The 143,220-nt window shown below is 47.7% G+C and overlaps 4 protein-coding genes and 2 non-coding genes across 9 annotated transcripts; 5 read left to right on the top strand and 1 right to left on the bottom strand.

The window, feature by feature from the left end:
* Window positions 1–488: 488 nt before the first annotated feature.
* On the top strand, window positions 489–54,818 carry LOC144099294 (sodium- and chloride-dependent GABA transporter 1-like). Of its 2 annotated transcripts, XM_077632482.1 has the most exons (13): window positions 530–921; window positions 31,512–31,647; window positions 36,246–36,377; window positions 37,527–37,761; window positions 39,474–39,606; window positions 41,147–41,281; window positions 41,970–42,073; window positions 42,563–42,687; window positions 44,071–44,315; window positions 45,809–45,911; window positions 46,003–46,103; window positions 47,464–47,634; window positions 49,383–54,818. In XM_077632482.1, exons 1-13 carry the CDS (start codon window positions 733–735, stop codon window positions 49,512–49,514), a joined length of 1,941 nt encoding a protein of 646 aa, XP_077488608.1. In that variant the 5' UTR covers window positions 530–732; the 3' UTR covers window positions 49,515–54,818. The 2 variants fall into 2 exon arrangements, with proteins under 2 accessions (XP_077488607.1, XP_077488608.1); XM_077632481.1 differs by lacking the exon at window positions 31,512–31,647 and having other exon boundaries at window positions 489–921.
* Window positions 54,819–69,607: 14,789 nt separating this feature from the next.
* On the bottom strand, window positions 69,608–95,908 carry LOC144097197 (RNA-binding protein 4.1-like). 3 transcript variants are annotated; one of them, XM_077629949.1, is made up of 6 exons: window positions 95,769–95,908; window positions 77,921–77,943; window positions 72,880–73,080; window positions 72,179–72,282; window positions 72,014–72,072; window positions 69,608–69,807 (listed from the first exon to the last, which is right to left on the bottom strand). In XM_077629949.1, the coding sequence occupies exons 2-5, from the start codon at window positions 77,921–77,923 to the stop codon at window positions 72,015–72,017; spliced, it is 366 nt and encodes a 121-aa protein (XP_077486075.1). In that variant the 5' UTR covers window positions 77,924–77,943; window positions 95,769–95,908; the 3' UTR covers window positions 69,608–69,807; window position 72,014. The 3 variants fall into 3 exon arrangements, with proteins under 3 accessions (XP_077486075.1, XP_077486074.1, XP_077486076.1); XM_077629950.1 differs by having other exon boundaries at window positions 69,731–69,807; window positions 71,999–72,072; XM_077629948.1 differs by lacking the exon at window positions 72,014–72,072.
* Window positions 85,107–92,882, top strand: LOC144097775 (endothelin-converting enzyme 1-like). The gene is made up of 2 exons (XM_077630409.1): window positions 85,107–85,727; window positions 90,828–92,882. Exons 1-2 carry the CDS (start codon window positions 85,107–85,109, stop codon window positions 92,880–92,882), a joined length of 2,676 nt encoding a protein of 891 aa, XP_077486535.1.
* A 3,032-nt stretch (window positions 95,909–98,940) lies between the features above and the next one.
* Window positions 98,941–101,937, top strand: LOC144097196 (uncharacterized). Its single transcript, XM_077629947.1, has 10 exons — window positions 98,941–99,247; window positions 99,508–99,685; window positions 99,962–99,994; window positions 100,093–100,152; window positions 100,239–100,277; window positions 100,352–100,396; window positions 100,823–100,870; window positions 100,935–100,976; window positions 101,066–101,104; window positions 101,191–101,937. Exons 1-10 carry the CDS (start codon window positions 99,097–99,099, stop codon window positions 101,282–101,284), a joined length of 729 nt encoding a protein of 242 aa, XP_077486073.1. The 5' UTR covers window positions 98,941–99,096; the 3' UTR covers window positions 101,285–101,937.
* Window positions 101,938–112,060: 10,123 nt separating this feature from the next.
* Window positions 112,061–112,133, top strand: TRNAR-CCG (transfer RNA arginine (anticodon CCG)). The gene has a single exon. It is a non-coding gene; the product is annotated as a tRNA-Arg (tRNA).
* Window positions 112,134–112,696: 563 nt separating this feature from the next.
* On the top strand, window positions 112,697–112,768 carry TRNAG-UCC (transfer RNA glycine (anticodon UCC)). The gene has a single exon. It is a non-coding gene; the product is annotated as a tRNA-Gly (tRNA).
* The last annotated feature ends 30,452 nt before the right edge of the window (window positions 112,769–143,220 follow it).

The following is a 143,220-nucleotide window of genomic DNA, read 5'->3' as shown; positions in this document are numbered from 1 at the left end:
GAGTAGTCGAACAATTTTTGTCACTTCGTTGTCTCTACAAGGCTGAATAAGGGACAGTTTGAAGCAGACGGTTAACGAGAAAGAGAAGGGGAGGAACACAAGAAGTGAGGAAAGACACTTCGCTAATTTCTTCTGCTTTCTTCCTCCATCCGTGTGGAAGCGGCAGATCTTAACCGAAGAGCAAAAAAAAAAATGCTTGCAAGGTAGTGATCTAAAGGCTTCTCTCTCCCCCCACTGAAGTTGTCAGGAGCCTAAGAGAAAGAGAAAAAGAGAGAGCAAAAGAGGGCGACTTTGATGCTCCCTCTCTTCTTTGTGCGCCGGGAAAGAAGGCGCGCTCTGGAAGAAAGGAGGAGAGGAGCGCGTATATCTTTCTCCTACGCACCGCTATCCCTTCCTCCTCTTCCACACAACGGCGGTGGCGCGCGCGCTCCAAAGAGACGGAGGGTGAGAGATTCTTTTCCCCCTCTGTTCTCTTCGTCGCTTCCCGCGCACGCCGCGCCGGAGTGCTGGAAGACTCGGCGGGTTCGGCAGAGCGGATCCGGCGCCGAGCGGACGAGCAGTGCTGCCAGTGTGAGCGCGCCGGTCGACGCATGAAGACGGACAAGAAGTTCCTCGAGGCCCTGGGCTCGCCTTTCGGCGTCGTCCGCGCCAATGGCGACTACGAGGTGGCCCCGACGGCCGAGAAAGAGGCGCGCGGCGGTGCGGTGCTCGTAGACGACGAGGTGTTGCTCGATGTGGACGCGCTCCCCGCGAAGCCCGAGTCGGGCGCCGGCGCCGACGACCTGGGCTCCAGCGAAGAGGACCTGCCGCTGCGCGGCAACTGGGGCGGCAAGTTGGACTTCATCTTCGGCTGCGTCAGCTACGCTGTCGGACTGGGCAACGTCTGGCGCTTTCCGTACCTGGCCTACGAGAACGGAGGAGGTTAGTACCCGCCTCCCACTCGCATAATTTCTCTGTGCACAGTGCTGTCGCGGTGCGGTCCCTCTGGAGGGCGCTGTGGCTCGCGCGCGCAGATGTGCTCGGTTTTGAACCTGAAAGTGGTGGCTTCATGGCTCAGCGAACGGCGTCCTGCTCGTGCTTATCGCTCCCAAAACTTGAACTATCGCTGTTCGTGTGCGAAGAGTCAGCTAATCGAAGCCAGCTGCCTCCCCGTTTCCCCACCACTATATGGAGATGTTGGGAAGAAAGGGGTGCAAGGGCGAAGCGTTTGCAAGGACACTTAAAATCATGGACTGGTATTCCTTTAGTTCTAACTGTACTGGCATATCGGGGAAGGCGTGTTTGTAAAAACTGGACGAGAAAGCGTTTTCTCCGCTACTAAACGGAGAGCCTCCATACCAGGAATTGTCGCGGCTGTTTTGAGATACACACTTTCGTTGTTGGCACTGTGCCCTGCTTTGTTGTGTCTGTGCTGTGTTGTTAACGTGTCGTACTTCGCATTCTAAGAGGCATTTGCCACCAGCGGGCGTGCCACTACGCTCCGCCGCGGATTGGTACATGCCGCCCCCCCTAGAGGCTACCCTCTTTTAAGCTCCGGCTCAGTTTTTGATGATAGAAGCAGGGGAAAAAAATATTAATTCACAATAGTCTCCGGAGGACGCCTTTTCTTTTTTGGTTTCCCGGGTATTCGACTAAATGGTCGATTTGGCAGTGGCACGTTAGCACTGTTGCGTTGGGTAAGCGCCACTGTGTAAACAAACCGATGCTCGGGAGGAGGAAGGCGCCGACGACGCTGTCTCGGGTCGGGTGAAAGAGCCAGCGGCAGTAAAGCGTTGCTGAAAGCCGCTCCTGCGGTGACAGCGAGCGGATCGATACTGCGCCCCAGTGTGTTCTGGATCTGGAGGGAAGGCACATCGCGCGCTACTTGTCAATGACTGAAACACACGTCACGACATGGCAAACCGACCATTATCGTAACCGCGTCCTCCCTGTCATTGACGGAAGTGAAAACTCAATGCCACGCCGAGATTTTTCCACGTGGGCAACGGCGTCTCCTCCGTCTGGTAACCTGGCATAACCTCCAGATCCAAGGTCTTCCAGACCGCGAGAGGGACAAAGCTGCGGGTGAGGTGGGCAGGAAAAATGAGTTTTTTGTATGTCTCTCGTCTAGGTAAGTCAGGTAGAGGGAGAGTGAGAAGTTGGCTGCTCCGCCGAAATACCGAGCTCGTAGGGAAAGCCGCCGGATCGCGTTTCGGCGCCGGCGTTTGCGCGCGCGCCGGAATACGTGCTCTGCGGAACGGCCCGCCTCCCAGGGTTGTCTGAAGGTCGAAGACGCGGCGCGCGCCGCTCTCGAGTCGGAGCCGCTTCTCGCTTGCTTGGCGGCGCGCCTCCCAAGCTACTCTCTTCTTGTTGCTGCTCGCGCTCTTCTTTGGGGCCCTAGTCTCTCGCGTCCGCTGCGCTCGGGTCTTTCGTTTTCTTGTTCTTGCGGCGACGTGGTGAGCAAAACCTGCTGCTGCTGCTGCCCAGTCTGTCCGTTCCCGTCGTCGTTGTTTTGCGGGCTTTCCCTCCCAAGGTTGATCGTTTGCTATTCTCGTGCCCCCCCCTCCCCTCCCGAATGCACTGCACTGGGCGCCCAGTCCTCCCCGTCTGGCACCGAAAGAGTGATGCCCGGACACCCCTTTCGATGCCCTTTCCCTCTCCACCTAGAATCGGAAAGGAATGCGCTTCGCTATAGAAGCGACGGCAGTGCTTCCGCGGTCGCGAGGACCCGACCGAGGTCGTTACCGTGGCAAGAACGCTCGCACTTCGTGTTTTTGTGCGCTGCGCCTCCACATTTCTTTGCTCCTTCGCCCGGTTGTGTCTGCCGCTTTAATCCGGCAGCTCTTATACCGCCGACGCTATCAATAAATCCCGCACGCGCGCTCAGCCTCGGCCGTCTCCTGAACGGTGGAGTCGACGCTCGTTTCGTAAGGCGGCGGCCGAGATTCGATCGCGAATTCCAGCGTCGGTCGAACGCCTTTGGCACCACGCGACGTCGGCTCAGGCGTGAAGGACCAGTACTGGGCGCAGTGTGTTTCCGGAAGCCGCGTGGTTAATCGCTCTCTATCTTGTGTACAGCCGAAATAAAAACAATGCGGGGCGCGAAACGCCAATCGTTTGAGACGGGCGTAAAACGTGTGTCAGTTTTGCTCGGCGCAGCTGCGAAGAGAGTTCCCGTTCTTTTCTCGTGCCTTCTCTTTCTGTTGCTGTTGCAACTGAACACTTATGCATTACATTTTTTTAATAGATTTTTTACAAAGGGACCCTTAACTTATTGTTAAAGCAACCGCGGCAAAATCTTGCGCTTGCTCGTAGCTTCACCGAAAACTAAAGTGGGGTTAACATTCTAGCAATGCTTAGTGCAACCTGTGCAACATATGTTAATGCATTTACTACGCGAGCTTCGCGACTGCTAAATCTTGCAAATCGTGTTCCCGCTTAACCGCAGTTGAGCTGGTGAGAGACGCCGCGCGTTTTCAAGTTTGCCGCATTGGAACTAGTCACAAGTGCATGGCATCAAAATAGCCTACGGGAACAAGCTAACTGGAAACGCGCATTACATTTGTCGCCTTGTGCGAGTCCCTTTTGAGGAAGGAAAGTGCTTGTCGCAGAGCTGCCGCCACTGCAGGGTATACTTAATACCGTGCACGCCGAGTCTTTTACCTCAACGAGAGGAGAATACTGTGGCCGCTGGCGATAGGGAAAATGATATTTATTTATTTTTACATGCCGCAGCATCGGCGAGGCTATTGCGGAGAAGAAAATAATATTTTCACGGAGGAAAGTAATAGAAATGCCACTGTAAAAACAAGAGACGGTATCTTACAAAAAATCGTGTGAGGTATAGACATACCATTTTCAATTCCAAAGTTCAACAGTCAAGGAAACGAAGCTGTATCTGCACGTATAAGCGTAGCAGTAAAACGAATAACTTTTAAGAGAATGAAAACCCACGAAGGTGAAGGAAAGCCGTTTCACATATGCGCTCTGAGCTGGAAGGTGTGAGATGAGGCCCCGTTGTTGTGCCATGACTAAAATTGTTTCAGAAGCGCGCGAAAAAAAAAAACGGTTTATCTAGCAGCGTTGGCAAAGTGCATGGAAACATTTTCTGTCTGTATAAAAATCTGAGGAAGAGAATATAAACTGAATTCATTGAAACCTGTTCCCAGTAAGGTTTCTTTTCTCTTCTGTTCTGTTCTGTCCGCACTTGGAACAACGCAATAACAGAATCAACGAATAAAGGGATTACATTCCCCTTCGCAAGAACATCGCTCTTTGGAATGGGGGACTTAGCAGAAAATATGCAACATAATGTGCATGCATACAGTCGCGCACGGTATGACCTGCAACGCGTCAGCGGAGACCGCAGTGCGATTCGTGCTTCATAGCGATTTAGTGCACCTTGGCCACCGTGCCCTTGGCACATACTGCATTAGTGCTTGCTCTTTTGATGGGCAGCCAGATGCATAATATTTAACCATCTCCAGCCTCCCACGGTTCCGTGGAGAATCTTCGATTGCATCAGTCATGCTGAAAGTTATACTGTGCGCGATTGTAGTACGTGCGTGCTCTATAGATTAGTGGTCTTGACGAGTGGACACCCGGGCTACACGGGTACGTTCTAATTGAATTTCAGTCTGATGACGTTCAAAACATTTGGAATGGCATTCGGGCTCGACGGACTCCCGCGGTGCTACACGACAATTTCGAAACCTGTTCGAAAGCTCCAGCTCGTTTTCAGTGCACGATAACGTCAGCGGTCGCACTATAGTCCTACAACAACACCGGTACGATTAGTAGCAGCATATCGTTGTCGTGGGACATGTTTCTCAACCCAACGACACCGACAGATCAGACCGGCTCGGCTTGATGCACTCTGGCACGGGTCGGTCCAGTATTGCACTGCCTCCGGGATCGGGCCGGGGCATATTAGCGCGCGCCTTTTCTATCTTTGCTCTCCTATCCTTTACCCCTCTTATTTTCAGCACGCGTCAGCGAGCGTGGCTGGGCTTGAGCCAGTAGCCGTGCACTTTCCTTTTCTTTATTCCTATCAGGAGCAACAGCAACAGCGGATACATTTCACATGTGCATACTTCAACCCTCACTGCCGATAAACGCTTGCTAAATCGTTAAATTTTAATCGCCGACCCCCTTGCCTAGCGGGTCCGCAGTGTTCGGCGCGTGATTTCGGTGGCTGTGGAGAGCGGATTCACAGGTTTTTACGAATGCAAATGGCCATCGGGTGTAGTTTTGACAACTGTGACCTGAAATCGACTATTGCTTACATCGCAGGACGCGCATACAATGAACGGGAAGCGCCGGTGCGAACCATTAGGCGGCCAGCAGCAGTCACCGCCGTCGCTTGTTGTTAACAAATTAGGCCGTTCCAACTGATGCGAATGGTCATCGATCACCATATTGGATAAAGTGATTGAACATCGACTACTGGTCACATCGGTGAAAGCAGGGACAAATAGCGAGATGCGCCGGTCCTGCGTGATGTCAACAACCCGACTATTAAGTGTTTGTCAGGCGGGTGATCGTATTGGCGCTTCTTACCGACTGTCGCGCTTCCCAAGCAACCGCGGGCACAACCGGTACTAAGAAGAAAATTATTTAATAGAACTAAAGTGCACATTGCGTTTTATGTAATACAAACTAGCACTAGCTTTCGTACGCACCGATGTAAACAAGAGTGTGAGTGCAGTGGTCCTCACCGGCGCACTCCTAGGAAATTTCATGCTCACGCGGTAAATGTTCAGTATGTACTATTACATACAACCACTCACTTAGACAGTACACGTGTTATTCGCAGAACAAACAGCAGACGAAAGCAAGCAGCGGATATCGAAGTCAACAGCTATACAGAGCCGAAGCAGTCATTCGACGCGGCTGTGGGCGGGGCGAAGCCATGGCGACGGCTATTGGTCGGTGCGGGCTGTGTTCGCGTTTCGAAGGCATTCCAAAATCTCGAACGTCTCCGCGGAGCTCCGTCGACTCGAATGTCATCTGAACGGAATGCCGTTGAAAAAGTTCGTATAGCAGCGCAAGTTCGTCAGTCGAGTCGAATGACATTCGGTTGGAAGGCATTCGAAACGTCCTTTTAGCAGAGGTATAAAACTTTGTACACCGTTAAAGATGAAAAAAAGGTATTCCAGAGTGTCCCCGGATAAACACCTTTTAGGGTATTCATAAACACCCTTTATCGTATTCATAAACATCCTTTAGGGTACTCATAAGCACCCTTTAAGGTGTTCACACGCTAACACCCTTCAGCATAAAGTCACTGGATAAGAAAACTGATCCAGTGACTTCATGTTAGCCCCGGGACAATAGCGTTGCACCTTCAACGGTGTAAAATTTTTTAGAGCGCAGACGAAATTCATGGTCACGTGATGTTGTTGCTTTTTCTGCAACAATACTTAACGTCCGGAGACAGACAGTTGTCTCATTGTTGCCTCGTCTTTGTGCAGCCTTGTTTTGCACTACCGACGAGACTGACACCGTTCACCCAACTCGCCCAGTTGGCGACCCTTCACATAGCCGCGCGTTCATTTGCCTCATTCTCTGTTGGCTACTCTGCCGAACCTTCGAGATTGCGTGAATTCGCTCCAGTTCCCGGGATGAATAAACAAACAAGGAATGCCGAGGCGAAACACATGCTAGACAGCGGGAGATGTCATCGACGTGACATGCAAACTGCACAGTGCCGAGCGCTTGACCCGCGAATAGTAGGCGGGGACATATTTCCGGCCACCTGCCAGAACTTGTGCCAACGGGCGGCGAGGCCCTGCAACAACGCTAATTACAGTTCACTGACACACACCTCACCGCACTATAGACGATGCGTCGCCCGTATAACCGACGTGCAACTTTTCACTGGAGCAACTCGGCGAGATTATAATAGTATAATCTTCCAATTAATCAATTAACGCTTCAAATGCGGGGTAATATTTTTAAAGCGCATTAGCTGGCAGAAATCCTGTGAGCCAAATGAGCTCTCAGTTGTTGTTAACGCTCTGCGTGCGACTCTTTTGAGGATAGTTTTCGTGGTCAGTTAAGCCTCTCTGAACCGCAGAGAGATACAACTATACTCTCGCTCGAAATGCAAATTACGAAAACTGCATGCCTGAGATGGTCGCAAAGAAAAACAAGAATATTTCTGTAGCGCGAATGCACTGTGACTTAATAAAGAGGATTCGGAGCTTGTCCTTACCGCAGGAATTCGATCTGCATGCTGCGAGCATTCTTAGAAACTTGGAAAATTATTGTCCTGTGCGGCCGGTTTTCCTATTAAGTAGGATTAAACGTCCCGGCTCCCACCTTTTTTTTTTTTTAACTCACCTCCGAGAGTAGAAGTCAACCAACGCGTGGAGTGCCTTTCAGTCGGTTGCGTGACGGCTTCGCTTTTGCTTTTATTTTGCTTTGAGGATTCCGCGAATAAATAGTTTCAGTCGCAGACAGCACAGCCGCGAATTAGGCCCACGGAAATTTAAAAAAAATCCGCCTGAACTCTTTGCTTTCCCAGATCACTCCGCATATTACTACGTATCACTCCGCCGATGGCGCAGCGGCAAGCCGTTACGCGACTGGCTGAAATGCACTCCACGAGTTGGTTTACTCCTCCAACTGGTTAAAGAAAAAAGAAAGGCGGTATCCGGGACGTTTCTTCCGATTAAATAGGGAAATTGGCCGCACATGACAATAATTCGAATTTTCTAAGAATGCTTGCAGCGCGTAGATCGAGTTTCCGTGGTTAATGACGAGCTCAGAATCCTCTTTAGTGCACCTTTAAGCCGTCTTTCCGGCGCCTGCTGAACTCCGAAACTACGTACGAGCGTGAGAGGTTGGTAGTTAATTAATCATTCATATGTGATATCTGTACTTTTCTTCGTAGCTATATGTGTGTAAGTCGACAAGATTTATTAGTGCATAAGTGATTCAGGGAAGGTCTGCTCCTCAAAACGTTTTCCAAGGTCTCTTAAATTGATACGAGGTCATCATGACTTAATAGCCGGATGTAAACGACAAAAAGAGCCTATGCATGGGGCAGCCCTGCGGCTAGATTTCACGAGTTAAAGGCTAACCTTGCCATATTTACGACTTTGCCTTCTTTTTTTGAAATGCAGAAATGCATTCTGCGAATTGCGTGCCAAATTTTCGCAGCACCCCTTTAGCTTCGCAAATGTATTGCTAGCACGTATAAAATCCAGGTCTTAGATTACGTCGATAATACTAAAGAGCATCCATGTTTTTGTACGCGTTCACTGTACGCGCGACCACGCTTAGCGTGCGCTGAATACATGAAGTACGTGCAGAGGTTATCCATGTCATCTATAGGTGAGCAGGGACGAACAGAAAGTAGAGGACACAGAAAGAGATTCTATGGAAATGAAAAAAAGAACAGAGAAAGAGCGGGACATTTCTCCACTAGTCGATCGCAGGGGCAATCGGTGAAGATATATTTTCCGTCGGAGTTGCCGCCCATCGGTTAACGAATGGATCGGCATTTTTTTTTTCTTTTTCTGCGACGCGATGAGGCGTACGGGCACTTCGCTTTCGCCACCACTTCATTTTGGCTCCGATCTTGGCGCCTATTTGCATGGAGATCTCTTACGTGCCGCACCTTAATGCGGACATGTCTCTCTATCTGTTCATCTTTCTCGCTGGCTTTATTCATTGATGCCGGATTGAAACGTGCGCATTCCGGTTCTCCGTCGGCGTTAAAAGAGACGAAAGCTGTAACGTGCGCTGTTGAATTGTCGCGAGCAAGGTTCTCCCGACGCTCGGCCGCTGTACGCAACTCAGGTCTTATCGCATTCAACCATAGAACGGCGCACGCGACGCGGTCTGGGCGGACCAAGGTAGAGTTACCGTGCAGCAAGCTCTAGAGAAGCGCTCTCCGCCTAAACGCCGGTTCCGGCCGCCCCGTGAACAAAAAAAAAAAGCAAGCAAGAATAACAGAGCCCGACTGAATCGCGTAGGTCGCCGCCAGCATGCGTACACGGATAGCGTACGATGCACACATCGCGCCGGATCGACCAGTGAGGGAAGCGGAAAGGGAGGAGAAAGAGTGGGGGAGGTAAAAGGGAGAGAGAGAGGCAGAGAGTGAGCATCAACATGTGCGCCGCTGCTCACATCGTGGCCCAGTCTCATTTATAACTCGGCCCCTTTGTCTGTCACGTGCTTGTTTTCGTTGTGGAGCGCGCACCGCGGCACCTGGCCGTTACACCGCCGACACAACAGGGGGAGGGGAAGAGTGGGGGAGTGGCGAGGGGGTCGTGTACGGCAGCGCGCCCGCATGCCGAGCTTGTCAACAGTTGCGCGCAGCACTGTGTACGCCGAAAGAAGAGTGCACAGCCGCGAAGCCGTGCGTGTCGTAGCCACGAATCTAGATATAACTGTGACTGCATTGATCCTCACCTTAGCCAAAACACGCGATGGTTGAAGAAGGCAATGTCCACACACTACAGCAGTGGGACGAGCCATAAGCATATATTGAAGAAAGTTGACCAGGGAATTTGTCGAGACGTGCGGTCGGTGAGACTGTTCGCGACTCGGCTGTGAAGGAGAGGTCTCGTGTGGCGACGGCGAAATAACGGTGTTCGACAGGTCCGTCTCTAAACGGAAGTACGCGCTGTCTAGTTCCCGCCTCGTCGGTGGTGCACTGAACTAGTCGTGCGCGGCAGATCGCTCGTCGTACGTGTCTGTCCACTCTTAGTTCTTCTGCCATTGATCGATGCCGGGCCAGCCTGCGCCCTCTGTAGGGACGCCGACAACCACGACCGGTGAGGGCGCCGCAGTCAATAACATCTCGGCTGCCTTCCTTGCAAACTCGTCAAGGCCACGGTCGCCTATACTCGCGGTTATACCTAAAACAAGCCGAGACCCGCTCGATAGCGATCGCGGAATGCTGCAGTGTCGGCGACAGTCTGGCTAAGAATTCCCGCCAGACGAGGTCAGAAGGTGGCGCTTCTGTGCGTGTGCCGCAGTTCTTTTTCTTTTCGCCGTAATTACACTAACCGCACCGGCGTGCGTCATGAAGCGGAATTGCTGTCGTTCTTGACCCTGTAACGAGGTATACAAGACTCCACCGCCGCTGAAGAATGTCTAAAAACTGAGCGCCCCTAACAATTTGCGTGATTACAGGGGCTGCGTTTTAAAAGGCGGGAAACCATGCGTGCGTTGCGAGAGAGTATACTTTTTTTTTTTTACCGCGGCGTCGATCGCTTCGCGCTTCGGTACCAGGTGTTTCCTCAGCGTGCGGTGCCTCTAATGGATGTCACTGGAAGCGTCGCGCCCATTAAACCGGACGCGGCGGTTAGAGCAGGCCACTTACACATGTAGTACGCCATGTAGTGCGTGCAAAACCAAATGCTAAAGAGGCGATGGATGCCTGGACATCACAGTGGTTGCCAACGGCCGTCTTTTAGCGAGCATAGCACAAGATGCTGTAGGGCAGAGAGCGCGTATAATTGCTTCACAAGAATGCTCAGGATATCAAGAATTGAAGTGAGCGAAAGTCAGTGACACTCTGCTGCACTGGTGTATACGTACTTGCACATTCGTTACCTTAATTGCTGCGACGTGTAGAAAAAGTGAGTGGAAAAGCCTGGTCGTTGCCTCGTATATGAAACTGCTTGGATAGCCTGGTATACGATCATTACGAGTGATGAGTAAAGATATTGTATATAAGCAGGACATATATAAAAGGCACATAGCAAGTGCTCGAACCAGCAATCGTTATATTGCCTTCTGGCGCTTTGTATAGCTGGCCTACTCGATTAGAAAGAAATATTGACGCATATGTAAGCAAGCTTATATAAGGAGCGGACAGGCAGTAAAACGATCGTCTGCCGGTCAGCGATGTGGCCGCATCTCTCGTTTCTTTGTGCTTACTTAGAGGATTTTTTCTTTCTTTTTATTTTTCTTCGGCGTAAGCCACGTGTGCCATCCAATCTGCATGAACATAATTTTGATGACACTTTGCGCCCATCTGACACAGCTATTGTTCAGAAAGGCGGAACTCCCTGTGCACGGGACGACACGAAGTGCGCCATAGAGTTTTGTGCCAATATTTGCGCTTACAGTGGTACAATTATTGTGGGAAGTAAGGGAGTACGATGCTGGCTTTTAGTTAAGAGCTATTTGGCTGAACTTGATTGTGTATTAAAAGCATTTAATTGGATGCTGAGGATACCTTTCCGAAAGTTGTAAAATGATTAAGGGAGGCAGGCGCTTGTTTATTTGTTTGTTGATGCTTGAGTGTCGTTACAGGGAGGGAGTACAATGCAGCACAATTAAATCTGGAACTTCATAGCGTCATTCGAGTTCCTTCACATCTGTTTCATTAACGTCACGAGACAAATAAGCGTTCCAGATTTCACTGACCTTAAGAAAAAAATGGATAAAGAAAAAACGTCAACACGTGCGTCATAAGGCTCGATTGCTCTGTTTTCTGTGGAATTATCCAGCACGGCAGCCAGTTTTTGAAACTCACAAGTGACAGGACGCATTTTCTGCCTCCAACATCGTAGTTCTGAACTATGAGCTATTGCAGGCGGACGCGGTTGTAAGCTGTTGTAACCTGCAACAATTGAATATCGTTGATTAGTTACAGAATGCCATTAATGCTGACTAGCTCACGGAAGAATTGTCAAGAATAATTGTAATTGCGCAGGTTTTGTGCTGCCTGGAACACCCCGTGCGCACAGATAGCAATACTGATCGCAGGTGTTTCTTTCAGGTCACAGTTTGCAGCTATAAAATTCAGATGCCTGTAAACATGTGTATGGTAAACATTAAAAACAAAACGAAATACGACAGCGTGGGCCCCAAAATCCGACAAAATGTTTTGTCGTCCTGTCGTTATGACAGCTTTTTCTGTAGTATTGCGAAGTAGTCTGTTGTCGGGAAAGAGCTGGCTCTGTCGTTACGACAGGGGACTACACAATACTACAGGAGAGTCTGTTGTGACGACAAGAATTTCTGTCCTGAGGTCCCAAAATACTACAGGAAAATCTATTGTGATCTGTTTTTTTTTTTATAGGGATAGGGTAAACGGTCATGACAATTTACGTTGGCGAAAATTTGCAAGCAGAGGCTTATCTACAGTAACCCAGACTTAACGACATATATCCAATATGGGGGCTGTACTTGCGTTGACGCAGCATTGCCTTGCACTTGGCAACTGAGTGCCCGACGTGTTTCGTTTTAGTACCTGCTTTTTTACAGCGTTTATTTAAAACACCGTAACTCCTGAAATGTGCTTGTAACAAATTAAAACTCTCGTTCGGCGCCGTACATGTCTCTGGCACTTGCAGTGACTTGCCACCGATGTTCGGAGAGCAGATATGAGTAGACTCCTTGAAGAACACTGCACGCCTAGCCTTTAGGTCAGAATGCAACATGCTTTCTGCAGACTTGCAAATACTTTACGTATCGCGCCATTTTCCGGTGGTTAGTGTGCTTTGTTTTGTTTTCAAACCTCAATTGGATGTCTAATCGGTTGCATATCACGAAGGTATATGAAAAGAGCGATGTGCTGATGTTCAAAAGTGCGCGCAAATCGTGAACCTCTGTTGTTTCTCCGTCGTTCTCTGTTCTCTTTTGTTCATCAGTGCAGCCCGCGTCATGTCCTCGTAATTGCTTTGAAAAGTTCACCCAGCTGCTATTAAGCTCGGAGCGCTGCTGCAGGGATGCACCGTAGCTGGCTGCATTTATATTTCTACATAACGTTCGTTATCCTGAAGGACAGAATGCAGCTGTCGTTCCGCAGACTATGAAACGAGGTCGCGCCGAGTTTCGTAGTGGCTCGCATTTTTAGAGGGCATGCTTCACGAAAGTTTGGTACTTAGCGGGGAATCGCCTTGATCGTCGGACGTCCATCCTGCATAGAGAAATAAAAGGACATTAATGTCAGCCAGTGCATCGCTTGTGACGCGGTCAGTGCCCTGCTGGGATCAGCCATCTTTAAACGCAGATGGCGAACCAGTAAAGGAATAGAATATAAATAGAACAAGTGCTCGTAAAACTCAACGCTGAGTCAACATTGTCCGTCAGTTTCACGACGTTGTCGTTATTTGTAGTGGCCTCGAATACACGGCACGATAAATATGTATATATATACCACAAGGTTAACTAGTCGCGCAGTGCAGTGAAGAAGTCAATACTTACTTAGACGAAAATATAGGAAATAATGGTTGGTGAAACGCAAAGAAAAAAAGAACGATCAACAGGGATACGAACGCCCGGATTAGAGCAAACCAAAAGCAGCACCTCCGCTATTCGAGAACGGAATAAGAAAGGGTGAACAAGAAAGAGAAAGGCAGAATAAACACTTAGCTTAAAGGAGTGGAGACGCCAAATATTTCGGGGTGAGATTTTTCTGAAATGATGCGTACGACTCGCCGCGTGGAATTCGTCAGCGCTCAATAAATAATTTGTAATTGACTTTTTTCTTTTCTTCTGCCGTTTCAGTTTCGGTTTCTGTTGGCAGGCGATGGTTGCCTGCGACCTGGAAACTGTATTTTGACGGCTGTAATGCGGAAACCAAACCCACGTGGAAGAATAAAATGAAATATAAGTGAAGGACTGAGCGTACGCGAAGTTCACGTGGTTTTTCACTTTTACTAATGTCGTACACATCATTCGAGAACAAAAATATACAGCAAAATTTTGGTGTCTCGATCCCTTGAATATAATAGCCTTCAAGGGACCTCGGTGAACTTGAATACAGCGGAGCGAACGGCCGCCCGTGTTTGTGCGAATAAAATGACATCTCTCTCTCTCTGTATATATCATTTTTCAAAAGTCATCCAGTTGAGTGTTCCAACATCGCTTTGTTGTTCCCAGTTCGTTCACGGACGCTCGGGTGTCTGGACGGTGCGTAACAGCCGTTCTGCAGCTGCTGTCCTGGCATGTCTCTGCACAAATGTCTAGCGCTCTGCAAAAGCAACGCGAAGCGAAGGAGAGCAGATCGGAAGATAAGAGGAGGCAAACGTGACACGGTGCACTCAGGCGCAAAAAACTTGTGGTGAAGTGATACAACCTGTCAGAACACGATTTCTCTTTTATTTTCTTTTAATCTGATTAAAAACAAAATGTTGTTTGTGACCTTTGCTAGGAACAGGAAAACAGAATGGATACTGCGCCATTTCCTTTCCCCCAAAAAACCAATTATTATTATTATTATTAATGGTCCACGCGTATAAGAGCGCGCAAGGTGACGTTCAAAGCAGTCGGTAAATCAAGATCACTCACTAACGCGAGAGTCTTGGCGGCTGGTTTTTCGTATACGTGCCACTCGCAGTCACATCGCTTCCGCAGTTAGTATCGCGTTGGTGCACGAAGTGTAACGAAAGAGATAATCGCTGTGCCCCATTCTCTTCTTGTTCAACATTACCCTTACCTGTAGTGTTTCCGTTCAGTTCATGCTCATTGTGCGCACTGGCTTTTCTTGCTTATCTGCCTGTCTGCTCTTGTTACGAGATAATAGGCCAACATCTCTCCTTATTTTCTTCCCTTTCTTGAGGCTTGCGTTTCATTATGGGAGTAATAATACAACACATCAGGGAAGACTTCGTTATTTAGGTTGTGAGCTGGAGCGCTACCTCCCAGATCAATTACCTGTTTAGCCGTAGTAGGGAATGCGCAGGCTTCAGACTCTGAGAACAGGTTCGCTGGAGTTATCTGTGAGAGAAAATTACTCGGGAAGAATTTACTGCGAGTACAAACACGCACACATACTAGTTATAACTAGTTATAGCTTAGCTTAGTTATAACTTCTGGCACTTAGTTCCATTGGTCCTTTTGAACCATTGGCTTCCTGCGTATCCGCTATAGGTGTACAGGTTAATCCAGCACAAATAAATCCTATTTGCAAAGTTTGCGGGCATAACATGCGTAACGGACGTTGCGAGAGTGTGGTTCAAGATATGTTGAGTAGTAACATGCGCACTGCACTTAGGCGCAGGATGCCCAATGTTTATCTCACAACACTGTTCACAGTGCACGTCGCTTCGTTCCATGCACAACGTTCACTGCCTAGAAAAGCATTCCAATAGAATCGCTGCCGTGTAGAAGCAAAAACGATAACGTTGTTGTTGTTGCCTCAAACGTTTTCTGCACAGCGGTTCTGCCATGCGTTTTACGGATCTTGAACCTCGCGAAAGTTGTGAAAAGAAGCCTGCCGGGAGAGCGTCCCAGTCACGCTCTCTAAATAGCCTTTGTGCTCACGGGTGTCAAGGCCTACCCGAGCTTAAGACGAGTTGCTCGAAAAACGCCACGTGCTACCACGGCGCATTCCAGGACAGCGCCGGCTTCAAGCGTGGCAACAAATAGTTATGTTCTGAGTGGCATGTGGCGACGCCAAACGGACTGAAAAGGAACAAAAAAAGGCGCCATGCTCGCAGCTGGCGGCAGGCTGCAACCATACATCGAAACGGGCCGAATTCTGTTGATGATTCTCCGCCGAGCACGTCGTTTCGCTGTCTGTGAGCCTGACATGTGGCTGCGCGTAGCTTTTTACGCCGGAAAGATGTCGCCACTGTTAGGATAATAATAATAATAATAATTGGTTTTGGGGGGAAAGGAAATGGCGCAGTATCTGTCTCATATATATCGTTGGACACCTGAACCGCGCCGTCAAGGAAGGGATAAAGGAGGGAGTGAAAGAAGAAAGGAAGAGAGAGGTGCCGTAGTGGAGGGCTGCGGAATAATTTCGACCACCTGGGGATCTTTAACGTGCACTGACATCGCACAGCACACGGGCGCCTTAGCGTTTTTCCTCCATAAAAACGCAGCCGCCACTGTTAGGAGGAGTATCAAGATCAACACACACTGCTCGCGCCGCGAGACCGGTCGCTACCGGATGTGACGTCGCTCGTGTGGCAGAGGAAAGCGCGCAGGCCTAGAGATATTTGTAGGTAATGGGAAAAAAACTCACCGGATGTCCTGACGACGTCACCTGCAAGCTGTCGGCGATAGTTTACAAACGGGCTGAGCTGTAATGAAACGCTTCAGCAATATGAGACATGCAAGAAAGGGCGGGAAATTGAATAACAGAGAGCGCGGAAGAGGCGTAGGATAGCCACGTTGATGTAAATTAAGCCAAAGTTGACAGTCTTTGATGCGTAAAAAGAAAAAAAAAACAGCCGTACAGGTCGCGCTGTTCTTTTTAAAGTCATAGAAAGCTTCCAGCTTTTTGCGTCGGCTGAAAATCAGCGAGACTGAAAGAGGAATAAAAAGCGGAAACAGGCGAGCGAGATCTATCAGAGCAGCATCCGGTTTCAAAAAACGGGGTAAACAGGATAAAGATAAAGACTGCGCGAAGGAAGCGTATTCCACAGTTGCCCGAAAGTTGCATCACGCGGAACGTTCGAAGAGACGCGGAACGAGCCTAGTCGTACTTTTTATATCGGGCGTTACCGACAGCAGCTTGTAGAGCAAGAAAATCTCCGACGGAATCGCTGCTGCGATGGACGCACGCAGAATGCGTACGTTATTAAGTGGCGCGGAAGGAATCCGTGACATTATTTCGGCATATGGTAGAAATAACTGTTAATCGTCGTCGATTGGTCAGGCATTACCGTGTGAGGCGGTGTGTACATTCAACTGTGAAACGGGCACGGCAATAATTCAGTGTGCGTCAAAAATGTACAGTCCTTCACAAGCGTTGAGAAGACATAACCCACACCCCACTCTGTACACCCACACCTATGCCGACCGCTACTCCTATGCGTGCAAGATTTGAAACAAACCCGAAAACGTAACCCACATTCGGTGGTTCTGTGGGCGTTTCCGCAAAATATCAACCCCACAGCATGGAGCAGTGGCAGGCACTGATGCGCAGCTCTATACCTGCCGTTCAACCGGCGGTATTCACCATCCTGCCTACTTTCACCCTAATAATATAGTCTCAATCAATCAATTAATCAATCAATCAATCAATAAATTCACTGTAGACGTCACTAGAGTTCGGACGCTCGCGCCGCACATGGCACCGATTCTTTGCATAAACACTTTCGCTTTTGTTAAGTTCCTCCTGAGTCATTGGAGCGCGCTACAGCATCCCCAGCACAGTTGCGGTAGGCTGACGACCGCAGTCAGCCGTGAACTTTTGTTATGTGCTGCAGCTGCACTATACATAGGCTGTGAATGGCTGAAGGTCGACGTTTCATCGAGGACTCACATCGTTGCGTATGTGGCCGAAATTCCGAGCTAAATTTTCGGGCACTATACGTATTGACTTGTTAGTCTCTGCAATTTGTACCGATCCTAGCTACACGATTCTTCTGCCCGCCTGAGGTAATTTGATAGCTTGTGTTTTCGTGAAGAGCAATTTGTTTTCTAGTCGCGTGCCCCATCTTCCCTGCCTCATTGTTCGACGCGAGATCTGTCTCGGCTCTTGCAGTGTCGTGGCGCAAGCGGAAAAGTCGGAACGTTTCTGCGGTGCCACAGGAACAGTTTGTCGGGGCAACGTCCGTTCATCGCGGTTCGAGGGGCATCGAAGCGAGCTTCTAGTTGCAGCTTCTTATCCAGAAGCTTGTCAAGTGCACAGCTCGATCGGGCGACGTTAATACGCACCGCGTGGCCCAGTTTCTCGCTCAAGGGGAGTTCTCGCATTTCACTCAAGGGGACATATCTTAACTCACTATCACTTTTCATCGAGGGCTCCTTTCTCTAGAGCTATAGAAGGGAACTCCGAGAACCTGAGCAGGGCAGAATTCCTCTTAACATTTCTTCTTTTGATTGGTGAGTTTTCTTCATTGTGTTTTAGGCCCGTCTCCTTTCTCGTCCACTGTGCAGTTGAAAGGCGTTCTATCAAATGTCAGACCAACCGCGCGGCATTTTTCAGAGGCTGTTCTTATCGCGTCCCGCTCTTTTCAACCTTGAAACATGAGCTGTAGCGACGAAGCGTAATGAAAAGTCATCGGCTTCTATAGCCCGTTAATCCTCTCTCTCCTGGCAGCGGCGAGCATGTTCCACTTATAGAGCCGTTGCCCAACCGTACGGTGCGTGTTGATGGACAGTGGATTTTTCATATTGCCCCACAAAAATGCTCCGAGTTCCGCGGCAGTGTTGGTGGGACAGGATGACCTTATAAGCGCACAGGAGTGCGTCGAAGATCATTTATACAGACTTTACAGAATTAAAAAAAAATAGGTTTCTTGAGTCGGAAGCGCACTTTTTTCGGCATAGTATTGTCAGCGGTGTAGTTCATCCGAATACAGCTAATACTTGCCAACTAGCGGGCTAGTTAACTAATATTGAATAGTTAACTTTTTAACTATTACTGTTAGGCTCATGTATTTTTGAGAGGCGTGCAACCTACCGTAAGTAATATCGATATCAGTTTTTTTTTCTAAATTTCCAAAACGGGATTACCCTCGGCGCTGTGGCCCAACTTTGGCTATTTCGATGAGTTACGTACACTGGAGAGGATGCTTTGCCTGCAAGCTTCTCGTAAGCGCATGTATTTTGGCGCGATGTAGCCAGAATTTGTTGGGCAACAGCACCGAGCGTAACAGCGTTTTTGAAATTCTAAAAACTGATATGGATATTACTTACGGTGGGCAACAGGCCTCACAGTAGTTAAGGAGCCTAACGGTAATAGTTAAAATGTTAACTATTTAATATTAGTTAACCATTCTGCTAATTGGCACGTCCTAGCTGCATTCTGATGAACAACACCGCTGACGATGCTATACAAAAAAAAAAACACGCTCTTCTAACCCAAAATCCGTTTTTTAAAAATTGTGTAAGTTGTTACGTGAAACATCCTGTATATATAAGCGTCGCATCGAGCTGTCACCACACTCGCCGCATTTAGTGCGGGGCAGAAATTGACCAGGCTTTCCTTGGTACTTCGTTACCTTGGCTACCTGAGTACGGTTTAAAGGAACGCTGCGTACAATTTCCTTTAATTATTTTTGGTCGCAAAAATTTATTTTCCGGCTCTTCTGGTACATTGACCTTTGTACGGCAGCAAAAGACGAATTTATGGTTGAGAAAATAGAATTTAATAATTTTGCCGCCACTGGATTCAAACTTGTGACGCATACACCGAGAAGGACTGGTTGCCAGCGTTTTGAACTGCAGGCCCTGTGACATAGCCTCTGGGATTCGCGCTCACAAATTGGTGTAGACGCATGCAAAATGCTTGCTAAATCGACCGGTGATGGCGACGCGACACCTTTATTGAACGTATTGAAGGCCTGTTTTCGGTTAAAGTAGTCTCTTTTGTGATTAGAAGTTAGAGCTCAGTATAGCGATTTAGGGCAACTTCAGTTTATCCACCGTGTCCCTTCAACTGTACACAACGCAGCGTTAAAGCGGGGTGAACGTTATACCGAACGGTGTTGCAAATCTGTCCTCCCTATTAATTCTGTGCATGCATGCCATACATTTGGGGGACCGAGGCTTAGTGCCAACCTTTCGTATTTATAACGCCTGGTGATAATCAGAGCAGCAAGTTTAGAGGTGTGACTGAACTGCAGGCATAGGTGTGGTTCACTGTTCTCAGTAACGCCCAATCAGAGCTCTAGAAGCGAAGTTGTGGTTATGAGGTCATCGAAAGGCGACAGTGTCACGTGGTATAGCTGAAGCTACTCCAAGCGCGTCGCCTCTCTGTTTCGGTCGAGATCTCAACAAGTATAAGGATAGAAGGGGAGGGAAGACCTGCGGCCTGAGGTAAATATGGAACAGGGGACCCGCTCCTCTCGCCCGAACTCTGGGCCCTCCCCCTTCTTGTGAAGCGCGCTCTATTTACTGCAGCGACGCTGGAAATATCCGGGCTGCGGGGAGAGGGAAACACGGAGCCAGCCACTCCTGGGAAAACCTCTGGTCGAGAAGAGGCTTAAAAACAAGAACAAACAAAAAACCTGCGGCAACGCAAGAAACAGGCCAGAACCTGGAAAGAGAAATCTCAGTGCCCCACCCCCGTGCGTGGGATCCTGACGTCAGCTCCAGCACTGTGCTGAGACAGCTGACGAAAAGTACAACCGGCTGCGCGTGGGAAGCATCAACAGCTGTAAACAAAGAGCGGGCACTTAGCACTCGCTGAGTAAACGGTATTGCTGCGCCTGCGCACTACTTTCACCTTTGCGTCTTCTGTCGTCGCTCACCCCGAGGCCTGCTTAGTTTTTTTTTTTGTCCTTAAACGTTAAGTGCTCGTGGGTGGCATCAAGCGGTTTCCAGCCAAGTATTGGGGTAGCCTGGCCAAGTCTTCCATGTCGTGTGCCGATGACGGTCCCTCATCGGTCATCAGGCAGTCAAGCGTAGAGACGGAGCAGGGAGTCTCTAGGAGTAACCGGAAGAGGTTTGACGCGCCTACCCTGTTGGGAGAGGGGTTGAGTGAAAGGAGGGAGAGAGTGAGGGAAGCAAGGGTCAAGACGAGAAAAGAAGTGAGAAAGAAGGCGGCGAGTGGAACTACGCATGGAAGAAGAGCTGCCGATCTTCGTCCTAACACGAAGCTTCCAAGACATGAGAGACCGCAGACAGCAGACATGAGATTTTCATAGTTCGAGCGAAGCCGGCTCGAGAGAAGAACGATAGACGCCGACGGAACGAGACACGTCAGCAACGTCCTCCCACGCTCTGCAGATCCGCCGATCATCCTGAAGTTTTATAAACAAGTCGGTTTTAACCGAGTATCCGGCCTCCCCTGCTGTTGCTTTCATGTCCAAACGAGCTAAAAGATGCAATAAAATGGAGTAGCCATATACGGACATCCTCTTCCCGTACTAACTGCGAAGACAGTAATCCGGAACCACTCTCACCCTGCTAGCGACTCCCGGTGGCTCCCTCTCGAACAACAAAGGCCGCACTCGGCAGCCGCCAGGGGCAATTTCCTCTCCGGACGCGATCGCTCCGCAAGCCGTCGGCGGGCGGCGCTCTATTTACATTGCCGAGGTGCGCGCCAGACGTGCTTGCGTCGCCGTACTCTGCGGCGCCTACAGCGGCTATTCTCGGTCACGCGGCCGCCGCATCCTTTGAGAATAGTACACTGCCGGTGGCTCGCGTGTGCGTGCGTGCGCTGGTGTGAGCGCGCTACCAGGCACACGCCCAACGAGCCTTTCTCCTCCGCTTTGCTCACTTGCTCAAAAGCCCCGCGCGGTGCGGTGAATGGGGGAAAGAGGGGCGCGGCGAGAGAGAGGGCAGAGATAGACGGTGTGAAGCCTTGGCTTCCCCCCCCCCCCCCCCCCCAAACCCCTCTTTCACTCGCACGTGCGCTCTCCACGCCTATGGAGAGTCGCGATTGGTACAGGACTCTCCGCGTGATGGCGTAGATCGTCACTGCAGTTGTGTTCGGTGGAATTGTGCGGCTCCGTCAAAGAAATGCACCGCTCTTGCGTGTGCAGAGCGTCTACACGGTGTAGAGCGTCAAGAGTGTTGCGGGAACGTTTTGCTGTCATAGTGTCTGGTGCGGAATTTTGTGGTTTCGACAACGAAATGCACCGCTCTTGCAGGAACATCTTAAAAATCAACGACGACGTCGAATAACTGGTCAGAATTTTCGAAGTGCAGGCGTGTGGTTGCTCCAGTTTACTGCGCATCGGTTTTCGACAACGCACGCGCTGTAAACCGTTAGGAAAGAGGAGTTTGAACGGAACACAGAGAAGACGCGGCTGGAATTCGTAAAATAGCAAAAGCTCGCGAGGTTCCTGACCACCGGGCGCCAAATAAAGGGAACCAGACACGTAAAAGAAAACACGAAATTAAATGTCTACCTATTAAGCTTTCCGCGCTCGAGGTCTTCTGTTTGCGATAGACCGCCGGCGCTCTGCCACACGATCTCCAAACACTCGAGAGCTGCCATGTTTCTCAGAGAAAGCTTCATTAACTGCGCGCAAAATGATTAATGGCCCAAAAGAACGAACACTCGACGCTGTTAGTTTTAAAACACTGCTTTCGGCGCCTGACAGCTTAGCAGCGGCTTCTAGAAAAATAAACAAGGAAAACAACCCTGTGCTCCTCTCTGTTAGGCAGTCACTGCAGAGAGCGAGGGCGCCGGAGGGATGGGCACTGCAGAGAAAACCGCTCTTTAGACCTTGGCGCATTAGTTTTCCTAGTTGTTTTCTGTACGCATTCCACCACACGGTTAGTCACGGTAGAGACGTGTGTGTGGCGTAATGCTCGCCGTAATGAGGCAGAGAATAACGTTCGCTGGCCGATTGACGCTATTTGTAAGCTTATGATCCGTAACCGCAGAGGGGCAACATACCGCAGAATGCTGCATGCTCTGGTCCTGCTTTTTATAGCGTTCTCGATTCAATATTCCGGTCACTTTTGACAGCCCGCTCATTCGGTCCGTGCTTGTTGTTACATCACAGTGGGCCTCTTGTCACTTCTCCCTCGTATTTGCATTTTACTTCGCTGGTGTGAAACTCGCGGAAATACAGTAGCCGGAAGGTGGAGCAGCTTAATCTTCCCGCAGGTTGCTTCTTCTTTAAGACTGAGTGCAGCAGACGTGCATCGCTCTGTCCGGCAGCGGAAATGACATCACACGGACCCTGGGATCGTAAGCCTCATCCCGCGTGTGTACCGCGGACCGCCGACCTTCAGCATACCGTGTTACCGCTACCGTGACCGCAGTACCGCTGGTGTCCGCCAGTGAGCACGCGCTGATTGGTCGCGATGCGGAAGGCGTACACGCAGCTTCCAGGAACCTGGCGCCATCTAGCGCCCACAAGGTGATCTGCGCATGCGCGTTGACGGCGTGTGGGCTCCTGGTACTCCGGTAACGCTACCTGTAAAACGGTACGCGAAATGCTAGAGGTGTCTAAATCGAACGGGGGGCGGCGGGGCACTCGTGCACCAGGACTGTTATCTCGCACCGATGCTGCTCGGCGGAGCAATTTCTGGCACCGGGCCTGCGCGCAGGCGTGCAAGAGCCACGTGGTCCGGCACTCTTTTTTTCGGAGCGGGCCGACGGGAGCTAGATTGGGCCGCGGCCGAAGCGGCACGGGGCGTCCGCGTAGAGTGACAGGGTGCGGAAGAGGGGGAAAAAAAGAAAGTAAAAAAGACAGTGAAGCGAAATGCGGAGTGCGCATGACCCTCCTAGGCGCCGAGACTCTGTGGCGCCACTCGGTGGCGACGAAGACAAGCGGTGGCGAGGCGTGACGCTTTAGAAGAGGACTTTTTTGCTAGATCACATAGCCAACCGGAGGAACTTGGTGGAGCCCGTCGCTTGAACTACAATGTGCAAAAAAAATACTAAAAATAAGAATAGAGAAACGACCGCGAAACTCAATCCTTGCGACAGCCATGGAGGTTCTGGCACGGTAGGAGTCACTTGGCTAAGAGCACTTACAAATGGAAAGGCCTACTGCGTCTCTTTCGAAAGCGGCGAAGAAATCAAGTCGGATGGCTTTAGCAGCCCCAGATAAGCGGAGTCGAAGCGACATGAAATACAGCGTTTACCGCCTGACCAATAAAACGGCACGAAAGCGCCGGTTTTCTCAAGGGACATCTGACATTAACGCCAGTGTCCGGAAACGATCGAGGCGAAATGTCAAAATTCAAAAGATCAAGCCCAGGAGGAGAGTGGGCTAAAAATTGAACACGTACACGCCCGAACCGAGCTATTACGAGATGAATGGCCGAACACTGCTGTGCGGCCGTACCATCATCATGGGCGGATTAATACAGTTGGCACGAGAATGGGGGATAAGTCAGAACTGAGTAAGAGTCCTCCAAGAATTATCTCCTGCCGAAATTTCAATAGATGCGTTGTGAATTTCTTCACTTCAACTCCAACAAGACCTCCCCCGACCACCTCCACATTGAGTTGCCCCTTCCAACATACGCACATGAATCCGCCCCTGACCACCAACCTCCGATTAAATTGCCAGCAAATCCGAGCTACACACTTGGCACAGTGCATTTGCTGAGTGCATTGATTTGTGAAGCCTAAGTTATCTTGTGAGCCTCTCCTTACACATCGATTTATAATTTATGGTCGCGAGGTGCTTTGTGTATCCCTTTCTCTAGTTGCATACAGTAAATTCTTGGCCGCCATGCAGAATACCTCAAAGCGTTTAAATGTTATTCGCAAGTTGTGTGAGTGGCTCGTGACAGGGGCTTTTGAATCGTGCTTAGCGAAGCTTCTTATTGGCCTCGAGCTTTAAAAAACAGCGTCTATATTCGTTAAAGGATTAAAGCGCGTATGGTTGTCAGGTCATCCCTGGTAGCACAGTTAACTGCTCATGACCAGCCAAATGCTACGCGAAACTGCCGATAGCTTACGCCATGGCGTTCACAGGCGGTGCTGCAGGGCGTCTTCAGCCTTCGGATACTCGTCACAGAAAATTGCCGGATCAGATCTTCAAGCACAGTTTTGCGTTTGGAATAAAGAAACTGTTCTGGGTATTGTGGGCTGTAACTGTTATGCCGTTTCCTTCGTCCAGATTTGCATTACTGTGTGTCGAACAATGAAAAGGTACTGACTTGTGATGAAAACTATGACGTCGTTTCCTGGCGTGACGCATTTTCTGCTGCAAATATAGCATAGAAATAAGTAAAAAGAAATACATCTGTGCACCAAGAATCACCCCGGATAGAACCGTTTCTGCTCATTCGCGGACGGGGGGAGGGGGCAGTAAGCTGCGTATCATGACGTCAGCACAGTCATAATAATAATAATAATTGGTTTTGGGGGAAAGGAAATGGCGCAGTATCTGTCTCGTGTATCGTTGGACACCTGAATCGCGCCGTAAGGGAAGGAATAAAGGAGGGAGTGAAAGAAGAAAGGAAGAAAGAGGTGCCGTAGGGGAAGGCTCCGGAATAATTTCGACCACGTGGGGATCTTTAACGTGCACTGACATCGCACAGCACAGGGGCGCTTTAGCGTTTTTCCTCCATAAAAACGCAGCCGCCGCGGTCGGGTTCGAACCCGGGAACTCCGGATCAGTAGTCGAGCGCCCTAACCACTGAGCCACCGCGGCGAGTAACACACACACACACAGTCATAACCTGGGAATCGAATTGCCAGCTGTGAAACAGAATGACGGGAGTCTGCATGCGTAAATTGGCACGGGTGCATTGGTATACGCTTTCCGACTTTACCGGCTGCATTTGGCATTTCCGCGTTTCGTGCCCTGCCTTCGGGGTATATATGGGTCGGACGCGTGTGTGCCGAGTTCTCCTATTTCCACACGTGCCGTACAGAACGAGGCCCCGACTAAGTGAATCCAAAAATGTGAGCTTCATTTCGTACACACGCTGTAGCGCGTGTCGCTCATCATGCAGCCTTTGTCGAATGTGCCGCGTGCCCGACTTTGCCGAAAGCGCCCGCAGCTGGTTTTTGATCGCGCAGTTCATAGTTCCCGTCCACTCAGCTCGAAGCGCCGAAGATGCGAAAAATTGTCGATGCTCTCTTTCTCGTTTCATTAGATGTTTTTTGTTTTTTGTGCACCTTGATGCTCTGCCTATATATAAGCCTTCTTTTCGGCGTGGCTTTCGGAGGCCTTTGATAGCGTCGCGTTAATTTAGCACATGTAGCCGGCATCAGGTTTAACAGCACTAAAGAAGCTCTTGGGGCTCATCTTTGACCGAGCGAGCGACCAAATCCGAAACTATCATGTCCGCTCAGCCGTGTGGGCTGTTTAAAGGGCACTTTAAACACACTTTTAGCCGCTAATCTTGTCTGGCAGTTGCAAGTGTTAGAATAGTGCCCTGTCGGGAGGATTTGCTGAAAATGCAGAGCAATATGCCTCAGCTTTCGTTACCAGACGCCCAGCAATTCTCGACGAAAGAGTTTTTCGACGAGAAAGAGTTTATGAACGCAATTTTTTTTTGTACTTTGTAAGATTTGTAAGATGCTCGGGAACTCGTGCTCTATATGCGCCGCGCATGTAGCACGTCTTAGCGTCTGAACTTGGTTACTGTATACGCGCCATTCAAGAAGGCTTTAAACTGCGAACGTCGCAGCACATGAGTGAGAAGTTCCTGCGCTGTGGACAGTGACGTGTGCAGCATAAAAATCCTCGAGTTGGCATGCCTCGCTGAATCGATACATCGTCGTCACGTTTCCTTACGCAACGCGATGTGCGCGCAAACGGGCTGATGAAAAGAACTCCGTTTCGCGATCCCCTATAAGTCGCCATACTGGAAACGAAGTGTAGGGCTCCGTGCTTCTGTTCGCTTCTTTCACACTGAACCGAGGCGTCAATTAGTCGTCAGCCTGACGCGTACCGCATTCTGACTCCACGAAGCCCAAAGTCTGTCGTCCTGTCGTTACGACAGATTTTTCTGTAGTATTGGGAAGTTGACTGTTGTTGGGGCATGACTGGCTTTGTCGTTACGACAGGAGACTGCTCAATTCTGCAGAAAATCCTGTTGTTACTACAAGAATTTCTGCTGTCAGGTCCCTAAATAGTACAGGAAAATCTATTGTGACAACAAAAAAAATTTCTGTTGTGTTTTCCGATTGTTTCCTCCTCCCGAGCTTTTAGTTAGAACGTGTGCAAAACAGTTGCCACCTCCGTAGGATGGGTCTTGTCCGAAAAACCTGCCAGGATGTGGCTGGTGCGGGGCGGGGGAATTGTTAACAGGCCGTGAATGAAACATGGGGGGACGGCGGCATCAACGTCGCACTCACCACGAGAATGTATTGTTTTCAGGTGCGTAAACGACAGAGGCGCACACGATCATTTGAACCTCGAACATGTGTGTGTGTCTATGATGAGCGCGCACCTCAGGTGTGTGTGTGTGCGCGTGAAGGTAAGGTTGGCCGGTCAAGGTAAATCCCGAACCGGTGCATTGTCGCGAGTAGTGCTCTGCTGACTGTTTCGCATTCTGTTCCAGCCAAAACACGCCGACGCTTCGACGTCATCGGCGCGAGCGTGTGCTCGCCCACTCTGAATACCGAGAGATCATGTGTCGGTCACTCTGTCACTCTCTCTATATATAGGTATCTATCTGCACGCCCATACTATATATACTGTATATATGCCATGTATTCACCCATGTCCTCCGTGTTCGAAACTAGCTTTCGCTATTTTTACTCTTTTTTTTTGCCCTCTGGTGCTCTGCTCTGCCACGCGCGTTTCATATTTCGCCAACAAAGCCGGGACACAAGGGCCGCAGATTTGCCGCCATGGGCAAACTCGCTGTAGCGAAATCACGGCTATAACGAATAAAAGCGGCGCGGTCGCAAAGGTCTTAGCTTGTAGGTTGCAGAATAAAAGCGGACGCTTTGAACACAAAAGTTTACCCTGCAGAGTGGATACATTTATCACCACTGATATCTTTAACATACTGCTTACAGTCTCTTACAGGCTTTATCAAAAGTAAGGAGGTCGCTTCGAGCGCTGCCGAAACTGTCCTCGCTGCCGAGGCTTGCGTGGCAGTCCTGGAGTTCTAAGCTCTGGATAGCGCGGTAATGGTAACTGTCCACCTGTGTGCCCTGAACTTTCGAGCGCACTTTGCTTTATGCGGCATTGGAAAAGTAAAAATATCTTTGACGCTTGAACAAGGACAGTGTGCTCATCTTTCATTTCCACCAAGAAAGAAATTTTACGCTATCGCTTAACACGTAGTTATACGACGGTGACAAATATGGGGTCGTTGAGTGGTGGTTTACATCGAATCATCAGGACGACTAAGGCAGTGCACGTCTGGGATTACCGAGGATGTCTCGCCCATGTAGGGCATTATGTCGTGAATTGTAAAATAAAAAGTCAATTCCTTCTACAGCGGCCCAAAGATAGCCTTATATTAGCTGTTACTGGTGATTCTGTGTGTACCTAATTCAGAGCTTGTGTTTGACGCCAGCCTTGCTTGCTAAATAATGTGTCGCATAATTTCCCCATAAAAAAAAAAATCCGCAAAGAGGCACTGCAGTGAGCTAAAGAGTTCCTTTCTTTTATCGGAATTATAAAGAGCGTCCTGTTTACTCTAGGACGCCGTTCCTCCGCGTCTATCTCTAGCGCAAGTTCAGCCAGCGCTGTCAGCAGACGCACCGACCAGAAAGAATCCTCGCGAGCAAAACGTTCAAGTCTAGGCTAAACGGCAAACCATAAGAGCTTGGTTAAAGCGCCGTCCTAGTACAAAAGCTTGTTTGCCTGTCTGCGACCCTTGACGCGTCCTTCAAGTGGCGGCGCGGCCAATAGTTCGCCCTATAGCAAGGCCAAATCCGCCGCTGTCTGCAAGCAGTGCGAGGCGGACGCATCCCGCCTTGAACTGGATGCAAGGACGCGACGGAATGGAGTCGTCTGGATTAATGTGCGGTGAGAAAAAAAGAAAACAAAAAGGAGCCATTGCATTTTCATGCCAACGAAAGCGCATCGGAGTATGTGTCTGTGAGGATACAGTTGAGGTCAGGAGGCGTCCCGTGGAGAGCCCTGTCGGCACGTGCGTGGGATTCTTGTTTTGATCGTGTCGCGGAATGTGCGCAAAGGTCGCAGAAGGTTGGCATTACGCAGCAGGCGTGCCGAAAGCTCGCCTGCGGACAGTATTTGACATGCCACCTGCGCAATGCACACAATAGAACAATCCATTCTGGATCCCCGCAAACATGTAGCTTGAAGGAACTCTAGAAACGCATGCCTTTTTTTTCTCAAACAGCACTACAGGATCGATATCAGCAGAGAGCATTGCCCGAATGTTGAAGATGCGTCGGCAAAAACCGGCCCTACAAAGGACCAGCATTTACCAACATATTTCCAATGTTGGGCTAATGTCCTGTGCTGCTAATGTATTTCCCTTACTGCTTATAGTGCGTGAGGTCGAAACAAAATACCTGCAGGTGAAGCGGTAGTACCGTGCTAGTTAATTTAAACTGAAGGCTGTGACAGGAAATGGCGGTCTAAGGGTTAAATGGTAGCAGCCCAAGGATGATTAGGTGAAATTTGTTCGCTTTACGGGTTGACTGATCGTAGATGCAGCATTTCTCTGGGGCGCACGAACAAATTGATGCATGAATCAGCCAGCCTGGTCTCTCTGCACCCGTGTGTTTGTATAGCTGTATTTCTGCAAGCGTGTTTCTACGTGATACGCGGTGCAACATGTGTTAGAAAGTTGGGTTGTTGGATGTTGCAAACTAGCAGCCGCCTAAACTAGGATTGTACCGTGAACATTTACTATACAGGCTCTCTGAAACCTACTTTTGCGACTCGGCGGGTGGAAAAACGGTTACTTTTCTCGAGGGCCTATGCACATAATCTGCGTTCCATACATGGTGTGTGTTAAACATGGTGTGTATTCAGGGTGTTTTACTTAAAGCTAGTGTTTCCTAGAACGTGCAGGACTGTGCAAGTGTTGTATTTTCGCCACACTATAATCACTAAAGCAACAAAAAAGTTCTCAAGCAATAGCAATGCCCTGTCTTGTAACATGACAGCAGCTTTTTTTTTTTTAATGATCGGCCGACAGGGTTCTGCTATAGTCCTTAATTCATGTACCTAAGGTGGGTTATTAGAAGGCCATAAGAATCAATGCATGTTCAAGATGTGTGCACATGTTATGATTTTTGGTGTCGTTTTTCGAGCGATGTGTTTCACCTGAAAGTGTGTTTGCAAATGTGTCACTAAGCTACCGACGTTTGCCATTTGTTCCTGCGCGACGCTGAAACAGTGCAGAGAGCCCCTAGGGTGTCACAGAAACCAGGCTGGCGGCCGCTAAAACACCATCACATTTATAGAAAACGTGGCAGAGCAGACAACGGAGTGAGGCAGACAGGTGGTTATTACAGTGATCCCCCCACACACCTGGAACGAAACACGTGTTTTGCGGCACTTTATTTATTTATTTTTTCCCCGCTTCCATTGGCGATGTTTTGTCTGTGCTTCTCGCGTTTGAAGACCGCGTGCAGCACGCTGTATAACACGCGTAAAATGCGCGCGGGGTCACGAAAGAGTTCGTGGCCCTAAACTGCGCTCCTCTCTTTTTAGGTCGGAGAGGAGAGAAAACTGTTGGTCCCCCTCTCCCCGTTTCTCTCTCTCTCTCTCTCTTCTATCTCCCCATATTCCCAATGCCTATGCATTTCGCTTCCCTCATTCCCACCCCACCTCCCTAAGACCTTATCGAAAACATTCTCCCCTTCCCATGAACAACGTACATGGAAGACGTGCACGGTCACCTTCAAAATATACTTCTTCCCTACTCCGGCTCCTTATGCATGCTGAGCACTTTGTAAACCGTGAAGTCTTAAGCCATTAACCATATTTCCTTTTTTTTTTTAATTTTTTCTGCCATTATTCAGTCCTTGGCCCAGCACTGTTTACGCTTTTAGAATGACCCGCCCGCACCAGCCGACAGAATGTTACTGCCGAGAGTCCGCTGTAGCCATTTCGTGTATGGCAGTGGCCTTCACCGGCGCTAATTAGGTCGCCGGGAAATACAGGGACGGACAATGGGAGAATGGCGAACGCAGCGTTCTCGTCGCGGGTATGCCGGAAAATCGGGTTATGTCCCGGCTCTCGGGTGGCTGCTTCAGTTTACGAGGTTACCGCGCCGGTACTAGGGACATCACCATTCAGGAGACGCAAATTACGTTATCCCGCATGGCGATCGAAACGCCGTAGTGGACAACACGAAGGTTAGTAGTAGCGTGCGTCACAGTAGTGGTAACATACGTTGATGATCGTTCTTAGTGCTTACCGTGGCATCAGCGACGAAAGGCCGTTATTCTTGTCGTGACAGGTCGTTAAGCTTGTCATGATTGATCAAGAAAGATGCGATCGAAATAAAGGCAGCGAGTGATCAAATATTTATTGCCCCTGTGCGCAATGACTGCCGAGAAATATATGCATTATTTATCAAGCTTCTGGTTATCTCCGTCATTTTTTACTAGCTTGTCGCTTTGTAGTTTCAACGTGCTAGTTACTATGATCATTGCCGCTTTAAACTTAACGTACTTTGGCAGTTGGCCTTCCCGGTAGTCCTTGGCTACGCTTCTGCAGTCGGTCAGTGGCCGGCGGCTACGCACTAAGGCTTTGATAAAAGTTCGCCTTGCGTCCTCCGATCGTAGTGCTGGAAAGAAGTCTTCACTTCGGAATTCATTGACGAGCTCAACTCCCGTATAGCACGCTATGCATGAATAAGCCTGCTCATCTACGACTGTCACATTTTCCTGCCCTTTTTACCAAGAAAAACACCCGCAGCACTTTCCAAAACCGGAACGCCGCCTTTCCAAGCGGACCTAACACCCTCAACTTGGCGCTCCCGTCCGTTGCTTGCTATCCTTCGACAGCGCAGTCCACGTGTCAGGCTCAGCTTAATCGCGTGTCTAACTTTGTTTGCTTCTGGATCCGCGCTCGTTACCCGCGTTCTCCCAGGCGCTCTCCCTAATCCCGAAATCCCCGGAGCGCACGGGCGGTCACGATCCTGCTCTTCCCTTTCCCGCCTCGCCGCTTCCCTTTCCCTTCCTCCCCGACCGACCCCCCTCTCCCTTCTTCTGAGGCTCTCCCCCTCTTTTTCTCTTCCGACGACGGTGGCTCCTCCGTGCGATGACGTTGCGCGAGAGGTCTCGCCGAAGACGGTGGCAGCGTCCTCGAGCGTTTCTGTGGTGGTGGGTGTTTTGGGGACAGGCGACAGAGCCCCGCTCCGAGCCTGGGGCTCTGGCACCAGAGCGAAGCTCAGGACGAGGAGCGAAGAAGCGGGCCGTGGGGGGCGCCACTCCACGGCGCGCCTTTTCCTCCTCGCTCACGCCGCTCGCAACAACAGGTCAGTCCCTGAGGACGCACCACAGCCGTGTTTCTCTCTCTCTCTATCTCTGACTTTCATCTTTCTCTCTCTGTCTCTCTATTTTATTTCTTCTCATTCACTAGCGCGTGCAGCATCATTTCTTTATAGAACTGGTGAAAAAGGCTTGAAGAAAACTATGTGAAATCATATGCCAGCCGTATGAAATAGTACTGACTTCCTTGTAGTCCTTATGGGTCTCATGCGAATTCGTATGGGTTCATTAAAAAAAAAAAAACTTGTTTTTGATAGCATTCCGAAAACAGCTACACATGCTGTCCCGGGTATGCCTTTGTGGCGCCCTGAAAACCCAAGTAGACATGCGTTTTCGTTTATTTCTGGCTCTTTAATGAATGCGACAGACCAAACAAAGCGAGGCCACCGAATTGCAGAGCGGACAGGAATGGACAAAACAGTCCGTGAAAGCAATTTCCCAAATCTGCATTTCAACTGAGTGCGATTTAAGGTCTGATGTGCTCGTCGTAAGTATTACGCTTTCTGCATACAATTAAGTGTCCTGTGCCTTTCAGCCAAAATTCGTTCCTATGTCTTCCGTTACACAAGTTATGAAAATTTTCAGCATCTGCATTAACCTGGTGTAACCGGCGCCTGAACGGGGCTTTAAACAAACCTCTTTTGGTGCCTTGAACAAACGCTGTGTGATGGCACCACTGTGGTGCCTTAGTCGAAATCTCTTTTCCTATGTTCCCCCAAAAGCCAGGAGCAGATTCCTCTGCTGGCTTTAATTCTTGAGGGCTTGTGAGGCTAACAGGGCCTGTGTGAAAGCTTTTCAATTCCTGCGAATAGCTGCTCCAAGAATACACTGTTAGTGAAAATTGGGTTGACTTCTATGATCACACTTCTTTTTTCGAAGCCTGTCGAACATTACGCTGTTATACTCCACTCCTGAAGCACTTGTGGCCTGGTTTTATTTGATCTGTCGCTTATTGCGCATAAGTAGAGTAGGTTATAAAAGCTGCAAAAAATTACGCGATGGTAATAAGTTCAGGTCATATCTTAAGGAAAACTTTTCAGCGTGGAAGAGACACAGTAATGATCATATTTTCTCCCTCAAGCAAGTCGTCGCTCGTGGCTTTCTTGTTTATTGCAGTTCCTTCAGGTGTCAGACATCTTTGCACAGCATGCTGATGCGACGGTATCTCGTGCGCAATACCTGAGTCAACTTTTTTCTTCTTGGACAGTCGCTATTTTAGCGTTATTTATGTGCGCAGTACGCATAAATTGAAACGCGAACTGTCAAAACTTCTTCCTGTATACTATTCATCGTCCACGTCAGGACACTAATCATATCAGTTCCTTCCGATGGCGAAGGTGTGAGCATAACTGGGATTATTCTGGTCAAATTAATTTGTTCGCGTTTCGATATATGCTGACAGCACGTGCGAAAAGAATCGTGCGGTATTGCTTCTATGCAGGCAGGCAGCTCAATACCAGACAGTTAAGCCAGCAGTTGAAGTCACGTAAAGTGGCGCGCTGGGTGGCTCGGACCAAGCCTTGCCAAGCTCGGGCTTATTCAACTAAACTTCGCAAGCAGGCCCACCACAATCGCCTTATCTGCATTCGCCAGATACAACCACTCCTGAAGGGCTCCTATTATGAAGTGGACTTTAATTGGGCGAAGTCTATACTACACTAGGTCAGCTGACGAAGCAGCTGAGCTAGGAGCAGAGATGAATTCAATTCAGTTACTGTAAGCAGTGCTCCTATAACTGCTGCAAGGCTCAAGCTTGGCAACTTGGAGAACACACTACTGAATGTTTATAAGCAACGACAGTTGCTTGCTCAGTTTGGTAGGGTGCTCATTCTACACCTGACAAGCGGAAGCAATCCAACCGGTTTTATCATTGAGCCAAGGCACACTTTACGTCACTCGACTGCACCTGCTGACTTAGGCACTTGCCTCTGATGAGAGAGAGGAAACCTAAGGTCTCCCCACAGAACTCTGCAAAAATAAACTGGATGGGGGCCCAGCTAGGTGGTGCAACTGCGCCGTGCTGTGCCAAGACAAAGACAGATTCAGTCGTCAAAGAATCTTGGCGCCGGGGAGCTTGGACACAGCTTTAGAAGCTTATGTTACTCTCATATCTTTGTTTTTTTTTCTTGTCCTTGGTTCTAGCAGAGCCGCTTGGCAGAATGTAGGTTATACCTAACAGCCAGTTCAGCAAGTAATCTTATTTCAGTGCGAGCTTTTTCACACTGACGTTACATGCTTGGTATGGATATGAAGCCATGACGACAACCACTGGTAGAAGTCCTGACCACTAATAATGTTGCATTATGTAACTTAAAGAGGAAGATTAATGGAGAGGCTTTGTTGCTTAAACTGTAATGCGCATTTTAGGTATTAACTTTTCAATGAAAGCATGAGGTAACTAATTACCACTAAACAAACGGAAGCCTGGAGCCGCAAGAAAGCGATACATGTCGTAGAAATCTATGTTAAAACATGCAATGACATCTCTCCGCGTGAAATGAAATGCGGCTTCACCTAACGCAGGCAACCTGTGTGTCAATGCCAGCTTGCAATTAAGGTTGGAAGGAATAATTTAAGGTGCAGGGCTCGACAAATTATGGAACAGCGAGAAGTAAATGCAGTTGTTCTAGAAGATAAGGTTCCCTACCTATATTAGTTATTAACTATGTCTGGATAGTATCTAGAAGACTACTTTTCACTTGTAAAGAAGCAATGCTAGTAGTAAAAACTACAGGCATCAGTGCAATATGAAGGATTCAGTGCGGTGCCTTGGCTACAATGTTAACCGAATACAATTACAAACATTGTAACGCCAGTTATTCTGTCTGAAGGCTTACATTTAGAACTGAAATGTGGCATACGTTTTCTGAAGCAGCAACCAGTGCCCATAGCCATTTTTAGTTGCAATACTTCTATATATTTGATTGATAACAAGCGGTTGAGATATCGTTTAACTCAAGGAAAACCTAAATTTGTACTGCCCAGACGCACAAAATGTGTGGGTACAGTCCCCTTCTTTCTTGATATGCTTGAAGTAGTCTGCATTTCTTTTTACCTGGTTCATTACATTTGCTTTTGAATGTTGTGCCCTGTGGTGTTATACATGTGTTGCACTGCCGCAGTCACTTGAAGCCACTTGCACAAAACGCAAGATGTCGGTTTAACTCTCTGACTTGTTCAGCGACCGTCCTGTAAAGGTCGCTCAGGGGACGGTCATGCACGCGGTGCGTAGCGAGCTTTTGCTGGTTTAAGAAATTTCATCTACCTTTATGCATACTGAACAGCTACGCAATGCAAAATTCCTTCTTTGCTTGCGTCTTGTTGTGAAGGAAAGCACATCAGAATAGCAAAGTAGAGTGCATGGAATCACTGGCAAACATACCCGGCAGCCTAATTGTGCGATGTCTTCGAGAAGTTCGTTTCTTACAACCCCTCCAACAACTAATTAAATAAGCAGTGATTAACTGATACCCCAACCTCAACATTGGCGATATTGGAATAAAAGCCGGGATGTCTTAAACGTAATTTCGAACGTGTGGCAGCTGGCCCTAGTTTTCTCCGCGAATAACCTAATACATCCTCGTCTTCAGTTGCGCTGTCATCAAAAGTTCTGGATTCTTTGTTATCGCTGAAGCTGCCTTATTCCACTCGTGTTCCTTCCGAAGATTGGAAAAAGAGCTCCAGCCGACCAGTCACTACAGCTAGCCTAACTCAGCAAAAACGTTTAATGCTGCACCAGAGCAAGACAAAAACAAGAGAAAAAAAGCAAACAGCAACCCACTCGCTGTACAGCTTCCTGGTGCGTGCCGCTGTCTGACGGAAGTCCGAACGAGCAGAGGCCATTTGTCTGAAGCTTCCGTGTGCATCCGTGCCATGGCCCTTTGGCTTCACGCGACTGCGACAGTGCAGCGGCGCTGCTTGTTGTGTCTTGTATACTTTTGTGGGCCCCGTGAGGGCCGGTCTCTCTATTAATTCTCTTTGCGGGCTGTTTCCTTGCAGAGCAATCTAGACGAGCAAGATGTTGTGGGGATGTCAAGCGCGTCTAACTAGATTGCATACACCCGGCGATATCCGCATCCCGGGTGCCTTTAGTGCGGGACTTTCTTCTCGGTCCCGCAAGCAGGGCGCGAACCTTCGTGCCTCTGGCTATTTCTTTTTTTTTCCTTTCCCTTGACGATTTGTGGCTGTACTGTTCTGTTACCACTGTGTACATGTCTTGAATGGGTGGCGGGGTTGCCTTAATTTGAAAGGTTCCTGGGGGCTGATTGTGTGGACTGTAAATTAAGAATGGTTTGGCAAAGCGGAATCAAATCTTCGGATTTGGTAGAACCGAATATAAATCAACTGGCAAGGCTCAATTAAAAAATATAACCAGATCACGTGCTCCCTACGAACCTTTCACTCAAGTGGCTGTGTATGGTTGTGGCACTTTTTTCTTTTGCAGTGCTTGATGCGCCAACTGTGAATGATTGAATGCGTGTCTTTTCTGTGCGTGATTTTATAACTCTGTGCCGAGTTGCGCACACATTCAACGTTTCTGACTCTCTGCTGTTCTTGTGCGTGTTTTGCGTGCTTCGTTTTACAGGTGCTTTCCTGGTGCCATTTTTTATTAGCATCGTCCTGTGCGGAATACCCTTGTTTGTTATGGAAGTCTCTATCGGACAGTATCTCAACACGGGAGGCGTCGGTATATGGAACCTCGTGCCTATGTTCAAAGGTAATTCTTTTTGCAATACTTTCGCTCTTACGTCTGCCCTCACCCTCCTTGCTAGACAAGGGCGCACCCAGACGCTTAATCATTTAAGAAAGGAGGAACGCATAGTTAAAAACTTATCTTTGACCTCCTAAAGTTTATGATTTTTCTTCTGCTTCCATTACTGGCTTTTTTCTTGTTAAAACGCCCAGACGTCGGGTTACAAAGTTAGAAACATCCGAGAAACGTTCAATTCAGAACCTAGAAGTTATTGCACTTCAGGTTCGCCACGGACGCCCGCGTGCTGGACACGCCCCAACAAAGATTGAAGGGTCCCTGAAAAGGGTGTTTTAGGTTGCCTATAAAATGCTCGCATTATGTAGAGTACAGGCCAATGAGCGTTCATGCCGCGTACAACACCTCAGAAGCGAGTCGATAATTTACAATACAACCTTTAAAACTACCGCTTCCGCGCCTCGGCGACCTGCGGTGCTGCGCTTACGCCCGAATCCGCGCTAGTTACACGTCAGCATTCGCGCTCGTTACGTCATGTAGCTCTCGTTACGTCAGCAGGGGACCTAGCATTGGTTCGCGCGTCGGCAGCCTGCGGAGGGGGCGAGTGCGAGGGGTCGGCGGAGGTGCGCCTCAGCGTTCAAAAACTGATGAGAGGAGAGGGAAAGGCGCGAAGACGCGGAAATTCAAATTTTGACTGCAGATAACTCAGCTTCCACAAAACGCATCTAAAAAATCATTGCTTGAGGATACTTGTGAAGCGGCGGCCTTTAGCATCCTAGGAAAATCGCATCTTTGTTGAGACTCCCTTTCACAGCCCCTTTAAGAATAAGGGGGGGGGGGGGGGGGGGGGAATCTGGACTTAGCTTTGTGGTGGATGACTGCAAGAAAAAAAGTCGATATCGAACGTGTTCAATGTTCGGCGTCAAGAGTGGTTATGCACGAGGAGAATTCGTGCTCGAAGACACGCACGCTCTTGGCGTGGACACATCACGCCTGTTAGCTAACTGAATAGATATTCATCTCGCATTTTCTGCGTGCGCCTCTGTTTCACTTAATAAGAAGGCCATGTAATCAAGACGCAGTGCCCTACTGCCGTCGCAAGAGTCCTCTTTCACCGCCTTTCATAAATGTTGTTGGTTCTTTTTCTATTACGCGCAGGAGTCGGATTCGCGTCCATGACCATGATCGGGCTGAGCAACATCTACTACATCGTGCTCATCGCGTACACGCTGTACTACCTGGTCGCCTCGTTCCGAAGCCCGCTGCCCTGGGAGCAGTGTGGCAACGACTGGAACACCGAGCGCTGCCTGGGCATCCGCGACAACCTCTCCAGCCTGGCCGACCGCAACCTCACGGCCGCCCAGGCCGTCTCTTCCGTCAAGGAGTACTGGGAGTGAGTGCATGACCTTGTCACAGGCTTTCAATGCATATATGGACCGAGGATGTATGGGGCCGTCGTCAGACCTCGCATAGATAAAGCGGGCAAGGAAATGCAAATTCTTCTTGAAATCCTCAGCGCGAATTACGTTGCCAGCGCTTTAGGTTCGATATCGTGAATCACTATGGGTGTCCCAAGGGCGGAGGTAACCGAACTCAAACATTCTCACCCTAGTTGCCGCCGCTCCTATGCAGTTTTTTCCCCAACTTCAAAGCTTCCCTAGGAGCTTGGCACATCTTAGCACTTCATCGTTGCAAGCTGAAGTAACTGATCTATCTAAGGCTGAACTTTATAGTGATTAAAGCGTCATAGAAAGGCGTGTTTGAGCTTGGCTTTAAAATGCTTGCACTATGGAGAGTACAGGCCACCGAGCGTCCATGCCGCGTACGAGACCTCAAAAGCGAGCCGGGGAAATTTACAATACATTTTTAAAACTCCCGCTTTCGCACCTGGCGGCGACGCGCGGTGCCGGGCTTTCGTACGAAAACCTGGCAGACGACGTCACGTCTTGCAAATGACGTCAGCAGCCGGGTGTTATCATTGGTTCACAGCGCCAACTTCTTTCAAACGTCACGCGCTACCGCGGCCACTCCGCGTGCGCCGCAGCTGGCGGAGGTAGGGAAGGGGCCGGCGGAGGAGCGCCGCCGTTTTGGTGTGCGAGAGGGAAAGGCGCGAAGACGCGGGAATTCAAATTTCGACTGCATATAACTCAGCTTCCACAAAACGAATTAAAATAATTCTTGCTTGGGGATAATTATGAACCGTGGTCCTTTAACATCCCAGACATATCGGACCTTTATTGAGACCCCCTTTCTGGGTCCCTTTAACAGTGAGCAGCTACAGCACTCTATACCGCCCACAAACACCCGGATGATAACCTATAATTTTTCTCGTGAAGAAGTTTTTACTGTAGGCTATCAAAAGTACAGGAATTAAACCTGATATTTGGGAAAGTTGTTAAGTATTCGTTGTGTTGTTAATGCTCAACAAAAGCACAGAAATCTTGAAACTGAGAAAAAAAAACATACAAGTGGCTGCTTTCTTTACCCTCAACTTGGGTCCTATCTGTTTCCATTTTTGTTTGACTGCTCGAGGAACGGATGCAGAAGAAAGAAAAACAACAGTCCTGCTGTTTCGTTTTGATATAATATAGGTCGCATAAATATATAATAATAAAAAAGCGAAAATATGTTACGGGCTGTTTACAGATTCTTCCAGTTGATGGGCCACTTCTGGGCAGGTTTCACTGTTTGGACCTGCCCTTCCATATCACTGGCTTCTCAGTCAATTAACTGCTGACATAATTAACAGACTGCTAGGGGACAAATGTCGTTGCAGTAAATTGAGTATGCGATGAATTTGTCATCTGTGTCATGCTACAATGACGTGGGAGCCTGAAATCATGCTCAAGTGACAGTAGAGCATGTTGGCCTCCAGCACTATGAGCTGTAAGATAGAATGAAAATGTGAAATAAAACAAAATGAAAACTGTACAGATAATAGCTTTAGCTCAGTATCATAACTCTGAACGGGTGTCTTGCTTGTCACAAATGGTCGACCTCTGCTGTTGGGTGGAAGAAACACAAATCATTTATCACAACATGGCAAACTGTTGCGCCTTCACTTGACAATAAATGCAACGAGCAAGTTCTTCCTCTTGTTTCCAGGAACAATGTGCTGGGAATCACTAATGGGCTGGAAGAAGTTGGTTCTCTGCGACCAGAACTTGCCCTCTACCTCCTCCTGGCCTGGTTCCTCGTGTATATAGTCATCTGGAGGGGCCTCCACCAGAGTGGCAAGGTTGGTCCCATGAAGCTCGTTGCTCAACAAATTATGAGATGCCTTTTCTGGAAGAGGTACTATTGGTCACAATAATTGATATCATAATCTTATCCTTTGCTTTTCGTGCAACAGCGTACAGAAGGTCAGCTCGGACGGGAAGTAGGCAATGAGCAGCACCGCCTCCCACTGCTCAAAAGTACTGAGTTGCAGACCTGGTTTAGGGGAGATCAGCGAGGCAAACCGATAGGATGTGGGCTCTATCAGCAAAAGCATTTAAATATCTGAAGCATATCTCATTTTTTTTCAGAACGAGGGCACGTGGTGCAGCCACCAATGCTGGAACCAGCCAGCACTTTCGTGTTATGGTCGTTACGGTTGCATGGCCGCATGTGTTAGCAAACCAGACCACTTTGAGATGATGATTGATTAGGAAAGGGAAAGCGCAGTAGCTGTCTCACTCCTCAGTGCATGGACATTTCAACTGCACTGTGAGGTAGGGTATGGAGAATAGAATGTTAAAGAAGGAAGAGAGAAAGGAGTGCAGTACGCAGTGGATGGCTTCGGATTAAATTTAACCACTATGGGCTCCTTAACATGCACTAGCATTGGTCAGCATTTTGCATTTCGCCTCTTATTGGGATGCGGCTGCCGCGGCTGGGATTTCATCTCCTGCGTCCTCAGGCTCAGCAGTTGAGCGCTGTAACTACTGAGCCATGGCAGTGGATGCCACTTTCAGCCAGAAATGTCTTTCATGTCGTTTAGTATGTGGTCTCGCATTTGTTGTGACCCAAGCAGCTGCCAGGACAAAGGAGCTCTGTCTCGTCCTTTCGTCTACTGTGTCTTTGTTTTTCACACTTTATTAACCCGCATAAGGGAGAAGGAAGTCATAAAAGGACAGGCCGAGAGTTGGGCTGGAGACATGCTGTTCTAGAGACTGATAATCTATGCTGGCTGTCAGAGAAGGTGTAGGAAATGGTTGCAGTGGGATAGAGAAAGGGTGTGTGTGAGGTTGCACAATGTTGGATAGCTATAGCGGATCTATTTATAGTTGGTAGACCAGTTACATGCCGTGTGAAAAAGTAACGAAGGGTGAGACATTGAGCCGAATACAGTGTCTTCAGTCTGGAGCAAGGCATTGCAACAAGCCGAGGCAATGGATAACGTCTCTTGTTCATGCATTTGTTTGCAGTCCACTGACTTGGGGAGCTGGCACGTATCTCAGTCTGGAAAATTCGCTAATTCCATAAAGTGCATATGCTGCCGCACAAATGCAGCAATCACAATTTGTTAATGGCTGATGCAAATGTGAGCACAATCTGGATAATACGTCCAAATTAAGCTTTCAGAGAACATTTGTGAAGTACCTATATGAGCATGTTTATGATGCTAAGCTGGTTTAGCATGTAGTTGCAGGGGATGAATATACATATACATGACTTAGCCTTAGATAAATAAATGGCTTAAGTGTTTTCATGGAATGCAGAAACAAGAAAGCAGTTTTTCTTAGTGTAAACTTCTGTGCCTCACCTATTTTGTGTTCCTGCTTTGCCTATTCCAGATTATTTGGTGCACAGCACTCTTCCCATACCTCATTCTCTTCATCTTATTCATTCGTGGAGTCACACTTGAGGGTGCTTCTGAAGGACTACTCTACTACCTGCGTCCTGATTGGAGCAAGCTAAGAGATCCAAGGGTATGCTAAGCCCCTTTATTTACTGGTGGTGATTGTGGAGAAGTCATGTGATGCTTTCGGGCTCTTCATGCCCTGATGGTGTGTTCAAGTTTAGCATTACTAGCATGATAAAATTTAAGAAATGTTGTTACAACAGATGTATTTTAATACCACTATTTCTTGACATACAGCCTGGCTTGGTGTAGCACATAAATAGGGCCAGACCCATCGTGTGTCATTTTTATTGACTTTGGTTGTGTTAGTTTTTTGTATGACTTGTGTCACACAGGCAGCTTCATGTTGATAAGGAAGCTAAGAGCAAATGAATACTTAATTGAAAGCAGTGCAGCATTGAGCAACCCACAAGGTTCACAAAAAGTTCATACAGTTTGTGTTCATGTAGCCTTTGCATCACTTGGCCTTCAGAGAAGTCATAGCACCTGCTCATTACACACAACGAATACTCATTCACACTTACATTTCACATGCAAAATAAGCACGAGCTAAAATTAACTCTCTTCTGGTCAAGGCAAGGCAGCATTCACATTGTTGACAAAGTGTTCACTTTTTATTTGCTATTTTTCTTCAGTGCCTTGCATATGCTTTGTTGACAATGGGACTCCTTTGTCGGAGGATGATGAACTCTTGAGCAGTGGATGACAATAAGAGCTGACAGCCTAATTTGTTGTCATGTCTTTCATGTCTGCAGGTCTGGATCACTGCTGGGACGCAAGTGTTGTTCTCGTATGGCATTGGCATTGGTGCGAACGTTGCACTCGGCAGCTACAACAAATACAACCACAACTTTTACAGGTTGGTGCTGATGGCTACACTCTCATTCACAGCTGGTAACTGTGGTAATGATGGCTGCAGTTACTAAGCATGCTTTTGGACTTGGAATTTATATCATGCATCATAAGGTTTAATGGTAGGTCGCTTTAAGTGGGGAATATTTCCATGTTTTCAAAATTTGGTGAGGAAGAGCACAAAAGTAACTGTATTTCTGTTTAACACTTATGAATGTCACAGTCTACCAACACATTTGGGAATGCACAGGCTGAATGCTAGCTATATTTGTTCTAATCAGGTGCCTTCTTCAGGTCATTCAAACTAATACACTGCAGATGAGTACTTTTCAGTTCATTTGAATGCCTGGCAATGGTGCAAAGAGGTAGAGAGTAATGGCTTGGCCTCATAGTTCAGACATCATATACTAGCCACAGTAAAGGGCATGAAAACAATATCTGATTTTGCTCTTATGATCACATGCAACATTCCTGAATTTGGGTTTGTTGTTTGCAGGGATTCCATGATAGTATGCTCCATCTGCAGTGGAACGAGTCTTTTTGCGGGCCTGGTCATATTCTCAGTTCTAGGTCACATGGCTCACCTTCAAGGCAAGGATGTCTCGGAGGTTGCACGATCAGGTAGGCTGGTACTGACTGCTTTGCGCACAGTTTTTAGGCAGTGACTTGAACATGTGACAAGTTAGGCACAACTATGGTCATGACCAGAGCAAAATTGTTTAGGTTTTCCTTGTAATCTTGTTTGGACAAAGCGAGGATACTACCTTGCACTTGCTGCAATTGTATAAAAACAGCTTGTATAATTGCTTTAAGTTTTAAGAAGTAAGGGCTGTTCAGATTATTTATTTATTGATTATATAATATATTGTTGCTTGGTTTGCACTGGATACTATGCTGCTTCAAAATTTCATTTGCCAAGTGCCTCTAACAATCCAGCACCCCAAACATAAGTTTTTGTTTTTTGTCAACAAGTAAAATACACGTGATTCTTTTTAGTTGAATGTGGTATAAATTAGTTTACAGCACTGTTCAACACATCGGAATATATTACCACACGAATATTGTCTCAGTGACAATGTGTAAGAAGTTTGTAATAATGAAGGAAAGGAGAGGCTAAGAAGAAGCAATATTTTCCAATCCTTCATGCTTAGCCATTAGCGATTTTAAAAATATAGCCCAGCTCATGACCAGGTCATGATGGAGCATAGCATGCGCAGCAGACTAATGAGCTGGTGTCTATATCTCATTTTTAACAACTTTGAGTGTCTAAGTGGCACCTAGGCGGCAACACCTCATGCAAAGTTTAGCTGTGTCAGGCGGAGAAATAGCAGTGGAAATGTCTCCCATTGTGATTTTTCGGGCTAGGCTGGTCTATGTTGCCTCCTGTCTCCTGCTTTCCTCTATGGGCATAACAAAATAAGGGGTATGTGGAAAATGCTTGTGCGCAAGAGACGAGCTGAGGTGCTTTCAGTGGTCCGGAAGAAATACAGTAATCATTTCATGATATCGCAGCATGTTCTCACTTTGATTAATGGGTTCAGTGGCACAAAGTTGTCAGAATAAGTCAAGTGAGTAGAGGGAGAAACTAGCTTTTATTCTTTGTTTTCGTGTAACTGGCTCATGAATACAGGTGGTGGACAAGTGCATGATGGGAATTTATTGAGACATAAAGCCAACAATTGTAATATGCACATATGCACCAGAAATGTAAGAGGATGACATTTTCTTTGAAAATTCTTTTAAAATTTAGAGATGTGTGTCAGAATGCGAGGGTCTTAGATCAGGCCCAGGTACAGCCTTCATACTAGGCAGCATAAAAATGAAAACCTGCAAAAATATCATGAAAATTCATGCTTTCTTGCATTCTTTGAGCGTCATCACCACCAGCTTGGGATTGATGCTGCACTACGAGAGTTCAAATGGTGTACTCTGAGTGCATCTAAGTTTTTTTCACCAGTGAAGTGTGCATTCACCCAAACTGCTCTGCATTTGCTCACTGTGCAGGTCCTGGCCTGGCTTTTCTGGCCTACCCCGAGATGGTGGTGCAGTTGCCGTTTGCACCGGTCTGGGCAGTCCTTTTCTTCCTCATGCTCATTGTGTTGGGGATCGACAGCCAGTTCTGCACCGTTGAGGCACTCGTCACGGGGCTCGTTGATGAGTTTGCCTCCACCCTGAGACCCTACCGACGCCTCTTCACCCTGAGCGTCGTCGTCATCCAGTTTCTGCTGGGTCTACCCCTGGTCACCCAGGTATGTGCATGGCATGTGTGGCTCAAGATAGTAGCAGTTGTGTAATAGCAATGGTCATGTACAGTAACAGTCTGTATTGATTGAAAATTGGTTTTTAAGAAAGTATAGGCAACAGTAACTGTCTCACATCTGTGTGGACACCTCAACCGCTCCGCTCCGCTCCGTGATGAAAGGGAAGAAGGGAGGGATGAAGTAAGGAGAGAAAAAGGTGCCGTAGTGGAGGGCTCCAAAAAAATTTGACTACCTGGGGACCTTCAAGGTACATGCAATGACATCGCACAGCACACGGATGCCTTTCGCATTCCGCCTCCATCAACATGTCATAGTGATGTGACATCCTATTGGAGAGTGGAGGTGAATAGTATGCAAGCATCTTGGATTCGAGAAACCGAAACTATGCCGCCACTTCGTCTCCTGACGATATACTTACATAGTTCCACCTTTATCCACCATATTGGACAATGACATCATCATTGGCACGCAGCAGGTGGTTGTTTCTGCAATGCTATTGTAGATGGCACTACAATGCGAGATGTGCTGTTTTCTAGTTGCTACCACAGATCACGCTGCGATCTTAGGGTGGTAGCAGACCCCACGAAATCTGGAAACGTGATGAGTAGTTGCTACCGCAGATGGCGCTGTGATCTCAGGGTGGTAGGAAACACCACGAAATGTCGAAACGTGATGTGTAACAGCTAACGCTCTTAAAAGTAGCGGACAGGTAAAATTTATTGAGCAAGATGAGTAGTCGGGCAACTTGGTTCATTGTAGCGTAAAGATGGGTTGCACAAAAGGGACAATCACATGAAAGAAGGCTGGACAAGCACAAACTAACAACCGATTTATTCAAAGAACAGACATTTAAAGATATGCATGTCAGCGCAGGCAAAAAAGGGTTTCACAAGCATGCCGAGTGAAAAAATAAAAAACACATGTTTACGTCCTCATGCTTTCAAGGAAGTGTGCCTCTTTCTTATATAGTCTGATTGATGTATAACTTATGCATTCTTGTCCTTTCTGTTTGATGAAAAACACTTGTTGAAGTTCCCGTGCTTTCTTATCTTTGCTCTTGCGCAGAGTCTTAAATTGTTTGAGCAGAGGCATGCATTTGTGATCAAGGCAGTGCATCGCCAGCTGACGCTGCTCCTTGTTATCAATGGACCGCTCATGTTCACAAGTGCAAATATTCTTGGTGCAGCCTATCATGTCTGGTTGTTTTATAAGTCTTAAAAATAAAATTGACACCATTTTCTGTCCTACACAGAAATTAGTGCTCGTAGTCATTTACCTGTTATGGAAAAAAATAACCCAATTAACCCAAATTCTCCATCTTTTTCTTAGATAATAAAATGTATACCTGTAATCAAACTAAAGAAAAGGCATCTTTATATCCCACGAATTAGGAAAAAAAGAAAGAAAACCTAAAAACAAAGGGCTCTGCCTCCTGTACCTAATGAATAAATGTGCTTGTCTTCTTTTTTGCTGTTTTCCAGGGAGGCATGTACATCTTCCAGCTGATGGACTTCTTCTCAGCTAGCGGTGTCTCACTCCTGACTGTCGTCTTCTTTGAGATTGTCGGCTTTGCCTGGATTTATGGTAGGCAGGCGCTGCCCTTTGGCAGCCTTATGTTTTGCTGTTGCCTCATTCTGCCAGAGAAGCGTCTTGAGCAACCCATGCATTCCTGCAGGTGCAAAAAGGATCTACGCCAACATCAAGGACATGATAGGCTTCACGCCAAACAAGTACTTCTTCTTTTGCTGGCTCTTCGCTGCTCCATGCGTGATTGTGGTGAGTGTACACTTTTTGTCTGGCTGCTATTGAACATGCGATTTCTCTTTGATCTAAACATCCAGAATTGGTGTGCATATTGCAGTGTGCTTGACTATACACACTGAAACATCTTTTGCACCTGCAGCTCAGTGCTCAGATTATCTGGCAAGCTGTACTTTGCGGTCAGATGTCACATAGATTTATTTTAAATGTAAGAGACTCATGGCCTATTAAAAAAATGCTATTCATTGGTGTGCTACATGCCAGCATTGTTTGTAGAGTCGTTTATGTGACGGCTAATCACGGTCCTGCCCGCTATGGTGCACACTGGTGGTTTTATCACCACAAAGAAGCAGCAAAGAAAGAATAAGGGATGAGAAAAAGATGGAATACATACAACTAATGTGCATTTAAGAAGCATGAACTTGAATACATTTTAATGGGAACTTGCCACTGTGCACATGCACACATCAAAAGTACAATGAAAAGCCAAGGAGTATGCTAAGGTGATAAAACCACCCACATTTAATAAGTGTATTCTTGAGGAAACAATGAAACAGAGGCTTGGTAGGGACGAACATGCCCCTTCAGATGCCTCTGCAACCTTTTGTGCCATCTAGCCTCTTCAGTTCTCACCACCCACAAACCGAGTTGAGCATCACCCAAAAGATATTAGCTGCCTATCACTATGGCTTGCTTGTTGCACATGTGCACCATAGCATGTAAGGAAACATCACTAAGTGCATGTGGTGTAGACCTTAGAAACAGTACTGCTGCATTAACACTCATGCCAGTGCTATGTGATCATTATTTTTAGGCATGTCAAACTGGGCAGCAAGAACCGGAAGATGTCAGCATTGTTTTAACTCCATTATTTGTTCGTTCTGGCTCTGTAAATGGTTGAGAAGAGAAAGAGGCTGCTAAGTTGCTTACTTCCTGCTGCTCAGTGACATTGTAGTACCTCTTGCATATTGTTATCTTTGCTATTCGCTCTTTTGCTTCAACCATGCCTTGGAGTCACTGAGTCGGTCAATGTTCTGATTTCAAAGGCTGCCATAGGACAGGATGGTAAAAAGAACCCAGGAATGGAAGTGTAGAATTTGGGTGCAGAATTGAGTGCTGTTGCATTGCAATGCCACAGTGTCAGCTGCCTAAATAGAGCTGGCCTATAACATGATCGATGTGAAGAGCTTTATTTGGACCCCTTTTGGGCTTTATATAGGGAATTAAGTTGGTATTTATGGAAAGAGCTGTACAGTATTTGCAAGCAAAAGTACTAAAAATTGATATTTGTTCTAGTGATCACTTGCTATTCTTCATTTGTTTTAGCATCACTGACCACAGATTCTAAGCAGTTAAAACTCTTGCTCCTTCGCAGGGTATGCTGGTGTTCTACATAGCTGTGCCTGAGCCGGTCATGTATTCTGACCACTATGTTTATCCCTGGTGGGGTGAGATGATCGGCTGGGGCATGGCACTGGCTTCCATCATCTGGATTCCAACCTATGCCATCTACTACCTCTGGAACAGCTCAGGAACCCTCCTTGAGGTGTGTGCAAATATGCTAGTGTTCTTTGCTTCCCCGTGCAGTGAAGGAAGACAGGTTGACATTTCTGCGAGTGATGTGCATGGGGCCATGGACATATTAATTCATCACTGAATCTGAATGTGAACTGATATAGCCAGTGCTCAAGTTCAGTATGTGAACTTTACAAGAAGCCGTCATACTATAATGAGCTGAGATTCTGCGTGGGATTCCTTTGCTTGACTCCTTACTTTGAATTCAATCTTTGAAATTTCTGTATTGTGTTACACATGCTCATTATCGACTTTAATGTGCCAGTTTTATTATTGGATCGATCTCAACCCACTGCCACAAGACATTTTCGTGAACTTAGCTTCGTCCGTTATTATACTTGTACCAACGCATTTGAGCACAGCTTTTTCCCTCGTACCATCGAGGCTTGGAATATGCGTCCTGGTCCATTCTGCACCCTTCCTTTACATGAATTTATTGACGCAATTGCCACTTATATTCAGCCATTTGATCAACCTCTTAAATTGTAACCAAATTTCTAATTTGTTGAATTCTTATGTTTTCTTGTTTGTTTCATTGCACTGTATAGCTTATCTTGGATTTTCTATGCACACCTCCCACTCCTGCTATAGCTCCAAATGGAGCTGCAGTATGTAAAAATAAATAAATAAATAAATACCTATATTTTCCCCTCAGTGCATGGTAAAATTCAGTTGTCAGGCTGCTTATTTTGCTCAGCTTTCCAGCTGTTCCAGGAACAAAAAGCATGTTGAATGCCTGATGGGCACACATTTATGTCAATGGGGGCAACACTTGCCCACCCGTGCATATTTTACATGTCGGTATAGTTTGTTCTGACAACACACTTTCTAAACAAGCTACCAAGGAACTTGTAGGCGTAGGATAATATATACAAGGAGAAGGCGGCACAAACTTTGTGCCATATTGTTCTCTGCTACTTAGAAGACATGGACGAGCACTACCGTGAACTTTGGCCACCTCCTTATGGAGAGACCTGTGCGTATCTATATTCTTGTAGGTTGCATTAACCAGCACTTTTTTAGTGTGTGTTGGATTAGTTGGGAAAGCAGTTAGCACATGACACAACACGGAAAAACTGAACTTGTGCACTGTGTAGGTTTGAAGCTCTGTCTTTTTGTTTTTACTCTTAAATGGTAAAAATGTATACTTCTGTAAGGCATAGTGAGGACAAATTAAAGTTTGCCTGTATCGATAGACTAAAGCAGTTTTATCGAGAAGAAGACCACACTCGCCACAAATGACGCTTTTATAAGCTAGAAAACACCAAGATATGAAATACAAGTGTTGTCATCACTGGCTGATTTTGCAGGTGAACTGCGTGTGTCAGCATCGAATTTCTTATGCGGATCCCAGAGCCTATGCCACTTCGCCATTCACTTCAAATCAGCAGCAACCAATCCTTCTCAGTGTGCATGTCACTAGCTTGAATTGAGTGTCGGGCAAATTTTTAAATTCAATTTTCTCATCCATAAGTGAACTTTTTGCTGCTGGACAAACGTTAGCAGAACTATAAAGAGCCACATAATCAACTACCGGGAACAATAATTAGATGGAGTTGACCTTAATGCATAAAGCACATGCTCAGCAGCAATGCGAAATTTCATCTCGACGAACTCTGTTCCCTTGCCCTGTAACCGTATTTCAGGGGCACTCATAGCTAAAAGAGAACAAAAAAAAGAAAGTGGCTATAATGCAGCCCCTTGCTGTTCTTTTTGCAGCGCATCAAGAAAGGTGTGACCCCACAGGTTGTGCCACGCAAGGTCCAGGAAGGCAGCCCCACATCGGATGAAAGCCTGGCCTTAGAGCCACCCACCAACATAGTCCGAGTGCTGCTGCAGGAAAAGTCCTGATCACAGTCACCACACCACCAGTTTCTTGGTCTGAACCTCAGTTGACTTGTTTGCGACAACCCAACAACGTGCGGAAAGGCGGGGTCGAGAACCGGTTTGGCGAAACTTGACAGCGGCTTGTTTCTCTGCCTGTTGGTTCGGCGAGAACACGCTGTCTTCTCTTCACCTTATTCCCTATTTTTTTTTCTTCACCACTCTTACTTTTCCTGTTGTCCTTCTGAAATTCGCCAAACACGTGTAACAGATACAAAACCAACAGCAAACACCGGTTCGCGGCCCGTTCCAGTCCTTCCGAAGAAGCAACTCGTGTGCTTAACCAAGGGCCACTCTCGCCCCAAGGTGCAGCAAAAGGCGTTCAGATCACTTGCTGCCACCATAGATGACAACAACATCGATCGATTGTTGTTCACGGTTTTAGAATACCCTGTCTCGTGGTTAGTGTAGTAGGATCCGGAACACTTTTGTTTCTGTCATAGATGATGTTCCGTGACGGGGGTAGCGGGAGCATGCTACTATTTTGAAACTAAGCCGAAAAATCAACGAAGACTGTCACTGCAGTGGTAGGCACTGATTACAACAACCAGAGTTCAGCTATCTGAAGGTCTGCGACACAACAGTGTTGTTCCTTGTCATTGCCATACCATTCTGTAATGTGCATGCAGAAAGGGCCATCAATGTGTGGCTGCAAAACAGCAGTACTGAAACAGCATGCTGCATGCTATTATCTCACTTGCTGCTCTCACGAAGGGCATGTGAAAAGGTGGTGATGAGCAAAATGGTCGTACCAGCGAGAATGTGGCGACCAAATCTGCTGAACTTGCTTCCATAAATTATTAAAACATTTAGATATCGCGCTTCCCTGCCCCTTGCTGTTGTCATGCGCTATCACCTTGACTAGAGGCTGGTCTTCCACTGCGGTAGATATAGGGGCAGAAACTGCTGGCAGTGATGGCAAGGGTCACAGAGTAAATTTGTTTGCAGCTAACATGTCATAAGTGACTCAAGATGCAGCAATGCAGCAGACACGCATTGTGGCCATGTTGTGATAAGCCTAAATTGCCATGGGCCTGGGGGTTAAAAGACGACAATAGCCACATTGTCATCGCTGTTGTTATGCCACGTAGTTTCCACAGTAATGTCGTGCATCACTCCAGGTTTCCAGTTGTCATTGTGATACAGTAGTATCGGCAAGTAGATTGTGTCGATTAGCTAGGCAACTTAGTGTGCGCTCACAGCTCACATGGCAAGTTGTGATTATTCCTCCAAAGTATGCGACGCTGCCACTGTTTGAGGCTGCGAAGCAATGATAAAAGCTCAAAGAATGCTTGTGCTGATAAGAATTTATGCCTTGGCTTCTTGGCAAGCCAACTGGAGAAGTGGGTTACATTCCTCTGTGTGGGCAAAATCCAAGGCTGCTCTGGGACACTGCTTGGTTGGGTCGTGTTAAATTGTGCTGCAGTGTTTTACTTCTTTCATGCACAAAATATGCATGCGCTTCTAGATTTTTCTCGAGATCCAAGGATATGCTTCTCCATATTTCTAGTGAAATTTATGTTGTGACACAGGGCAGCAGTATTTTTACAAATCCTATGACTTGCTGATTATGTCTGCCATTCCATAGATGCATCTCTGCTACGCATTAGCAGCTGCTAAAACAAATATATATGCATCATTTGCTGCTTTTCACCTGTCACCAAAAGAGAGACAATCAGCGATGCAAAACTTCTTAAAGCATGACCATTTGCATACCTGGATATCATGCGTATTGCATCTGACAAGCTTGCTATTTGTTGTCAGCAGCAAAATCCAACTACCATTCAAGTCCAAAACTAGTGAAAAGCCAGCATTGCAATATATTTCACTTGATTGCTCAAGTTACATTAAGTAACCGTTAGCCATCCTTTTCAGACGGAATTACATTTTTCTTTTCATCACTGTTGTCCTGTGGAGCATATGTGTATATGAATTGTAAATAGCATGGAAAAGTTATCACCAACTCGTGTAACATGCACCTCTGAGTGCATGAATGTGTAGGGACAGCATGGAGCATTTTGTTTTTGTTCAGTGTTGTATCGAGACTTATTTCTGCCTATTCTAGCTAAGGTGGGCAATAGAGTGATCGACATATTCCCTCTGTATTGTAGGTAGTGCACTTAAAAAAAAAAGTGTCCAGGACAACGTATAAGTAATGGTGCTGGATGGTGATATCATGAGCACTAACACTTGAGGCGGATTTATTGGAAAATATTTCTATCATGACAGCCATTCAGTGAGCTGAAAGTGGGGACATGATTATGTTAAATTAATTCTAGCTCGTGACACAAGGCATTGTGAAAAATTTAGGTAGCTGGCTGCCAGAGTACCAATGAATGGTCTGGCATTTGTGAAGATGAAACATACACAAAGGAAACGATGTTAATATGCAAACAAAATTAAACCTCTGTCTTCAGTAGCATTCATAACCACGTTGTCCCCATGAAACCAGCAGCTGTAATATTTGGTTTGCATGCTGCAAGAATGCTTTGGCTTTCAAGTAGTATTTCAGAGTGGGAGTGCTCTGTCGTGACAATTTATAGAGCAGTACGGCATTTAAAGACAGTTCCTTTTGTAAATTCTTGCGTCATTATTCACTTATTGAGATACTAATTGCAAGAGAACGCAGCAAACAGGGGTAATATGAGGCACATGCTGTAAATATTAATCTTTTATCATTTTCATTAATATCAGTAAAGGCATATTTGGCTTTCATTAACCATTCACAAGCACCAGTTTTATTTTTGCATTCAACTTGCTCTGCTGTGAAAAATGCTGTGACCAATGAATTGACATTGGAATGATCTACTTGTGTATTTCTGGAATATGTCTCTGCATTTTCATTTTTGTGACAATCCTCACTGCTTTCTGCTTTCTTTTTGCCCAATTTTGTATGCATTTTCTTGAACAGTAGCACATCACTTGAATGAACTTCAGTGGGTCTATATATTCCCTATTATGTATATAGTACAAAATTGCACGAAAAATCCATGCATATTTTAGTCCAAGAACAGGCAATACAGAAGCACTGTACTATTTCACTTAAGTGCTAAAAGATGACTTGGCATTGTAGTCACATTTTAGGAAATATTATGCACGAGTTTTTTGCTCCTGAGGGACAGAAACAGTACTGAAAATCTTATCTTGTGGATTATCTCCTTCAGAGGAAGAGTTTGCTACCCAGATTCTTTGTTTCTATGTACACTGGTTTTGGCTTGGTGTCAGTGAGTTGGTTGAACAGTCTAGGTACATATTTAAGGGTTTATAAAAACAAACCAGAGAAGCATTTACCCTGAAATGCTTGCCACGGTACAATGCATGCAGCTGTGATTGGCTCTAATTGAGTGTACCAGAACCATAACACCACAACAGTCACCTCTCATTAGTTCACTGCTTCTAAAGTGGAGTGCATTCAAGTGAAGTCTGACTGTTTCTGCTCACTTCTGTCCACTGTGAACTTTGAGTGGGACACTCTGTACATAGCAACATTTGTATATAAGTCGTACATGTACCTGTTTGTGCTCTAGTAGCTGAAGTATCAAATAGGGACAGTGCCTTGGATGTAATTGATGAAGACAGAAAAAATTAAACAGTGTTAAGTATTTTGGTAAACAAGGAGGACACCATAGTAACTTTGTACTGTTTAGCTTGGCGTCTGACATGTGAAAAGGTGCTTGCTGAATTGTTTGATAACATACAATGGATGGGCACACAGCCAAGAACTGTAAACAAAATGGTAAAGCATATTTGCTGCCATTATTCGGTGATGCCCCCATGGTTATTCACTATCAGTCATGATGGTTAAGTGACTGCGGTGTTCAGCGACTGAGCAAAAGTTGCAGGATTTGATATTGTATTGCAATGGAAGTGAAATGCACAAAGGCTTGTGGGCTGTGGTCTGTGTGCATATTAAGGGCAGATTGCTGAAAGAGTATGCAGTTGAAATGAATTTTGTGTCCTTTTCTGTAAAACAACAAGCTTTACAGATGGGTGTAGTCTTGGGATATAAATATTGTGTCTGAAATATGTGAAGAGCGGGCATCATCAGATGCTTGTATCTGTCCCTAGTCTCCAGTGCGATAAGCATCTGATAAGTGGGCAAAGTCTGCTGTGCAGACATATGACATGGTGCTTTCAATCACCATATCTGCATTTATTGTAAAGGTAAACCAAAAGCCCTGAAGTAGAAATTGGCCCTTAATTCCTTGATGCTGATTTCAAAAATTGTTTCTATGAAGGGAAACCCTCCTTACATTCTCTCTGAACACTATTTACTGGAAGAGGCTGGCGATTTGCGATTTGTTTACAGCTTTCAATGCCAATGCAGTGCATGTGCAGTCATGAACAAATGTAATAATCTGTGGCCAGTAGAACTGTGCTAATCCTTGCTGAAGTCACAAAATGAACTTGTGATGTCAGATGCAATGTGTGTCTGCAAACTTGTTGCAAGTTTATCGAGAACAGCCGTACAGTTCTGTGTAAAACAGAGAAGCATCACAAAGTAATCTCCTTAATTGCCATGCATTTTTTGGAGTGGTACAGTTCTTAATTCATGCAGAGCTCACTAATCAGAATGGTATTATTTAGTGGTCTGACAAATTAGGTTGCAGGCCGGCCAACATGAGTTGCCAGAATGCAAGACAAAATGCGGGATGAAAACTGCAAATGTTCGTTGTTTGGAACTATCATAGGCATTAAGGACAAAGGTGAAGGGAAAAGAGGTGCTTGTCATGGAGTACATGACGGTGGCTGTTGGCTTCCGTCATATATAGGCATGAAGTGTGAGAGATGGTAGTCATGGCCTACTGAAGTAAGCATCTGTTTTGCAGGTAAAGAAATGCTGTATAGTGCCACTGTTGACAGAGCCAGATCAATAATCGCAAATCGCTGTTTACCTGTGCAGTTGAAAAGTACATAAATGTTATATAGTTTTGAAGGAAAATATTTGCGGTGCTATTATACACTGCACAGATGTACTACACACTGGCTAGTCAGACAAAAAGTGTTACTTGTTACTCGACAGGCAGTGCACTGAGCAACATGATGAATTGATCAAGCAAGGTGTGATGTTTTAGGCTGATAATTTATGCTAGTACCTTTGAAATTTGATTGCAGTTGGCTTTCCTCTGTGAATATAGGCATTTATTTGGAGGAACTCACCTTGTAAACAGGTACATTGTTTTGCACCACTTGTATCTTCAGTCCCAAGGCACACGATGTACATCCCTTGTAGTCACCCAAATAGAAATAAAATTGCAATGTGAAAAGAAATATGCTGGTTCACTATTATGTTGCTCTACTGCAGGTCTTTGAATGCAGTACTGATATGGTTTTGCTAGAACCAAATAACAGCACCGATGGCCTTTGGACACACAAAATATAAACCTTGTTTTTTTTTACGACGAATATTCGGCAATGTCAGAGATGTTTCAAAAATACAAAATTTATGCCCATTACTATATGTGGTTACATGGGCTACCTTACTATGATATAGGATATACGGTGTCAGGTCTGTATGTTTTCTCACATACGAGTAATCCGTTAGAACCAAACTTTGAAGAAATGCAGTCAAAACCAAAATATATCCGATTTCGAATATGTCAGAATACAGCTAGGCCATATCGAATCGTCACAAATCTTAAAAGTCACATGCTATATTGTAGCAGTATTGTTCTCGTTTGAAGAACTCTTTTCCAGTGGAACAATTAATATATGGGACAAAACGCCGTGCCCCTGGAATTGCATTGTACACCATTCGGATGGTCCTTTTTTGCGTGTAAAGCCGCGTCGCTGCACAACCTCAAAACAGGAAGGATTGAGCTAGCGCAGCCGCATTGGTCACGCATTGCCTTGGACGCCTGTGACGAAGGGAGCATGAAGGGCAATTGGGTGTGAAATGCAACTGAGCACGAAGACAAGGCAGGCCAGGGCAAGTGGTTTTGTGTCGCAGCGGGCAGTCCAAGTATGCTACCCCACGTAGCACAGAAACTACGGTACAACAGTGTTACTTTTGTTTTTGTCAACTGTTAATGCATTTTTCTCAATGTGCTTTTTTCTAACATTTCAGAAATGTTATAAATAAATATTGCAATATCTTTGCCCTGACTTTAATTGGAGCATTTAAGCAACACAAATGCAACTTTCTCTGAAATGGTAGGGTAACCTTGCAAGAGCGTGCAGCCATGCCAGTCGTGGAGGCACACAACTCAGTCAATACTTTGCAAGAGTGTGGGCGACACTTGAGTTCTACAATACCGCACAGCCGACACATACAACTCACTCACCTCCAAACGAATACCATAGAGACAAGCTTATATTTATATATATATGTATATATAATTCAGGGAAAAAGACTTCTTGGCACGGTCAGTAGTAGTGAATAAACAGAGACCAACGTTTGAAACAATGTAATTTGACGTTTCGGCCATGGAACGGCCTTCATCAGAATAACAGAATAGGAACGGAGGACACACAATATGACGGAGGGTGAAAAAAAAGTACAAACATATAATGCACAGAAGATTAAAAACGTATCACACACGTGACTAGAACGCGAATGTGGGTCACAATGGCTGAACAGGAGGGCTACATTGCGAAATTTCGTGCGTTAACACTCTTAGCTACAGAATGCAATGACAGATGATTAAACGTGTCATGCTTACAGTGCAAAGATGAGAAACCAGAATTACTGGACAGCAAAATCTTAAGAAGCCAGAAGTTGCACACTCTAAAAACACTAAAAAATACTGTCACTAAAAAACACATGTCACGATAAAGCAGCATAAACGGTAACAGTATTAGCTTTTATTCCATCCTGACAAAATAACTCATGACGCTATCTGCCTGTTCTGTCCGAGCACAAGAAAAGAATAAATATGAAGCATACCCGTGCGGTGAGGTAAAAAGATGAACATAGCGAAATTTCAGCTATATGATGGAGCAGCAAGTTAAACATACAGGCACGATTAAACGCAAACGCAGGGTGCGATATACAAGAAGAAAGGGCACAAACAGAATAGCACTTAACATCGGTGGATATCAGGGTGTTTGAACTGGTAGGGAGCTCAATTTCCCCGTGCTTTCGTTCAAACCAGAAGATACTGTATTAAACTTATAGATCAGGAAAGACTCTCTAATTTCTCGGTCGTGATTAGATTTAAATGCGGATTCCAGAATAGTAGCTGTAATGTGATCAAATGAATGACCTGGGAGCTGAACATGTCTTGATAGGGGCAGGTTTGGGAGGGATTTAACATGGGCTTTGTGGTTATTGAAGCGTAATCTAAAGGGGGTTTCTGTCTGGCCTACATACTGAAGGTTACATGTCGTACACTGGAGTAGGTAAATGACGTTTGCACTATCGCAGGTGAAGTCACCCTGAATTTTTAAATGAAAGTTCAAACCCGTACTGCTAATGCTCTGAGACGTAGTCATGTGCGGACAAACTTTACAGCGGCTCTTGTTGCGAGGGTGGCAGCCTGTGGGTTGCGGAGGACTAGTTTTTGAAGACGTTAGTATGTCCCGTAGATTTCTCTATCTTCTATAAACAGCCCTTGGTGGCTCTACGAATATTTCCTTCAGGCGAACACTTTGCATGAGAATATTATAGTGTTTTTTTAAGATTACCGAAACTTTTGGTGCGGATGCAGATTGAGTGAGAACAAGGTTGGTATTCGAGTGGGAAGTATCTGGTTTTTCTTTAGCGAGTAGAATCTTTCGGGATTGTGTATCTGCACGCTCTATGGCGTCATCGATCAGCTGAGGGGGGTAATTTTGTTTAATGAGTGCGCTACGAAGTGTGGCGCAGTTGCTTTTAAAATCAGATTGTTTCGAGCAGATACGTTTGAACCGAAGTGTTTGACTGTAGGGGATGCTGGCTATAACATGTTTGACATGGCTACTATCCAAGTGCAAAATATTGCTGGCGGTCAGTAGGTTTTCGGTACACCGTTGTAGTTAATCTGTCTTCGTGAAGCGAAACGGTGACGTCAAGAAAATTCACTTTACATCTAGAGTACGTATGGAAAAATGATATAGAATGATGCAGGTTGTTGAAATCGGCTATAAATGAAAGCAGCTCGCCTTCTCCATGGGGCCAAATAAGAAATATGTAATGTAACGCCCCTAGTAAAATGGTACTAATGACCGGATTTTCAAAAATTCAGTTTCCAACAAACCCATAAATATGTTTGCATAATTAGGCCCAGTGCACGTGCCCATAGAAGTTCCACTAATTTGAACATAATGCTTTCCCTCAAACTCAAAGTTGTTAAGTTCTAATATCAGTTTAAGTAAGGTAACCAGTGTACCACCGTCCACTATCTTTTCAATGCGAGCTTCATTGTAGATGGCCACAACTGCCCGGATACCATCTGCATGCGGAATGTTCATATAGAGTGAAGTGACGTCTAGGGTGACAAGCAAAGAACCCTGAGGAATGACAAGATCAACGATATCGGACAGGAAGTTAGTAGTGTCCTTTATGTAGGACGGAAATGTGGGTGGAATTCTATTAATTAGCGTATCGACGTAGCGGGATAGATTTTCCGTAACAGTGCCAACACCAGAAACGAATGGTCGACCCGGAATGTTTACTTTATGGATTTTTGGTAACAAGTAGAATCTACCAGCAGCCGGGCTAAGCGGAATGATTGAATATATATATATATATATATATATATATATATTGAAAGTGACCAATCGGTAATAAGCGAAGTTCTCTAACAAGATTATGGGTTGTGCATGCAATCTATGCAGTGCCCAAAGTCAGTGGGGTCTCGAGGGGTTTCGACCCCACACCAATGTTAACTGACAAGGGATCTGAGACCCCCATACCAGAGTGCAGAGACTGCATAAATCCGAGGCAAGCATCCATTTTTCATTATTGTCGTCAGTGGTAGCCACAAATATTTCTTCTCTATTGTTTAGAAAATTTTGCTATTAATTTTAGAAAAAATCGGTAATGTGTTTTTTAAAACTCGAGACTGGCAAAAGTACGAAGTTGGCAGCACTACATCAAACCAAGCAATTCTGGACAGAAGAGCAAGATTCCGGGCTAGTTGCTAATGCATTGTACTTAGAAACAGTGCGATGAAATGAGGACAACACGAAGAAACGACACACACGAGCGCTGTCAGTGCTCGTGTGTGTCGTTTTTTCGTGTTGTCCACGTTTCATCGCGCTGTTTCTAAGTACAATTCTGGACAAAGACATTTTTCGACGGGAAAGAGTTTATGAACACAATATTTTGTGAACACAATATTTTGATATATTGTTAGATATCACTATAACAATCAATAATCCACCAATCTCCCGTCAGCAGGCTCGCATTCGCATGCCGGCAGGTTCGGCAATACAGAAACCTGGCGAAGGGTACATTTACAAAAAGTAAAAATGAAGTGGCCCGATGGCAGAACTGCTATTGTTCCTCAGTACTGAGCCGGGAAGCACATTTTGCGGTCTGACCAATTAGAGTTAAAAACTTCTGCTACCATGAAAACGATTTCAAGTTTTCAGTGGAATGAGCTTTTTCACCACATCACATGCGAAGTGTGCTTGTGACTGCACTGGAGGAACTGTGAGGCCCTTGGCAGCAACAGAAAGTATTCACAGGCCGAACAAAGGTAAAATATTGACCCTCTATGAGCTGTTTAGATGGGTGAACAAAACTATCAAGTGTATTGTAACCCTTTGGGGGCTCTAACAAATGATTGAAGAAAACAAAGGTTAACTCAGTAGGCAGTTTACAAGAACACTACCATTGAGAGGAATACACAAGTTTCACCATATCGAGCCTTTATCTCTCTCACAATGGTGCATGCTGGACTTACATCATGCTCGTGCTGAAAGTGTCAAAAAGTAAATGAACACGTCAGCGGACCTTTCAAAATCAAAATATGAGGAGCATCCACCTGGAGCACCGTACAGAGCTGGGCTTGAATGCAGGGACACAAATTGCAAATTTATTTTCTTGCTTAAAAAAATTGTTCCAAATAAACATCTGGAAATAAATCTCACTGCCGTTAGAAAACAAAGGAGGACCACGTCACCTTGCAACAGATGGCTGAATATGCCTCAGAAATAGAAATTTTTGCTCATTTTCTTTCACCTCTGAAACATTTTTATCAGCTTCTTTGCCTTTTGTTGTTTTTGTGCTGGGTTTTATGGCACATAGGCAACTGAGGCCATCATGCACCAAGCACAAGGTATTGGAAAAGTTTTTTGTTGAATATTATAGAAATGTAAAAAACCATCCACATATTTAGCACTTATTCGTTTAATGCAGGGTTTCAGAAAACTACGCTCAACAACACACAAATTGGGCTGCAATAATCCTGTGCTGACTACGAACTAGCAAGGATATACAAATAAATGAGGATATGGTTAGGCTATGTACCCTGTTTCATGAAGCCGCTTAAAGAAGAAAAGAAGGGAAAGTGGCCCAAAAGAGAATCTAACATACAACATAAAAAGAAGCTTGCTGAAAAACATAAACACACCTTTGCTTCCATATTGCTCATGAATATTTCCCAGTGGAAACAAGGTGAAAGCTGTGGGCTCCCATGTGGATGTTTTCCCCTGCAGACATCCATTTAATACCATCGATTACAGACGGCCAAAATTAATTAGGTCACTTTGGCCACACAATGAACATTTAAGAACTTGAAAAAGCGAGCTATATATACCTAGCTTGAACGGCACAGGATTCCTTAAAGGGGCCCCGAAAAACATTTTCAGTGCATTGCCTTGCCTGTTGGTTGCATAGAATGAGTTATAGTGATGCTATTTGCCTCGGTCGTACCGCGTATACTGCGGTTTTTAATATTTTAATTAGCTCGCAGCTGACGGTGTCACCATAAGTGGCGGTTTTTAGCAGTGGATATGACATCACTTAGTGGGAACTTGATGATTGGACAAAGAGTAAATATACCGCAAATTTTGTTAATAATAATAATAATTGGTTTTGGGGGAAAGGAAATGGCGCAGTATCTGTCTCATATATCGTTGGACACCTGAACCGCGCCGTACGGGAATGGATAAAGGAGAGAGTTATAAACTAGAGGTACGTTTTGTCAAGTTTTTGTGTTTTATATAACATTAACAAAACCAACTTGTTTGCCCTAGATAAAAGCACTGTAAAGCAAGCAAAACAAAAATATACCACCAGAGGCTCTGGCTACTTTTTGTATCGAAGGACTTTGATCCTCTCTGTAAACATTCTACGACCTAGCACTCAACACTTATGGCTACTCTCTCTATATCTGAGAGCGGCTTTGCAGAATCGACCCGATCAAGCCATTGAACTATATAAGCGTTCGTTTCGGTCCCAAGGAAGTATGTGTTTGTTTCACATTCCGCAGGGAGTGCGCATCTTCAGCTTGTGGAGGATCACCGGGCGGCGGCGCCACATGGCGCCACGTTCCCGTCAACAACGCGCGCTAGGAGTTACGGGCGATGGTTGGCGGTAAGCAGTAGCGGTACGCGCTATGCTAAATGTGTCTGATATCTTGCGCAGGCTGTCACACCATCGTAGTATCTTGCGCTCGAGTTCAGATCCATATAAGTAAGGTAACGTCACTGATCAGTGTCCCGTTCTGCGCCGTCGACGTGACGACGAAGCATCGCTGGATCAGCTGGGCGTTCACAGGGTTGTTGTAACTATGCAAACGGCGCTGCCAACCTTGGCATGAACAAATTACAGAGAACAGGCAACCATGGAGTGCAAACTTCCGCCACGTGCTCAGATAGGCTGTTTTAATTGGTCGCACTAACTGTCGTCATTGGGAGAGTGAAATGGGAACGGGAAGCTGCGCGAAAATCGAGTTGAGGGCAGCATTTTGTTTGCTTGCATTTTGAAATTTCTTCATTGAATAACTCCCGTGCCTATGCATCGATTCTCGTAATTCTTTTTGAGTCAGCATCTGTTTGACATAAAGAATCCATCTGAAGTGTAACCGGCATCCGATCAAGCGGATGTTTCGCGGCCCCTTTAATATAGGTGCCGTTCTAAAAACAACTAAAACCAAAATAGATGGTAGCGTCAACAAATTGCAAAGCGACCTTATGCACAAAACTACCGGCAGTGAGCGCTTGTGCAGCAGACAAAATTATATGTTTATCTCGGACGTCACGCATACGCAATGCATTTTACGCAGAGATACGGTACAGTCCCTACGCACAGCTGCAAAAATTACCACGCGCGAATAAACCGCAGGGCAAGCAATTTGACGGAATAGCGTTAAACGGCTTTAAATTTGACAGAACACGCATACTAGAGCTCTTAAGGAGCATGCGGCAGTACTCTGCAAGATTCGTTTCGTCAAAACAAAAAGAGCTGTGTGCTCAATGATTCTCGGCGAACTCTGTTCAGCGCTGCTTCTCTTCCTAGGATACAAGGAAAGAGCGGCCTGACGCACTGCAGATCTTGGCACTTAGGTACTTAGAAACGGCAAGCCCTGAGACTGCTCTTCCATAACATATCCTTTGTAAAATGGGAACCAGCATGCACGAAGAAATAGGACTGCTTACAGGCAGGTGCGTGGTAGGGCGCCGTCAGCGTTCGGGAGCAGACGACGGAGCGAAGGCAGTCTGTGCGTGGTTTGGCGTGGTTCGTCTTAGGGTGTTTCAGTGAGGTTTGCTGCGTGTCGTGATTCTTTATGCTTGCTGCATGCTGGCAGAAAGCCATCTACGTTTGAGAAAAAGGTTCAGAGATGGCGCTTTTGTTCCCGGGTACGATTCTGGTTATAAATGTGCTCAGAAAAAGTGGCGATTTTCCGTCTGTTGGCTTGCCCTAATCTCTTCTCGAAGTGGGCGCCGCTATTCCCAGAGACGACAATTCGCCGCAGGAGAATTCACTTGTCTGTGAAAGACGGTTTGACGCAACTTATGAACCTTTAGCATTTCTACGTATGTTGATGCTTTGAGAAAACTGGTGTCACAAAAACAACGTTCTGAATTAAGCTCTGTAAAGTTGACGTTATAATGGCGTGCTGCACATCTCTCAACTTTGCGTTCGTGATTTGACGGCAGCAGTGTTCCAAGCACTGATTTTTTTTCGCTTTTCGTCTCTGTCAACCGGCATATCCGACGAAAATTCCTGCATATTGTGAACGGCACTGAGCTAGTGATCCCACTCGACGTTCCAGTTTTAAGACATGATGCAGTGCCTAAGCAGATGCCATCATCCGTACCGCCTACAAACATGCGTTAGGCCTCCCGATGTACACGGCCAACTGCCACCTCGAGGACCTGGGACTGACCAACACAATAGAAGAAATTCGAGAAGCCGTCCTAGCATCGCAAAGGAACGCCTCCTCACCACCAAAGCTGGACGCGCAATCTTGGAAAGAGTGAGTTCCCCGGCTGACATACGTGCCGTCCAGGACAACCGAGACCTACCTTCAACTCTGCGAACTCCCGTGCATGTAGCTCCACTCCCGAAGAACATGCACTCGGACTCACAAAAGGGACGACGAAAGGCGCGAGTGGACTATCTGCGCCGCACACATCGACAGGCACAAAATGCTGTATACGTGGACGCAGCCACGTACCCCGATTCAACAAACGCGGTGGCGGTCGTCTTGGACACCAATTTCAAGGAAATCGCCAGCGCCTCCCTACGAAACTGCTCTCCCACAGTAGCAGAAACTGCTGCAATTGCCCTCGCAATCCAGCACGGCGATGCTACGGGAAATGAGTTAAAAATTATTATCGACTCCCAGTCCGCGTGTCGCCTCTTCCTCTCTGGCAGACTTCCACACTCCGTCGGTCCCATTCTGACTACCCCACAAGTTCAAAATTCCACATGCAAGCTCCAAATCACTTGGACTCCTGGGCACGAGGGGCTCGAGGGAAACGAGGCCGCGGACAGTCTAGCTCGAGGATATACTAACCGAGCGACTAACCTCCCCGACCTCACCCCTCTCCCCTCTACGTACGGCGAGCGCCTCCTCCTCCTCCGAACACAAAGACAAGTCTATCCCCCACCACACCGTAAGCTAACGGCGGCAGAGGCGAGGGAATGGCGACAACTGCAGACGAACACGTTTCCTAACCTACACAAGTACCACATCATCTTCCCCGACAGATATGACAGCATCTGCCCCTGGTGTGGCGGAATTCCAACAACATATCATGTAACATGGGGCTGCTCCTGTCCCAAGCCCCCCGAACTAGACAAACGCCAATCCGAGGAACAATGGGAGTCTGCCCTGCTCAGCTCTGACTTGGCGACGCAGCGAAAGCTGATATCCCAAGCAAAAGCAACTGCGGTGGACATTGGGGTCCTGAAATAAGGACTCCACCCAAAATCTGTATTTTCGCCTCTCTATCCTACCTTTTTGGAATAAATGTTTTCTACTACTGCTACTACTACCCTCTTTAAGAGCCTGCCGAAGTGCATTTCTAAAACATTGCCGATGGACAGGCAGAGGCAGACAAGCAACTCGCAGAACTGTTCCATCAAGAAGAAGCGCACAGAACCAGCAATATCAGCATGTTCGCAGGAATTGTGCAGAGGCAATAGATGTTGAGGAAACGGTTGGCGGCGATTCAGCCGAGCACTTCATATACAACCTGCCGCGTCCATCGGAACGCTGGTCTATCCAGATATACAAGAACAAAAATGGAGTTTCACACTAAACTGCAGAGTATATCGGCACCGAGATATTTCACCCGTTTTTTTTTTCCAGAAGATTGTTTTGTTCGATCGGCAAGAAGAAAAAGCCTAAATGCAGCGTATTTCCATCAAGCCTCTTTCATTTTCGACGTGATATTCAGTGGAAAAAAGAACAGGAAGTTAGACAACCTTAATTTCATTTGCGTCAGCTGCACGAGGCACCCCACAGCAGGGCCAGCGCACTTTCGGGGAACAAGCGCTTGGAGAGACTCTGAAATCTCTCACCGCGACCCGTGTGATGGTCTAATAATGCTTTGCCAGGTAGAAAAAAAAAAGAGATTTCAGAATAAACTTCCCGGACGATCCCATGCTTTACGTCGATCGCATTCACCTAGGAGTAGTAGTAAGTGGTTTTATTTAAGTATAATAAAAAGGAAGGGAACGATTTTTGCTAGCCCCGGCATCTGCCATCGATACTGACGCACCTGAGCTGGGGCAGCGGAAATAAAGGATAGCAGGCAGAATGGAGAAATGAAATGAAATAGGTGTGGGGACAGGAAGAGAGGATAGGGGAAGAGGTAGTATACACAAACTATTTACACATTAAGAAATGTGTACAGGTTGTGCGCGGGATCAGTTCATGATGGAGGAATAAAAACACGCGCACAGCACTAAGGAGAAAAAAAATATTGCGTATATAATGGTGAAAAACGCATTCTGTCCTAGGAAAGCTGTACGAAAGCGCACTGGCTTTAAAAAACGTGCATAAAATGCGTGCTTGCTTTAGGCCACCTGAAAAATTGCTTAAAAGTTCGCACAGGTCCCCAAAAATGCTGTTGTGCTACCCCATGCTCGCAAACCACATGACAGCAGTCGCCTAATATAAGCTTCGCGATGTCTTAATAACTGCGATGGCTGTAAAATCTTCGAAAGTTAGGTAAAGCGCGTTTCCACTGCAGGCTTATCCCCCCGCGCGCAAGCAGACACGCCGCGCGCGCTGACGGCGCCCCTGACAACAGCGCCGCCGCGCGGCATTCACGCAAATGGGGCCCGGTCTTCCCGGCCGGTTTACACACCTCCCCATGCAGACACCTTACTCTTTCATGGATGCGTCATGCCTGTTCGCTGTTTTCCGCAAGCCTTCTCAGCCTCCCGTCTGCGCGCGCGTCGTCCTGGCGCCGCAGCTTTCGAGCGAAGAGACCGCTCGGCTTACGCGCCGCGCTCGTAACCCGAGCAATCTTCGAAGGCCCGCACAGGGACGGTGGCAAGGCATTCGTGGTGAGGTGATTCAGAGAGGCGGGAGAGGGGCTGGAGGGTGGCGTGTTATATGTTGGATAGGCGTAATGCCCCTAGGCCTGTAGCATTGCTCTTCATAAAATTAAACGAATCAACAAAATGCAGCGGTGATTGAGAGCAACACATACCGATGAGAGGGGCATAGTGCGGACTGCAGGGTCGGATCCAAACCATCGAAACGCTCGACAGATGTTTCTGCGGTCCAGTGGACCTTCGGCTCCCATTGGCGCCCTCACGGTCCACACAGCGCGCCGGTTGCGAATTAAACGGACGGATGGAGATGTTCGCTTCAGGTTCTAGCAGTTGTAGCTCATGTTCTCTGCCCGGTGCAGTGCGGTGCATAGACGATGTTCGCCCGTTTGCCCAGAACGGGAGCTGAAAGCACTAACTGCCTAAAACGCCCTCATGTTATGCAATGCAAGTGCACGTTAAAGAACCCCGGATTGAGGAAAATAGTATGGAGCTTTCCACTACAGCGTCTCCGATAGCCCGGTTTAGCTTTCGGACATGAAACGCCGCATACCACAGCATTTACTTTTTATGGGTTGCAAAGGCACCTCCTGCTACTCTTTCAGTCTTGGGGAGCTACGTACGTCGACGCAACTTTTTGTTTTCCCCACTTTGCGCTTAGAGTTACTCAAGCCCTTCTTAGGGCCTAATTAACTTCAGGTCTCCACAGTTGCCTCTCTTTCAGTTGACACAGTGGTTGCTTCAAGAAAAAGCTAACTTTGGTCCTGTTTCCTGTGCGTGATTTGGTGTGTAAGGCAGGACGATTTGGCGCGGACAGCACTCCGATCGAAAGATATTGTCGCAAGACGTCAACGTAATGATTTCTCTATTCACTACGATGCAGTTGTAACTGCTTTGCCTTGATATGGATTCAGTACAGGAGCACGTTATTATGAAAACAACCAATGAGCCCCTACATTCACGGCATATGTATTATTCCAACAATTTTATTGCCTTTTGTAATAAAATCAATCACATTTTTTTAGGCTGCAAGTGAACCAAACTTTTCTTGCCGCTGCATGTATGTTCTTGACTGCGAAAGATTACACAATGCCTAAAAGTGAAATCCTAACGAGGCCATACTATCGGCACCATCAGCACGTTTGTACTGCTCTCATAAATAGTTAAGTTTGATCGCCATGTGCAATGTAGCCTTAACAATCGCAACTATGCATTAAGAAAACTTCGATAAAACGCCGAGCATGCATCTAACTGCTTCACATGTGCGTGGGAAGTTGTCAAAGGAACTACGCTAACATATTTTGTTCCGTAAAGCACATGAGCTAGGGCAATATTTTTTTTTTATTTCATCTTCCTCATTTAGTCGGACATGCAGCACTGAGGTGAGGCCAGCTTTACATTTTTTAAAGGAACACCCTTGCACCTCAACGGCACTACAAGGAATATTAGGGACACATGCACCCGTTGATGGGAGCATGTGCAATAGAAACACCTTATTTGACAGGTGTAAGGGTGTGGATGGAATTTTATTCCCTTTAAAGGTGTGAATTTTTTTACAGTGATGGGCAGCTTTAAGTTGTTGGGTTTAGCTTTTCATGTCCGTGTAATGTGTACGAATGTAGGAATACCGCCACACCAGAGACATTTATCTGCATATAATGTCGGGTGAACGCGATGTAGGTGGTGGATATTGGGGTGAGTGTTGGGATACGTCTTTGGTGATAGGAGTCCGCCGGGAAAAATTGCTTATGTAGCGGGGGTAGAGACGCCCGCTTAGGCGGAAGGCATCTAGGCCGGTGGAAAAACGCGTTGAGAGGGGGTAGAGGGCACAGTCGGTTTGCCCCGCTCGGTAGGCATACTTCCGGGCTAGGGCGTCGGCCCTGATATTGCCATCCGAGACCTGCATGTCCTGGAACCCAGGTGATGACGTGATCATGTTGGAGCTGGCCGCTCAGAACACGGAGAGCTGTACGCGCGACACGACCACTCGTGTAGGCTCTGCAGGCTGCATGCTTGAGAGTCTGTAAGAATGTGCGAGCAGTGGTGTTGTGTGTCACCCATTTTTTTTGTGGGGGGGGGGGGGGGGGCGTTAGCGACGATGATCACATGAACCACGAGTGCCAGGCCCCTACCCTGTCAAGCCCGTCTTCGCAGCCGCACCTGCTATCTTGGAGCGCCCTTCATGGCGACGGAACGGCATCAGGTACACATTATGCAATTACGTTCTGTCTATTCATAGGGTCGCGGTAACTGCCACTTGAGACTACATGGCATCGAGGAAAGGGAAATACGTTTTTGATAAGTTAGTCGCGCTGAACATTGAGTTTAATGTTGTTATTGCCAGCGCTGAGAAATGTTTATTGCTGTCTACTCAAGTTCATGCGACTTTTGGCATGTTGCACCTAGGTGGTCATAATCATTACCATCATCATCGTCATCATCAGTCGGGTTAAATCTACTGATGCACAAAGGCAATGACTGCATCAGTCCACCTCATACACGTATATTTCCTCATCTCTTCTTCCTGACTATCTTACTGCCGCCCTTTGGTACATTTACTTTCTCTTGATATCCACTACGTTATATTAGGGGGTCATCTGTTATATATGATATCTGTATCGCATGTCGTGCCCATTTTCATGTCTCCCTCTTGATTTCACATAGGATATCATTAACTAGTGATCGCTCCCTGATCCATTCTGAGCTCTTCCTGTCTCTTGGCGTTACTCCTATCATTTAAAATTCGAAATGTCACTGCGTGGTCCCCAGTGTACATTTCAGCCTTTTTGTTACCCTCCAACTTTCAGCCCCACTGAAGAATGCTGGCAATATGCAACTATAACAGGCGATATGTTCTGAATTCACAGAATTCTCTTTTCCTATATGCATAGAGGGCATGTGTTCGTATGTCCATGGAGGCTTCCGATATACCGTACTCAGAGCGAAAAACAGAAGCTGGTATGCGAGAAATAGTTGTCTGTGCAGGAAATAAATCTCTGTATTTCTGCTGAAGTCACTCAGCTAATAGAAGCTTCAACAGGCTAGAAACGTACGTAAGAGCTTCAGCCGATCAGAATGTGAGAAACATTTGACCACTTGCTGACAGGCGCAGCAGACCTCAGGCCTTCTTACGCCTAGGTCCTTCCGTCGCGGTTCCTCCATATGTGTAGGCAACTTCTTAATAATAATAATAATAATAATAATAATAATAATAATAATAATAATAATAATAATAATAATAATAATAATAATAATAATAATAATAATAATAATAATAATAATAATTGGTTTTTGGGGGAAAGGAAATGACGCATTATCTGTCTCATATATCGTTGGACACCTGAGCTGCGCCGTAAGGGAGGGGATAAAGGAGGGAGTGAAAGAAGAAAGGAAGGAGGTGCCGTAGTGGAGGGCTCCGGAATAATTTCGACCACCTGGGGATCTATAACGTGCACTGACATCGCACAGCACACGGGCGCCTTAGCGTTTTGCCTCCATAAAAACGCAGCCGCCGCGGTCGGGTTCGAACACGGGAACTCCGGATCAGTAGCCGAGCGCCCTAACCACTGAGCCACCGCGGCCGCGAACTTCATCGGGGTCCGTTTCGGTCCTGCTGAGATGTACTGCGCCCCTCTTGAACCCTTGGTGCCGCCTTTCTTGAAGCATCTTCTGTATGTCTTCTGCTCCTTTACGTTATGAAATGGTCTTTGATGAGATTGAACACCAGATATATTCTTTGCTTTTGTAAGTCTTCTTAAGTGCAGACAACGATAGTTTTTTTTTGTTGATAGAACTAGAAATTGGTTCTGATGTGCGAAATACCGTGCTCTTTTTTTGACCGCTCGCACCAGTACACGTGTTCTGGTCCTCGAACGCCACGTGCAGTGGTGAAATCGGGTAAAAGGTCGAAGGTCAAACCTAGTTTCTAGCTGCGACTGCGGTGGACACGTGGAACGGTAGCGAAAGCGTGGAGTGCGGACTGCGAGCACCTTCGAACGAACCTTCGAACTTTCGACCGTTTTCCTTTGCAATAAAGTGAGTTTTATAAATGAGAACTGTCTATTGCTTTCCATATAAACTAACGCTAGAAATTAAACTACATCAGTATCCGCCCGATTCGGCGAGCGATAATGAATGCTTATATAGTAAGTCAGTCGAGAGGCGTTAGGCAGCTGAATTGCATGTTTTATTACGTACGCAGGGATAAACAGTAGGGCGACTTCTTGAAAGAGCGAAGGAGTATGTTGAACCAGCAGGTGTACTTTGTAGAGTAGAGAAGGGTTGTCCTATTTCAAAGCTCCAGAAGGAATTGAAAACTTGACCGGTTTCCACGTTTCAACGCCATCTTCCAGCACACGTACCATCAATTCCTGGGGCCTGGAACAATTCCGCATCCATTAGTGCGTAGCGCACAAATGAATGAGTTAGTTTTCATGCAATTCTTTCATAAGGCAGAAATCTGTGACAACCTGATTATAAACTGCAAAAGAAACGGGATTATTTCTGAAGAATCATCACAAAGCTTGACAGATCTTCGGGGCAGGAAGGGGAGACATAAGTAAATTCGCAAGTAGTCGATATCCAGCCCCTAATTACGCAACTGTATAAAAAGCGACAGCAGCAAATCCACGACAGCCTAGGAGAGCCCTTTGATAGATGAATCATAGTCGACGGCAACGAATTTAATTCCGAATGCGGGTGTACCTTGCCCAGTAAGCTGTATAAGGCGTAGTTAGACACTTTCAGGTTCTAATTTGTCAATGAAACGCATCGACCGAGAAAACCCACGGCGACAATTGCGCTCTCGTGAATTGCTTGTGTGACGTGAATGACTATATACACCTAATTTTGGTGGCTTGTTTTGTCATTCCAGTGATGCGTAAGACCTTACTATAAGTGGATTCCTATGTGGAAAAAATTCGTTTATAAATTTTTAACGGTCTCATGCGAATATCACGTGGTGTAAAGTAATATCATATGCATATCTGCAAACGAGAAAACATAACACCAAAATTAGTTGTCTGTACGCCTTTAATATATTTTGCGTATGACATTGCTCAAGTTGGCTTGAGGTTTAGTGCGCTGGTTTACTAAACTGTCTGTACAGTTAGCTGAAACAAAGTAACCTGCTCGGTGGCAAGCAGACGGCCCTTATAACGAGTGCCAGACGAAAGTCACCTATATTTATATTTAAAAAAAGTATTCTCAGAATTGCGCCTTCAGTTTCCTTAGACGGGCGGGAATGTGCATGCGGCCATAATGAATATGCTTTTCGCTGGAAAAGCAACGTGCGCGGTATAGGGACCCTCAGATCCGGTTTCTTAAAGAAAATGGGCGATGAGTCGATCAAATTATACTTGTAGCGCTCCTTTATATCGCCACAGCAAATACCGATTGTCATCCAACTATTAAAGCAATTTTGTTCGGCACGAGTTCGTCAGCAAGCAACACAGCAAAATTAGAAATCGTGCGCGGGGCAAAAATGAAAAAAAAAAGAAATGCCCTGTTGAATTCCGTTTACTTAGACCAATACCGATAACGCTATCGATATTCCATAATTAATATCGAGAAGCACTAGCTAATTGCAACAAATGAACTAATGTCATGTTTTTAACAGCGAAACACCATACTTTTATACTGGTTCACTAAAGGGATTTCACGTTTCACCGTCTCTGTAAGGACACCATAGTATTTCAGACCAGAGAAGAAGAACCTCAGTACATGTTGCTGTACAGTTGCGAGTGGAAAAGATTAGCACTAGTGACGTGCCACAGTAGCGGCAAAAAGCAAGGCTCGGCGCCGCGGTTACGAACACGCCGATAACAACTGCGCCAGGTGTGTTCGTAAAGCACGGCGCCGCGCCAGCCGCGCAGTGAGATTTTCACCGCTCAGATGACGTCATTGTGCTAACATTTTTTACACGCGACTGTACAGTGTGTTGAAAACGCCTAAAATGCGACATGTTTACTAACCATCTCGAATCGCAGCTATTTAACCAAGCCAAAATACCAGGCTATTTATTCTGTCGATGAAAATGACCCTAAAACTACGCAAATGTTTTACAACAAACACCGCAAAACGTGCACCTCACCGCAGCGCCCATGTTCTATGCTAGTCCTAAGAACCTGACATGACTGGCTCCAATGAGTGCATAACTTTATTTTCCGCCGAAGTACTTTATTCCAGAGCTCCCGGCATGGACGTCATGGCCATCCCTGCGCTTTCAGCCGCTATAGCGTTTGCAGGCGGGCATAAAAGAACCCCCGTCCTGAGAGGAGTAAAAGTTTTACTCCTAAGTGAACACCAAAAATACTCCGTACGTGAGAGCATAGCAAATACTCCTGTATTGAGGAGTAAGTCAAACACCTTTTCGGGAGTGCGCTAGGCGATGAGCCATTAACTCCTTTCTGGGGTTTTTTTTTGTTTGCAGTATACTACCCCCCAGGTGTCCTTCGGGCAGTTTTACTTCGTGACCAGCTCCTGTATTACTAATAACCCTGCGTATTAAATGTACCACACATTGAAATGCATATGATGATGATGATGATACCCAGCTTTTAACCCTTACCTTCCTGCAACTTGCCTTATCTGCATTGAGACAGGCCAGGAAAACGTCGGAAACCGCGGAAGTTACCGGAAAACCTGATGAAAGAAATACATTGAATGATTAGAACAGTAGCATGACTCAAACAAGAATGATGATTAAGCAATCAGGGCAAATGGAAGCTGAGACTGCTTGCGTGCATACGTGTTCTCTGGGCAGTCCTTGTACCAGTGGCCGGGTGCGCCGCAGTGGAAGCAATGGCCTTGATTCCCCATGCCTGGATCACGTCGCAGACGGCTTGTAGACACCTGGGAAAAAAATTGACGATGTTTAACTCTTCTAAACCTATAGTTATACAGAGCAAAAGCTGCGTTCCGTTGCTTCCCAAGCCTATAGCTTCTCTTTTCCTTGCTTCAGCGGCTCGTCCAGCTCACGTCCACTGCAGTACACCTCGGCAAACTAGGAATGGATGATCGGGCTCGGTACGGCGCGCGCCTCATCGATGGCGAAACTGAAGGAGAAACCGATGGTCGAAATTATTCCGGAGCCCTCCACTACGGCACCTCATTCTTCCCTTTTTCTTTCACTCCCTCCTTTATCCCTTCCCTTACGGCGCGGTTCAGGTGTCCAATGATATATGAGACAGATACTGCGCCATTTCCTTCTCCCCTGTACCAGTTATTATTATTATTAAACCGACGAAGTAGCAACTGTTGCACCCTCTCCTGGTCATGTGGTATCACACGCCAAAGCCTGGTAGCGCGCGCATATGCGCCTCTGCTTGGCGAGTCACGTGGTTTGCTCGCGCTCCGGGGGGCCCAAAGGTCAAACGCGCATCAGGATTGACCTTGGGAGACATGTAGTAATAGAGCGTTCTCTACGCGGCGGAGGCGCGGATCACTCACCTTAACCGTTATTATGCGGTCCATGAACGTGGCGTAATTCAGACCGGAAATGGCGGCGGCTCCTTCGGCGACGGTGCTCATGTGCACGAAGGCGTGGTTCTTTATGATGTCACACTCCTCAACTTTGCCGTACTTGGAGAACAGGGTCACCAGCGAGGCCTTGTCGCAGCCCTGAGGCAGATTTCCGACGAACAGCTTCCGCTGGAGCAGAGAAGGGGAAAAAATGAAAAATTGGAAAATTGAAAAACTGAATAATAATAATAATAATAATAATAATAATAATAATAATAATAATAATAATAATAATAATAATAATAATAATAATAATAATAATAATAATAACCAATCTATTTTTCGGTGCCCAGGAACAACCCAAAGGTCTTGGTGCTGGTACACCATTCACAAGCACAAAATGTAAATTTACTTCACCAGAAAGGAAGATACTCAGGGGAGGTAATGCAGCAGTCAAGGCGATAGAAAAAAAAAGACATAAACTAGGCGTGACAGCAAGCATGAAGCAAAAAACCGAAAACAAGAAAACAGCGAGAGCAGCGGTAAATGAAAACAGCTAGAACAGGCAACAGACATATAAACAACTAATGAAACAATAAACAAAGAGAATGAACACAAGAACGACGGATAACAGCCAAGTACAGCTTATAGCAAAATACAATCAAGAATAAAGCCAATACTGATATGAACGAATAAGAAACCTCTGAAATACAAGCTAGAAATACAATCATACACAATAAGAAATGTAATTAGTGAACGCGTTACAGACAATCAGGCGTGAGCACACAGTATTAAAGAAATAATATTAATGAAAACAAGTAGACGTGATGAACAATTAAGGAGAAGAAACAACAACATAATACCGGTGCAAATGCATAAGTGTAGTAAAGACAAATTATTCCGGAGCCCTCCACTATGGCACCTCTTTCTTCCTTTATTCTCTTAGTCTCTCATTTATCCCTTCCCTTAAGACGCAGTTCAGGTGTCCACCGATATGTGAGACAGATACTGCGCCATTTCCTTTCTCCAAAAACCAATTATTATTATTATTATTATTATTATTATTATTATTATTATCGTTATAACATACATGAAAGTAACCAATAGTTACCCAAACCAAGGAGCATATGGGATTTTTTTTAATTTGCAGTGTCGATCGAAGGGAGATTATTAGCGTAATTATTTTAGCGCTTAAAGGTGATTGATTTGAAAGCAGAAGAAAAAAACAACATTCCGCCGGTGATGTCGGATTTTACCAGCGGCATATGGTTGTTTTTTCTTCTGCTTTCTAATCAACCACCTTTTTAAGCGATAAAGTAATTGCGGTATTAATTTAACATTGACCAACGCTACGAATTAAAAAAAATCCCCTATGATCTTTAGTTTCGGCGACTGTTGGCTTCCTTCCTGTTCCTCTGGAACTGAAAGAGGAGACGAGATGCTGGACTTTGCGATAGTAGAACATGAATGCCGAAGTAAAATAATGATAGGTTTTGGGGGAAAGGAAGTGGCGCAGTAGCTGTCTCATATATCGTTGGACACCTGAACCGCGCCGTAAGGGAAGGGATAAAGGAGGGAGTGAAAGAAAGGAAGAGAGGTGTCGTAGTGGAGGGCTCCGGAATAATTTCGACCACCTGGGGATCTTTAACGTGCACTGACATCGCACAGCACACGGGCGCCTTAGCGTTTTCCTCCATAAAAACGCAGCCGCCGCGGTCGGGTTCGAACCCGGGAACTCCGGATCAGTAGCCGAGCGCCCTAACCACTGAGCCACCGCGGCGGGTAGAATGCCGAAGCTGTCACCACAGTCGAGGACGCTATTGGTCTACTTGTCATTCCATGACAAGGAGACCAATGCATTGACCACTGAAGCGGCCGCCATCATCAACCATCGACTTTTAAAGTCCGCTATCGGAGAAGCGCTGTCATCATTGTAAACGACTGTCCAGCTTTTTAAATTATATAATATATTCTTTGTGCAGTTTTCCCCCACCCCTCATGTAATATCCCGCAAAAGATATTTGATGAATAATAAATAGTAAATAATAATTATGGTTTAATGGTGTCTAACGTCTCAAAGCGACCCAGGCTATGAGAGACGCCGTAGTGAAGGGCTCCGGAAATTTCGACCACCTAGTGTTCTTTAGCGTGCACTGACATCGCACAATATACGGGCCTCTACAATTTTGCCTCCATCAAAATTCGACCGCCGCGGCCGGGATCGAACCCGCGTCTTCCGGTTCAGCAGCCGAGCGCCATTTTAACACTGAGTCATCGCGGCGGCAAGAAAGAAGACTGCGAAACCGAGACAGCTAAATGGAGGCAAAAAAAAAAGAGGAGGGAGGCAAGGGTGAAAGGAATACTTGAGTGAGTACAGAGTCGGGAGGAGGGGGAGAAAACATTTATTACTGCACTGTACTGAATTGGGAATGGGAGGTGGGGGTGGTTGTTGCGCTGGGTGGCAGTCCCTATTCCGGGACGCCATTGGCCGCCGCCCTTGCCTGTGCTCTCTGGACCAGGGCCCGCTGGGCCTCCAGGTCCGAGCTGGACAGGGCCGCCTCCCAGCCCTGCCTATGTGCTATATGTGTATTGTACTGGCAGGCCCACACCATGTGGTATAGTTCAGTGTAGAAAATATGTAGTGAAGTGTAGAAAATATTCTACATGTCCTCGTAGACTGTTTGAAGTTATTCAACTTTAAAAAACGCAGAACAACGTTAGTTAAACGATACGTATTACTCTAAAAGGCCACAAAATGAAAACAGCCGGGGTAGGATCTTATTGCTGTCTGGCCGGTTATATTTACGTTAGTTTTTGTTAGAGCGCTTTTGCCGACGTGAAACCGTCATCGCTGTTCATGGTTACCAGCATCGCGACTACATAAAAACGGGCGTACGCAGTGATTTAAAAAATCTCGGAAAAAATTCCTACCGCGTTTCCGGTAGAACCGTTGCTGAATACAACGCTTTTGACACCAAGCTTTCCGTTGAATCGAAAAAAAAGTGAGTCCTTTAAATTCAGTCCTTTAAACCCCTTTGAAACACCGACGCTGGGGATAAGGTATTTACCAGTGGTTATAACGCGTCGAGCTATAGGAACAACGGCCTTTTTTTTCTTTTTTTCCCGGCGGCATTGCCTGCCACAATTACTGCTGTGATACGATGCCCAAAGTGCCAGAAGTGCTATCACACACTCTAAACATGAAAGGAGTAAAAAGGGAATATGCTGCCCTCTAGCGCACTCCCGTTTATAAAAGAGTGCCACCATATAACATACGGTGGTCCATATAGTCCCAGCTAGAGTCACTAAATAAAGACTTTATTTAGTGACTCTAGTCCCAGCATATACGTACGGTATGCATATAGGCGTATTCATGTTTAGAGTGCACCGAAACAAGAGAGAGAGAGAAAAACGTCTTTGCTGAGGCAACCTTAGGTGCTCGGGAGTCCTCTCCGGGAGTATTCCGGGAGTCCTCTGGACGCTGCTGCAGCTCAGTCTTCTCTTGCTGGTGCCGCAGGTCAGAGCCAGGCAGCGCGTCCTCCCACTGCTTAGACTTGGGGTTGTTTATTCGAATGATATTTCTTGTTCTTTTGGCTGGCCCACACCAAGTGATAAAGGTCTGCCTTCTCTCCGCAGTACATGCATTCTGGTTTGTTGATTCCGGATACAGCCTGTTGAGCTGTCGCACACTGAATCCGCCTGTAAGGACCTGAGTGCATTTTCTTCCTCTTCGGAAGCACAAACATTTTCATGCCGCTCGTCGAGTTGAGTTGAGTTGATGTGTTGAATGCTACAGGTGGGGTTAGCCTTGCTTTATCTGCCGGCAATTGCTCCACCGCAGTGTCCCTTCTATATTAACAATGCCGCATCTACCCCGGTATGCGCACAGTCTCTTATAATAGCACACATTCTCTCCCGCAGGCACCATCTATGCACAGAATCAATCCACGCAGTCCACATCACAGTCCACTCCAGAAGTCACCATCTATGCACATATTCAGTCACAGTAGAACATAGGCCATTGTAGTGCCACAATACATACACACATTCACTCACAATATAAAGTAAACCACTCCGGAAGACACCATCTACGCACACATTCAATCACAGTAGGCCATAGTCCGTTCCTGCTGTCACCATTTAGAAACAAGATCCGTGTCCTGCAGAAATGTTTAAAGAAGGCGTGCAGCCTCCCTTCTTCATGTCTGGTTTCCACTAGGGTAGACAATATCCTGCACTGTGCTGTGACGGGTTCCTGTCTTCTTGAAGGAAGCGAACATCACATGCCTTTCCGCGTTGTACTCTGGGCAGTACATAATATAATGTTCGATATTCCCGCACACACCACATAAAGAGCAGAGCGGAGACGATGCTAGTCGACGTCGAAGACAGACCGCCGCATATCGGTGTGTTCACACTGGCCGAACCGATTTCTCTGAAGATACGTCAAAGCGCGCGCAGAAACGCTAACCAGAGGCGAACTACTGTCACATATTTGGCTGGCTTTAAGATTACATAATCAGTATAGTATGTCCTGACTCATATAATTACAATAATGATGGGAACAATCACCAATAAAATTAGGTAACTAAAGATATGAATTAACGTTGCATTTGTAATCTACGGGGCCACACGCGTAGGTGTAGTCATGAAATGTAATTTGTTCGTGGATACATTGCGTGAATGGCGGTCATCAGCATGGACATGCGTATACATATATATATATATATATATATATATATATATATATATATATATATATATATATATATATATATATATATATATTATATATATATATATATATATATATATATATGTGTGTGTGTGTGTGTGTGTGTGTGTGTGTGTGTGTGTGTGTGTGTGTGTGTGTGTGTGTGTGTATAACTTGAACAAGCGTGAGCGCAAATATGCGCAAAGCATCATTACTGCATAAACTGATCAAGATTGCTCGGAGAAAGCTTAATAACTTGAGATGCAAAGGATGACATCTGTTGACCACATACGAATACGATACGAATACACTCACCATTGCGTTTTTTTCAGCAGCGCCTGAAAAAAAGGAAAAAAAACATTACTATCATAAGGACGCGTTGTTAGATTGTGGCTACTATAATGACGAAGCATTGAGTCTTGTTAGATGATCAAACCCCAACCCCATTGTAAGGGTGGTTAAACATAGGCGTCTCTTAGTTCTGGGGTTTTAATAGGGGGGAGGGGGGGGTGGATAAATACGTTTTCTTCGTTTAACAGCGGCTGACATCGTTCAAAGCCTTCCGGACCCCACACCGTGATCGCGCGCGCTACGGAGCGCATGCCGACCACGGCGGGACTTGCTCTGACGTATACAGTGAACTAGAATGCTGACGGAAGCGCACGGCAGCGGCGCGGCTGAAGCAAAACGCCTCGCTTCGCCGAAGGGGGCGCTGCCGCTCCTCTTACTAGCACCGCGCCCCTGCCGCCATGCTGGCCGGGCAGTAGGAAAGGCTCCCCAAGTGTTGAGCCCATGCGTTTTCGCGCTTTACTGCTGTGGTTCTACGTCCAAGTTCTGCATCTGTTGACCAGCTTCATTTACTTCTGTCGCACCTGAGTGCGTGGGAAAACCAGACTAATGGAATGAAAGGCTTTTATAAGCAACTGGACAGCTACAGGACTGCGTGTGACACTGTCTAGCGTGTTGTCACTGTTGAAGTAGCTGATAGAACGTGTAGGCTTCAGTTACCTGATGACAAGTAGAATGAGCCAGGATCCAGCCGGGCATCTTATCAGAATTGTGCGCCAGTCTTCGTTCTGGCTGCAATACCCATATCCAGCGCCTGAGCAGACGTTCGTAGTTATACTGGAATATGCCTTGCATTTAACAACCTTTCCGACTCAGTTTCTACGGAAACCTCGAGCTTGGCATCCTCATTGCCATTTTGTACGGAGATGCTGGCCCGCAAAGCTGTCCCAGTGGCACGCAGGAGCTTGATAATATTCTAGATGCAGGCAACATATAGATGCAGCAGAGGCAGTGCTTAATTCTCAAAATACCGTCATACCATTCCACTTGCACTTTAGCATCAAGTGGCAGGCGGCTAATATTCTATTGTGGAAGCTTGGGCGTGTTGGTGGTGGATCATTCGTAAAACAGCGCAAACAATTCGAGGGCGCAGGAAAAATACGCACGACAGTACACACAAGCGCTCATGTGTACGTCTCGTCTATGCGCCCTCGTATTGTTAGCGCTGTTTGATATTGTTAGCTGCACGGTTATGTAGAGAAAAAAAAAGACACCTTGAAGACAGGCAGTGAAATCTGCCTGAATTTCCTTCTAATGATCAAAGAAGCGGCAGCGAACTCAATCCAGCCGAGTTCACTCGCATGAACGGCAAGGTTGACCTTTCTGTATCCCTCTGCAGGGCTCCCTCTACAAATTGTAGCTGACCTGGAAAATACTTACACGACATGCTTTAGCCTCCTATACAGCTACATGCAGACAGTATTCTTGATATTGTACAGGTGGTTAAGGCAAAAACAGAGCTTAGATCTGGCTGTCCTGGCCACTGTGAAAATGTGGCAGCTGAGCTCACTCCTGTAGTGCCTATCACTGCTTTTTACATGACAAAACCACCTTACATTTTCAAACAACCGGATAGGAAAAGATTCTGAGTACCAGAAAATTGGTGCGCTTAAACCTGCAAAGCGCCTGTATGGGTGAAATTCCATTTAACATAATTTAGGTTACTCAAAGATTGCATGTGCCTGCCAGGAAGCCAATGTTTGCTATAATTTTTCTTCTGCAAATATTTGCACTTAAGCTGCAAGCCTTGCCTAAAATTGGGGTGAAACTATTTTTAATCGTGGGTAAAATTTTGTGAATGAAATGCGTTTCTGAGTCCGCTGAACCGCTTCAGGAAAAGTGGGAAAAGTTATTTCCGTACAAGCAGATCATAGAATGCCCGCAGAGATAAAATACTGAGTTTAGAAAAATCAGCTCAGTAAGAGATGCATCTAAAAACATTACATTCACCAGCACAACTATGAGAATTTTGCATTTCCCTTTGTCGGTAGCAGACGACATAGGACGACGCGATTTTTCATCATCGCCAAAATGCTCGAAGAGGCTCGGTGGGGGAAAAAAAAGGTGCCTAGGAGGTTACGTTGAAGTTAGCTGAAGCCAATGGCATGCAGGTTTCTTAACTAGGGGCGTATTATGCACTCAACCGTTACGACGATGAGGAGAAACATGCACAAACTCCTGAAGCAGCAGCGACGGCGCCGCTAGAAAAAGTTTCAGTGGCGCCATCTGGTGGCTTCTACGCCAAAGAGCACGCCCGCGTCCTCCCGTTCGTGCCACTAGGAAAGTATTCTAGTTCACTATACTCTGACGGAAACGAAGGAACGACACTGTGACTGACAAAAAGAAGGCATTTATTGCGACAGCAACAATAACACCAGCTATCAACAAAATACGCTAAGAAATCGGGGTCATCCGACGCACTATAGTAGGATACAACTTAAAAAAAAAAACAGCAGTTGTTAACACTGGGCCACGGTCTGCGGCGTACTGCATTACTCCGCTAGCAAGTCACAAAAGTAAACGAAATCATCATTTTAATGTTTGACTTTATTAAACAAGCCAGGTAAGAAAATTCTAGATCTTATAACAGTTTTGCTGTGATTAGCTTGTTGTTTAGGTGACAAGAGAAGTTTGAACAGCGGCCTATGTTTTTGTCGTGGAGGAATTCTGTGCATCGGTCCTAAATGTGGGCGGAGCTTCACTGCAGACTTAAGTTTGTATCCGACTATAGCACGATTACGGGCGAACGTTCGCCAAGTCTAGGGCAAGGAAGAAACTTCGACGCCGAGATGCGGGAGAACGTTCCACCCCACAAGGCCTCGCCCCGCTAGCGGAGAGCGGAGCGCCGCGTCTGAGCATCAGCACATGCCGAATTCCCAAGCAGAAGAGTGCCTCTCCGTGGCGCTCGTGGCGCGGCGACGCCAGGGCTTCCTCTTGTTAATTAAAGTAACTAACAAGAGAGGGTGCATCGCGGGAAAGCAAACCAAAGAGGACGACGCGGGGCAAAGTCCCCACATAGTATGTATCTCACATTATTCCTCGGTGCTCAAATCCATGCCATGGGTTTCTTTCATTCAGAGGCACATTTCAAGGCCTATCCCTCCATTCATATGAGAGAAGCTGTTGTGGTAAAAACAGCCCTTGCCCACATTTTTCTCACGAAGAAAAATCAAGGGAGGCACCACGAAACGAGTCTCGTTGCTGGCATCGAGGGAGGCATGCACATCACTGCAGCCTCTGAGATGCACTGCACCCATTTGTGAGAGTGCACGTGCAAAGAAAATGAATGAAAAAAAAATTGGAGGAGATACATAAGCTCCGCCTTAAGGGTATCACGCGATAGCCATAATCGGTTAATGCCCAAATATGTGGAATTGGTCATTCTCAACTTTACACTTCCATGGGAGCTTTTATACCACTCCTTTGGCACTGGCGCAGCGCTTAAGGGACGCGCCACTGCCCTGCGATGGCAAGGCTGCCACGGGCGGGTCCTGTGCGATCCAAGTTACTCTTCCGAGCAACCTCTCGCGATCAACCATTAATTCAACTGCCACCTCCAACGGTGGTTAGTTTGCTCGGAATGCGATGAGTTGGTTGTGATGATTCCACAAGGTCACGTGACCTAAGTTGCCCACCTTAGCTGCTCCTCCGGGGGTGGCTGTCTGGACCACCTTACGCCACCCTATTTATCGCCCACAACGCTGATAACGCCGACGCCGTATTTTCTGCGAAAAGGGGCCTTTAACGCTATCGTATTAAAACACAGGGACGCCCAATTCCGCTGTGTGTTGCCAATGCTACAGCACTCGAAGCTGCTGATGTCTTTGCCAGGAATGACTGCTGAGCTTGTGATACCTAGTTTGCTCTTCCCGTGCAAAACTTGACACCTGCCAAGGTTGGCAGGTGGAGGCTTCACGCCTCTCTCTTCCAAGCAATGGGCATTCCACGGTCCGGTGATGCCACTGACGACGTCATTTGCAGCCAGCCAATCATGGTTTTTCTAGACAACGCTATGCGGTCACCGCCGGCCCTTCGCTCCTGTGAGGCTTCAATGCCATCGCTTAAAATCCTGCTTAGTGACCCTTGAAGTATAGTGTGAACCCTTCAAAGCGCATTTGAGGCTTCATCTCTGAGCGCGTTTCCTCTGGCTCTTTCTAAATGCTCAGGTTACCCCGACCCTCCCACTAAGTCTACTGCTAACGCGTGCAGTTAATGCAGCTGTCATGTCGGTGCAGTCCTCGATAGCTCACCACTATGCTTACGTTTTTAATTCAACGCGCCTGTGTTGTGGGCGTCTTTCTTTGTCCTTTGTCCCGCTTTGCGTTATAGAGCGACAGAACTTATTTGGCAGCATTTCACATTCTACCCAGCTGGTCTTTCCCAGCCAGATCATTAAAGCTCAGAAATTTAGAAGTCATTTAAAGTGGACTGATTATTTTAGCTAGAATACGAAAAAAATAGAAAACTACAATTAAATAATTGTTTATAATTGCGTCCTTCAACAGTGTACTGTGCTACACAAACTTTACAGCGCGAAAGTATGGGCGCCACCATGAAGGAAGGAACGATTAGGAGAGGTCCTCGGTACCGGTGCTGCATGAAAAAAAGTGTGGCGGTAGTCACGTGTTACTGGGCTATAGCGGCATAGTCTGCTAGGCGGCGTTTTCGCTATAAAGTTTCTCTATACGATCTAGAGGGAAAGCTGACGCCGCCGTCTATGCGAGTTTCTTAGCGTTTCGTCCAACGCGGGAATGCTGGGAAGACGAGGTTTATTATTTGGCTTGGCTAGCGTTTAGCTGAAAACGTGGATTCTGCCTCTGAATTAGCAGCTGCACGCCTGTGTGCCGCGATGTTCTTATCTATGTGCAGAAGAAATTAATTTAATAGTGCACTTTTATATGGTTTACTGTTTATGGGGGTTAACGTCCCAAAGCGACTCAGGCTATGAGGGGCGCCGTAGTGAAGGGCTCTGGACAATTTCGATCGCTTGGGGTTTTTTAACGTGCACTGACATCGCACAGCACATGGGCCTCTAGAATTTCGCCTCCATCAAAATTCGACCTCCGCGGCCGGGTTCGAACCCGCGTCTTTCGAGCCAGCAGCCGAGCGCCATAACAACCGAGCCACCGCGGCGGCATATAGTGCACTTTTCGCTTCTTCAATAAATTTAACACAAGTGTTAGGCTGGTATAGAAACTGCACTTCTTCCAGGTTTGCCGCGAGAGCAGCTGTATTGTTATTGCTGAATCAACGTTTCAAGCCCAACAATGCTCAAGTCAGAATACGAAACCCTATCTTGCCGGCATTCCTGCGCCTCTTCATGGTGGATGAAATGGAGTGCCACCTCCTTTTCTTCGAGGTAATATTGGGAATATTGGAGTGGGCACTTAGGCTCCGCCTTAAGGGTATAGTGGCATAGCCTTAAAGGGTCAATGCCCATATACCTATATGCGGAATAGGTAATTGTTGACTTAACATTCATAGACCCTTGGGAGTCCTCACACCCCTCCTGGCGCAGTGGTGCAGCGGTTAAGCGATGCGTCACTGTCCTGCGATGGCAGGTGCTCCCAGCGGTGGGCCTTCTGTGGCCCACGTTGCTCTTCGCGAGCGATCAATCATTAATTTAACTGCCACCATCTAAGATGGCCTGTTTGCCTACTATCTGGTGGCCTGGTTGTGGTGACACCGCAAGGTCACTGACCTAGGCGGCCCACCTATCTCTTAGGTTGCTCTCTTGGGACCACCTCTTAGAGTCATGCTCGGAATTTTTCGCGCACAACGCCTACGCCGACAGCGGATTTTCTGGACAACGGTGCCTTTAACGCTACCGAGTTAACCGAATCTGCCCAATTCTTTCTGTGCGAGCGGGACATATTTTTCTCATTTCGTTTTTTTTAGTCCCAATACAATCTATATCTTCCGTAGGCGCCTTCATCGTGGTCACGTGATCATGTCGCCATTACGGGCCTTCTGGTTTCGGCGGCTGCCAGTGCGGACGCTGTTCCTCAGTGTGTAATCAACTGGTGGACAACATAAAAGGGTTATGCGAAGGCGTAGAGTGTGTGTTAATGCTATGCAAATACTTTATTCGTCTCCGTTTCAGTACGAGTGAGCCGACGAAGCGCGCCTGCTGTGAATTTTTGTAATTTTTTTCTTGTGCGTATGACCTTACGCAGTCCTGGGCACCTGCTGGCTGCGCTAGCACTGTGAAACCACTTCGCAAGGTGAACGTTGTGTGTGCTTGAGGGCGGCCTTCGATGTCTTGCACAAATTTTCCGCGCCACATTGCCTTCATGCGGCGAAGCCAACCTAACTAAAGTCTATAGCGGCCGTTCTCGCTTGTTTGCTTCGCTCGGTTCGCTGCCAGAGGGGTTGGGGCAGGCAACTGTATCTTAATTTTAATGAGCGATTATTCGATTTATAGTGTACTGATAACAGGATTAGGCGACTTATGATTGGCAGTCGTTAGTTGCAAAGAACCGTCCTCAGCGGTTTCGATCCGAGGCAGATTAGACCCATCAGCTTATAGCGAGCGGTGCGCTGCCAGCAAGCCTGCGGGCAGTACGTCGCTGCTAGAAGCGCCTCTCCGGTGTGAGTGCAATGTGCTTTTGCTTCTAGGCTACAGACACACCTATCTGCCGCTAGGTTTTATATCCAATTATTGATATATCGAACTATTTAGCGATCCCCTACGAATTCGACATATTGTGTTTAGACAGTACCATGTTTCATAACTCTCATTTTTTTTTTCTTTGGCAGTTGTATACTAGTAATACACTATATTCCCGAATAAGCATGCAAGAGCCTTCGCCACAGACTGGAGGTGTCCTAGGTCCAGGAGGCCGGGGGCCTATAGGCCGTTTTCCGCGCCCTGTCCGCCAGCATGAGCTGGTCCTCAGGGCAGTAGCTGGTTAGTCGGGCCTCGCGGGAATCATTTGCTATACCCGCGCGTTTCTTTTTAACACGCATCATCGGCATTGTGCACTAGAGCGCGGCCGCGCGTTCAGACCAGAGAAGAAGAAGATTTTCGCATGCGTTGCAAGCTCTGCGATTCTTTACGCAAGAACGACGCCTCGCTGCCCGAAGAGAACTCCGGCTACCATCCTCAGCGTGACTCATTGCCCTGTTATTTTTTTGTTGACGGCCACCGGGCATGGGTAAAAAGACGAAAGGAGAGAAGCCAGCCGTCGGCGACAAGAAAAGTGGTCGCCGCAAGCATCGCTCGACCAAGACCGATTCGGAGCCGGCTAACCCTAGCGCCGGCAAGAGCGAGAAGGAAGCGGACCCCACCAGCCCCCTATCCTCCACTACCGGTGTCGGGGCTGACGTCCCCAACGCCGGTGAGGAGACGGCAGCTTCGCCGGGGCAGCCCCAACAAACGCAGGCCACGACCACAGCAGCGACCGTCAGCGGGGAGGCTACGGCAAAAGCAAAGTATTCTGATAGTTCAGAGCCAGAACCACAAGGAGGCCAGCCCACGGGTGTCGCTGTGCCCGAGTGTGAACCGCGGATTGCGGAACAGCTAAACGTCGGGGCCACGTCGCCTCCGCTCGCCAGTCCGGGAAGCTCGGATGCACCGCCACCTCGGCCCTCCGGAGGAGGCGGCGGCTCGCCGGTCCCCGTGCAGAGCAGCGGACAGCAGCAGCAGAAGCCGCAAGCGCCCGGTGCCCACAGCGGCGTGGATCACGGGGCGGAGGGAAGAACCGTGGTCAAAACTTCCGCTTTAGACAGTCTCTCCCCGACCACAAGAGTGATTACAGAGGCTGCGACAATCGTGAGTCCGCTGCGCTTACCATGGGCTTGGGCTTTTACCTCCAAGACGCCATTGTAGCACAAAGACTGAAAAGCTGTTGCATGCCGAATGTTTGTTTGTCCGAAACGTAGAAAACGTCCTGCCTTACTAAAACGTTAAGGAGGGCTGTGTGCTGCCTCGCCGGCATCCTCACGGAGCACTATTCAGCTGTTACAGCTCATTATCACTGAAATGTGCATATATAAACTGGGGCGATTCTTCGCTTCGAAATGCTCTTTCCTGGTTCACTTAAACGAATCGCTTGATTTCTGGAACAGCAACGTTGCTGTTTCTCGGCCAATGTATTCACCTTTAGCTTAATTATGGAGCGCCTACGAGGATTCGACGAGCTAGTCTTTACGGTTCTGATCTGGAGTCTTCTTTTAAAAGTGTCCCACGCCCAATTGCTTCGTTTTTTTTTCCAAGGTTTAATGGTTCACTTCGGCGTCTGGCAAGGATCAGCGGTGAAGTTGAGCTTACTGTATAAACTTATTCAGAAGCACTTGAGCCAAATAGGCAAATAACATTTTGTTCATGTTCCCCGGCCGCACGAAGTTTCCATCTGCGCACTACAATGATGGGTTGTACCTCGTCATGCGCGAAGCATGCGTTTACGAATCACCCGCTTGGCGTCGCTTCTTCGAATTCAAATTCTAACCTGATGTGCTTATGTGCTAATCACGACAAAGATAGCGAAGCTGGTCATATTTCCAACCTAGTGTTATGACGCAAGCGAGATGCAGTGACGCTGCTGCGGGCCAGATGCGGTAGCGGGTCATGGTGCGGCCATAGAAATTCATGCAAGCAGGAGTTTTCAGATGAACTTTTCGCGTCCTTTATCAAGTCGTTTCAAGCTGTTCTAGTTTCAAGTCGTTCGATAACATATGAGAAATGAAGAAAAGCTTTGGCTGTCAAGCGATATACCCTGAGGTGTGCCCGTGTCTGAAGATGCAAGGGCAATTCTACTCATGTTCGTACACAGAGCAGCTCAACGCGGAGAAATGTGAAGCACACACTTAAACACTCACTCTCTTTGCCGTTGCTGTCTCTCTCTCACCTCAGCTACTGTTATGTGACTGGTAATGATTATGTTCTTGCTACTGGTATGGAATCGGCGCTCAGCCGTCACCCTAAAACACCCGTCTGGCTTATAAGGAGCAGTGAGGCAAAACTCGGTCTTGTGGCGGTTAATTGCATATCGGAACGCGCTCATGCTTCGCATCCCTTGTCCCGCGGTGGGCGGCATCGATTCTTAACCCGTGCAACCCTCGTTATAATTTAATGACCCTAAGGCAAATTACGTCACGTGTTACACCGGTTTAGCCCCTTAAAGCCCGCTTAACTTTGCAACTACAAAGTCCTGTTTACTTACATAGGCTAGGTAAGTTAACAGGACTTTGTAGTTACGTTAGTTCCTACAGAGGCTTCGCCTGAAAGTCACTGTCACTCACGGCGAAAACTCCCTGCGTTATTCAGCCAATATATGTTTCTTATACCTTGAGTAACTATTGGAGGTACCTCTCCTGAATATTTATACGCTTGCTTGCTGTAAGTGTACCCTAATTCGGTTATTCTACAACACTCCTTCGCTACTGCACAAAGATGCAATTTTAATTTTTGCTCGTGAAGAGAATATATTAACGCACACTTGGCCTTGGCGGATAGTTTCCACGAAAGGAGGCCATGTTAATTTCGCGCATAGCCCGCCGGGGACTGCCAGAACGAAAATACTTCTAGGCTTACCACCCTCACTTAAGGCAAAGGGTGACATCGATAGGTGCTCCAGGTCACCGTTGCTCACAGTATCAAAGCATCCACACAAAGACCAACGCGGCCAAAACGAACATAGTGTCATTGGCCGCCAACAGGTTATCACGATATTAAATCCCAAGGGCGACGTCTCTGCTTGATCATGGCACTGGCGAAACACCCCATAGTGCCCATGCGTTAAAATGCAGTGTCTGATTCGATCAAAACACGGAGGCTAGTTGACTGTCGCGATACCTGTGGGCAGTAAAATACATTGTGTATAGGATAAACTCCGACATGGTTGATAGCCGTTGTGATACCAGGCAGTAAATTAAAAGGTAAAAGAAGCAATATATTTCAGCGCTTGATATATTAAAATTTATAGCATAGCGCGATCCGCGTTCCGCTGTTAGGTACATTTAGCATAGCGCGTACTACTACCCTTACCGCTTACCGCGCCCTCCCTCCCTTCCTCCCTCCCTTACCAAACGCTAATTTTTTTTTTACACATAGCGGGGTGTGCAATTAGTACTTTTCCGAAACCGAATCGAATCAGAATAGGCTATAGCTTTGGTACCGAATCGAATACGAATCGAATATTTCTGCGGTTATTCGCTACTTGTACGAACAGTGCGCAGGAAAGGAACATTCCAGCTTAATAGCGAAGCGCTAGTGGTGGCGGTTTAAGCCTTGGAATTAAAACTGTACACTAGTACCCCTGTCACACGGGCATTTTCGATCCTTATTGAACTCGATCTGCATCGGGATTTTCGAGCACGCTCGAAACATCCGGTGCTACACGGACATTTTCATTGCGCATTGAGAAGTTTCTCTCATGTGTGTTAGGTGGCGCCAACAGCCATAACATGGTGATGTCCGGCAACACAGTGCAGTCGGGGGCAGCGGCAGCCAAATCCGTAGCCAAATCGGTACATCTGCGCATCTGCATCAAGTTTCTTAGGTGTCTTCGACTGGTCGCTTTATATCGCTCTAGAGCGCTCTGAGAGGCGACCGCACATTCGGCTGGTCGAAACCGGCCGCTCTAACTACATTCGGCTGGTTCTTTCTGAGCGCTCGCCTCCAGCTCAGAGCGCTCTGACGCGCTCCGAGAAAAAAGTCGGGGCGGCTCCGAGATGTGTTCACGTGACAGAGCCACTTCCGCCATTTCGCGAAAGCGGTGCGAGGCCTCGGCGTCCCCTGCGTGTAGGCAGAAGCAAGTGTATGGTTTTGAAGCAGCAGTAGCGCCCTTGCTGTGTTGTGTTGTGTTGTGCGGGTGCCGCGCTGTGTGAGGCAAAATGTCCAAGAAACGCCGGATAAGCATACGCTAGGAACGCGGTCTGTGTTGCTGTCGCACGACAACAGTGATTCTAGCAGCAGCTCAGACGAGGACGACAGTGCTATCCACAAGGCGATGTTCGAAAAATGAGCGTCCCGTGGGACGGAAAGTCGGAGTAGCGATCGATACAGGCTAAGCGGCGACCGCGATGCAAACTATGTGCGACCACGTGCGGCTACTGTTGACATCAGCAGCTGTTCCGCGTAGTGGTTCCGGAAGTAACGTCCCCCTTCTGCCTCCTGCGCTTCCGCTCTAAAATCTCGCTGACCATTCGGCTTGACTAGTCTCGCTGTACGCACAGAGCGAGGGTGGCTCCCACTCTGCCAGAACCTAACCGGATCGCGGGAGCGACCAGTCGAAGACACCATAATCTTGGGGCGCACCTCTGCTGCTGTGCGATGGAACCTGAGGGTTCGCATCGCCTCCACGATTTCTGCATAGACTGCGGCGTTTCTCTCCTGGCGCCGCAAATCATCTAGATGGTTTTGCCAGCAGTCGATGAGAGCGGCTGTCTCGCGCTCGCTCTACAGTTTGCGCGCAGACTAGCAGGAGGACGCCATCTTTGTTTACACTGACGGCGAAGTTTGGAGCGTGGTGTAGAGATTATTTTCAAATATGTTTGCATATAAGCAGGCATAGTACCATGAATATGTTCTGTCTTGCATTTTAATCAATTAAAACAACAATAATTGTGGTTTTGTTTTGTTAACTTGTGTTTATTTTTATAGCTTCATGAGAGCGAGAGTGTTCTCGGCTGTGCTTGGAACCTCAAGCACTTTTGAGGAATCGGCATCGAGCCAAGCAGGATCGAGCTCGATTGCGCTTGAAAGTGGCCGTGTTACAACCGTCGATCTGCATTGAGTTCGATGAGCATTGACTCGATGAGGATCGAAAGTGCCCGTGTGACAGGGGTATAACTCTGTGGCAGTAGTGTCATACGCATAGGAAAATCACCTTTTACTACACTTTAATGACCGCGAACAATTTAGAGCCAAATATCAGTTGCTGAGAGAGACGGGAGTTTGCGCTGGGGTCTTTGATACCTGGCAGGAAGGCACGGTTTCCTTAACCTTGCTGAACTCTGTCGCGCCGCCCAATCTTGAATCCATGTGTATGAGTACTATGAACGCAACACGTCGCGGCGTTGAACCATCGTTCCCACACTGAGAGATGGCGCCAGCATGCTTTGCGGTGTCGGGTTTGGCACCAGTGGAAACGGTCTTGTAAACCCTCGTCGGAAGCTAAAATGGCCGACCTATTGGCAGTCAATTCACTGCGAATAATTTTGATCATGCACTATTGATTCGTTCAGCGAATCGAATAAAATGATAGCTCGATTCGCTGTTAGAGAATTTCGAATATTCGCACACCCCTCAATATACTGACGTCGTCTCGCGAGCCCGTAGTGGATATTTAGTGTCACGTCTTTTAACATTTGTAGCTTTAACTTTTTATTCATAACACCGTACTTCAGCGTCTTCACCGACGCTAGTGTTATCGCATGATTGCTCGTTTTATACGAATATTAGCACAGACATACGAATATTAGTAGAAATGTTAGATTCGTTAACGATTGGGTTCTTTCGCAGCTGGAGTCAGCTGTAGTCTATAAATGACGCTGCATAACAACCCCCCCCCCCCTCCCCCCCGCGTCACCACTGCTCGCTATTGCGTAATCTATGTTGTACTGCGAGTAGCATAAGCACGACCTGCAATAACGCTGGGCTCTCCTTTCTCGCAACGGTAACCTCAGTGTACCGCAACTTCCAGGTCTCGAAAAGTTTTGCGGAGCCAGGACTTGTAGGCAGCGACCTTTCAGCTTTTTTCTTTTGTTAACACTAGCAGTTCACAATGTAAACTGAGCTTTAACGACATTTCGACTCTTCAAGTTAAAAAAAAAAACCTTAATTTTGCATTCTTTCTCTGTCTTGGTTTTCTTTTGGCAGTATTTCATGACGTGCGTCCAAGTGAACGTTCTTGCTATCTCTCCATTCCAGCTCAGGTCCCCTGTGACGAAACTATTTACGGCCGAACACGGCGCATGGAGAAAGAAAGTGGTTGTGGCCTTGGTAGCTCTTGTGGTCGCCATTGGTACCATCGCACTCATGGCTCTGGCGGCAGAAGTTCAGTTCGGCAGGAAGCGCAAGGCATACTGCGACTCGGAGGACTGCTTGTCCCACGTCGACATGCTCACTACCAACCTGGACGGGAACATCGACCCGTGCGAAGATTTCTCAGCGTATGTCTGCTCGGCGTGGACGCGATCGGCCGAGTACAGAGAGCACGTGAAAGGGCCCATAGATGCCATGCTGTACGCTCGATTCCTCCGCTTCAGCACAATGCTCGCCGAAGGAGCGAAGAAACTTCCAGTAGGCGACAAAGCGCTTGCCATGTACGAATCCTGCATGAGCTCCGACACCACGGAAGTGACGAACCTGGACAACTTCCGACGTCTTATGAAGGCAATCGGGCTCAGCTGGCCGGAACAGCCCACAGCCAACGTCAGCGCCCTGGGTACTCTGCTTGTGATGGCGTACAAGTGGCAGATGCCATTGTGGATGTCGGTCACAGTACCAGTCACGAGAGACACGGCGAAATGGCGGCTCCAGATCAAACCAGGGCATTACATAACTGTGCTGCGAAACCAGTACGAAAACGTCAGGAGCGGTGGCGGGTACACAGAATACTGGCACGGGTACTACAATGCATTTCGCACCAACTCCACGCAACAATTAGACGAACCTTCGATCGAAGCCGTTGCCGACGACGAAGGTGCTATACTAGAAAACCTTAAAAGCTCTGTCGTGTCACTGAAAAAAATTCCCGCCGTGATCCCATTCGCCTCTATTGGCAACTACTCAGCTCCTCTCTCTTCTGACGCGTGGCTGCAACAGTTGAACCTGCACCTGGAATTAACACCACCAGTTCTTGCGGACCACCAAGTCATCGCGAGCGACATCAGATTTCTCACTACAGTGGGAGCCCTGTTTGCGAACTACAGCAGTCAGAGGCTTCTCAGCCAGTTGTCTTGGTCTTTCGTCCAGCTGTACGCGCCCATATCGAGTCCCAAACTTCACGTGGTGCGCTTTGGCGATCGCTGGAAAGCAGACCTGTACAGGCCCGTCTTTTGCGCCGTCCATGTCGAATCGACATTCAAATTGCTCGCCTTCACACTCGATTATGTGTCACGCCTAACGCGACAAGACGAGCTTGTCGTGAACATGGGTTATAGCAGCCTCATTTCGGAACTGCTTATTATGCTCAACAACAGCCCATGGCTGGATTTGGAGAGCCGGAAGCTGGCAACAAGCAAGGTGCAATCCGTACAGGCCATTATCTGGCCTTCACCTCACTGGTTCGACAATGATGACCTCGAGGAGCTGTACAGTGACTATCCATCCAAGGAAGAAACGTTTGGAGACTACTGGATAAATGCCCGCTTCGCAATGGCGAAACACAACAGGACGGACGAGTTCCATGCCATACAGGGACTGCCAATGAACGTTCCACCAGCTGACTTTGAGTACGACTACGTTCTTAACAACATTGAGGTACCCATCGCCATAGTAAACAAGCCTTTGTACTACAAGAGAGGAACGTGGGCCATGTTCTACGGTGGGCTTGGATTCCAGATGGCTTTAGAAATACTCAATGCACTGGACAAGGAGGGACTTCACTGGAACAGCGACGGAGAGCCCGTCACATCCATAGTGTCCGAGGGCTCGATGAAAACCTTCGAATCTAAGGACAGTTGCCTGAAAGGCGAGGGCATTGAGAGCATATTTCCGGAAATTCCAGCCTTGGAGGTCGCCCACTCTGCCATGATGCGTGCCATTAAATCCGACAAGAGAGCTCTTACAGTCGAAGGCTTGTCAGAAGAAAGAGTATTCTTCATGACTATATGCTATATGATGTGCTCATCAACGACAGCCTATGATTTGTACCACACTTGTGACAAGGTTGTCCGTAACTCACTGGCTTTCCGAAAGGCCTTTGGATGCAGCAATGGTACAAAAATGAACCCGACGAAAAAATGCGCTTTCTTTACTTGATGTATCCTGCGGACGAAGGCGTTGCATGGGCCGTACTAGCATCGTGGGCATTGTGCAGTGCGTAGGAAACGAGAACCCATTCTCATTGCAGTTACTGTCTTTATTTAATGACTGTCATAACGCTGCGCGGTTTGCTTACCCTTAAATCGCTGTAACAATTATCACGTATCTTCGCTATTTGTTTTTGTTTGTGATAGTTTGCGACTTTGATGACTCTGGGTTTGCACATACCTGGAGTCGTGAGTGACGTTGGTGGTAGGCCGCGTACCGCTTGTCCGACATTTTTTCAAGCGGTCGTTTAGCTGCAGTTGGTGGAATTTTTCCTGCGGTCCAGATAGTGATGTCAGTGACGCCCTGGTTATTTATCTTTGCTGTGGTTATGACGAGTGAGATTTCTGCGAAAGTATGCCTTTAATGAACCCCGAGTGACTGACTGCATCACTTCTGTTCTTGTGTGCTCTTTCTGTAAACTACCCAAACTCTTGGTAATGAAAGATTCGCTGCACTATAGCGGCCTCTGAACCTTCAGTTCTCGCAGCTGCCAGAACTTTAATTCACTTTTATCTGTGGGTATATAATAGGGTATATGGGGAAGCTCCCGAGAGCAGTAGTCGTCTTTGGCAGCGTCAGGCTATTTGCTAACTGCAGTGCAGCCAACGATTATTCTTGGTGAGGCTTTCTCCCGTTAACAAGGAAACTATTCTGTTGCATAAGTGACGAGCGCCTAAAAGCCATGGTGTGTCCTCTACTGATGTATTATAGTATAACTGTATCGACAGTGTGTTTTTACTTATAGGTTTGCAAGACTTCTAGAGGAGGTCTCCGCACAATGTGTAATACTGTAGGCAGAGTAATGGAGCGTATCGTCTGTTACCTAACGTAAAATAGGCTAGGCAAATGCATTATGTTGCACTCAAAAAGGTGTTTTTGAACAGCTGTTTTTCCTTTTAACATTTGCATGCGGTCATTACCCTCTGGTCGTCAGACAGAGAGTTACCTGCCTGGGCCATAAATATTGGAAGAACAGCGCATGCGGCTTAGAAGCGCCGCACCAGGTGTGTTATGTAAGAGCAGTGAGCAGAACACTTAATCTTATATACTCAACTCTTAATTTTGTAGATTCGCAAGCACTCGCTTTGCATGTTTGCCATTTATTATTGATGTTGTTCTATTGCTGATATTGATATCATCACCTGTTTGACTGATAGAGCTTGTAGGCAGGAACGACGCCTCATGTCGGCGAATGCGGTGCCTTGAACTTCACGGAGGAGCAAGGGTTGTACTGCAAGTCTACGCGAGCGGCCGCGCCCTGACAATGACCGTCGGAAACGATGCGTATTGTTTTTGCGCAGAGTTGAAGAGGCGGAAAAGAAAGCGGACAGCAAATAGTCTGCACGCGTAACAGAAGTGACGGCTACGGCTATAGGCAGACGACTTCTTCTCGCGTTCCTCGGCACGGCGCTACTGAACGGCATCCCATCCGCGTAAACAGCATCCTAGGCGAGTCCAACCTCTTCCTGGTTTCGTGTACTTGAGTGAGCCGTACTTGAATGGGAATAAGCGGAGAAATTTCGGCAGAAATTCCAGCGAGAAACGGTACGGCGTCTGTGCAGGAGCCTTGTAACGAAAAGAAAGCAGGGGAGACGCAAATAGAACTAGCAAGCCGCGCGTACTAAGCGAACAAAGGATGTGTACCGAGCGACTCGGTCTCTCAGCAAGTTCGCGCAGGCAAAAATATTGCTGAATCGCAGGCATATGAAACACTTGTGCCGTCAAGGATCGATAATTTCCAATCCTACTTACAAACTTGAATTGTGCCGCCCACGCGACCCAGAGGTTTCATCTTTATCGAGCCTTTGCTCTCCGAGTCGGTAAAAGTATGCAAACTTACCGCCACGTAGAATGCTTTAATTCATGTAATAACGCCTTAACTCATAGTTGTGATCTTTACTAGTTCGCAATTGCGCCATCGACTAGCAGTTATCATTCAATGATTATTCTACACCTTACTTGCTAAAATATTTTTACCTTGTTTCACCACTGGAAGTTGGAGCTAATATAATCGGAAATGCACACCTCTACCACTGAACGAGTTTGCGAACGCGAAAAAAAAAGATACGTTGACGAAGTTTGTTTATTAGTGCACGCCCCGCTTGTAGGTTACTCCTGCGATAGCCATATTTAACTGCAGTATGTTGTTTATAACTCGATAATGCGGAAAACGCTTCGGCGTTCCAGCGCTTCTCTCGTATATGTGTTGTATAAAGAAAATAAAATGGTTGTCTACTAGCATAAGTATCAGACATCTTTTAATGTTTCCTAGGTAAAACATCAGCACCGTTTGGCAGCCGAAGCATGGTCTACATTATTTCATCCGCAGATATGCAAACAAAAAATTTCACACTCGACCTTCGATCTGACCCATACCTACGCATATCTGAGTAATTACTATACGTTCCCTTGCGTTGTAGTGTATGCTGCAAAACTTGGCAGTTGTAAAGTCCAGGTGCAGGCACGTTCAGCACGATGTCCTGCCATGCTCCAACGCGAGGACCCCTTCTCTGCACACTCCCCTGCGTACGTAAAGGGCAGTTTGCACGCCACCAACCAGGTCTAATCCAAGCTAACCAAATCTACGCTAAGCGCGGTGGGTGGTAGCCCTTCGCCAGTCTTGTGCTTTGCAACGGATACGGGCCAACTTGTATTTATCGTCAGTCTCCCTTCAAACTCTCGCTTGCAGCCAGACGCTACGAAAGCCTCAAAGAAAACACATTACGTACTTATCGACTCGCAGAACAGCAGAACAGGACATCGTTTTGCGCACGTACTGATTACAATACAGTTACGTACAAGACGCTCTGTTCCCCACTTGTATGATGAACTTACGGTGAGAGGGGACGGGTGACTGAGGCGCTGCGCGTTGCACCGGCCACGAGGGTTGGCAAAGCTACGATCGACGAAACGCAGAAAGCCGTTGCGGGAATGCGGCCGGGCTTCGCAAGCGATCTTTGTCATCCAACATCCTCTACTCGCCTCCTGTCATCCTTTCCCTCTTCGCGCCAACGCGTTAGGAACGCCCGCGCTCCCAGTCTGTGTACGACGCCACCAGATCGCGCCACAGGTCGCATCGGAAATGTATAGTATATGCTACTGCGCATGCGTGGTAGGGAGGTGGCTGTACGTGCGACATCTGTTGGGGGAAAAAAGAAAAAGGAAGACTACGACCTTGGTACGTGTACTTCCTAAAGGGGCGAAAAAGTAAAAAAAAATGAAAAATGAAAACACTGTATTTTGGCCAGTCCCCCCGCGTCGGTATGAGCCATATTTACTGAGGTAAAGAAGAAGGAGGAGGAGAAGAAGAAGAAGGGAACCGATCTCGGTTTTGGCAAATCCTCTACCAAGATTAGGGTGAGCGCTTTAAAAGAATTGGAGAGGGAAGAGAAAATGGGAGTCAGCCCAGGAGGTTAATTTCGCCTTAGAAGAACCGTACATTTTATAGTATGGCCAACTAAGCTGAGTCCACCGTGGCGTGTGGACCTATAAGTTGTCGCCCCCATGGTCGTCGCAGGGGTTCGTACAGGGTTTTCAAATCTCTACTATTGACGTTTTCTGCTCGTAAAAGACATGGCGTCGGGGTATCGAAGCTGCGCATGTAACTTGGTGCGATAATAATAATAATAATTGGTTTTGGGGGAAAGGAAATGGCACAGTATCTGTCTCATATATCGTTGGACACCTGAACCGCGCCGTAAGGAAAGGGTAAAGGAGGGAGTGAAAGAAGAAAGGAAGAGAGAGGTGCCGTAGTGGAGGGCTCCGGAATAATTTCGACCACCTGGGGATCTTTAACGTGCACTGACATCGCACAGCACACGGGCGCCTTAGCGTTTTTCCTCCATAAAAGCGCAGCCGCCGCGGTCGGGTTCGAACCCGGGAACTCCGGATCAGTAGTCGAGCGCCCTAACCACTGAGCCACCGCGGCGGGGCTTGGTGCGATGGCGTATGCGGTTTTCTGAAAAAGATTTACGAGAGGCGCGTTCCTTTTTCGTGCGTCGCACGGTGTTTTCAGCGCAATAACCGAGTTTTCCAGCGAATTTAGCTGGTGAGGGGGCCTTTCAATGCTTCTCTCATGCGCACTGATTCACAAGCTGCTCTTTAAAGACGTGGCATTTATGTTTTTTTGCTCATCTGAGCGTTATTGCACGGCATCTATGAGTTTTCAGTTTTAAGCACGGAACTATAGTTTATTTCCTGTAGTAGTTTATTATGTCTCCTTGAGAGAGAGACTGAATGCAGACATGTTCATTCCAAACCCAAGAAGCGTGGAAAGAAGGATGCAGAAGTGAAAAAAAAGGAGCTCGTAGTGATAATGAGGAGGTGAATACCGCAGTGGTGCAACTGCAGAATATGCTGAATGCAGGAGCGGCAACTAGCAGCTTTTTCGAGAGGTGAATTACGAGTACAAGTAAATAGAGACACGCACGCACGCAGGCACGCACGCACATGCACGCTCACTCGCATGACCTTGGCAGGTATTCTATTGCATGGATTCCTTACCCGCAGGCCACTTGACATACCTTCGCCATGAGGAGGTTCGTCCACTCGAAGTGCCTTTTACTCGAAAACAAAGATTTGAGACACGTTACTTGGACGACAGGCTAATTGGAGGGACAGGTTAACTAGTTAACTACCGTCCTACAGTGAACGGTATATTTAAGCTGGTTATGATATTGACATGAAAATCTAAAATTCATAGTTACTCAAACATTTCCGCACCTCTATGCTTTATTATCTGGCTCCACTCCGTGATACATGTAATAGTATTTCGCGCTTTGATTATACTCAGTCACGCTGTGATTGATTGTAGTCGTTACTCAGATGTATCTGCTGAGTTCAAGTCAACCGTTCTTGGTACCCAGCATGTCCTCCTTTCGATTTTTATTTTTCGCTTGAAACTGGCGTGAGGGAAGGGTGCGTGTCTCAAACATCACGAGCGGATTGCTGACTGGCTGCCCCAGTAGAGCTTCCAGTGCGCTCCCAGCACGAAACCTTGCTTTCCACCTTTGCTTCACCTAGCTTAACGCACGTTTCTCCGAATCACTGACGTCACCCAACTTCCATCTTTCCTTTTCTTTCCGTCGTTATGGCGGATGTGGCCCCTTTAAAAAGGAAGGGACTCGCAAGGATCAGCTGGCAGGTGTCGTTCCTGCTGACAGCCGGGCCGCAACTAGATTCCGCTCGAGGCAAGGCGTGAGAACGACAGCACGCTGCCGCGCCTATGCACAGGCGCCTCTCTATAGAGAGATAAAACGCTACGGTGAATGGAAAGTTCCACTGTACGTGGCTTCGCCGCTGTGCGACCGCATCCATTACAGCAATGTGAGGAACGCTGGCGTCGTGTTGCCGTGCGCCGCCATCCTGCTTGAACCGTGGAGGCTGCCGCGTCTTCAGGTTTCCGCTGCGTAGAGGTAGCCACATGCGTGCAGTTGTGCACGCTCAGGTCTGTCTTATGGGCGCGGCCTCTTGCACCAACGCACGCTCTTTTCGCTCAAAGTTTCGGCAGATCTAAGAGGTCATGATAATTGCTTGCTGCAGATTTGAGCGCGTGCAATGTGCACCCCCAAAAGCTAGGGCTTCGAAAATATATCACGCAGCAAGTATACAACAGCTGTATCTTACCGGTGCTCACCTATGGGGCAGAAATGGGAGGCGAAAGAAAAGATTTCAGCTTAAGTTAAGGACAAGGCAACAAGCTTTGGAAAGAAAAATGAAAGGTGTAACGTTAAGAGACAGGAAGCGGGCAGAGTGGATGGGGGAACAAATCCGGGTTAATGACATCCTAGTCAAAATCAAGAAAAATAAATGCGCTTAAGCAAGGAATGTAACGCGAAGGCAAGATAACCGCTGGTCCATAACGGTAAACGGTAAAGGCACGGAGACAGTGGCGGCAAAACGCGCGCGGCACGCCGCTTGCCGCGAAAACTGCCCCGGCAGCGGGTTGATATGCCGCGCAGAGAAACGGTCGAGGAGCCATTTTCGGCGGCTTGCCGCGTGCCGCGAACCAATGAGAGACGCCCGGGCTTTCTCCTCAGCGCCACCTCTTGGCTACTGACGAAGTTAACTTCCAGCGGCGGCGGCGAGACCACGACAGAGCGCTCCGAGCCAGCCGCGACAAAGAGCGCTAGAGCTTTCTCCTCGTGTGCATCCACGTTGAAAAATGAATCTCAGCCGAGAGGACATGATGGAACAATTTCTGGAGGCTGTTCGCGTGTTCCCCTTTTTGTACGATAAAACTCACCCGGAGTACAAAGATAAGGACGCCAAAATGAAGCGGTGGGCGATCATCGGCAGAACATTCGATCTGACTGGTGAGTGGTTTTCATTCTTTATCTGAGATTCTGCTGATTGTTCACGTTGGGAGGAATGTGCTTGTTTAAAGTGCTCAAGCGGCATGCCGCGGAGCAAATTATGTAGAATCTCGGTTTCCTATGGGCATGGTGATTTTGCCTGAGCGGTTCGCATGTCGTATCAGGCCGCGCTCCGTACAGCGCCGCTTGAGTACTTAAACAAGTTGCTCATCTTTTTATTTTGCAATCTTTCTTGATGATAAACTGTGACATTTCTGTAGGACCGCAAGCAGAAGAAAAATTTAGAAATGTGAAGGATCGTTGGCTGAAAATTGTGTCGGCGCCGGAGGGGGCCCGCAAAAGTGACGCCGAAGGAGAGGCCGGAAAGGTCCACACGGAGTGGACACTTTTCGACATCGTGGATGGCATGCTGAGGAATACACCACTTTATGCTGAAAGGTAAAAAAAAAACAGCACTTAGTTGCGCAGCCATCTGCGCGAACTCCAGCCTGGCATTCATAACTTCACTGCTGTCACCCGGCCTACCACTCTTTTTTAAGCCACCTTCTTCGTGTTTAATATCTTTTTACCTGCATTGACTGCCCGAGCGTCTGTGTTTTTAAGAATTTATTTTCCCTTCAGCTGCGCTGGTAGCTTCGCTATTTTCACATTACCTTTTTCCCGGAGAGAAATCCGCAGGGATTTCATCAAAACACCTCAAATTTTGTGTTTCAGGTCTTCAACAAATGTGCCCCCAGAAGAGGACATGTACGTTAAGTCTTGTTTCCATAAGTGTAACTTCAATTTATAAAGCTTCAAGTGATTTAACTTGTGACGAAAGCAAGTGCGTCTGTGCTTTTGTGCAGCTGCATTCGCCCATCACCACTGTCACCCAACAGCTCTTCCAGCCCGAGAATGGTGGCCAGGTGTGCACCCCATTCTTTGCTGGCCATAACAATTGCTGCAGTGAAACAGTTTATGTACAGCATTGTCATTTCATTAATCTGTGCAGGTGTGTCTCAAGCCCAGCTGCTATGCTTTTTCAACAAATGTAAGTAAGCTGTACTAATTGTGGTGTCGTTGTCCACCAATAGAAGCAACATCGTATGCTTTTATATAATGCAGGTACAAAGGCAGCCCCTTTTACTTTACTGATAAAGACGACTGGAGGTGGGTGGTGATTTTCAATTTTCCTAGCTTTGGTGCATCACAGGTTCCATATCAATACACTCTTTCCACCAGCCTTTCACTTTTAAGAGTGGGCTCCCACTATTGTGCACTGTTATGCTGCACTCCCATTCCATAGAAATGGATTAGTTTTATGTGCATACAGATCTTGGCTTAGTTGCTGTCACGACTCGCCACTGGTCTGTAATTTCAAGTGAATCACACACTCAACACTGCATTGTAATGTACTAAGAAAATCTTCTCAGTGTCCTATTTAATGACTACCCGCCCAAAAACTGCAACAAGGTGTGAAACCTAGTTTCGGGTACAAGATGGGTGTAATATGTCTTGCTCCTTTTCATAGCATTGCAAGCAGACAACATGCTTTTTTGCATGGAATAAATGACAACATTTTTATTTTTTCTATAGTGTCCCCAGTGCATCAGAAGCTGCGGCATCTGCTGCTGGCCCTTCAGGGTAAGTTGGTGTTCACCTTCTTGTGTCGGAATATGACACCATAACAAACATTTTTTTGAGGCAGGCTCTCAACTTCACAAGCAAGAGCTGCTGCTCCAGATCCAGGGTAAGAAAGCTGAGCGCACTTCCTTTATTGGAAGCAGACATACTTTTCCAGACCATTTCTTGAGTCTAATTATGTGGCCTTTCCTGCAGGTCTGCCAAAAGGCGAGCATCCAATGAACCTTCCTCTCGGTACTGACATGGTTCATATTTCCTGCAGTATTTCAGTGATAATCAGTGATCGCAAGAAAACACTGCGCTGATATATTTATATGCAGGACCAAAAGAAGGCGGTCCGACAGCTACGACGAAGCGGTGGAAGATGTCCTGGGAAGCTGCTCAGATCCGCTGTTGGAACTTAAGAAAAAATGAAATGCTTGAACCGAAAGATGACAGTCAAGAGGCAGCAAACTGGATAGCTGCTAAGTTGGGGATGCTGCCACGAAAAAAAAAAGATGCGAGTTAACATTCAAAATCCACAAGCTGCTGTATGAAGCTGAAATGGAGCAATATGAATAAATGAAATGTAAAGTGCGAGCAATCTGAAAATATTTTTTTTCTATGAAAGCAATCAATCTCAGCTTTCTTTTGACATGACCGAGTTTTTGCATGATGACAAGTAGTGGCCTGTTATGGGAAATTACCTGCCGTCCTGCACGGGTCTCGACACTTTCCTACCATGGTACCTTGCCGTCACTCATGAAGTAGAGTGCCAGCCTATCCCTTACTTTCTATGCAGCCCTGTAACAGACATGCAGGAGATGTTCATCCTTTTCCTTGAGCTTATTCCGCCTGTCTGACTGAGGTCACAGTTTCTATTGGGTGTCCTTTATTCCTCGCCGTTAGCTGTACCCACTGACTGTTGAAAACATGCACTATGCATGTATTTTTGCACTGTTACAATTCTTAACGCAAACTCTAATGAACATCTTATTTCATGTTGTGGTAAATGATCAAGTTAAATCACATGTTTTGAAGGTTGCACTGTTTGTTATGGATGAGCTTCAATTGCTTTGATGTAAATAAAGGAGGAAATGCAAACTACTACTGATTTCATGCTGTCTTGGAAATAATTACCAAGCAGAGTGGTACCCCTGGTCTGTCCATCCAGGGAGGGCACTACTGTCGTTCCACCATGCCCCATTTGTGACATTTCCCTCCCAGGTCTCATGGTCAACAAATCCAGGAGGGTTGTACGTTGTCTTCGAGGACACCAGATCTTTCATTAGAATATTGTGGAGCGCCCCATATGCCCTTACAATGTTCTCAGTGGTTTCTTCTGGCGCTCGAAAGGGTCTCTTCAGTATTCGCCGCCTACTGGCCAGGATACCAAAATTGTTTTCTATGAGCCTCCTCGCACGACTCAGCCGGTAATAAAAATAGGAGAAAAAGAATCGTTGAATCAGATAGAGGAGGGAAAAAATCAACCTTGAAGCCAAGTTTGATGAATGGAGAGTAATTACTTAATTAAATACAGTAAAAATGTAAAACATTGCGTCGAAAAACTGTGTGACGTCACATCCACCGGAAGTCGTCACGGCAAAGTGAAAAAACAATGAACGGAAAAAAGGCCGGATTTAAGAATAACAAAATAATAAGTGATAGCGATTATTTATTTCTTTATTTATTCGCATTTCCTGCAGCGCCGTGAAGGCATAATTGCACGGGGAATGCAAACATTCAATTTTCAAAGATACATCTTACAGCATGCGAAATGGGTTCAACCTCTGGTACAAAAAGTTATGTAAAATGAAAAGAACCGTCAATGTGAAATCACATCAGTCAAGGTAAGGAAATGGAAAAAGCGAAATATGAAGAGTGGGAAAGAGTTTCCAAGTACATAAATCACAGCAGAGGTCCGACAACACTGTACGAAACTTTGCCTCGGACTGGCATTCGATCACAGAGTGAGGCAGCTTGTTCCATTCATTGATGGTATGGGGAAGAAAAGAGCGTTTGTAGGCATCAGTGCGACACGTCATTTCACGTATCTTCCATTCGTGGTCGCACCTCGATATAAAATGTGGTGGAAGCAAATAAGCTTTAGAGCTAATCGCAGTTTTATTGCAGTAAATCTGGTAGAGAAGTTCGAACTTAATTCGCAAACGGCGCTTTTCCAGTGAGACCCGCCGCGGTGGCTCACTGGTTAGGGCGCTCGACTACTGATCCGGAGTTCCCGGGTTCGAACCCGACCGCGGCGGCTGCGTTTTTATGGAGGAAAAACGCTAAGGCGCCCGTGTGCTGTGCGATGTCAGTGCACGTTAAAGATCCCCAGGTGGTCGAAATTATTCCAAAGCCCTCCACTACGGCACCTCTTTCTTCCTTTCTTCTTTCACTCCCTCCTTTACCCTTCCCTTACGGCGCGGTTCAGGTGTCCAACGATATATGAGACAGATACTGCGCCATTTCCTTTCCCCAAAAACCAATTATTATTATTATTATTTATTTCCAGTGAGTCCCAGTTTAACCCCTGCTCGATGCAGCTACTACGGACATTAAAAGAGTACTTGTGACAAATCGCGCTGCACGATTCTGTACACGCTCCAGCATAGCACAATGGGTCCCGATTTGTGGATCTCAGACTGTCACTAGTGATTATTTAGTAATCGATCTTTAATTAATGAGTGATTAAATAACGATAATTCACAAAGGCAGCAAAAGTAGCAGCCAAAGTTGCGCCGAAAGGCTTTCGCCTCACGCAGCCGTTATGAAAATACCAAACTCGACTAAATTTATTTATTTATTTCGAAGATAATGCCAGCCTTATTTGAGGCCTTAGGCAGGAGTGGGAAATAAGATAAAAACAAACATAACACAGCATAAAAAGCACTGCAAAACATTTTTAGCACAGTTTTCGCATAAAAAAGTAAAAAAAAGTGTAGGCACATGAATGCTAATTGTAGACCATCGCTGTGGTAGGGAAAATCACAACAAATAAATAAAACAGGTTATACTTCATCTGTTTCCAATAAAAGGTTTACATACCTATGTTTTTCTTTAGCGCGCTGCAGAATGACTCTGCCGATCGACTTTCCACTGTGTTTGGAGACAGCAAGTTCCAAACTCGGACCGTTCGTGGGAAATATGAATTTTTGAAACCATCGGTTTTACTAGAATATTCCGTTAATTTTTTTTGAGTGATGCGATCGCGTTGGGCGTGTAGTGACTGGTTCAATGTACTTATTCTTTTCTACTCCTAGTTTGTCATGGTACAGTAAATACATGATCTTCAACCTTTCCCGATAGCGTCTGATTCGTAGTGGGTCTAAGCCAGCCTGTTCAACAAGTATGCTTGGTGAAGTGCGCCAGCTATAGGAACTGAATATAAATCTTACCGATTTTCTTTGGATGCTCGCCAACTCATTGATATTTTGCTGGGTCCATGGATCCCATAAAATACAGCAATATTCAAGGATTGGTCTAATGTAGGTTTTATACGCTAGAAGTTTTATTTCTTGGGCTGACTGTCGCAAACATCTCCTCAGATATCCCAGTTTCTGCATGGACTTTTTTGTGCTGTAGGTTACGTGTTCATTCCATCTGAGGTCGGATGTTAGAATTACACCTAAGTATTTGTAACTTAGTACAGACGAGAGAACCTGTCCATTGATGCAGTATTTAAAGGGTAATGGTTGCCGTTTTCTGGTGACTGTCATTGCTACTGTTTTCTTTGTATTTATCTTCATTTGCAATGTCAAACACCATGTTTCGATTGAGGTAAATGAAGAATTTAATACGGCCTGGTCTCTTGGGCTGTTAATTTCATTATAAAGGATGCAGTCGTCTGCAAACAACCTGATTTTCACCAGTATATTCGTTACTATGTCGTTAATAAAGATAAGAAAAAATAACGGGCCGAGAACAGATCCCTGTGGGATGCCGGAACGAACAAGTGCCGGCCTTGAACACATTCCATCAATGAACACGCTGTGTTTCCTTGATGAAAGATATGCCTCTATCCATTGTAGCAGTGAGTCATTTTTTATTATCGGTTTTAATTTTAGAAGCAACTTTTGGTGACACACGCGGTCAAATGCCTTTTCGAAATCTAAGAAAATCATGTCAACTTGGCCTTGCCTATCTAGAACTGCTGCGATGTCGTGAACAGTTTCGACTAGCTGCGTTGTAGTCGATAGCCCTTTACGGAACCCGTGCTGCCTATAATCTATGATGTTATTAATTTCGACAAACGTCATAATGTGCTTGAAGATAATATGCTCGAATGTCTTAGCGCATATGCACAGTATTGAGATGGGCCTGTATGAAGTAATTAATGAGCGGTCTCCTGTTTTGGGTATTGGTGTAATCTTGGCACATTTCCAATCATTAGGTAACTCTGCTCGCGACAAGGATGTGCTAAATAGTAAACACAAGTATTTTGAACACCATTCGGCATACCTTACAAGGAAGGCGTTTGGTATGCCATCAACTCCCGGGGATATTTTAGTATCTAAGTTAAGCAATAATGACAGAATGCCTTCTTCTGATATGCAGACATTATCGATAGGAGGACAATTAGCGGGTAGGTTGAAACTTGGTCTTATACCATCGTCGTTTGTAAACACAGAGCAAAACAACTCATTAAAAGACACTGCTAATGCTTTATCGGTCACTGTTTCATTATTTATGAAAAAATGGGCAAGGGCTCCTTTTTTGAAGAGAAGTGGCGCCAAAACTTTACCGGGGAAGAAAGGAGAAAATTCTTCATAGAAACAGTGTAGAAGTGTTTTTTTGGCTTTACTGATACTGTATTTCAGCTGCAAACGTAATGCGCAAAGCTTGTATGCATTAGTTGCCGAAGGGCACCTGCGATGCTGCTTTCTAATTTTTTCGGCTTTTCTTCCCAGGCGTACAATTTCTTTTGTTTTCCAGGGATTCATATGTTGTGTTCTCTTCAGCCGCACGGGAATGAAGCGCTTGATGCACCTCAGAACAAGTTCTTTGAAAAAGCACTACATGTCGTCCACGCAGCATTCAGTTGATTCAGCAAGAAGGACAAAGTTAGAGAATGAACTATCTAAGGCATCTAATATGTCGACGTCACTAGCACGTGAAAAGATGGGCACCAAACGTTCTTCCTTTTTGTTTTTTGTCACATATTTGAGTTCTAAGGTTAAGCATATCATTTTGTGGTCAGATATGCCCTCAGTAACAAGTATTTTTGGGTCACGCTGAAGTAGGCTACTGCTGACCAGGAAAAGATCTAATATCGAAGAAGTGTCGTTCAGGATGCGGATTGGTTGCTTTACCAGTTGTGTTAAGCCGTGCAAAATTATTAGGACAACAAGTGGTTCAGCTGCTCCAGACAGGGGATCGGGAAATGGGCCGTCCCAGCAAATAGAAGGAATATTGAAGTCGCCGCCAAGTAACATGTCTGAAGAAAGACTTTTGGTAGAACATAGAAATTCGCTTAGTTCATCAAAAAACGTACTATCGCTATTTGGGGGCCTGTAGAATCTGCCTACGATGAAGTTTAATTCTTTTAGATGTACTTTCGCGATAACACATTCAATCGCAGGTATGTCAGGTAGACGTGTTACATTTAGCGCTTCTTGAAATATAATTGCCACACCACCCCCTCGGGAATTCCTGTCTTTTCGAAACATACTGTAACCTGGCGGTGTAATCTCGTCGTCGCGAATGCTAGAGTTTAACCAAGTTTCTGTTACAATTATTATGTGCGGTTTTTACGCTGATACTATGCTTTCCATGTCTTCGGATTTATTTATGATGCTCCGAGCATTAAGGTTGATGCATCGAAGAGGCTTTTTATTACAAGTTTCGGTTCAGCTTTGACGGCTATGCCTGCTTGCTTGTTTGCCAACACGAACCCTTCTATTGCTGTCTTCGTCCCATTCAAACAGCTCATTATTTATCTTGATTTTGTCGTAGAGCAGTACAACAAATACAGCCAAGTGCAGATTATCAAGTACTGTGTTTAAGATTGGCGGTAGAGTCACTGAATAATATAAGTTCATATATGTGAAGCAACGTTGCGTCGTTTTCGCTATATGCATCCTAAATGTAACCGCCTGTGATACCATGATGCAAATCTAAAAGCTCGGGTTTTTATTCCTCACCAGTCTCTGACCATTTCTTACAGTAAATCGTCTTATTCCGCAAGCTAAGCGCAAGCGGAGGCGATGCAGGCCCAATTACATCTTCCTACACATGCAACGCATAGTATATATACGCTGCGAGAAGAAAAAAATTCGGGGGGGGGGGGGGGCACTTAGACGATTTAAGCTCCTAAAAAAATTATTGTCACGTACGCCATACATACAGTTTGTTCAATTGACGACGCAGCTCACGCCGAGACAAATACAAAATTATGATGCAACTTGCCGGGACAAACTCCGAAAGGATCATGCTTCCACATGCTGCGAATTAATTGCCTCCTAGTATAATACATATATAGAACAGAACAAAAAGGCAGACCGGACGAGCAGTATACTTCGCTCCTTAGCACTTGTTGCATGTGCTATAAGCAAAGAATGAAACGCGAACAAGACCGCTGATGTCACAACATAAAAACACGGACATATTAGCTGCTGGAGGGGAAATACAAGCGAGATTGATTAACATTTCTTTGCGCCTTCGAAGTTAAAATACCTTGAGGTAGCACTGAGCGTCCCCAAGGTAAAACCTTCTTATTTTGCTGTCCGTGGCTCAGTTGTCTTGTTCATGTTTCATTTCTTTCCCATAGCACCTTTATGTGCTGCCGCATGTCAACCTTTAACCCTGAGACAAATGGCTTCCAGGAAACAGCGATTAAAAGGCTTTCACGTGACATCCAAAAGTTTATTTCTCTTGGAGGCTTTTTATTTCTCCTGCGCGTCGAAATTCGTTGCGATTTACAACTATTTATCATGCTAATATGGTTCTCTACTTTTTTTTTTGTTGCAGTAGATTCAGAAGACACTGCAGCACTCCACGTTGTATCTATACTGCACGCATGCATTCATGTTTCGTAGTTCTATCTAATATAATTTTCTCAGGATTTCATATGTTTCAATGTTCTCAAAGTTTTATTCCAGGACGTGTGTTAAGCTTACAAAACACGTAGCAGGGGAAAGTGAAGCTCAGGAATGCATGCGGTGCAAACTGTTTGGATGTATGCGGAGGTCGGCGACACAGACGAACTTCGTCTGCTTCGGTGAAAGCTTCGCCTATACTGTAGCATGCGTAGCATTGCCATCTGTTTGAATAGCGTGATTTGAGCGGCAAGCACAATTATCCCTGATATTTCCTGGCGCCTACATCTACTGTCTTCTCATTTAGGGCTCTGCAACCGGGGTGTACTTGCTCAAACAGGCGGAAGGTTAAGTAGCAAAATCAGAAACGCGCCTGTGACAAGCGTTTCTGATATGCGCATATAATCCTTCACAACCAAACTTGCTTCAAAGTGCAGAAAAGCACACGCAGCACAGCCGGAGCTATCATCATCATCATCATCATCATCATCATCATCATCATCATCATTATCAGCCTGACTACACCCAATGCAGGGCAAAGGCCTCTCTCCCATGTCTCTCCAATTAACCCTGTCCTTTGCCAGCTGCATCCATCCTGTGCCTGCAAACTTCATTTCGTCCGCCCATCTGCCGCCCCCTGCTACACTTGCCTTTTCTTGGAATCCACTCGGTTACCCTTGAGGACCAGCGGTTATCTTGCCTTCGCATTACATGCTCTCCCCAAGCCCATTTCCTTCTCTTGATTTCGACTAGTATGTCATTAACCCGCGTTTGCTCCCTCACCCACTCTGTCCGCTTCCGTTCTCTTAATGTTACACCTATCATTTTTCTTTCCATAGTTCGCTGCGTTGTCCTTAACTTAAGCAGAACCCTTTTAGTTAGCCTCCACGTTTGTGCTCCGTGGGTGAGTACCGGTAAGATACAGCTGTTGTACACTTTTCTCTTGAGGGATATTGGTAAACTGCCTCTCATGATCTGAGAGAACCTGCCATATGCGCTCTACCCCATTTTTATCCTTCTAGTTATTTCCCTCTCATGATCCGGATCAGCGGTCACTAGCTGCCCTAAGGTATCCTTTACCACTTTCAGCACCTCGTTGCCAATTATGAACTGGTGCTCCCTTGCTAGACTGCTCAACATTACTTTAGTTTTCAGCATAATTTTTAGACCCACCGTTCGGCTCTGCCCGTCTATCTCATTAATCATAATTTCCAGTTCACCTCCTGAGTGACTCAGGGGAGCAATCTCGTCAGCGAATCGCAGATTATTTAGGTATTTTTCAATAACTCTTATCACCAACTGTTCTCAATTCAGACCTCGGAATACCTTCTGTAAACAGGCGGTGAATAGCATTGGCGAGATTTTGTCTCCTTGCCTGACGCCCATCCTTATTGGAATTTTATTGCTGACTTTATGGAGGACTATGGTAGCTGTTCAGTCGCTATATATATCTTTCAGTGTTTTGACATAAGGACAAGCCAAATCTATGAAACGTTATTTGCCAAACAAGCCCTTGCTATTCACGTCCGGGGACTTGAAAAGAGTTAAATTGCGCTCTTGGCCTGTTCTTGCATGCCCACTTCTCCATCCAAGTGCATAACACTGGTATTAACGGCGCTTTGTAAACACCAGAAACAGAGAAGCAGGAAAAAAAAAACACGAAAAAAGGGACATTCCGCGGCGAGAAGCAGTTCGAAGAAGAGGAGGGGAGGATGGGCCCTGCTTGAAGTGCGGGTGACGACAGCGGCGCCGCTTCTTTCTATGCAAACCGAGAGTTATAGCATATCGTTAGCGTGCTATCACCGGGCTAGCCGGGTTACCGGTTACCGGGCTAGCTAGCGACATCTGCGCATGCGCCGCCACTTACCGGTCCGCTAGCACTTTACGGAATCTAGAGTTGCGGACAGTTAGCGTTCACTCGTAAACATGGCGGCGCCCTGCACGGCCGCTTCGGACTAAATACAGCACCGCCGCCGCGCTCTTAGGCACCATTTCTCTGTATACATGAAGGCATTCGCTTTTAATTTGCAAACTTTCACTCATACGTTGAGGTTTGAGTAAAAACTAGGCCATGTTTTTGAGATGATTTGCAGATTTTTGAGCAGTTAAGCCTAGCTATATGTCGTGTACATAGCCAGATAGCAACGACTACACTGCAGCACTTGTTTTGTGCCCGTTTTAACATTTTTCTATATTTTCATGATTTCTTTTTTTGAAAAAAATAAGACTGGTAATTCCTTTACTGCATTGATCAAGAATTGCAGAAAATAAAAAGTTTCTCAAGCCCGGCGGTAGCGTGCTTTAACTTACTATCACTAGATAGCGCCACTGTGTTTACATATAAACACATATAGAATATGATATAGGATAACTTTAATGAGCTCTAGCGCAAGTGCTTGTGTGTGGTTCTGATGAGTACATCTCCGCAACGGTCAGTTGCCCCTATTCCAGGGCTCCGCTGGATGCTGCCGTCAGCTGAGCTCGCCGTATCAAACCGATCTGGTCATCGCGGCAGTAGCTGGAGAGCATACCCAGGCCTTCCATTGCTCCGTACTTGGGTTTGGTATAATTGGAACGATGTCGCATTTTTGACATGTTATGTGATATAGTGTCGGTTTTTCATGGCACCACGGACACTAGTTTTCGTAAAGTGTGGGGTGGATTTTACTTAGTATGTTTAGGTTTGGATATGACCCCGTTTGTAGTTGTCTCCATGTGACAGCCTCTTCTTTGTTTAATGATTTGTGCGGTGATGGGTACCGCATCCATGGCTGCCTTTGTAGTTGTTTAGTATGGCCGAGTATTCGTGATGTACTGGCAGGGACTCCTCAAGATCAGGACGATTTAGCCCGTACGGCAAACAGGTGTCGTAGTTGCGCTTTTTTACAGCGCTCGCAACGCAACGTGCGCTGCGTATGCAAGATTACTAGGTCTACGTAGTGAAATTGTCTACTGGCCAGGGTAGACAAAGATGTCTAGCTTCACGGGCACATTTGAAAAGCCGCTTAGTTGGCTGTTAGCTGAAGTGTAGGCCGGCGTCCGATAACACGGTAAACGGTAACGTAAACACGGTAACGACATGCTATAACTCTCTAATAGGAGCAGCGTCCGCTTGCGGCACTGTATAATTTTCGAGTATACTGTAGCATTGAGGCTCTACATTTATTTCTACTATACTATTTCTACGGACGCCAGTAGGCTATCATGGAGGATTGGACCAACGTTGGAATGGATGCTAGGGACCCATGGAGTTCTTCCCTTCTTCAATGTCACTACAATGTAGGTGGGGAGTGGCTCTATTTTCTGCTTCCCACTGCGGGCATCACTGCTCAACGGAATGTAGAGGATGTAGAGCAAGCAACACAAATCTGCCAGCAGAGGCTTTACAGCCAGCTAGGGTGCCTCGATGCATACGCCCCCTTCGCAGGGTGCGCGCGTCGAGGGTGAGCGCAATCAGGGCACCCTACTGCCAGCTAAAGGGGCTTTAACTGCCAGCGCGACGGCCGCGACGCCAAGCGACGCCTCCTCAATTCGTTCTCAATAGTTTATAGAGAGTTCCGAAAGGTGGCGCTAGCTGCCTTCATAGAGTGGTTTTGCTTTTTAATGTCGCTAAACTCTTTGCTGGTGTCCCGAAATCTCCTGATCATTTACCGCCGCTGTTTTGTCTCCGGGGTTGCCATTCACACTGTTTTATTAACCGACATTCTTTTATGTTAGGCTGTCCCTGCTGAATGAGATGTAACTCGAGAGCCAGCTTGCATTCGAGTATCGATGAGCCACGTATCAGTGTTCACGAAGCCAAGTAAACATAAATTATTCGCGTACCTGAAATAATGCAATGCAAGTAAATTTTCAGTAATGAAGCAAGGCTGTAAGAGAAGTCTTTTGCCAGTGTATAAATTATATGAAGAGACTGCTGGGACTTAGCAAGCATTTGCTGCAGAAATGCGCTGCAGTAATGTAAGTGATTGCTGGCGGCGAGTTTTGAAAAGAAAAAACGGGCACTCCTTTGACTGGCCCTTTTGCGTTGTAGTGAGGCTGCAGCGCTGCGGTGCGGTGCGGGCGTGGGAGCTTCAAGATATGTGACAGAAATTGAATATTGCGCCTTAGAAAGCATTACGAAAGAACTGTACAGCTAGGTTGATGTAACGCTTAACGGACGCCTAACACTTGTGCTCCTGTGGCCTAATGGATAAGGCGTTGGTCTCCGGAACCAAAGATTGTGGGTTCAAGTCCCACCAGGGGCGTAGTGTCGGCAAGCTTTTTTTTTATTCCCCAATCCCAATTGGTCGTTTGTGATTTTGTGCACACGACTGACTGCCTTCATGTTTCTTTATTTTTTCTTTCGCCGCTCGTGTCTCAGCGCGAGCTCACGGCCCTTTCGTTTCACTTCGTATCCGGAAACTGCCCGGCGGCAGTATTCTTACCACATATTCCACGCTGTTCGTGGGATTATAAATTCCAACGTCTTATGTGCTCTTCTACATAGAATACCATACTTACTACTGTAGGATTGTTAGCAAGCCATATAATACACTGTACCACATAACTGACAATAACCATATTTAACCCTTATTTGCACGACGTTTGCCTGATTTGGCGGCGACCTCTTGATATGCCAACCGTTCGTAGAACGCAAAAGTTCTTGTCTCTGGCTCAGCGTTTAGCGGTCCCAAAACCTATAGAGGTTGCAGCGTTTCGTTCATGGCGTGGGACGCAACATGCATCGAAAACTACATTCTAAACCCACTAGCTTTCCTATAGCTGGAACATGTTTCTCAGCGTTCCGTTAACACTCGCGCAGCCGGTGGCGTCGGTGGTATAGTGGCTAGCATAGCTGCCTTCCAAGCAGTTGACCCGGGTTCGATTCCCGGCCGACGCATGTTTTTTTTATTTGTGAAATATTTTTGTGTGTCTAACGTTTCGACGTAGAACTCTTTTTTTAAAGATGAGGATAGCGTAATGCGGGACGCTATTGGTTATGGCGAGCACATTTATCGGGCGGGTGAGTGGTTACGCCCTGCGCTCCTCAGCATTACGTGGGGGTGGTAAACATTTATTATGTACAAGGAGGTGTTTGGGCGCAGACCCTATGGCCCAGGTCCTCACAAATCTAGGTGCAGCTCCTATTCCGGAGCCCCAATGGCGTCTAGCGCCGCTCGCGCCCTGGCGACCAAGGTCCGTTGGGACTGCACGTCATGGCAGCTGAACAAGCGCCGCCTCCCAGGCCTTCCTAGAAGTGTGGGAGATGAAGGATTGGGAAGGATACGGCGATTGGAAGGGCAGGCTCAGACCATATAGAAAACGTCCGAGAACGTCGCTCCGCACAACCTGCAGCCACCATCAAATTCTGAACTTAAGTTTTTCAGTACTGCCGGGCGCAGCATTGTATTTCTAAAAATTTTGAGAAGAAGCCGTTCGTCTGCTCTCCGGATACCCTTACAGGGTTCCGGAAGGCGACGATGACTGTCCTTATAATATGTAGTGATGTCTTTGAATGTAGAGATTGGAGTATGCTTCCTGAGCAAGTGTGAGTGCCTGGGGAGAGACGTCCGAGACACCATCACAAACTTGGACACCTGGACACAAGCTCTCACAAAGGACGTGGCTGGGGCCACATCCACAATCCCTGACACCCCAAATGCAGAGACGGCAGATAGTCGCTTACTATACCTTTGGGGAGCCCATGCCAGCCTTCAAAAAAGGTGGCTCGCTCACAAACACAATAGGCCCCTCAAGCGGCACATAGCCGCGCTAGTGTAGGAGATTGAAGCCCATGCAAGCCAACTGGCACACCAGCAATGGGGCCAGTTGTGCGATCGTATGAGTGGCAGCCTCGGCCTCAAAGACACGTGGACTTTTCTTCGTTGCTTGCTCGAACCAGGAGGCATGAAAGCCATGCAAAGGAAAAATGTCAACCGCATTCTGCACAAGCTCCCTCTACAGGATGACGTCTTGTTAACCGCTCTTAAAGCACAATATCTTACCACAACTCCACCTACCGCGCTCCCTACTTACACCGGCGGCCCCAATCCTACAATAGATGAGGACATTTCTACATGGGAAGTTAAAGCCGCCATGCAGAAACTACGCACCACTTCGGCCCCGGGGGCAGACAAAATCAACAAGATGCTTAGGAATCTGGACGAGCGCTCCATACAGGCTATAACAGACCTATTCAACAGGTGCTGGCAAGATGGAGCGCTACCAGCACAATGGACGTCCGCCCGCATAACCTTTATTCTGAAACAAGGCAAACATCTAGATATTAAAAACCTACGCCCAATCTCCCTCACATCCTGTCTAGGCAAACTGTTCGAACATGTGGTCCTGGAACGCCTACAGAACCATATCGACTATCACGGCCTACTCGCCCACACGATGATTGGCTTCCGCAGTCATCTGTCCACACAGCACGTTATGCTTCAGATTTCGGAAGAGGCCCTCCACCCCCGAAATGCAAAACGCACGCAAGCAATACTAACTTTGGACCTAACCAAAGCCTTTGACAATGTCAACCACTCCGCCATCCTAGAAGCGCTCTCGGCACTAGGAACCGGCCCGCGCACCTTCAAATACATTTCAGCTTTTCTAAGACACCGCGCAGCAGAAATCTGCTTCGGGTCTCTCTCCTCTCCAACCTTCGCACTCGGCAGCAGAGGCACCCCGCAAGGGTCAGTCCTCTCGCCGCTGCTCTTCATTCCCATGGCCAAGGCGTTAAACGCAGTACCTAATCTCTCGCACTCCTTCTATGCCGACCACATTACACTTTGGACAACCACAGGAAATGCCGGAGCCATAGAAGAAACATTGCAGGCCGGTGCCGACCTGGTGGCAACGCATGCTGCAGCCGTCGGCCTGGCCTGCTCCCCTGCCAAATCCGAGTTTCTCATTCTTCGGCCACCTAGATGTAGGACAGACCTAGGTCCCCATCCTCCAATAAAACTCATGTTGTACGGCACCTCCACCCTAGAAGTGGAAAAGGTCCGAATCCTAGGCATCCTACTCCAGAGCAACGCAAGAGCACCGCCACGATAACCAAACTCACAAAAACCGCCCATCGGACCATGCGGCTCATACGACGAATAGCCAACCGACACAAGGGAATGAGAGAACATGACCTCCGTCGCCTAGTTCAAGCATTCGTCGTCAGCCGCATAGTATACTCTCTCCCATATCTCTTCCTCCCGAGAGCGGAAGAAGAGAAAATCAGCGCCCTGATTCGCCAGTCATACAAGACCGCACTCAACCTCCCTCGACGCACCTCCAACGAACGGCTCTTACTCATGGTCATACATAACACACTAGCGGAGCTACAGAAACTCACCGGACGGCGCAACTTGAACGTCTCTCCTCCACCCCTACATGCCGCAGCATCATTAAGAACCTAGGTCCTAACCCAACCAACACCCTACGGCCTACATACCCTGCCCCCGAGGCCACCCAAAAGCTTCTGACAGTTCATCCACTCCCAAAAAACATGCACCCAGTCCACCACCAAGCTCGACGCGCAGCAAGAGCTCAGGCACTACACAAATGCTATAACCAACACACGGAGGCTGTCTACGTAGATGCCGCGGCATACACCGCTCAGCCGGCCTTTGCCATTTCCGCAATCGGCCACAATCTTTCACCTCTAGCAGCTGTATCGGTCCTAACGCACACCTCGCTAGAAGCCGAAGAAGCTGCAATTACCCTTGCGATCTCCTCCACCACTGCCACGCTCGTATTTAGTGATCCAAAAACCGCGATAAGAAACTTTGCAGAAGGGCGGACGCATGCCGTCGCCCATAAAATTCTGAACTCCTCTCAGCCCCCCCCCCCCCCCCCCCCCCGCTAGGCCCATTCAACTCATATGGGTCCCCGCGCATGCGGGCCATCCCGGCAACGAGGCCGCCCATGACACCGCTCGAGCGTACGTCACCCGAGCAGGGCAAGCCGCCGAGCCAGGGAGCGCCCGTGACCGATTGATCACCATACCACCAAATTTCACTCCACTACAGAGAGCAACGACTCCGCTATCTTCCGCCTCACAAATCCCTCACTAAATTAGAGCAGGTGACGTGGCGCCAGCTACAATCTCGCACTTTTCTCTCTCCCGCCCTTTTAGCACTAATGCACCCAGGGCTGTTCTCTCCAGAGTGTACCCTATGCGGAGCCCCAAGAGCTGATTTCCATCACATACTATACATATGGTATGAGTTCCAGCAGCCGTCAGAGTGGAAACTCACTGACCTAGAGCGATGGCGGGTCGCGGTGTCCAGCTCCGACCCAGCTGTCCAAAAGCAGCTGGTGGGCTGGGCTTTGGAAGTCGCCGGACGTCACCGACTGCCGGCCACTTCACGCGACCAAGAGCCAACCCAAGAATAGTTTTAGACATGGCTCAATATTTATTAAAGTTTACCACTACCACCCGGGGAGAGTGCGTGCGGGCTGCCTGATCGGATAACTCATTGCCCTGGAGTCCCTGGTGGCCGGGAGCCCAGTTGAGGTTGCAGTTTGGCGGGTCGCTGGACCGACAGCAATTTTGTAAGATGCGCCAAGCGAGAGGAGGTGTCCAACCCAGCTCATAGTTCCGACAGGCCCCCTTCGAGTCGGTAATGATGTGTTTCACTTGTGGGAGGGAGAGTGCGAGTGCAATCTCGGTTTCCTCCGCGTGTGTTGTGCTGTAGGCGCGGAAAGTGAGTCCTGCCACTGTGGTGGTGTCGTGGCCCACTACTGCGGTGAACCCCCCCCCCCCCCCCCCCCCGGTCGGTCAACAATGCGGCGACCGGATGGCGTTTGTGATAGGCGCGTATATTGGTTGACGAGATAGGCGTCTCGGAGTTCCCGATAGGTGTTGCCACCCCCAGGTCCAACAAACGGTGGTTGGATGTGGTAATGGGAAAGACAAGAGCCCGTTCGATGACTCTGTGGAGCGTGACCTCGAGTGGGTCCTCGTCGTGTCTGCGCATGTGAAGGTAGGGGGTTGAGTAGAGAATTCTACTCGTTACAAAGGCATATGCCAGCCTCAAGACATCTTTGCTTCGTTACCCTCCATGCTTGTTGGAGACTCGGCGGACCATACGGCCCACCTGATCACCATACATGTGGAGCTTTCCGAGTATTGCGTCCGGTCTGCGTTGCTAGTGAATAAAGAGACCGAGGATGCGGATCTCCTTGGCCTGTTTAATCGGACCCGAAAGGAGTGTGAGGTGAATTGAAGTGTCGTCCCGAGGAGAGGGTCGAATGTGGACAAATTCTGATTTGGTGGGAGCACACTGGGGACCACAGTATGCAGCGCAAGTGTCCGCTGCCTGTTCTAGACAGGTCTCCATGTGTCCAAGATTGCTTTCTGTTGCCCAGATAGAGATATCCGCATATAGGGCATATCGGATGCCGTTGCTGGAGCTTAATTTTGAGGGAAGGCCTTTCATTGCGAGGTTGAAGAGGAGGGGAGATAAAACCGCACCCTATGGTGTACCCTGGGATCCGCTGGTATAGGATCCATGTTTCTTGTATTGTACTCGAATGTAGGCCTGCCGTCCTGTGAGAAATTGCCAGATGTATCGGTATGTATTCTGACTATAGTTGGTATGTTGGAGGTGGTAGAGTATTGCTTCATGTTTCACAGTATCAAAGGCTCCTGTCAAATCCAAGACCAGGACTACCTTGTCATTGTGAGGGAGTTCTTTGGGCTCTAATATGTCATGATGGAGTTGTAGAAGGATGTCTCGTGCTGATTTCTGTGGTCGGAAACCAAACATAGTGTCTGCAAAAGTGTGATGTGTTTCGAGATAAGTGGACAACCTGTCTCGCACCATAGTCTCATCGGTTTGTCGACACAAGATGTGATGGACATAGGGCGCAGGTGCTCCACATCAATTGGCTTGCCTGCGTTAGGAATAAACGTCACTGTTTTCCAAGCTTCCTCAAACGGTCCTCAAACAAACAGGAAGAACGCCGAATGGCGGTCCACAAACTTTCTGGTGTCGAGAAAGGTCAAGGCTGTTTTCCAATCCGGGGGCAGAGGAATCTCTCCAAGCCAGATGTGGTTGATGAATTCAAGGAGGGTACGATAGGCTGTGTGACGTTCCCACCTGTCGGGGGTCAGTCACAGAATCTACGGGTCCTGCTGAAGCGAGGAGAAATGAGCCAACAAAGCGGTAACCCGGCAAAATAATATTTATTCTTCTCTGCCTGTAGGCGAAACTGGTAGTCCGCTCACCGCTGGCTTTCAGGAGCCTCTGGTTGTAGGTGCGGCAGATCGGGGCTCCACTCCAATCGTCTCGCGTCGGCGCGCCGCGGCTAATTCGGCTCTCCCGGGGTCTGCCTCTCTTCCCGGCGTTTCTCGGCTGGCGGCGCTGTGACAGGCCGAGGCCACAGGACCCTGGGGCGTTTCGGCTGGCGGTCAGTTTGCTACGGACGCTGAGGTCCGGCTTCGCTGACTATAGACCAGCACGATATCTTGCGTCCGTTCGCCTCGCCCGTCTCTGCTCGACTCCTTTCCTTTGTCTCCCTGCCCCCGCCGCGTCTCTGCGGAGATTCCATTTCTCTCTCTCTCTCTCTGGGTAATCTTCGCCCAACGGTTTTTCGTCGTCGCTGCTCACACAGCCGACCAAAGCCACCCGCCAAACTTCTAGGAATCCGCGGCTGTTACGACGGGAAGGCCGATGGCGCCGTTGGGGATGGGTCGAAGGGGATCAGGTGTCCCTCGGAGGGCGACACTTCTCTGCAGTCAGTCCGTCCGGTGCCAGCCGCCGACCTCCTCCGCCACCTCGAGCCATTACGCAGCCCGTCGTGTCCGCTGCTAGTAAGGTCGCCTGTCGGCCTGCACACACAAACGCACAAACGAACCCGTCTTCGCGCGCCGGGGGGGGGGGGGGGGGGGAGCACGGCGCAAACCGCAGGGAAGACTGCGGTTGCATAGGGCACTGCGCGGCGCAGCCTCTCCTCTTTAGCCGTCTGGCGGTTTTTGCACATCTGTCTTCTGCATCGCCCGCCGCATTCCCCATCACCGTCTTCGCCGACATGTCTGGGTCGATAAATTTGAAGGCAGGGAAAATGTCTTGGGCACTGGTCGCCTGGTTAGTTCTTTTCAGCAATGCCGGGGCCTCCCGTATGCGGCCCTTCACAACCCCCTCTTCTTACAAAAAAATTTTCTACGAAAAATTCGTGGACACCTCACTTTCACACCCGGCAGTACGTAGCAAAATTCGCAACTCAATCTTTTAGCCACAGTCACAGTGCAAGTACGGCAAAACCGCTAAACATCGTCCTCGCGCACAAGTGGCACCAGTAGCATAGTACGGCACAATGTGGGCGGACCCTCAGTCCTCTCCAGGCAGAGGAGTAAATTTCACACGGCGGGCAACTCTGTCCTTCACGTAAACACGCAACCACAGAAAAGCCACGGGAGCAGGCAAAACGAAACGCTCTTCCCATTCTATTAGCATGCAAAAATATAATGGCAGCAGCTCGTAGGAATATGCTAGATTGCCAAAACGTATTAGAGAGTTTATAAGTGATTATGGAGGGTATATAGGCGGCCCGCGACTTCTTAGGGCGTAGTCGTGGGTTGGCGGAGGTATCATCAAATCGCGAGTCTCATCATGATTGGCGAGCTCGAACAACACCTCTGGTGGGCCGCTCTGCAAACCATTTTCGGAGTCATCGATTGGCGGAGACCCGGAATTCACCGTCACGCGTGGTCGCGCCGAACTTCCTAGCGCAGTGGGGGAGGCTTCGGCACCTCCGGCATGACACAGCCGATCAACATGGACTATCTTCTCGACTCCAGTCTGGGTGTGGCGAATGCGAGCGGTCACGTTGGACAGGCTCTTCACTATTCGATATGGGCCGACCCACTGTGGCGACAGCTTTCTCGCGAGACCCTTTGTTGGGACACCAGCACGCAGATACACTCTATCGCCTGTCTTGAAATCTGCCTACCTACTAGCGCCTTCCAGACGCCTTACTCTTGATTCTGCGGCCGACCGGAGGGCCTCTCTTGCCGTCTCGTGTGCGTCACTCAATCTTTGCGCGAGCTCAGCCCGGTAGTCGTCTAAGGTGCCATAGGGGCCTTTCGGTTCCTCGTATGCGGCCCCGGGGAGCACTGGTTGCCTTCCGTAGAGTAGAATGAAAGGGCTTTCCTGAGCTCCATCGTGCACGGAAGAATTGTATGCCGATGTTGCGAACGGCAGCCAAAGATCCCAATCATGCTGATCCCTATGCACATAGTGCGAAAGGATCTTAATCAGCGTTTGGTTCAACCTCTCGACGGCCCCGTTGCATTCAGGGTGGTAGGCTGTCGTCTGGAGTTTTTTGACGCCCAGCAAGCGGTAAACAGTTTGCATCAGCTTTCCAGTGAAATTAGTCCCTTGGTCAGTGAGTTGCTGTGAAGGAACTCCGTGACGCAAGACCACCCCTTCGACAAATGCCTTCGCCACAGTCTCAGCCTTTTGGTTTTCCAGAGCGAACGTTTCGGCATACCGCGTCAGGTGATCCACAAATACGAGAATGTAGCGCTTGCCGGAAGTCGTGCTCGGCAAAGGCCCTACGATATCTATGGCAGCCCTCTCGAACGGTCTGTGTACGTCCTGAAAAACCTGCAGTGGAGCGGGTTTCTTTCCTTTCGGGATTTTTCGAAGCATGCAGGATTCGCAGTTCCTACAATACTGAGCGATGTCCTTCCTCATGCCAGGCCAGAAATATCCTTTGCTTAACCTCTGACGGGTTTTTCGGAAGCCTAGGTGGCCCGCGTTGGGTATGTCGTGATGCAGGCGCAGGATTTCCCCCTCATAGAGGACGGAACAACGCTCCGACCCGTGTCGCGTGCCCTCTCCTTGATCCTTAGAATACCTTGCTGATCCATACAATATCGGCCAGCTTCCTTTCCCTCAGAGTTCTCACACCTATCTACAATTTTCCTAATTGTCGGGTCACTCCTCTGCTCATCGTGTAGATGAGCCCTCTCCACCGAGGGGAAGAACTCGGTTACGAGAGTTACGGCAGAGCGGCTGAGCGCATCAGCGTTCTGATTTGTCTTCCCCGGGCGATGAAGGACTTCAAAGCTATATTCCTGTAGCAGCAGGTTCCAACGAGCCAATCTAGAGCTCGGGTCTCTAACATTCATTAGCCACCTCAGCGGTTGACAGCCAGTAATAATTTTGAAAGGTCGTCCGAAGAGGTAACAACGAAAGTGGCGCACTCCCCACACCACTGCTAGGCATTCTTGCTCGGTCGCACCGTAGTTCTGCTCCGCCGCGTTAAGCTGTCTACTCGCGTAAGCGACCGGATGTTCCTCGCCATCGTGTATCTGTGACAAGACTGCGCTGAGGGCATGCCTCGATGCATCAGTGGCTAGTATGAATGGTTGGCTGAAATCTGGGAAGCGAAGAACAGGTGCTTCCACAAGTTTGTCCTTTAGTTCCTGAAAAGCTCGCTCAGCCTGAGAAGACCACAGAAAAGGTTGTTTGCTCGTTAGTGCGGTCAGTGGCTTGGCTACTGCAGCGAAATTGGGAATGGGACGCCTATAATAGGTGGCAAGACCAAGGAACTGGCGGACTTCGGTTTTGCTCTTCGGTCGCGGAAAACTCCTCACGCACTCCAACTTCTCTGGATCAAGCCGGACACCTGTGGCCGAAACAAAATGTCCCAGGTACTTAACCTGTGGTTTCAAGAACTGGCACTTGGCCGGTTTCAGCTTAAGGCCCGCCTCGCTAATAAGACTGAACACCTGCTTCACATCCCGCAAGTGGCTCTCAAAGGCCTCGCTGTAAATAATGATGTCATCGAGGTACACATGACAAAGCTTGCCCAGTAGCCCAACGAGTATGACGTCAGCTGTTCGCTGCCATACTGCTGCGCTGTTTACTAGTCCCACTGGCATACGGTTCCATTCGTAGTGCCCGAAAGGAGTGTTGAAAGCTGTTTTTTCTTTGTCTCGGGGATCCATCTCTATCTGCCAGTATCCACTCGCCATGTCCACAACAGTGAAATACTTCGCTTTCCCAAGCTGCGACAGGGTTTCGTGGATGTTTGGTAACGGATAGGGGTCAACCCTAGTGACCTTATTAAGGTCTCTATAGTCCACCACGAAATGGTAGCTTCCATCGGGCTTCGCCACCAGTAAGGCTGGTGCGCCCCATGGTGACGTAGAATGCTCGATGATGCCGGCCCCAAGCAAGTCTTCTATCTGTGTTTCCATCTCCTCCCTTTTTGCGAAAGCGATCCTATAGGCTCGACGGTAGACAGGGGGAGCGTCCCCAGTGGGTATCCGCTGCTTAATGGCCTGGCAAAGCCCGAGGTCGGTTCTGCTGGTTAAGAATATTGAGCTATTCTCCAAAATTAGACTTTCGATCTCGATCCTCTGCGGTTCCCCAATGTGCGAGAGCTCAAACATCCTCAGCAGATTATGCCGCGCACCTCCTGTTTCCTTAGAGTTAACGTTTAGAATCGGCTCGTCCACCTCCACGTCTACCAAATCCCCGAGTAGCTTGTTTTTCCCGAGGCGTATGTCCTGAAGGGTTAGGTTGGCCACCCTGACGGGGATAGGCTCATCTTCGGGTGTTGTAATTAGGGCGGGCGCTCCCACAAGTCCATTTACCTCCAGTCGAGACACCTCTATCACCTTCATCTGTCCGCCTGATACGGGCGACAAAGGTCTACAGGCCAGAAGGCACTCACTCATCGCCGGAAGCACCGTAGTCTCGATCAGCGCGACGGATATGCTCCCTTCGGGCCCACCGCACGCGTTATCCCGTATCGCGGGCCCATCGCGCGCCCAGTTATCGATCGAGATATAAACTCCGGCTACCCGAATCATGCCCTGGCTGAACAACATGTCGATCCGTTGGTCTCTTAAGATGTCCTGTCCGATGATGCCGGCCACAGGCAGCATGACACTGTCGTCGCACACAAAAAACTGCTAATGAACGAGTGGCTTCCAAGTGCCAAGGGTATGCGGTAGACGCCGAACGTGCCTATGCGGTCTCCGGTGATGCCGATAAGGGTTACCCGGCTCTCGCACCTTTCGAACACATCCCAGTTTGAGTCTATACACGCCAGTGCGCTGCGCTTTAACAGGCTGACTTTGGAACCTGTGTCCACGAGACACTTCACAGAGCTGCCTGCCACCTTGCACTCGACTATCGGGCTCGTCTCCCGGCACAGATTCACCACTGCTTCGCACTGCCCCCGTTCGCCCAGGTTGACGACGGAGGCCGTACTTAGTTTCCCTGCATCTTTGCTGCCGTCTGGTCCTCATCGCGACGGTTACTAAACTGGGTCCTCGACCTTTGCTTAGACCAGCGGGGCGTCTGACGTGTCCGACCGAAGCGAGCGAAATGTCCCGGCCTGCCGCAAGAAAAGCAAACGCCGAAGTTATCGCTCTGGCGGGGTTCCCCATTCGATTCGGGCTGGTTGCGCATTCGGAGGCTTTACTCTAGGACTCTTTCTAGGCGTTCCAAACGCAAGCCGAGTCCGCCCTGCTCCCCCGAGTCTTCAAGCTGCCTGACAGCCGCAGCGCGTGTACGGGAAGTCTTCTCAATTTCCTCCTCTCTGACCGCCACTTCCACAGCGTCAGAAAAGTTTTGTGGGTATCGCGACAGAGCGAACCGCCGGACTGGGTCATGAAGGCCAGTAAGGAACTGGGAGAGAAGTTGTTCATTTAGTATCTCGTGCCTAGCACTTTTCTTCGACGTGTCCTCGCCATCAACGTCCCTCAAGGTCTCCGTCCCGAGTCTCTTCAAACGGCTCGCGAAATAGCGTACATCTTCGCTAAAGTTCTGGCGCGCGTTCAAGAACTTTTCAACTTTTGTGCTCGCCGGTTCGTTATCAAAACGCTTCAATGCGAGCGCTTTGAAAGATTTGTAAGTGGCAGCGCTAGCCACCTCCTCATCTCTCCATTCAAAATCCTGAGCCTCCGCGACCATTTTGCACCGCGCCATCCCAATCGTTTGTTTTTCCTGCCATCCTCCCAAGTTCACCACCTGTTCTAAAATTTGAAGAAAGTCCCTGATTTTGGGACCCGTGTCGTCCCCTGTGAACGTCGGAATCATACCGCCCAGCATCAGTGCACTTGCTCCCAACGTTCCGTCGTGAGCATTCTGTGATGGCGGTAACGACATGTTGGCCCCTTTCTCCTCAGGTGCAAGGGTAAATGGTCTCGCACCAAAACTTCAGCAAGATCCCACCGCTGCCACCACTTGTGACGTTCCCACTTGTCGGGGGTCAGTCACATAATCTACGGGTCCTGCTGAAGCGAGGAGAAATGAGCCAACAAGGCGGAAACACGGCAAAACAATATTTATTCTCTGCCTGAAGGCGAAACTGGTGGTCCGCTCACCGCTGAATTTCAGGAGCCTCTGGTTGTATGTCCGGCAGATCGGGGCTCCACTCCAATCGTCTCGCGTCGGCGCGCCGCGGCTGCTTCGGCTCTCCCGGGGTCTGCCTCCCTTCCCGGCGTCTCTCGGCTAGCGGTGCTGTGACAGGTCGAGGCCACAGGACCCTGGGGCGTTTCGGCTGGCGGTCAGTTTGCTACGGACGCTGAGGTCCGGCTTCGCTGACTATAGACCAGCACATCTTGCGTCCGTTCGCCTCGCCCGTCTCTGCTCGACTCCTTTCCTTTGTCTCCCTGCCCCCGCCGCGTCCCTCCGGAGATTCCATTTCTCTCTCTCTCTCTGGGTAATCTTCGCCCAACGGTTTTTCGTCGTCGCTGCTCACACAGCCGACCAAAGCCACCCGCCAAACTTCTAGGAATCCGCGGCTGTTACGACGGGAAGGCCGATGGCGCCGTTGGGGATAGGTCGAAGGGGATCAGGTGTCCCTCGGAGGGCGACGCTTCTCTGCAGTCAGTCCGTCCGGTGCCAGCCGCCGACCTCCTCCGCCACCTCGAGCCATTACGCAGCCCGTCGTGTCCGCTGCTAGTAAGGTCGCCTGTCGGCCTGCACACACAAACGCACAAACGAACCCGTCTTCGCGCTTCGGTGGGGGGGGGGGGGGGGGGTGAAGCACGGCGCAAACTGCAGGGAAGACTGCGGTTGCGTAGGGCACCGCGCGCAGCCTCTCCTCTTTAGCCGTCTGGCGGTCTTTGCACATCTGTCTTCTGCATCGCCCGCCGAATTCCACACCAGCGTCTTCGCCGACATGTCTGGGTCGATAAATTTGAAGGCAGGGAGAATGTCTTGGGCACTGGTCGCCTGGTTAGTTCTTTTCAGCAATGCCGGGGCCTCCCGTATGCGGCCCTTCACAACTGCATCCGGAAGGTTCTCCAGAAGTTTGACGGTAACCCTGTCCGGCCCGGTGCAGTACCGCGTTTCATTTTGGCTAGGGCCTCCTTCAAATCATGGAGCTTGTAGGAGGCGTCCAGCTCCAGATTTGTTTGCCCTATGTATGAGCATTGAGAAAGGCGAGGGTCCACCGTGGTACAGAGATATCTGTCACACAATGTTCGGGCCAGTGGTGTTGTAGTGCTGGGAAAGTTATGCATTGCACGCTGGAGGTGCCGCGCCGTTGCTGCACGCGTTTGATTGGGGTGAATATATGTGCACGAAACAGACGCCAGGTGTTACATCGATCTTAAAAACTGTACATCTACAACCAAAAATTTAACTTTAACCCAACGTTTCAAAGCCGACTCGGCTCCTTCATCAGGGGCGACTGAGGGCAGTAGCTAGCGTCTTTTAAGTACGCTAGCCTATGCCCTCAGTCACCCCTGATGAAGGAACCGAGTCAAAAGACGCTAGCTACTGCCCTCAGTCACCCCTGATGAAGAAGCCGAGTCGGCTTCGAAATGTTGGGTTAAAGTTAAATTTTGGTTGGAGATGTACAGTTTATAAGTCTTCAAACCCAACCAGACAGGCAAATCTGTCAAAATGTTTAGTTGTCAATCCTGTTGCATCGATCCACCCAGGTAGTGTCGGCTAACTGAGCGGCCTAGTCGACAGCCTTGAGGATGAGTTCAAGAATGCGGTGTCTGAGTTTCTTGTGTTTCTGCTTTTTCCATCGTTTGGTGAGACGGCGGCGGGCCTCCCAAAGATGGAGAAGATGGAGGGGAGAGTTGTCATTAGAGAGGTCACCCATTCTTGGTATCTCGAGCGAACAATGTCGGACAGAGGAAAGTGTCGAGTGGAACTTAGTCCAATCGGGAATATGTGCTTGCGCTGTGTGGCGTTTAAGGGGCCGTGTGTAAATGGTCATATTAATGATGCAGTGGTCACTGCCAAGGGTGTCTTGGGTGTTAAGCCAGTCGGCGTGCCGAATATTGCATGTAAGGGTCAAATCGGGGCATGTATCCCTGGATACCTGGTTTCCCATGCGAGCGAGGTTGGCCTGATCGGTATGGAGGGTTACACCGAGAGTCGAAATTCCGCCAATTTTCTGCCTCGGGGTTCCTCCCTAAGGTAGCCCCATTGCCGACATGGAGCATTGAAGTTTCCTACAATGAGTAGTGGGTCGCGTCCAGCTACATGCATTGCTTCTGTAAAGAGCTTAGAAAAAGTAACGTCTCTAATTTTTTTTTTTTGGGGGGGGGCAGTATATATTAAGCACATGAATCGAGGGGTCTTTGCTCCGCAAAGGTAAGACCATGACCAAGCCATAGGAGTATTCGGGGGTCGATGGGAGGGTGACCTCTTGTGCTGTGTAGTCTTTGTGAACTAGGATGCAGGTTTGTGTGTCCCTCTGGAAAGTCATAATTAGTGAGTTTGGTGTTGGCTCCAGGCTCCTGAAGGGCGACCAGGACCACGAGGAACTCAAAGGTTTCAAGGTAAAGGCGAAAGTGGGCTCGCTTCTGGTGGTCCTTGAAACTTTTGCAATTCCACTGGGTCTTTGTGAAGGGATGTGTTTGTGTCGACGCTCGCGATCTAGGATTGGGGGCCATGATCAGAGGTTGAGGGGGTGAAGGATGCTGCTGTGTTAAAGAGGTTCGATCCACTCCAGCCCGAAGCAGTGCGGATGGCGCATTCCTCGTTATTGGAATCGTCAGTACGACGAGAGAGTTTTGTGGGGCGTGTGGGAAACCTGCGGGGTCCTACACGTTTAGAGAGACGTGGGTGTTCGAGAATCCATTTCTGGGTTGACTGATACCGAGTGAGTGATGCAGGCCGTTATGCCATCCATCTGGGCGCCAACGACAGCATTTATGAATTGAGGAAGCTGTGCAGCAATGTTTTCGATAGCGGCCACTCGGGCCTCCAGGGCATGAGGGTGCGCTTCTGTCGGGGGAGGGTTACCCGTTCAGTTATCTAATCGTCGTCCTCCGTAACGGAGGTCATAGGGGAAGAGTTTTGAGTGGGGCCAGAGCATTAAGTCTGGCTTCGAGCTTCTCATTCTGTGCCCGGAGAAGAGCAAGCTCTCGTTAAGTTCAGCTTCGACGGGCGATGGGTAGTTAGTGGAGGTGGCAGAAGGAGGAGAGCACGGGGAGGACTGGGAGGCCACTCGACTTGCCCAACTGCCCACCTGTGATTGTTTTGGCTCCCGCTGGGGGTGCGACCGATGACGCCTTTTGGCTGACGTGGCCCGGGCGCTAGGTTCCCGGTGCCGGCGCTGGATGGCGCGGCCTTCTTGGGTTGTGATGATGCCAGTTGCTGGCGTCCCTTGTCATTGTCCTGCTTGGAGGTGTTGGCGCGATCCCCTACTTGCGCGTCTTGATTGGCACCGCCGGGTGGCGTGTTCGCCGCCTTGTCCGAGTGTCTTGGTGGTGGTGGTGGCCTTTTAGCCCGCTTAGAGGGCCGGCCAGGTGAGTGACGTTTTCGGAATTTTCCTTTACATTCACGGGAGCTGGTGAGGTGACTACCCCTGCAAACAAGGCAGGTTGTGTTGCAGTCGTGCGTGTGCCATTCCCTCTTCAGTGGCGACGACATTTTGGCCGCATAGACCACAGCGTTCTTGTACTGAAGCCGGACAGATGTCGACTCGATGACCCAGTTCACCACACCGGTAGCAGGCTCGGATTGTACGTTTGTACTCATGAACTGGGGCAAACTCGCAGTTGTAGTGCACGAAACGGGGGACAGTGGAGCCCCAAAAAATGAACACGGCTACGTTGGTGATTCCCAGCTTGCGGATGGATAAGAGTTCACCACCAGGCCACTGGATTTTGGGTTGAAGTGATTCACTAGTTTCACGGTTGTGCACCGTGATAACCCCACGACACACATCACCAGTTAGTTTTCCATGTACACGCATGACAATGAGGCCCTGACTGGAGGGGAGTTGAAAGTCAGTGAGCAGGCGTCGGACCACCTCTTCTTCTTGCGTGCCACACACCACTAGGTTCTGTTCTCAACTAGGGGAGATAGAGCGTTGAGCTGAGTTGGTCGAGCGTAATGAGGGAGGGCAGCGCCCAACTTACCGGCTTGGAAAGCTGCTTTTAGAAAGACCGTCGTTGTAGGCTTGACCACTACGACATAGTTCCCGGGTTGCATGCGCACAGGTGGTTTGGGCACCAACGAAGATGCCGGTGTCTTCTGTTTCTTCGTAGGCGTCTTGGAGGAGAGAGCGCGATTCTCGCCTTTCGGTGAGTTAGGTGTGGAGCCTGTAGCCGTGGTCCCACCCTTGCCTTGTTGGAGACGGCGTCGCTGCATAACTTGGAATGCGGCCTCTTGCGAAGGTGAAAAAGCTTCCGCTGGGGCCGCAAGGTGACTTGGGGGGGGGGGGGGCTATCTTCCTACGATAGAGTCCTAGGGTCGTATCCGTGAAGAATTTAGGTGGACATGTTGTCACAGGTGCGCCGAGCGTGCTCCGCCACCAGCGTCCGGGGCGCTGAAGCCGTTAGGCTTAGCACCGTGTCCACAAAGCAGACGAAGAAACACTCGTAAATTGGCGAAAATTGCGCCCACCTGGATGAGAATGATGTGTCCAGATGACGGATGAGTTCACAGATGTAATGAGCACATTGGTTTGGGAATCAAAGAAATATTTCCGCGGCTCCTGCTAAAAGTTGGCGGAGCCGATGCGCTGCACGTCCAACGCGGCCGCGCGCTCCCAGCGTTCCCTCAGCATTAGGACGCGAGATCGAATGCCGGCTGAAGCGGCCAAGTTCAAATTTAATATAACTCTATTGCCGTGGATACAGAGGCCCCTCCGCTCCCTCAGTCTGACCCTAGAGGTCCTCCAAGGGAGAGTGAGCCTCGCAGTGGGACGTCATTCGCAAAGCGTCCCCTGGCAGACTGATTGCTCTAGCTTTCTGCTAGAACATCCCAGGTTTCTTTATCCATGATTCCATCAATATGCCCGGGAGGATCGCGGCATTTCCAAATGAGATGATCCTGAATAGCTGTTATCCCGCATTTCGTGCAGAACTTTGGAGGTTCCCCTCACTTTTCGTATAGGTAAGGGGTAAAGAAACGGTTGGTTTGTAACCTTCTACAGTATCGGCACTCCTTAGGTGTGAGAGACCGATCTGGAGGTGGGAGGTCTAGTTTGTCATCCCTGTATTCAGCCATGATTTTCATGTTCGTGATGAGCGCGGGTCCATCGACCCGGGTAATAGTGATTCCACGGCCTCCCGGCGGCCGCTTTCTGATCGGAGAGAAGTTTGAAAAAGTCTGTGCGGAGTGCGAGATTAGTCAAGCATCTTGTGATGGCAAGACTTTTTTAGCGCATGCTTGAAACATGCATCAGCTACGTTCAGCTTTATCAGCTTAGAGTGCGCTAAAGAAGTCTTGCCCTCACAAGATGCTTGACAGTGTTAACTTGCAGGCTGCAAGACTAAAGGCTGCTGGATACCCAAAACTGTAGCTGGTCTCGGTCGCGGAAAAAGTTTTGAAGACGTTCATTAAAGGGAAGCCTTCTAATGCGAGCGAAAAAGATAAGAGACCTGTTGTTTTTCCATATATGCATGCCTTGTCGCACAGGCTAAAAAAAGGGGCAAAAAAGTAAGGAGTTCCCGTTGTATTTTCCGCGCCCCAGAAACTCAAAAGCATGTGTGCGAAAATCAATTCCGGCCAAGAAGAAGAGCACGACGCATGGTCTTGTGGCGTGAGGCACAGGAACTCATTTGTGGCATGTGTTGAGGGCGTGGTGTATAAAATACCGCTGTCTTGCAGCAAGGCCTACGTCGGCCAGACAGGACGGTGCTTAAGTGAGAGGTTGCGGGAGCACAATTACAACAACTCTCTGGTCAGTGCCCCTGGCAACCTCATAGCACACTGCGCTGAGCACAAGTTCGAACCTCTACTGGAAAGAACGACGGTTCTTCTTAAATCAAAGGACAAGACCACAGGGGATTGTGGGAAGCATTTTGCATGGCTTCAGAAAACGAAGGTGCTGGGTTCGTTAGCGACCCGTCTTTGGTTTTAACGAAAAAAAAGAAAAATTGTTTTTAGCTGATCATGTGTGAAATTCATGACTTGCTAGGATAGCTTATATCTCGCATGGTGTAGCTGATTGCATTGATATCTTGGCTGGCTCTAACGCTTTTATGTTTGTGTGTCCCATGATTTGATGCGTATAAATATGCGCCATGTCGAAAATAAACTCAGATGAAAGTTCGCGCTCGTGTATCGTGGTGCTCTTATGTGGTGTTGTCCCCTTGTCTTGATTGTAGCGCCCCTCAGTCTCAGTATGTACAACCAACTAGCCCCCTACAAAGCTTTACCTATGCATCGATTCTCGAAATTCTTTTTGAGACAGCATCTGTGGGACATAAAGAATCCATCTGAAGTGTAATCGGCATCCGTTCAAGCGGTATTTCGCAGCCCATTTAACCTTCGTGCCCTTACCATTCACATAGTAGCGAACGCGTCGAGGTCCAGCGGCTTAACAGCAGGATTTATCCTCCCCCTCACAATAAGCTCAGCACTGAAGACGCAGTAGCTCTGTGACTTATTCAAACCAACATATTCCCAAACCTATACAGATAGAGCGATATGTACCCAATGACATATCGTGGCGTCTACGCCTGGTGCGTCGACGCGCTTCCACATCTCGTGGGGGTGGGGCTGCAAACCCCAACCTTTAAAGACGCCTTGCACCTCATTTGAGCGGTGCGAGGTACATCTGTCCGGCGATGTCCTGGCGTGACGAGACGCTCTCGTCCAGCAAGTTCGTTCAGCAGCCGTGGCCAATGGAGTCCTGGAACGAGGAAGCCACCCTCTCGACTACTCCAACGAGATCAACAATCCCGTACTTCATCCTCCTCCAAAATTCAAGAGGCCCGTGTACTGTGCGATGTCAGTGTACGTTAAAGAACCGCAGGCGGTCGAAATTTCCAGAGTCCTTCACTACGGCGTTGCTCATAACCTCAGTAGCTTTGGGATGTTAAATCCCCATAAACCACCTCGTCCTCCTCCTGTAGGGGTGCGTGTAAATTCGAAAATTTCCAGTATCGAATAAGATATCCTCCTATTCGATTCGTTGAACGAATCGAGTGGTTCATACTTAAAAGTGTTCGAAACGAATCGATTACTATCTCAGGTATTCAATAATTTACGAATAACAGGCACGGGGTCCGAATTGGGCACGACATACTTTTTTTCGACGGTTGTTTCATAAACAGTGCCCGCTTCGACGTCGCAAATCGTGCTGCTGCGATGTGTCTCCGCACGTTCAGAGTCGCGACGTGGTCCATTCGTGTGGCTAAGTTCATGATGTTCAAGCATATGGTCTTCAAGGTTGGGCGACTGGCACGGTTTGATGAGGTCCAGCAAATCCTGCCTTCATGTCTGATATCGGAGGCCATGGCTCGTATATAACACTCGTCTCCCTCACCAACTGAGACGTATATAGTGCTAGTTTGTACGGCGTCATTGTGAGTATCAAAATGCAATTTTCCAAGGCACATGTAATAGCCAATTTGTGCTGCGTGCTGATATACGCGCTTTCTGACAGCTACAGCTTTAAATTTGTGTTTAGCGCCGCCGCTAGCGATCTGCTATTTCGCACGAGTATTCACTTCGTACGAACATCCGCAAATGTAGCGAGAAATCATACATATATCCGATTTGTATGATTAAAAACACATAAATATTTTCAATTTTCAGTCTGCTGCAGGAAAGCACGTATAGTCGCGGCCATAGTTATTGCGATGTACGCAATGCAATCTTTGCCCGTAAAGTTGCGATTCTAAGTTATTTCCTTTTCTAGGAATGATTCCTAAAAAATAATGCTAATGCGTATGTGTAGCGCCATCTTTTCGGTGTAACCTGAGCTATTTATCTCAATTACTGTGGCAGCCGCTACATGGAACTACATGTAGACAAATATGTTGTCACTAGTCGTCTGCGCATTCTACTTTGAGTGAACGTGGAGAGATGGACGTTCACCTCGAACACCGTGTAAACATAAAATTCTGTGTGAAACTTGGCACGACAGCCACACAGACGTATGAGCTCCTTCGTGAAACTTACGGCAACGAGACAATATCGCGGGCGCGAGCTCTCGAGTGGCACAAGAGGTTCGTTTCGGGGCGAACGTCGGTGGAAGACGACACAAGGCAGGGGCGCCCTTCAACCTCACAGGATGAAAACAACGTGGCTTGGATCAGGGAAATCGTACAGCAAGATCACACCATTACCGTCCGCATGCTATCAGATACTCTCGACATTAGTAAGACAACAAGCCACCAAATCTTGCGTTAGAACTTGGGGAGACGAAAGCTGAATGCCAGACTTGCGCTGCGCTGTCCCTCACACAGGGCCAGAAGGACACGCGGGCATCATATAGCGCTGATTTGTTCTCCGAGGCAGAACAATACGGTCCTCAAACAAACAGGAAGAGCGCCGAATGGCGGTCCACAAGCCTTCCGGTGGCGAGAAAGGTGCGGCAACAGAAGACCAAAGGAAAGACGATGCTGATAGTTTTTTTCGATGCCAGATGTATCATACACCACGAGTTCGTCTCACAAGGGCAGACGGTGAATCAGGAGATTTATATCCGCAAGCTCCAACACATGCGTGATGCACTGCGACGCCGTCGCCCTGACTTGTGGGCATCTGGACAATGGAGCCTTCTCCACGATAACGCAAGGCCGCACACTGATCTCAGTGTTACAAAATTTCTCGCCAAGCACAGCATTACTGTACTTCCCAATCGCCATACTCGCCTGACCTCTGCCGATGAGATTTTTTCCTGTTTTCTCGTGTGAAGAGTGCCTTAAATGGTCCCTGGGTGGGTAGCGTGGAGGCTATTCAAGACGCCACGACAAAGAAGCTGACAGCCCTGCCAAAAGAAGCGTTTTTCAACTGTTTCCAAGACCTCAAGAAGCGTTGGAAGCTGTGTATAGACTACAAGGGGGACTCTTTCGGAAGAGTGCTGCACAAATGATTTAAATGTCAAGTGCACTTCAATGAACTCTGTCTCGGAACATTACGGAAAAGGTTGTACACGCGTACGCTGACGACGTCAACGAGTTTACCAGTTTACCCCCCCCCCCCCCAACCAACACGCACACACCAGCCTTCTAATAAATATTCTTCATAGTTTCTTTTTCTGCGGATTGCGTGAAAGGAAACGCCGAAGCGTTTTGCATAAAAATCACTATTGCACACATGCAGTAGAACTACGTACGTTAACGGAACGCCAGTATTAACTAAAAACTGGATTTAAAAGCTGTTATTCGCACGCTGCCTAGAATTTGTTCGTTCAGCCTAATTCTGAGTCTCCAAGTTACGTAGTTCGCCGTTAGAACCCGCCATACAAAAGCTTGCAACGGCGGATGTATTTAAGAGTAGGGTTTTGTGAGAAGCTCTAATCGGTGTAATTACACAGACTGAGTTGGATATTTGCAGGCAAATATCTCGGAACACGGGCGCGGTGGAGAACGCTACAAATTATGAGTCTAGGAATAAGGCAGTTTCCAAGTTCCCGATATATACACGCTAACTGCAGTGGCAAAAAAATATATTTTGCCCCCGGTACGACAATTTCGCTTTCACCGCAGTGCTCTAAAACGTTTTTCTAGGATTCAGGAAGCCAAAGTTGACGTTTTTTAAGCTCAAATCTGGATTCAAATCAGGTTATATTCAGAAAAAGGTTTCATAATTCGGGTCTTTGTGTGGCGATCTCTGCAGGTAAATACAATTTATCTCGTCTTTGTGTAGGACGGGAAGTTATTTTTTTTGCTCAGTTTTCACGCATATGGAACGCGCGACATTCATTCCTTTCAGTGCCACATACACTTTTACTCAACTCAGTTTGATGGGAGTAATACGCTGCATGTGCGGACTTGCGCTCAAAGTTTCCTACAACTTTCACTGGAGTAAGCACAGGCAGCGCAATTATACATCATCACAGAGGATACACCGTGAAGTCAGTGGTCGAGCTTCCCTTATCCCGCAAAACGGTTTAGTTGTTTACACTGCAAGGAGATGTAACAGCAAAACCGTGCTACCAGAATACGCGCGCACTTTGAACATACATATACGACATTTCCGGCTGCATCTGTTTAGAAAACAACGCGCGAAATATCGGCCAGCTGCAAAGTTCCAACCACACGGGCTGTGATGCTATATCTCGACCACTTCATTACACTGGGCGTAACTGTTTTTACAGTAGATACACACAAGAATTCAATGAAATAAAAGCGAAAAATGCTGCTCAGTAAATGAGTGCGCATTAGTTATAGCCATGTTTTGGCCGAATAAATTTCTCGCGCAGCAAGAAAAAAATGCACAAACTGCCACTAGCTGACGTCAAACTATCCGCTGGAAAAAAATTATGGTGAGGGCTTCACAGGGTAACACACGAGTCACGACTTCAGGTCCCTAAAAACCAAAGCCAGAAAGAATAAAGGCAAAAGTTCTCAAATAAACAAAAGAAAGAGTATAAGAACAGACTAATCAGAGTTCTTGAGACACGTGCACAACCCTTAATGTTTATGGTACAATCACTGAGAAAAAATAAACAATCATGGAGTGGAGTAAGAATAGGCGGTCATTCTCGGTGGTGTTAAAAAATTAAACATAGTTCAAATAATCCACTTGCAAATCCTCGACACATCAAGAAAACGTCAAGTAAAAAAACCGCATTTTTTCGTCGGGTTCATTTTTGTACCGTTGCGACACATGAAGGTTTTTTGGAAAGCCGGCGAGTTGCGAACAATCTTGCCACACGTATCGATAGAGTCATGAGTTGTAGTTGATCTGCACATCATATAACATATGGTCATGAAGAATATTTTATCTTCTGACAGGCCTTCAGCGGGCAGAGCTGTTTGGTCGGACTGAATGGCGCGTATCATGGCAGAGTAGGCAACTTCCACGGCGGGAATTTCGGGAAATATGCTCTCAATGCCCTCGCCTTTCAGGCAGGTGTCTTTGGACTCGAAGGTTTTCGTCGAGCCTTCGGACAGTATGGATGCGACAGGCTCTCCGTCGCTGTTCCAGTGAATTCCCTCCTTGGCCAGTGCATTGAGAATTTCTAAAGCCATCTGGAATCCAAGCCCACCGTAGAACATAGCCCTCGTTCCGCTCCTGTAGTACAGAGGACTGTCCACGATGCCGATTGGTATCTCAATGTTGTTAAGAACGTAGTCGTACTCGAACTCAGCTGGTGGAACGTTCATCGGGAGGGACTGCGCCGCCTCGAACCAGTCTGTTCTGTTGTGCCTCGATATTGCAAAGCGGGCACTTATCCAGTAGTCCCCGAAGGTTTCTTCCTTAGTTGGGTAGTCACTGTACCGCTCCTCTAGAGTTTCACTAACTATCGCGTTTGACGAAGGCCACAGAATGGCTTGTACGGCAGCTACCTTGCTTCCGACGAGCTTCTGGCTCTCGCTGTCTAGCCACGCGGAGCTGTTGAGCATACCCAGCAGTGTCGAAATGAGGCTGCTGTAGCCCATGTTCACGATGACTTGGTCTTTTCGAGTGAGACGTGACACATACTCGACTGCAAAGACGAGCAGCTTGAACGTCTCTTCGACGTGGTGGGCACAGAAGGCGGGCCTGTACAGCTGCGCTTTCCAGGGATCACCAAAGCGCACCACTTGAAGGTTGGGGCTCGTTATGGGCGCGTACAGCTGGACGAAAGACCAAGCCAAATGGCTGAGAATGCTTTGGCTGGTGTAGTTCGCAAACATTGCTCCTAATGTAGTGAGGAATCCTGTGTCGCTCGTGATGACTTGGTGGTCCGGAAGCACTGGCGGTGTTAATTCCAGGTGCAGGTTCAGCTGTTCCAGCCACGCGTTGGCAGAGAGAGGAGCGGTGTAGTTGCCGATAGAGGAGAATGGCATCACGGCGGGAATTTTTTTTAGGGAAGCGAAAGAGCTTTTGAGGTTTCCCAGTATAGCACCTTCCGTGTCGGCAACGGCTTCGATCGAGGGTTCGTCTAGGCGCTGTGTGGAGTTGGAGCGGAATGCATTGTAGTACCCCTGCCAGTACGCCGTGTATCCGCCACCGCTCCTGACGTTTTCGTATTGGTTTCGCAGAATGTTTATGTAATGCCCCGGTTTGATCTGCAGGCGCCACTTCTCTTTGTCTCTCGTGACTGGCACTGCGACGGACATCCACAATGGCATCTGCCACTTGTACGCCATCGCGAGCAATGTTCCCAGGGCGCTGACGTTGGCTGCGGGCTGTTCCGGCCAGCTGAGCCCGATTGCCTTCATGAGACGTCGAAAGTTGTCCAGGTTGGTCACTTTCGTGGTGTCGGAGCTCATGCAGGACTCGTACATGGCAAGCGCTTTGTCGCCTACTGGAATCTTCTTCGTTCCTTCGGCGAGCATCTTGCTGAAGCCGACGAATCGAGCGTACAGCATGCCGTCTATGGGAGTTTTCACGTGCTCTCTGTACTCGGCCGTCGGCGTCCACGCCGAGCAGACGTATGCAGAGAAATCTTCGCACGGGTCGATGTTCCCGTCCAGGTTGGCAGTGAGCATGTCGACGTGGGACAAGCAGTCCTCCGAGTCGCAGTATTTCTTATGCTTTTTGCTCAGATGAACTTCTGCCACGAAAGCAAAGAATACGATGGTCCCAGCGGCGATTACAGCTGCAGCCACGACCATGGCCACCTTCCTTTTGCGCGCTTCCTGTTCGGCCGAAGCAGCGATCGTCGCAGGTGACCTGAGCTGAAAAAAGGGGAAAAAAAACAACACCAATAACGTTCGCTTCGTTAAGAAATGCTACCAGAGAGTTACAAATACTATCGCAAGAAAAAGAAGAGAATATGGGAACGCTAAGTAAACGTTAGTTCTTTTTTACTACCCGACCAGACGATATGTCGCCGGACCTTAATTGTTGGAATGAAAGCCTAGGATCAATGAAATATTAAATTTTAAACAGCTTCCCTTCAGGTGGTGTTTGCGAAACCTATTCGGCGCCTTGTAGTTTCTGTATACTCTGATCACGACCTGGCTAACGTCGAAAAAAAAACTGAGACCTGTCATTATCGAAGGCCGTGTTTATGTTGTTATTCCACAGAGTTTCTTGTTGTACTCTAGAGGGAAAGCTGGCAGCTTTTCACTTCATCCGCTATGGACGCTCGAGGCATGTTGGGAAGACAGCAAACCGGATTGACATCTAGTGGATTATTGACTGTGCTACGGATTGGATTTTTTGGTTGTTAACTTTTGTTTTCAGCACTGTGGTTTTGGTGATGTTTTGTGCGTTTTGTGGCTGCGTACTGAAGCTACGCACGCAGTTCATCTGAGATCCGAATCATACGATAACGCTTGCCTCGAAGTGGGCTGAGCACAGTGTCTGGTGCCTGCTGGGTCTAAAGTGCGCTTGCCCCCTCACTGGGAGCTATTTACGCAGCAATCAAACTGGATTTTGTTAGGCGGGAACCTGTGCTACCTGTGCATTGAAATGCGGAAGATCGGAAGAAGTTCGTTTTTTGTGTGTGAACGGAGAGCACAACGGTCCGCTGCTGTGTACACTCTACACATTTCTCGTAGGATTCTGGGGTACACTTTAAAAGCGCAAAATTAGGTACTTCGTCAAGCGACACTTATTTTAACTGTAATCACCGAGGACTGCGTTTGATTCATTTCGAAGACTGGTGGTGGCCCCCCATTGCTTGCAGGACCGACTTCCACTTCATGGATTAATTCACGGAAATACTCGCATGCTGCACTCTTCAGCATGAACACGGTCGTCACTTATTAGTGAAAGGGGAGCTTTCGCTGCATAATTCATGGTTTTCTTGGTAATATTTGTAAAAGCAGCGCCAGGAGACGCCAGGAGCCGGCACTTAGTGCGCAAACTAGTCTTATAGAAAAGCGGAGGGTCTTGTAAGTTTCTCGCGTCACGAGCATATCCTATGCACGGACATATAGGCGCGTCCCGCAATAGCAGACATCATTGAAACGTTTATATTTTCACAGTGGGAAGAAGGAAGCCTTTAAGGTGTTGCATTATAAAATTAACAATTACCAATTAAACTTACCAATTAAAATTAACAATTCTTATGCAAGAATACTTGCTCTGAAAAGTGCGTCTCTTAAACGCAAAAAATTATTTTCCATGGTTGGCTATGCTTGGCGGCATGAAGAGAAATCCCTTTCTAGCCATGGGCCAATTCGGGGCTTGTCAGCTTTTCTGCTGATTTACGGCGATGTACAGTTACCATATTTCATTACAGGACATATTGATAGCAAAACAACCCTTCTTTGCAACATATAATTTGCGACAATTTGTATTTTTTCAGTGGTAGTCATGTTTTAGGGCCAAGCCAAGCGCGCCTTGCTGTTTTACCGGCATTCCCACGGTGGATGAACTGCTCTTCCATGGCTCTTTCAAAAACTTGCATAGGCGGTGACGCCAGCTTTCTTTCTAGCTAATATTTATAAACGATATAAATTATTCAGAGTGTGTATGGATGATGGGACAGCTAGTAGGCGGTACGCGGGATGTTATGCAGCGCCACCTATGACCTTTGATGCAAACGGTTGCAAATAGCTATCGCGGTCTTGGCGGGGTTACTGTGGCAGAAACTACCCTCCAAGCGCATGAGTAACGTTTTAAAACGCTATAAGAGGCTTCGGAGTTTGAACACCTGTGGTCATTTGTTGCCCGACGGGAATGCATGCTACCCAGTTTGGATTAAGCCCCGTGGTCTTGGTGCGCATTGCTCCTAAGGGTTGAGTAGCGTTGTCACGCAACACCCAAAGTCTATTAAAAAGCTCATCAAGGCAGTTTATGAGCCCTTATCGGTTTCGCCCTTTGCCTGGAGGAAGCATGGTAATCCTTTAAGGCATACTTTTCAGAAGAAAAATGAGAACTGCCATCTCCTAGTCTTGAAGGGGTAGGGTACTGTTGCAAAAGAAAAGTGCATTTATTGCTAGGCTAAGAAACCAGCAGGGATGTCTTAGTGTTGCACAGGAGTTATGATACATATGCAGAGTGTCTCCCTAAGGACTTTACGAAATATTTAAAAATATGCTTTTCGAATTGGGAGATCCCTTTCTGTGGCATAGTATTGTCAACGGTGTAGTACATCGGAATACAGCTAAAATGTGTAACTAGCATAATGGCAAATTAATATTGAAGAGTTAAATTTTAAAGACAAAGCTTTACTATGCTTGCTCCGCGAGTTTCTCCAACCACACACATGACCTTCTGCGACCTTCATCGCGTGGCGTGTCAAGCTGCGCCGAAACCGATGAAAAAATGGTTGTTGGGAAAAGGAAATGGCGCAGTATCTGTCTCACATATCGGCGGACACCTGAACCGCGCCGTAAGGGAAGGGATAAAGGAGGGAGTGAAAGAAGAAAGAAAGAAGGAGGTGCCGTAGTGGAGAACTGCGGATTAATTTCGACCACCTGGGGATCTTTAACGTGCACTGACATCGTACAGCACACGGGCGCCTTTTGCGTTTCGCCTCCATCGAAAAGCGGTCGCCGCGCTCGGCTTCGAGCCCGGGAACTCCGGACTCCGTATCAGTAGCCGAGTGGCCTAAACGAAAACTTTGGCGTCTTTCAGTCTTGAAGGGGTGCGGTGATAAAATAAAAGTGTCCTTATTGCTAGGCTAAAAACATTCAGCAGGGATATCTTAGAGTGCGGCCCGGGACCCATGGTTAGTGCATATACACGGTGCTTCACCTAAGATTTTAGATTATTTTTAAGAATTGGATTTTCGAGTTGAAACATCGCCTTCTGCGGCTTAGTACTGTTAGCGGTGTAGAACATCCGAGTATAGCTAAGACGTACTAACCAGCAGGATGGTTAACTAATATTGGAAGTCAACTATTTAACTGCTACTGCTAGGCTCCGTATTATTGAAAGGCGTGTAGTGCACCCTAAGTAATATCCATATCAGTTGCCATATTTTTGAAAACTCGGTTATCCTTGGCGCTGTGGGTCAACAAAGTTTGGCTAATTTGACGAGTTACTTGCACTGGAGAGATAGCTTTGCCTGCAAGCTTCCGGAAGGCACGTGTATTTTGGCGCGATTCAGCCTAACTTTGCTGCGCCACAGCGCAGACGGTAACCGCGTATTCGAAATTATATAGATATTACTTACCGTGGGGTACACGCCTCCTAGTTAGCATGTCTCAATAATTAAGGAGCATAACGGTAATAGTTAAAAAGTTAACTATTCAATATTAGATAAAGGCCTCCTAGTTAGCATGTCTCAATGTATTCTGATGTACTACACCGCTGGCAGTGCTATTCCGAAATAAGCGCTCTTCTAACTCAAAAAGCTTATTTCTAAAAATTGTGTAATATCTTAGTGAGAAAATTATTATGGATTAGACCAGCTGATTCAGTATATACAAATAGAAAAGCGAGATAAAGGTCTCTACTGACGTACGGAGCCGGTTTTGCGCACTTCATTTCGTGAAAATGAACGGAGTTTGCAAAGTTGTCAACGCCAATGAAATCTATGAATGCCTTCGGCTCACTTGTTTTGTTTGGTTTTTGATCCTTTTGCCGCCGTTTAGCAAGGAGCGTCTCTCGTGATTCTGGCGTTTCAGCCGCTTGTCTAGCCTTGCACTTTTCATATCTTCGCTGCTTTTGAGCCAACTCCCACGCTACCACTTCTACGTCTTCTTCTCCTCCTTCCATGGCAAAAGGTCAGACGACGGTGGCAGCGCGCGGCGCCGACGACGGTTGCGGCAGCAGCGGCCACCTGCGCTCTGCGTGACGTCACTCGTGTTCGGGCATGCGCAGCTGTTTCAAATCTGTAGTGTGGCCATGAGTGTGGCTCACGCGAAGCCCGGTGTTGACTGGCCTAGTGACGCTTTTCGCTTCAAAACGCTGTATAGACATACTCCATGTTTGCAAACAAAAGAGGTGGCGCTGCTGTCGCTAGCGGGCTTGCGGTAGGCAAAATGCCAGGGAGTCGCGTCGCGGAGAGGTGTTGAACGCGGGTTTTCAAGGTTTGTAAGCGCGTTTCCAGTTTCTGCGAATCACAGCAGTGGTTGATGCTTCCAACTTAGTAATTTCTCGAAGTACACGAGGTCGCCTTGGTCACGTGCGGCTTATTAGTTTGCCACCGTGTGTTGGGTGTATATTTTTAGCAGTAAACATGTAGAAAGCGTTTCTGCCGTTCATTCATGCGCTAGGCACTGAATAAAATAAGTTTTGACACTGCAATAGCCGGAATAAGTGTACTTCGGCACAGTAGTGAGGGGAAGTGCTGGTTTTGTTTCGGCGGAGCAGACTTGTGCTCAGCGTCTGCTGACATAGGTACGTGTGGGTACAGCGTCGCGTCCCCGATCTCTATTGTGTCGCGTAAGCGCTGTTTTTAGCCGCATGATCATGCACCAGCCAGGCCGAATTCTCCCCTTGTTAAACTGGTCGATTTGGTGAAAATTTTTGATTTCTGGAATTATTTTCTTTCCTAGCCCTGGAGTCTTGTTTAGTGACGAAAAAATATAGCAAAATGTTCAGTACAAATATATAAATTACGCTTTTTAGATGTATGGTCATCGAAAATTGTAAGGTAATTTCTTTGATTTCAGTGCCGCATTTATATTGTTACGGGGATGTTACGGCGGTAAGTCTATATTGGCGGCTGCTCTGAGATGGCCAGCACTCAGCTCAGAACCGAGCGCCCAGCTACCAACTGTCAACGTCGTCGTCGTTCAGCGCACCGCCACTTCTTCGTTCATGATTCGTCCACTTGTAACACTATCCCCCTCGGCTGAAGGCAACGTCCCGGTGCGTGTTAGGCGTGCGATGTCGATGGTGGGTGATAGGGCTTGAGGCGAGCTACATGAACGACTTCGGACTTCAGTGGAGCGGACGTCGACTTTGGGTGCAGCGGCGTGATTTCATACGTTACGTCGGTCACTGCCCGTAATACACGGTAAGGACCTGTGTAGCGCGGCAGAAGTTTTTCACATAACCCCACACGACGGGATGGGAGCCACAGCAAGACGAGAGATCCGGCAGGGTATCGCACATCACGGTGCAGGCCATCGTAGCGGTGTTTTTGAGCCTCTTGGGAGGCGGAGAGCTTGTGTCGAGCAACCTGGCGGGCGGCGTCTGCTCGGGCGATAGCGTCACGCGCATATGTAGTGACAGGGCCAGCTGTGGGCAGCAGAGTGTCGAAGGGCAGTAAGGGGTCTCGTCCAAAGAGAAGATAGAAGGGCGAGTAACCAGCGGTATCATGGCGCGAAGAGTTGTAGGCGAAGGTGACAAAAGGCAAGCTTATGTCCCAGTCCCGGTGGTCGTCGGATACGTACATGGCGAGCATGTCTGTCAGCGTGCGGTTGAGACGCTCCGTAAGGCCGTTCGTCTGAGGATGATAAGCAGTGGTGAACTTGTGACGAACGGAGCACGAACGAAGGATTTCGTCAACAACTCGGGAAAGGAAGCAGCGGCCACGGTCGGTAAGGAGTTGACGGGGAGCGCCATGGTGTAATATGACGTCGTGCAGAAGGAAGTCAGCGACGTCAGTGGCGCAGCTGGTTGGAATGGCACGAGTGATCACGTACCGCGTGGCATAATCGGTGGCGACGGCAATCCACTTGTTCCCCGTGGAGGACTCCGGGAAGGGCCCAAGTAAATCTAGCCCAACACGAGAAAACGGGTCGGTCGGGATGGGGATCGGCTGCAGGTGTCCAGACGGCAGGACAGCGGGCTTCTTTCGGCGCTGACAGACGTCGCAAGCGGCGACGTAGCGTTGGACGGAGCGGTACAGACCAGGCCAGAAGAAACGCCGGCGCACGCGGTCGTACGTACGGGAGACACCAAGATGACCAGCCGTAGGTGCGTCATGCAGTTGTTCGAGGATAGTGGACCGTAGGTGGCGGGGAACAAGAGCACGTGCTCAGCGCCATCAGGTCGCATGTTGCGGCGGTACAGCGTGCTCCCGTCCAGCGAAAACCGGGCCAGAGAAGTGTCGCGGCGGTCGGTGCTGAGGCGGTCGATAAGAGAGGTGAGGGTGGGATCCAAGCGATGTTCGTCGGCAATGTGGGAGAGGTCGGAGATGGAGAGGACACAGGCATCCGACTCACAGTCTGTA

Source organism: Amblyomma americanum, chromosome 7 (assembly GCF_052857255.1).
Source record: "Amblyomma americanum isolate KBUSLIRL-KWMA chromosome 7, ASM5285725v1, whole genome shotgun sequence".
Lineage (NCBI taxonomy): Eukaryota > Metazoa > Arthropoda > Arachnida > Ixodida > Ixodidae > Amblyomma > Amblyomma americanum.
This window is presented reverse-complemented; position numbering and strand designations above follow the sequence as displayed.

Coding starts and splice junctions, on each gene's coding strand:
- LOC144099294 (XM_077632481.1), top strand. CDS start 591: ATGAAGACGGACAAGAAGTTCCTCGAGGCCCTGGGCTCGCCTTTCGGC. Junction 37,762..39,473: donor TCCGTCAAGGAGTACTGGGA/GTGAGTGCATGA, acceptor TCTTGTTTCCAG/GAACAATGTGCTGGGAATCA. Junction 41,282..41,969: donor GCAAGCTAAGAGATCCAAGG/GTATGCTAAGCC, acceptor TCATGTCTGCAG/GTCTGGATCACTGCTGGGAC.
- LOC144097196 (XM_077629947.1), top strand. CDS start 99,097: ATGAATCTCAGCCGAGAGGACATGATGGAACAATTTCTGGAGGCTGTT. Junction 99,248..99,507: donor CAGAACATTCGATCTGACTG/GTGAGTGGTTTT, acceptor ACATTTCTGTAG/GACCGCAAGCAGAAGAAAAA. Junction 100,397..100,822: donor ACTGATAAAGACGACTGGAG/GTGGGTGGTGAT, acceptor TTTTTTCTATAG/TGTCCCCAGTGCATCAGAAG.
- LOC144097775 (XM_077630409.1), top strand. CDS start 85,107: ATGGGTAAAAAGACGAAAGGAGAGAAGCCAGCCGTCGGCGACAAGAAA. Junction 85,728..90,827: donor TTACAGAGGCTGCGACAATC/GTGAGTCCGCTG, acceptor TCTCCATTCCAG/CTCAGGTCCCCTGTGACGAA.
- LOC144097197 (XM_077629948.1), bottom strand. Junction 72,283..72,879: donor ACCGCATAATAACGGTTAAG/GTGAGTGATCCG, acceptor TTTTTTTCCCAG/GTGTCTACAAGCCGTCTGCG. Junction 69,808..72,178: donor AAGGACTGCCCAGAGAACAC/GTATGCACGCAA, acceptor GAATTGTTCCAG/GCCCCAGGAATTGATGGTAC.